This window comes from Jaculus jaculus, chromosome X (genome assembly GCF_020740685.1).
Source record: "Jaculus jaculus isolate mJacJac1 chromosome X, mJacJac1.mat.Y.cur, whole genome shotgun sequence".
In the NCBI taxonomy this organism is placed as follows: Eukaryota; Metazoa; Chordata; class Mammalia; order Rodentia; family Dipodidae; genus Jaculus; species Jaculus jaculus.
This window is the reverse complement of record NC_059125.1, coordinates 28981637-29125815: the sequence shown is the minus strand read 5'-3', so window position 1 is coordinate 29125815 and position 144179 is coordinate 28981637. Positions and strand designations below refer to the sequence as shown.

Genomic DNA, 144179 nt, shown 5'->3' with positions numbered 1-144179 from the left:
ATGTAAGACAGAATCTCAGACTTGCTAGGTAACTCAGGATGATCTTGAACTCAGTTGTTTTTTGAGGTAGGGTCTTGCTCTAGCCCAAGCTGACCTGGAATTCTTTATGTAGTCTCAGAGTGACCTAGAACATGTGAAGATCCTCCTAGCTCAGCCCCCCAAATTCTGGGATTAAAGGTGTGCACCACCATGCCCACCTGACCTTGAACTCTTGATCCCCCTGCTTCCCCCTCAAATGTGCTAGAGTTATAGACATGTGCCATGATGCCCAGCTGATTTTTGCTTTTTCCCTTCCTATTCCCCTCTCACTTCCACTGATCCCTTCCTCCTCTCAGTCAGTTCCCATTCTACTTTTGTGTCTTTATTTATTTGCAAGCAGAGAAAGAGAAAGAGAGAGAGAGAGAGGGAGGGAGAGAGAGGACACGCCAGAGCCTCTAGCTGCTGCAAACGAATTCCAGATGCATGTGTCCCTTTTGTACATGTGGCTTTACATGAGTACTATGGAACCAAACTCGGGTTGTTAGGTTTTACAGGCAAACACCTTAACCATTGATCAATCTCTCCAGCCCACTTTCATGTCTTTTCTTGAGGGAGTTTATCACAGAAAGTTTCATTAGGGTGGCTTATAGGAACATAGGCAACATACTGATCTTGTTTTTTCTTCCTTTTCTTTAAAAATATATTTATTTATTTATTTATTTATTTATTTATTTATTTATTTATTTATTTGAGAGAGAGAGAGGGAGGGAGTGGGAATGGGCTACTAGGACCTCTTGCCAAAAGAACTCCAGAGCTATGCACCAGTTTGTACACCTGACCTTACATGGGTACTGGGGAACTGGACCCAGGCCAGCAGGTTTTTCAAGCAAGTGTTTTTAACCACTGAGCCTGTTCCTTTTTTTTTTTTTTTTTTTTTTTTTGTGACGGGTTCTTCCTCTGTGACCTAAGCTGACCTCAAACTTTTTTTTTAATATTTTTTTAATTAATTATTTATTTATTTGAGAGTGACAGACACAGAGAGAAAGACAGATAGAGGAAGAGAGAGAGAATGGGCGCGCCAGGGCTTCAGCCTCTGCAAATGAACTCCAGACGCGTGCGCCCCCTTGTGCATCTGGCTAACGTGGTACCTGGGGAACCGAGCCTCGAACCGGGGTCCTTAGGCTTCACAGGCAAGTGCTTAACCGCTAAGCCATCTCTCCAGCCCGACCTCAAACTTTTGAATCTCCTGCCTCAGCCTTCCTAATTCTGGGATTATAGGTTGATTCTTATCACAGAAAGTATAATAAAACCAGGATTTGAGCCAGGTGTGGTGGTGCACGCCTTTAATCCCAGCACTTGGGAGGCAGAGGTAGGAGGATCGCTGTGAGTTTGAGGCCACCCTGAGACTCCATAGTGAATTACAGGTCAGCCTGGGCTAGAGCAAGACCTTACCTTGAAAAACCAAACCAAACAAACAAACAAAAATAAACCAGGATTTTTTTTCCAATGGGTCACAATATCTCATTTAATATGCACAGCTGACTTGTGAGGTTCACGTTTGTGGCCCTGAAATTTTGAACTGAGTTATACATTGACATGAAAACAATTAAGTCTGACTCCAAATTCCACATAAGAAATCCATCACCCATAATGCCTCCTTTTCACTCCTTCCTACCAAACAACAAAGTTGTAACATGTTATTATGTTTTGAATCTTGGGGGTAAAGGACATTCAAGGACAAGTTCTTACATGCTACATAAACTGGGGCAAATTCTCCATTTGAGTTTTGTCAAATACATTTCCCAAGCAGCAGAATATGTGATTCAGCATAGGAGAAAATAACCACTGGCACAGACAGCAAGCCAGTCTTGACAACCCTGCCTGTGAAGGAGAGGACTCTACCCAGGGGGTGGAAGGAAGGATAAGCCAGTTGTTGGACTGGGGCCTTCCAAAAACACAGCTGTGGCCCTAAAAAGGACATCTGATGTGGGGATTTTATTTACTTTGATTTCATGTGTGCATTTACTTCCAAAGTTGCAAATAACAGGAAATGAAACAGCATTAGGTAGGAGAACAGGAGGCAGACTGTAAAAAAGAATTAAAAGAGGGGCTGAAGAGATGGCTTAGCACTTAAGGTGCTTGCCTGCTAAGCCTAAGGACCTAGGTTTGACTCCCCAGAACCCACATAAACCAGACGCACATCATGGCATATGCATCTGGAGTTCATTTGCAGTGGTTGGAGGCCCTGGTGTGCCCATTCTCTCTCTCTCTCTCTCCACTCCTCCCTCTCAAATAGATAAAATTTTTTAAAAAGTTAAAAAAAAGAATTAAAAGAGTAAAACACTACAGCATGTCACAAGCATTCAGACCTCAACAGAACCACTAGAATCAAAATTGCATGGATAGATACCCATGCAATTGGTAGATAACCCAAGAGCAAACTCAGTGTAGAAAGTTCTATACAAAAGGGAGGAATAATCCATATGTCATAATGAGGCCAAATAGTCACAGATGGAGATATGGTTGTTTTTATTTTCATTTATTTGTTTGAAAGAAAGACAGAGAAAGTGGCAAACAGAAAAAAAAAAGCATGAGTATAGTCAAACAAGGGCCTCTTGCCATTGTAAACAAACTCCAGATGCATGTGCTACTTTGTGCATCTGGCATTATGTGGGTACTGGATAACTGAACCAGAACCATCAGACTTTTCACGCAGTGCCTTTAACCACTAGGCTATATATCTAGCCCATAAACATGATTTTGTTTATGGAAATTGACTTGAGACTACATTGATTTGCAGAACATATATAATATCCATTTTTCTTTCTTTTTAAAAATACTTTATTTTTATTTATTAGAGAAAGAAACAGAAAGGGAGAGAGAGAAAGGCCATACTAGGGCCTCAAGCCACTGCAAACAAACTCCAGATGCATGTGCCACCGTGTGTATCTGGCTTACATGTGATCTGGAGAATTGAACCTAGGTCCTTAGGCTATGCATGCAAGCGCCTTATGCTAGGCAATCTCTCCAGCCCCATTTTTCTTTCTTTTTTAAAAAAAATATTTTATTTCTTTCTTTATTTATTTATTTGTATTTGAGAGAGAGAGAGAGAATATGGGCAATTCACAGTCTCCAGCCATTGCAACCAAACTCCAGATGCATGCACCACCTTGTGCAACTGGCTTACATGGGTTCTAGGGAATCAAACCTGGATCCTTTGGCTTTGCAGGCAAGTGCCTTACCTGCTAAGCCATTTCTCCAGTCCCCATTTTTCTTTCTTGTAGAAAGAATGAACTTTGAGAATCTTTGCTTGCATATCAGACCATAAATATCATAGGTTATATGACACTTCAACTTGGAAATGAAAATTTGAATGCTGTTTAACAAAAATGGTAAATTTTGAAATCGTGATTTTAGTGGGCTAGAAAACAGTAGAAACTTGGTTTCTATCTGAGGGCACAGTAATTCTCAAACTTGGGGGCATTTATAATGCTACTGATATCCAGTTCCATTCCTACTCTCCAGAGATTCTCCTGTCAGTGGTCTCAGCTGCTGCCCAGATATCAGAATAAGTTTTCAATGCTTTTAAATTGCTCCAAGTGATTTAAATGTGCCATTAAGGGCAAGAACCACTACTCTAGCTTTCAACCCTAGGATGTGTCCTCACAGTCAAGAAATCTGAACTATAGACTGGAGAAATGGCTCAGCAGCCAAGGCATTTGCCTGCAAATCCTAGCAACTCAAATTCAATTCCTCAGTATGCACATAAAGCCATATTCAAAAAGTGGCACATGCATTTGAAGTTCATTTGCAGCAGCAAGAGGCCCTGGCATGCCTATTCTTTCTGTCTGTCTCTCTTATCTCTATCTCTCTCTGCTTGAAAATAAGAAATCTAAAATTCATATAGCATCATTTAATCTTCCCATCCTTTCTATGTTTGAGAGAAAAAGACACAGAGGAAATGTTCATAGCTTATAACTACCATGCCAACGTTACTGACCTCTACCATTTAGAGTGTTTTGACAAAGAAAATGTTCAGAAATAGATTTCTGGGGGTTGGGAAGATGGCTCAGTGTATAAAGTGCTCACCACTCAAGCTGAAGTACCCAAATTCTAACCCTAGACCTTATGTAAAAAGCAGAAGTCATGGCAGACTGCCGCAATCTCAGCACGGTGAGCTGATTGCAAGATAAGAGGTGGAGACAGAAGAATTTCCTAGAAGCTTGTGGCTAGCACAGCAAGAAACAGCAGAGTGAGAATCCAGAGATTCCAACTGCTCCAAATTGCTGGGATTAACATCCAACCAGACACAGTTTATGAGAGAAAGCAATTTATTTCAAGCTTGCAGATCCAGGGGAAATTTCACCAATGGCCGAAGAACCTGGATCCTTTTCATAAATCCAAGTAGAGTGAAACCCACCAACCAAACAACAAATGCCAAAAGCAGCAAGCAAGTACGGAAGAGCTCAAGCTGCTCTCTCCACACCTTTGGGCTTGAATCAGAACCACCGCCAATGACACACACCCCCTCCAGCAGGAGGAATCTGCTTGCTAGGGGCTGAAGCTGTAAACTCAATTGTAATAAAACACCTGTGTCTATGGGACCATGCATACTCTATCATATTGAAACTCCTGCACAAACCCAGCTTCAAATAAGGTACACAGGTGAAGCATTCTGAAAGTTATCCTCTGATCTCCACACGTGCCATGGTATACATGCACTTGCCCACATGAACACACGCACAAATAAATAATAAAATAAATAAGCAAATAAAATTAAAAATATATTTTTGGCACTGAAGAAAGAAATTGAATAAGACACTAGAAGATAGAAAGACTTCCCATGCTCATGGATTGGAAAAATTATATTGCCAAAAGTGATCTACAGATTCAACTCAATTTCCATCAAAATTCCAATGATGAAGCTGGGGTGAGTAAGAGTGATTTCTGTGAAAGCATGAAGACCCAAGTTGAATCCCAGGTTCGAGGCTTGGTTCCCCAGGTCCCACGTTAGCCAGATGCACAGGGGGGTGCACGTGTCTGGAATTCGTTTGCAGAGGCTGGAAGCCCTGGCACGCCCATTCTCTCTCTCTCCCTCTATCTGTCTTTCTCTCTGTGTCTGTTGTTCTCAAATAAATAAATTTAAAAAAAAATTTAAATATATGAAATAATGTCCAACACGCTGATGATGAGTGGAGCATAGGGGAGAACCCTTATACATTACTGGTAGGAATGTAAATTGTTACAGCCACTATGGAAGTCAGTGTGGAGGTTTTTCAAAGGACAACAAAATAGAGCTAACACATGACCCAGCTATATCACTCTTGAGTACACACCTAACAGAATCTAAGTCTACATACCAGAATAACACCTGCACATCTGCTTATAGCAGCACTGCTCACAATAGCCACAATACAGAATCAGCCTAGATGTTCATAACAGATGAATGGATAAAAAAACTATGGTACATCTACACAGAGGAGTTTTGTTGTTGTTTATTTATGCTTATTTTAAATTTATTTATTTGTATGTGTGTGTACACATGACTGTGTGTGTCCATGTGGCACCCCCTGCATTCACCCACAGCCTGGTGTGAAGCAGTGTGTGTCCTGCTCCATCACTCATATTTACATATTTGAGAGAAAAAAGGAAAGAGAGAGAAAAAGACAGACAGACAAAGAGAGAGAGAGAGACAGCTGGTATGCAAGAGCATCTTGCCACTGCAAATGAATTCCAGAAGCATGCACCACTTTGTGCATCTGGCTTTATGTAGGTACTGGGGAATTGAACCCAAGCTGTCAGGCTTTGCTATCAAGTACCTTTAACTACTGAGCCATCTCTCCAGCCCTTCCACCAGTTCTTATTTGAACCAGACTCTTATTGATTCTAGAGCTTGCCAGGTGTTTTTGTTTGCTTGCTTGTTGTGTTTTCCCTTTCTACAAGCTCTGATGATTCTTGAGTCTCTGCTCCCTCATGAGACTAGGGTTACAGATGCATGTAGCCACACACAGGTGATTATGTGGCTCATGGGGATAGAATTTGAGTGGTGTCTCAGGCCTTCTTGGGCCCTCATGTTTGCATAAAAAGTCCTCTTAATCATTGATCCATCTCTCCAGCCCAATGTTTTATTTTTATTTTTTGCACGCGTATTGTTTGAGTGTGTTCATGCATATGTGAATGTGTGTTTGAATATATGTAGGTGCACATTTTTGTACATGCACAAAGTGCCTTCTTCAATCATTCTCCACCTTATTTTTTTGAGACATGCTCTCTCACTGAACATGGTGCTCACAGATTTGTCTAGATTAGCTAGCCCGTAAGCCTTGGGGAGCCCAAATAATCCTTATATTTTCATATTTTATGCTCTCTCTCTGTTTTATTTTTATATTTTACTTTTATATATTTATTTGAAAGAGAGAAAGAGGCAGAGAGAGAGAGAGAGAGATAAAATGGGTATGCCAGGGCCTCCAGCCATTGCAAACGAACTCCAGACACGTGCCACCTACTGCATCTGGCATACGTGGGTCCTGAGGAACTGAACCTGAGTGGTTAGGCTTCAAAGGCAAGTGCCTTAACCACTAAGCAATCTCTCCAGCCCACTCTATTTTCTTTTTCTTTGAGACAGGGTCTTACTCTAGGCCAGGCTGATCTAGAAGTCACTGTGTGCCCCAAACTGGCCTTGAATTCACAGAGAAACTTTTTACCTCATCCTCCCTAGTGCTGGAATTACAGGTATGCACCACCATGCCCAGCTTTCTCTCTCTCTGTAATCTACAGGTTCCACATATGATAGAAAACATGATATTCATCTTTCTGAGCCTTGATTGCTTGATCAATATGATCTCTAGTTCTATGCATTTCCTGCAAATAATATAATTTTATTTTTTTCCTGTGGCTGAATAAACTCCATTGTTGGTAGATATGGTAGCCTGTCATTCTAGCACTTGGAAGGCTCAGGCAAGAGGATTGCCATGAGTTTGAGACTAGGCTGGGCTGGATAGTGAGTTTCAGGCATATCTGGACTACAGAGTACCTGTCTCAAACACGCACACACACAGAGGCTAGAGAGATGGATTAGTTGGTAAAGTGCTTGCCTTATAAGCATGAGAACCCAAGTTCAGATCCCCAGCACCCACATAAAAAATAGGCACTAAACTGGAGAGATGGCTGAGCAGTTAAGGCACTTGCCTGCAAAGCATGGAATCCATGTTCAACTTTCCAGATCCCACATTAGCCAGACACACAAAGGCAAGGCAAGCACAAAGTTGTACATGCCCACTTGGTGGCACAAGTGTCTGGAGTTTGAATACAGTGGCTGAGGCCCTGGCACACCAAGTCTCTCTCTCTCTCACTCTCTCTATAAATACACACACACACACACACACACAAAGAAAAACAGGCACCATGGGGTATACCTGTAATCCAGTTCTATGGAGGCAGACAGAAAAATTCCTGGGGCTTACTAGCTAGCTAGTTTAGCAGAATTGGTCAACTCTAGGTTCAGTAAGACACTGTCTCAAAACATAAGGTGATGAAGTGGGCAAGGTGGTATGTGCCTTTAATCCCAGAATTTGGGAGGCCGAGGTAGGAGGATCACTGAGAGCTTAAGGCCAGCCTACAAACTACAAAATGAATCCCAGGTTAATCTGGGCTAGAGTGAGACCCTGCATCAAATGCTCTCCCCCCGCCAAAAATATGTTAAAAAATAGTTGACCTCTGGCCTTCTCACACACGTGTACACACACATATGAACATGCAGACACACATGTGCATATCATGCACACATATTCATGCAAAAAAGAAAATGAAGATAAATCTTCAAGTCTCAAAAAATAAAAGCGGCTGTGCTGTGATTTAGCTGTTAGTTCATTTTTTATTTTTGATTTGATATTGATTCTACACTACCCTATTTTCTCATTGTCAAAAACAAGTGTTTTTGGACATATGCTTCTCAATATGAAAACATTAGTGTTTCCATATCTCTGTGTTAAAACTAAGAATAAAATCTTTGCCAGCTTCTCAAACAATTAAAAATGGAAGTATGGTGTTATCTAGAAGGCCCTCTTCTGGGTATGTTACCAAGAGTTGAAGGCAGCATTTCCAAGATGCATCCATTTCAAAGATGCAGCCACACTATTCACAACAGCTAACCTAAATGTCTGCTGCTAGGTCGAGGGATAAACACAATGCAGCATGTCAGTAATGTGTAATACTCATCTGCTTTATAAAAGGAAGGAAATACTGTCCTATGACATAACATGGATGAAGCTTGAAGACATTAAGCTAAGCAAAATGGGCCAGATACAAAAACAGACAAATAACAGCTGATTCCACTTTAGGAGTTATCTAAAATAGTCAAATTCATTTATATGGGAATGAGAATGAGGGTCAGTAGGAGCTGAGACAAGGGGGATATGTGAAGTTGTTCAACAGATAAAGTTTCACTTGTGCAAGCAGTGACCTGCTGCTCAGACAGTATATGTAGAGAACACTACCAAACTATAACTTTAAAATGTGGGCATGGGGCTAGAGAGATGGCTTAGTGGTTAAGTATTTGCCTGTGAAGCCTAAAGACCCCGGTTCGAGGCTTGATTCCCCAGGACCCACGTAAGCCAGATGCACGAGATGGCGCATGCATCTGGAGTTCGTTTGCAGTGGCTGGAGGCCCTGGCATGTTCATTCTTTCTCTCTCTCTTTCTCTCTTTCTTCCTCTTTCTCTGTCACTCTCAAATAAATAAATAAAAATAAACAATTTTTTTTAATGTGGCCATGGCCAGGCATGGTGACACACACCTTTAATCACAGCACTTAGGCTTTCTTGGGATCCTGAACATGGGTCCTTACACTTTGCAGGCAAGCGCCTTAACTGCTAAGCCATCTATCCAGCCCATCATTGTATTATGTTTAAATTTCTCTTTGGTGGAAGCTAAAAACAAAACCTGATTCATACTGAATTTTTTCCCAAAGTTACACAAGGGGAAGTAATAATGCCTACTGTGAGAATTGAAGGGAAAATCAGATCTCAGCCCAAGCAGGACAACCAATGGGAACAATGAACAATAACTTGACTCTAATAAAATTCACTTCTCAGCTGAAGGCACTGTTTCTCTTGCTCTATTCTTAGTACCAAATCAAACTTATTTTTCCTTTCAGGGAAATAGTTCCCTTCAGTTTGAAACAATAGATATTTGCACTGCATGCCATATGTGGGTTCTTAGTGTGACATCAAATGTCATGACCTCATTTCTTCCTCCACACATTACAACAGAGATTTTACCTCTGTGATGGGGTCACAGCTGCTTTAAGGACATCAGTGGGTAGAGTCCCAGCAAGAGTGGTACTGACAAAGCATAAGCCATGAAAGAAGGCTGAGGGCTGGAGAGATGGCCTAGTGGTTAAAGGAGCTTGCTTGCAAAGCCTGACAGCCTGGGTTCAATTTCCCAGAACCCACATAAAGCCAGATGCACCAAACAGTGCACACATCTGGAGTTGGTGTACAAGAGGCCTGACCACGCCCATGCTCTCTCTCCCTCCCTCCCTCCTCTAATAAATAAAAAACAAATTAAATTAAAAGAAGACTGTAACCTGCCACAGTAGTCTGGCAAGGTTAACCCACTTGCAGATTAAAATGGAATGAATGACAATGAACAACCACAAGGACATTGAGATTCCTGTGTGCAGTAACTTTCACCTTGTGGAAATCACCTGATTAAACAGGACCTGTGGATGAAATTGATGAAGACCACCTCCGAGGAGCCTGAGCCCAAAGGGAATACATCTGGTCCAAACAAGTGGAAAGTTCGTGATAGATCCAGCTTTGGTCATGATTAGATCTGGAGTAAAAGGTCCTCAGAGGTGAGGGGTCAAACTCAGGCAGAGTATGTGGACTGCATGTTTTAGGTAAGAAGAGTGTTTCTTTCTTTTTTTTTTTTTTTTTTTTTTTGAGGTAGGGTCTTCTCTAGCCCAGGCTGACCTGGACTTATGTCCTATGTCTACCTGTCACTGCCTTTATAGCCTTGCCAAATAATTTTACTCCCATGTTCTAGAGATGGCTTCATTCAAAGCACGTGGTCTGGCACTCCTCTTCAGAATAGGCTCGATGAGTGCAGAATGACATGGAAAGGATATGGAAAGTGAGACTTGAATGTTAGTAGCTGAGCTGAGTTGCAATGTCTTGGCGGAGCTGAAGCTGCAGGAAGCCATGGGACAGGGAACATGAAGCACTGGGGGTTCTGGGCTCAGCTTTCAACCCCACGTCTCTGAGAAGCACATGATAGGGGAGGGGAAGTGTCTCACTGGGCACATGCCTTCTTTCCCTCCCACAGAAGTGTCCTGAGGAGGAAATGAAACCATCTAGAAGGCATCACTACAGCTACTTCTAGGGCTAGGCTGCTGGTATGTGTTGCACAGCTTCTTGGTGATGTTCAGAAATAACAGATTACACAAGACGTGGAGGGCTGGGGGTGGAGCACAGTGGCCGAGCACTAGAACAGTAACGAGCATGAACAAGGCCCTGGGTTCCATTGCCAGAACTGCAAGAAAAATTTCCTGGAGAAATTTGGGATTTGTGTTGAATGATAAAATTCATAGAATACAACATTTATTGTTGTAACTACTTTTCAAGTTTTGTTTTGTTTTGTTTTTGGTTTTCTAAGGTAGGGTCTCACTCTAGCTCAGGCTGACCTGGAATTCACTATGGAGTCTCAGGGTGGCCCCGAACTCTCAGCAATCCTCCTACCTCTGCCTCCCGAGTGCTGGGATTAAAGGCGTGTGCCACCACGCCCGGCTTCAAGTTTTTTTTTTTTTTTTTTACAAGGTCTTGTTGTATGACTGGTCTCATACTCAAAATCATCCTGCCTCAGTCTCCCAAGTACTGGGATAACAAGCCTATGTCACCATATCTGACCATTCTGCCCATTTCTCTTTTCTAGCTAAGGCTGACCTGGAATTCACCATGTAGTCTCAGGGTAGCCTCAAACTCATGGCAATCCTCCTACCTCTGTCTCCAGAGTGCTGGGATTAAATATGTGTGCCACCATGCCTGACTTGCTCATTTAAAAATATTTTTATTTTTTAAATTATCGTACAAAGTACCAGGCTTGTGAATAGCATTTGCATACATACTTAATTTGAGGTGATCATTCCCATTCGAATTTTTAAATATACATTTCAGTGCCATTAAGTATGTTAACATCAATACCATCCATCTCCAGAACCTTTTCTTTCTTTAAAAAAATTTTTTTAAAGTATTTTATTTTATTTTTTTATTTGAGAGCGACAGACACAGAGAGAAAGACAGATAGAGAGAGAGAGAATGGGCGTGCCAGGGCTTCCAGCCTCTGCAAACAAACTCCAGACGCGTGCGCCCCCTTGTGCATCTGGCTAATGTGGGACCTGGGGAACCGAGCCTTGAACCGGGGTCCTTAGGCTTCGCAGGCAAGCGCTTAACCGCTAAGCCATCTCTCCAGCCCTTGTTTTTGATTTTTAGAGATGGGATCTCACTCTAGCCCAGGCTGACATGGAATTCACACTGTATTCTCAGGGTGGCCTCAAACTCACAGCAATCCTCCTACCTCTGCCTCCTGAGTGCTGGGATTAAAGGCGTACACTACCATGCCTGGCTTTCTTTTTTAAAATATTTTATTTATTTGTTTATTTATGGCAGAGAGAGATAGAGAGAATGAATAGCTGCACCAGGGCCTCTAGCCACTGCAAACAAACTCCAGATGCATGTGTCACCCTGTGCATCAGGCTTACATGAGTCCTGGGGAATAGAACCTGGGTCCTTAGGCTTCACAGGCAAACGCATTAACCACTAAGCAATCTCTACAGCCCCCTTTCTTTCTTCTTTCTTTTTTTTTCTTTCTCTCTCTCTCTTTCCTCTTCTTTCATTTTCTCTTTCTCTTTTTTTAATTTTTTAATTTTTTTTTTATTTGAGAGCAACAGACACAGAGAGAAAGACAGATAGAGGGAGAGAGAGAGAATGGGCGTGCCAGGGCTTCCAGCCTCTGCAAACGAACTCCAGATGCGTGCGCCCACTTGTGCATCTGGCTAACGTGGGACCTGGGGAACCGAGCCTCGAACTGGGGTCCTTAGGCTTCACAGGCAAGCGCTTAACCGCTAAGCCATCTCTCCAGCCCTTCTCTTTCTCTTTTTGAGATTGGGCCTGACTCTAGTCCAGGCTGACCTGGAATTCACTACAGTCTCAGGGTGGCCTTGACTTCCGGGCCATCCTCCTACCTCTGTCTCCTGAGTGCTGAGATTAAAGGCTTGCACCATTTTACATGGCTTTTTTTTCTTTCTTTTTTTCTGTATATCAGTTTATTTTCTCCCATTCCTTCCTTCCTTCCTCCTTCATTTCTGACATAGTCTTATTCTGTAGGCCAGTCTGTCCTCTAACTCACAGCAGTCCTTATGTTTCAGTTTCCCAACTGAGATTATAAATGTACACCACAATGCCAGGCTCTGCAGAACATTTTGTTTGTTTGCTGGCTTGTTTGTTTATGTGTGGGAAGGGGGATAATATGAGCCTTCCAGGGCCTCTTGCCACTGCAAATAAACTTCAGGTGCATACGTCATTTTGTGCATCTGGCTTTATGTGGGTACAGGGAAATTGAACCCAGGCTTGCAGGCTTTGCAAACAAAGCCTGACACTGGTTAACACTGAGACATCTCCCCAGCTCATCCAGGTCATTTTTTTTAGAGTTTAGAGATACTTTATTAGACTAAGAGAAGGAAAGAGGAGAGATTATTAAGAGCTTCCTTCTAGGTGGTAAAGCCCACCTAGAGACCCAAGTTTGGGTCATTTATAGGTACTGAATGGGGGCTGAGCTAACCGGCCATGATGCCTAGTTTTGGGGCCTGAAATTAGCTGAACACAATGCCAGGTTCTGGTTTAATCCTACTAGGATTTTTTTTTTAAAGTTAGGATCTCACTCTAGCCCAAATTAGTCTCAGGCTGGCCTGGAACTCACAGTGATCCTCCTATCTTGGCCTCCCAAGTGCTGGGATTAAAGGAGTATGTCACTGTTCCTGGTATTACCAGGAATTTTAATTATAGGAAAGGGGAATTCCTGCCTTGTTTCCAGAACATATTTATGTCCCCAAACTGGTAATCTGTATGCATTAAACAACAGTACCCTATTTTCCTCTGTAAATCACCATTCTACTTTCTCTCTCTATGAATTTGACTATTCTGGGTTCCTCAGATAAGTGGAACCATATTTGTACTTATCTGCTCATTTCACTTAACCATAAATGTCTTTAATTTCCATGCCCTAACACATGTTGTGATTTCACTACTATTTAAGGCTGAATAATAGGCAATCATATGTGTGTATACATTTTTTTAAGGTTTAGAGACTTTATTAGATTAAGAGAAGGAAATGCAGAGTGCTTCTGCCATGTGGAAGGGAAGAGGCCATGTGGGGGTCTCTCTCCTCCCATCCCAGCCCAGCTAGACCGGGATGGGGAAGGCCTACAAAAAAAAAAGTGACCTGGAGGTTCAGGCATCAGGAGAAATGAATTAAGAAAAAAAAATACATGCACTCATATCCATGTACATAAATGTAAGTAAAACTCCTGAAAATATACCACAGAAGGATGTTAAAGTTTAGTTATAAACTGTAGAGTTCATAACTAGGCAGCTGTTAGTCTTGTCACGTATCAGGTGGCAACGAAGAGTTAATATCCTGTAGCAGGTCATCCAAGGAAGGTCACAGCTTTTATACAGATGGCAAACATTGCATCAGAATATAGGAAAAGCAGATAAATTCTTCTCAAAAGGCGTCAGAAAGATTACACCAAGGTTGACCTTTGACCAGGCCTTTAACAACAAGGAAGCCAGGGATATGTGGACTGGTGACCTAAGTGGCAGGGTCCAAACTCTCACAAGGTGGAAAAGGGGTGGCCTAGTTACTAAAAATGCACAAAAAAATTCCCCAAAATTTGTAGGTATAAAAATAACCACTTCTAGACTGAGATATAGTTCAACTGGTAGAGTGTTTGCCTAGCATGCATGAAGTTCTGGGTTTGATCCCCAGAACCACATAAATTGGACTCCATAGCATACATTTGTAATCCCTGCACTCTGGAGGTTGAAGCAGGAGGATCAGAAGTTCCAGCAAATTTGAGGCTGGCTTGGGATACATAAAAACTCTGTCTCACAAAAAGATGGCTAAAGAGATGGCTTAGCCATTAAGGCACTTGCCTGTGAAGCCTAAGGACCCAGGTTCAGTCCCACATAAACCACATGCACATGGTAGCACATGTGTCTACAGTTTGTTTGCAGAGGCCCTGGTGCACTCATTCTCCCTCACTCTCTCTTTCTCTAATAAATAAAGAAAAATAAATCTTTAAAATTTAAAAAAAAAACAAAATGCTGACTGACAGCTAGGCAGGGTAGTACATGTTTGTAATCCTGGCATTCAGGAAGAAGGTGGGAGGAGCACAGGTTTGAGGCCAGCCTGGGTTACAGTCTGACTCCTCCGATTGCAGGTTTGCTTGCTCTACTTCTTGCAGGTCCATCTCTGGATTCCATTTCTGCCCCTGTACAGTCAAGGCAGGGAGGAACTGTGGAGGCAAGAAAGAGCCTGAGGCTTTGGGAATTGAGAGGGGAAAGGAAAGCTGAGACCCTAGAGACTGAGTTGCTACAAGATGCTATATCCATCCCATGCCCTGAGGAAACAAGTATTTATTGCATCTCATTAGGTCCTTAGTACTATGTAAAGAGCTAGAATATAACAACAAGGAGGAATGTGGTCTCGAATCTTTGTACTTTGGAAATTTGTATTGCTCAGTGTATTGCACATGGTGGCAAGGGGGAAGTAGAGAAGATGGCATAGATAAAAGTTTCACAAATAAGCAACATAAGGCTAGAGAGATGGCTTAGCAGTTAAGGCACTTGCCTGTGAAGCCTAAGGACCCAGGTTGTACTTTCCACGTCCCATGTAAGCCAGACACACAGGTGATGCAAGCCCACAAGGTCGCACATGCACACAAGATGATGCACATGTCTGGAGTTTGAATACAGGGCTGGAGACCCTGACATGCCAATTCTCTCTCTCTCTCTCTCAAAAAGAAAATTAAAAAAATAAGCAACATATATAGTGAAGGTGGATTCAGGTCAACACTGAGGATGAGTTAGCCTTGCAGAGGCCCAGGGCTCACCCCAGAATAGCTGGCATGTGCAGCTGGGTCATTCTTCATTGTGAGACTGTCCTATGCATTGCAGGATATTTGGTGGCATCCTATCCTCTCCCCACAAGAAACCCCTCCCATGTTGAGACAACCAAAAATGGCCTAGATCACCTAATTGAGAACCACCTCGCCAACACCCAGGGCATTCCCCCAGAGGAACAGCAAGTGTAAAGGAGGAAGGCCCAGGCCTGCCTGGCCGCACCAGCTCCAGCCGCCACTCCCTCCCTTTGGGTGAATATATCTACCTTGACAAAAAAGAAAGAAGTGGACCTGCCCAAAAGGGGCAGATACTTCCTGGTTAAAAGATTTAACTATTGGCTACCCTTCTTCCTTTTTCACTGTTTGATCCAAGCCAGAAAGTCTCTGAATATATCAGGGCACACCATTGTCTGAGTAAATTGGAAAAAATAAATTCAACTCCACCTCAATTTTTTTTTTCCTGAAAAAAACAAAACTCAGGGCTGGGAAGATGGCTCAACAGATAAAGCATTTGCCAGTCAAGCCAGATTTTGATCCCCAGGTCCACATGAAACGTCAGAAGTGGTGGCGGGCTTTGATAGTGAGTTGGGAGGGGAAGACCAGGAGAATTTCTCTGAAGCTTATGGTGAGTGCAGCAAAGAGCATCAGAGCAAGAATCCAGGGTGATGAGCTCGGCCTCAAATGAGGTGGAAAGGCGAGGACTGACCCCAAAGCTGTCTTCTGACCATCACAGGCATGCTGTGACACACACATGCCAGCATTCATATACACATGAACACACACACACACACATACACACACGCAAATAGTAAAACAAAATAAATTTAACTCCACCTCAATTTTTTGACGCATTTAATGTGGCTATCAACAACTTCCTGGAAAGAAGTTAATAAAGTTAACTTGAAATCCCTAAGTATATTTTAATTATACTTGGAAGCAATCCCTTACTTTTTTTTTTGTGTGTGTGTGTGTTAGGGTCTCACTCTAGCCCAGGCTGACCTGGAATTTACTACACAGTCTCAGAGTGGCATCGAACTCATGATGATCCTCCTACCTCTGCATCCCAAGTGCTGGGATTAAAGGCATACGCCACCATGCCTGGTGCCTTATTGTCATTTAAGAAACCACATATAACACTGGACAGATAGAAAAGAGTTTAGGGCAGGGTTCAAACAATGGGTACTCTTCAGGGAATGCAAGACATATAGTCTTTGGGTTTTTAAATATTTTTTTTTTTGTGGGGGAAGGTTTTCAAGGCAGGGTCTCACGCTAACCCAGGCTGACCTGGAATTCACTATGTAGTCTCAGGGTGGCCTCGAACTCACAGTGATCCTCCTGCCTCTGCCTCCCAAGTGCTAGGATTCAAGATGGGCACCACAACATCCAGTTTATTGTTTTATTGTGGCAAAATCACACAATATAAACTTTATAATAGCTACTCTTTTGGCTGGGCATCACGCAGGGCCTGTGCTTACTTAGCATGCATTTTTAACCATTTAAGGGTTCAGTTTAGTACTGTTCAGGATATTCATGTAGTTGTGTAACAGATTTATAAAACCTTTTTATTTTGTAAAACTGAAACTATGAATAACTATTCCTCTATGTTCTTAACCCCAGTCCTAGTAATTACCATTCTATTTCTGCTTTTATAAATTTGAGTAGTTCAGATACCTCAGTAACTACAATCATGCCAGGTGTGGGGGCACATGCCTTTAATCCCAGCGCTCAGTAGGCCAAGGTAGGAGGATCACTGTGAGTTTGAGGCCTCCCTGAGACTACATAGTGAATTCCAGTTCAGCCTGGGCTAGAGCAAGACTCTACCTCAAAAAAAAAAACAAAAAAAACAAACAGTACAATTATGTATAATAAATCCTTGTGTCTGGATTTCCCCTAGCGTAATATCCTCACAGCTCATTCATGGTATAGTGTCTAACTGGATCACTGTTCTTTTTTAAGACTGAATAGTATTTCACTGTGTGTACATACTACCTGGACTATATGTTGCTTATCCATTCACTTGCTGATGGATATATGGGTTGGTTCCACCTCTTTCTTTGCATGTGTGCATTTTTATATTTATATGTATGTGGGCACATATGTGCATGGGGGTGTGTGCACATGTAGGCAATCTTATTCTTTGAGACAAGGTCTCCCACTGAAGTTGGAGCTTACAAGTTTGGTTAAACAAGCTATTTAGCAAACCCTGGGATTCTCCTGTCTCCATCTCTCTGGTGCTAACATTACAGTAACATACCACCACACCCAGGTTTCACATGGGTGCTGGGGAGCCAACCTTAGGCAAGCACTTCTCTGGCTGAGCCATCTCCCCAGCCCCAATCCCAGCTCTTGACTATTTTTTTATTGGATTATCATATTTATTCAGAAGTCAGGAGGGATGAGGGACAATCCATGTACCAAAGAAGGGGGCATGACAAGGCAGGTTAGGTGGGGAAGGGAAAAGTCTAAGAACCAAAGGGTGAGGAGTGGAGACATCCATGTGGTCTAAGGAAGGCCCATGTAAAAGTCCACAGGCCTAGGAAAATACAAAATATTCTTTCTCATCCTGGTAGCAGCTATTATACTGCCAGGGTTGGAAGGACAAAATCTTACCAGTGGTGAAAACCTCAGGTACTGGGAGATGAACAACCCAGGAGCTGTAAAAGTGGGGAAAGCCCCAAACTCTCTTTTATTTGGGCCTAGGGCTGAATTCAGAAGGAGCCAGCACACCTTGATGCAGCCTCTAGAGGGACTGGCCTTGCACTCAGTGCTTACCTGAGTAATTCCAGCTCTGAGGCTCTGTTGCAGATAGCAGGGTGAATGTGTGAAACATGCAGCTCCCTTTTGTAAGAAGCCATTCGTTTATGCTCCACTCAGCAGACAGGGGCAAGAGGAATACTTCTCTTACGGGCCTTCCTGATTTACTGCCTCTCCCTCATGCTGCCTATCTTCCTCTGGCCTTCACTGTTTTACTTATTTTTCTCATATTAGACAAGCCAAGGAATCCTAGCCTTCAAACTTTAGTAAAATTATTTTTTATTATTTATTTCCAAGCAGAAAAAGAAGGGAAAATGGGCATGCTAGGGCCCTCCTGCCACTGAAACTGGACACCAGATGCATGTGCCACACTCTGCTTTATATGGCTTCTGGAGAATTAGCCTTGTGTGTCAGGCCTTCCAAGCAAGCTCCCTTAACTGCTTGGCTATCACACCATCCCTAGCCTTCAGTCTGTTTTTGTTTGTTTGTTTGTTTGTTTTTTTGGTGTGGGGGAAGAGGGTTTCAAGGTAGGGTCTCACTCTATCCCAAGATGACCTGGAACTCACTCTATAATACCAGACTGGCCTCTAACTCACAACAATCATCCTGGGATTAAAGGCATGAGCCACGATGTGTGGTGCTTTCAGTCCTAATGTTATTATTTTTGGATTTTTTTTCTTTTTCTATGAAGAATGCCATTGGAATTTTGATGGGGATTGTATTAAATGTACAGATTGCTTTTGGTAAGATTGCCATTTTCACAATATTGATTCTTCCAATCCAAAAACAAGGGATGTCTTTCCATTTCCTAGTGTCTTTTGCAATTTCTCACTCGAGAGTTTTAAAGTTTTCATTGTAGAGATCCTTCACTTTCTTAGTTAGGTTTATTCCAAGGTACTTTATTTTTTTGATGCAATTGTGAATGGGAGTGATTCTATGATTTCACCCTCTGTGTGTTTTTTGTTAGCATATAGGAAGGCTACTGATTTCTGTGTGTTTATTTTGTATCCTGCTACATGGCTATAGGTGTTTCTCAGTTCTAACAGTTTGGTGGTAGAGTCTTTAGGGTCCTTTATGTATAGAATCATGTCATCTGCAAATAATGATAACTTGATCTCTTCTTTCCCAATTTGTATCCCTTCTATGTATGTCTCTTGCCTTATGGCTAAGACTTCCAGTACTAAATTAAAGAGGGGACAGTGGTCACCCTTGTCTTGTTCCTCATTTTAGTGGAAAAGCTTCAATTTTCCTCCATCTAATATTATGTTGGCTGTAGGCTTATCATAAATATTAGTATTATTGTTGTTATTATTATTTGTTTTTTTGAAGTAGGGTCTCACTTCTGGCCCAGGCTGACCTGGAATTCACTATGGAGTCTCAGGGTGGCCTCAAACTCATGGCGATCCTCCTACCTCTGCCTCCTGAGTGCTGGGATTAAAGGCGTGTGCCACCACACCTGGCTTATAAATATTATCATTATTTTTAAATATTATTATTTTTAATATAGGATTTTTGTTTGTTTTTGTTTTACAGGGTAGGGTTTTTCTCTAGCCCAAGCTGACCTGGAATTCATTATATAGTCCCAGGCTGGTCTTGAACTCTCGGTGATCCTCCTACCTCTGCCTCCCAAGTGATGGGATTAAAGGCATGTTCCACCACACCCGGCAACAATAAAGTCATTTTTTTAATGAAATTTAAACTTTGTATGGATATATTATGAATTGGTACCATCACTCCCCTCCTCCCTGCTCCCACTCCATTGAATACTGCTGCTATGAACAGGGATCTGCAAATAATGCAGTCTTTTAAAAAATTCATTGACAAATTCACCTACCATACAATTCAGCCACTTAAAAGTATACAGTTCAGGGCTGGAGATGTGGCTGAGTGGTTAAGCACTTGCCTGTGAAGCCTAAAGACCTTGGTTCGAGTCTCGATTCCTCAGTACCCACGTAAGCCAGATGCACAGGGCTGGTGTATGTGTCTGGAGTTCATTTACAGTGGCGCCCATTCTCTCTCTCTCTCTCTGCTTCTTTTCTCTCTGTCATTCTCAAATAAATAAAACTACACACAAACAATTTAAAAAGTGTACAATTCATTAGTTTTTACTATATTCAGAGGTGTGCATAGTTATCTTCAAAAGAAGTCCCATTATAAGCCACTCACCATTCTCCCTTGTCCATGGTCATGTACCAACTTGAGTACAGGTCCTAAGAATTCAAGAAAACACTCATATAGCCAGCCATAGTGATGTACATTTTCATTTCTTTTAAAAATACTTTATTTATTTATTTGAGAGAGATAGAGAAAGAGAAAGAGAAAGCAGACACAACAGGGTCTCTAATCACTGCAAACAAACTCCAGATACATGCACCACCTTGTGCATCTGGCTTTACATGGGTACTGGGGAATTGAACCTGGGTCCTTTTGCTTTGTAGGCAAATGCCTTAACCACTAAACCATCTTTCCAGCTCCACATTTTCATTTCTGTTGATACATCCTTAAGAGTAGAATTGTTAGGTCAAAGAACTTAACACTTAACATTTTGAGGCACTGCCAGACTAGTTTCTTCACATCCTCATATTGCAAATGAATGCATCACCTTGTACATCTGGCTTATGTGGGTACTGGGGAATTGAATCTAGATACTTAGGCTTTGCAGGCAAGTGCCTTAACAGCTAAGCTGTTTCTTCATCCCTGAAGCCTTTCTTTCCTGATGCCAGGGACCATTGTGAAGACTCAAAACTCACCAAAGTACTTAGAAGGAGTGACAGTAGTGTGCAGCATGAAATGAGACATCTCTATCACACCCTTCAAGGCTTAGAGTCTTTGAAGAAGAGGCGGTGAAAAGAATGTAAGGACCAAATGCTGTCATCCAGACACAAAGTGGCCTCACAGTGGCTGACACTACCTACACAAGATCTGCATACTATTAAGGGGAAAACACTGACAGAATAGAAGTACTAGACGTAATGTAGAAGGGGTTCAGTGGAGGGGGATATGGGAGGGTGAGAGGAAGGGGTTATGATCAAGGTACATTGTGTATATGTGTGGAGGTTGTCAATACAAAGTTAACAAAAAGAGAGCTGGGGAGATTGCTTAGTGGTTAAGGCACTTGACTGTGAAGCCTAAAGACCCATGGCTGATTCCCCAGTACCTACATAAGCCAGTTGCACATGGTAGTGCATGTGTCTACAGTTCTTTTGCAGTGGCTAGAGGCCCTGGTGCACCCATTCTCTCTCTTCTCTTTATCTTTCTCTGCTTGTAAATAAATAAATAAAAATATTTAAATTTTTTTATTTTGATTTATTTATTTGAGAGTGATACAGAGAGAAAGAAGCAGAGAGAGAGAGAGAGAGAATGGGTGCACCAGGGCCTCTAGTCACTGCAAATTAACTCCAGATATATGTGCCACCTTGTGCATCTGGCTTACGTGGGTCCTGGGGAATTGAGCCTCGAACCAGGGTCCTTAGGCTTCATAGGCAAGCACTTAACTGCTAAGCCATCTCTCCAGCCCCAATAAAAATATTTTTTTAAACATTAAAAAAAGAAAGAAACTTCCAGACATGGTGGCACATGCCTTTAATCCCAGCACTTGGGAGGCAAAGGTAGGAGGATCACTGTGAGTTCAAGGCCACCCGAAGACTACATAGCGAATTCCAGATCAGCCTGGGCTAGAATGAGACCCTATTTCAAACCTGCCCATCCAAAAAAAAAAAAAAAAATGAGAGAAAAGAAACAAAGAAAAAGAAAGAAGACAGAAAGAGAGAAAGAAGGAGATAGAAAAAGAAAACAATCACACTGCTGTGTTTAAAACAAACTATGTAATGTGTGCTCTTTCACATTCTGATCTCAGTTGAGAACAATATTTGAAATAAGCCGTTGCTCTTTCTGTAGGACAAATAAATGCTTTCATGAAGACGTCACTTTGAATGGAGTGAAGCTTATGACCTATTTACGTATAAACCAGTCCAAACAGCTTGCCTCCATAGCGTGGGGGAAAGAAGAAAGGCTCTACTGTGAGAAGCAGAAAAAAAAAAAAAACTAATTTATTCTGAATAGGGGAGCTTAGAGCTTTCTGTAGCTTTCAAAAACGACTTCATCTTTGCTTAAGGAAGATGAATCAAAACTGTTTTGTTATGTCTTGTGACCTGGAAATATTTAATGTAAACATAATAGTTCTTTTATTTTTATATTTTTCCTATAAAATGAAAGGGAAGATGATATAAGATAAATTATGCAAACATCATCTTTACAAGCTGTGCATTTTTTTTTTGCAGGGGAGGGGGTGGTAGTCACCAAGATTTGCTAAAATAATTTGTGGGAGTTAGCATATAACTCTACTCATGGCTTAGTTTTAGGATAGCCAAAGGCACACAATAAGATCAACAAAGCATAAAAGAAACAAGCTTCCTATCCTTTCTCTCCTTGGCATGGGAAGCGACTAAATAGCATGTCCCTTCTCAGGCAGCAAAAACACAGCCATGTGGGGACAGTGCTTCCACCAGAGAAGCCTGCTGGCTTTAGTGCTCAGCACCAAGGATTTTACTACAATGGTCACATGACATACTCTATTTAGCAACTGCCAACAGTAGAGATGCCCAGAAGAAAACTAGGTGTTGGCCATACTTATACCATGCGCACTATCTACATGGCCTGATACAGTAGGCTTTTGTGGTGCAGCCTTATGAACCAACGGAAGGTACTCCTTCCTGCACACAGGCTTTTTATTAATAATAATAATTATTATTAGTAGTATATTTAAGTTAGCATACAAAATAACAGGTTTGATGATAGTATTCAATATGATACATATACACAAACACAAATGCACATATATATGCATGCATATGTACATATATATATATATATATATATATATATATATATATAAATATATATATTGTCCTATTTGTTCCCTGCTCCCATTACCCTTCCCCATCCCCCTGTTCATCCTTGTTGGTCCTCTTCTTCCTCCCAAATAGTCCTTCCTTCTGCTTAGAGGTCACATGCATTCCATTATCCTCCCCCCTTCCTTTACCCTCCTTCCCCCTTCTCAGTTTGCTTATTTCTTGCTCATGGTCTCCTTTCTACTTTCATGACCAACACACACACACACACACACACAATTTTAAATATAGATGTCACATATGTGAGAAAATGTGTGGTAGCCGCTTTTCTCTCATCTAAGTACTAACCAGGCCCAACCCTGCTTAGCTTCCAACATTAGACGATATTAGGCGAGTACAGAGTAGTATGGCCATAGAGGGTAACCACTTTTCTGAGGCGCACAGGCCTTTCTAAAAAATGGCACCTGTGCTCTACTTGAGACTAAATCTGTTGCCACTGCAAACCAAGTGCTGGACTGCAAATGAACATCAAACTAGCTGGCCTTTGAGCTTTCCCATTGTTATAGGCATGTTGGGATCACAGACACATGCACCACTTTGCATCCAGCTTTGCATGGGTGCTGGAATTGAGCCCAGGCTGGCACGCTTTTCAAACAAGCACCTTTAACCACTGAGCAATCCCTCCCTCCCTCAAAAAAGATTTCTGAAAGATGTGAGCTTTTACTAGATCACAAGGGATCACAAGAGGAAAATAGCAACTTCACAAAGAAGTCTTTAATTTGTTAAACATCACAGTGGGACCACAAAGAGTCCACTGACAGAAACAAAGTGAAGAGTGGCTTGACAAGTCAGAGAGGCAAGAGCTGTATATGAGTCAAGCAAGAGCTTGGAAGCATGATGGTAATTTCTGGGTCTGCAGAGCCTTGACCAGGCTAACAACACACAATAGGCCTCTGTTTTTCTTTACAAAATGACACATCTTCCAGTCCTTGCCCCCCAAAACAAACATAGACCAACAAGACACAATCTCCCTCATAAACAGTGTTGTAATTAAAGGTTACATTTCTTGACAAAATATTCAGAAAGACACACCACAATATTCTAAAACCAAAAAAAGAAAGAAAGAAAAAAACAATAGGGAGGGCTGGGAATGTAGCTCAGTGGTAGAGTATTTGTATAGCATGTATGAAACCCTAGGTTTTCATCCCCAGTAGCACAATACAACAACAAAAAAGAACAAACTGGGTCTGGAGAGATGGCTTAGCGGTTAAGCGCTTGCCTGTGAAGCCTAAGGACCCCGGTTCGAGGCTCGGTTCCCCAGGTCCCACGTTAGCCAGATGCACAAGGGGGCGCACGCGTCTGGAGTTCATTTGCAGAAGCTGGAAGCCCTGGCGCGCCCATTCTCTCTCTCTCCTTCTATCTGTCTTTCTCTCTGTGTCTGTCGCTCTCAAATAAATTAAAAAAAAAAAAGAACAAACTGGGGAGAGATGCATCCTATGTCTTCACAAAAGTAAAAAGCACCAATGACCATACAATACCAAAAATTTAAAGTTAATATGATGTTTTTAGTATTAACTTCCGTTGCAGCTACCTTCACATTGCTGGGACAAAACACTCAACCAAAAGTAGCTGATGGGAGGAAAGAGTTTATTTTTGTTTTCAGTCTCTTAGTCCAAAGTTTCAAACCCTTCCACATTCTACCTGCAATTCAGTTCCAAAAGACCAAAAGTTACACAGTCAGATTTCTAACACCAACAACCCACTCCTGGTACCAATTTTATGTGTTGCTGGGGCAAAAGACCTAATGAAAAGCAGCTGGTGTAAGAAAAGGGTTTATTTTGACTTACAGTTTTGATGGGAAGATTCACTATGATAGGAAAGTTATGATAGAGCAGAGGGTGAACATCACATTTTGTCACAGCAGCTGGCAGGAAGTAGCAAAAGTGAGCTGAGCTCTGGAAAGGAGAAAGCTGGGCTATAACATCCAAAAGTCCACACTCAGCAATATATCTCCTCCAGTAAGGCCCCATTTCCCAAATTACCAACAACAGAGTACCATTAAAAAAGCATCTATGAGGGCTGGAGGGATGGCTTAGCAGTTAAGGAAGGCATTTGACTGCAAAGCCAAAGGACCCAGGTTCAATTCCCCCAGGACCCACATTAGCCAGATGCACAAGGGGGTACACGCGTCTAGAATTCGTTTGCAGTGGCTGGAGGCCCTGGTGTGCCCATTCTCTCTCCCTCCTCCCTGTCAAATAAATAAATAAATAAATAAATTTTTAAAAAATCTATGAGGGACATCGCATTCAACCACCACAATATTCTTCCTTTTTGTAGAATTTATTATTAATACTTATTTGTATTAATGTTAAATGAACAGAGTTTTAAGACCCAAACAGTTCCAATAAGTCTGTTGCAAAAACAAAAAACAAGTCCCACTGTCTTTCTTCCCATATTTTCTTGGCAGATGGTAAATGATAGCTAATGCTATTATTTACTTTTTTTTGGTTTTTTCGAGGTAGGGTCTTACATTAGCCCAGCTGACCTGGAATTCACTATGTAGTTTTAGGGTGGCCTTGAACTCACAGTGATCCTCCTACTTCTGCCTCCCAAGTGCTGGGATTAAAGGCACGCACCACCACGCCCACCTTATTATTTATATTTTTGAGGAGTGTTGGGGATTGAACCCAGGGCCTTGCACATGTTAAGTATACACTTTACCACTGAACTACATCCCCATTCCACTTTATTTATTCATTTATTTTTATTTATTTTTTGAAACATGGTTTCCTATGAAGTGTAATCTGGCCTGGAACTTTCTATCCTCCTAACTTAGCCTCCTGAGTGTTAAGATTATCAGTATGTATCACCTGGCTTAATTTTCAGCTGATATGTAAAAACATAAGTCATATATATATATATATATATATATATATATATATATATATATGGTGTATTATTTACCATTCTCATTGCTATGTCAACGTATGTCACAGAAGTGACTTAGGGGAGTATTTTTATTTTGGCTCATAGTTTATGGGGGTATAGTCCATCACAGTTGGGAAGACATGGTGGCTGAGGTTCCATTTGTGATGGTAGAAGGTTGCAAAGATTTGTTACATCCTCACAAATTAGGATACACTCAGCTTGTGCCAGAGGTAAGGCCTCACTGCTAGACTAAAAAACCCTCCAGGATTTTCCTTAGTGACCTATTTCCATTAGCTATATTTCACATTCTAAAAGCTCTGCAACTCCCCTAAATATTACCACTAACAGGGGTCCAAGTGTTCAACTACATTACCACGAGATGATTTTTTAAAAATTTTTTATTGACAACTTCCATAAATATAGACAATACACCATAATCATAATCCCCTCCCACCAAGTCTCCCCTCCACTGAATCTCATCTTTGCAACTAGTCTTTCTTCTATTTTGATGTTGTGATGGTTAAGTTATCTTGTCAGCTTGATCTGATTGAGAATCTACAGACATTCCTCTTGGCCAGGTCATTGAGGTTGTTGCTTGTTGGTGAGGGCCTTCACTTGCATACACATCTATCCTGGTCAGTTATCCTTCATCTACATTGGAATCAAGTTTCCTTAGCCTTCCAGCATGGACTGAAGACCAGCAGCTCTCCAGAAAGCCTTCAGCCTTTAGTACTGGATTGGGACTGCTGAGGCATCCAGCCATGTGCACTGAGCATCCACTGGGTTCCTTGACTCCTAGGCCTGTAGACTGCTATTGTTGGACTGCTGTATATAATCCAATAAATTCACTTTTAATACAACTCATTCTATCAGTTCTGTTCATCTGGAGAACCTTGACTAATACTGATATTGTCATTTCTTTTCCTCCTATTATGTAGGCAGGTAGCATTAGCCACTGTGAGCATGAATACCATGGCCACTTTATGTCTTCCTTTGATTATTACATTCTTCCTGTCACCTCTTTCATAACTATCCCAGAGCCTTGGAGGGTATGATAGAGATGTCTCAGTGCTAAATACTCCACTGTTACTTCTCAACATTTAGGGGAATTCTGAGTCACCCCAGTAGTCACTGCCATCTGCAAACAGAAGTTCATCTAACCAAAAGTGAGAGTAGCATTAATATATGGATATAAATGTAAATACTTTTTTATCACCTAGGGTAACAATCAAACTTCTGGAAATGTATCTAACATGCACGTTACCTACATGAAGATATTGACAGATTGGCAATCTAATGTGAGCCCAATACCATTTTTCGGTGTGCATGTGTGTGTGTGTGGTTCATCTGTTTCATAACCAGCTACCTCATTACTGAAAGGGACATAAAACGAGACAGTGCCATTCTGACACAGAATCAGAAAAGCCTTCCATCTCACCCACTTGAATACTGCTGTCAGTACTCCACTGAGACCGAGTCTGCTATGTTATGGTGATGATCTGACAAGATCCATTCTTCTTCACTAAAGGTTTAGCTTCTGTCGTTGTCTGAGGTTTGGGTGGCCGTTCAGGATCAACTAAGAGCTCCTGGGCTAGATGCATGTACTTTGCCTTTGGAGTTTTCTTCCTACAGCTCCTGGCCGGGACAAGCAGCACACATCCCCCACTGATCCACAGACTCCTCCACCACAACAGACACAAAGGTGTTGACAAGAACAATGATGAACACAGTTACACGCCACTAGCATGGTACATACACAATCTGAAGGACCTGGAGAATAGAGGCAACTGGGTGTAGCATAATGAATAATATGAAAACATACAAAACATAAAAGATACAACAATACAAAAATAATTCTTATAGCAAGGTTGCCTGAAGGGTTTCCCTTTTGTAAAGGCAATTGCCACTATGAGGTACAAGAAACTGGAGATAAAAAACATTGTGGTGTTTTCATAATTTTGTATATTATGTGTTTTAGTTACGTGTTCAGTTTCATTGAATTCTCATATAGGCTTCTTTTTTTATTTATTTATTTGAAAGTGACAGAAACAGAGAGAAAGAGGCAGAGAGAGAGAATGGGTGCGTCAGGGCCTCCAGCCACTGCAAATGAACTCCAGACATGTGCGCCCCCTTGTGCATCTGGCTAACGTGGGTCTTGGGCAATCGAGCCTTGAACAAGGGTCCTTAGGCTTCACAGGCAAGCGCTTAACCGCTAAGCCATCTCTCCAGCCCTCATATAGGCTTCTTGTTGTATTACAAGCATTGTAAATACCGCTAACAAGATGATTGCCACATCAATGAAGAGAAACTGGAAATCTCCCAGGTTTCCTAAAATGGAATACAGGAGAGTAACACTGAGGTGCTGTATGATGCTGTACAGTGCCATAAACTTAAATACACAGAAGGATGTCATCAAAAATATAAGTACTTGGGCTGGAGAGATGGCTTAGTGGTTAAGGTGCTTGCCTGAGAAGCCCAAGGACCCAGGTTTAATTCTCCAGGTCCCACATATGCCAGATGCACAAGGTGGCTCATGCAATTGGAGTTTGCTTGCAATGGCTAGAGGTCCTGGCATGCCCATTTTCAATCTCTCTCTCTCTCCCTCCCTGTCTCAAATAAACACAAATAAATTTTAAAAAATATAAGTACGTAAAGAGCAGCTTTGTGGATATAATATATCTATTTAGCCAGACAACCATAGTAATTTCCCCCTAGGGTTTATAATTTGCTCAGCCCTCGGTTTTTAATTAGGTTTTCAGTACCATGCAGGAATTCCCTCCCATGGAGGTACTCTCAAGTCCAACTGGAGAGTAGTGCCACCATTGCACCAGTTGGTACATTTGGCTTCTCTGGCCAGCCATGTGATAATTTGATTACATGTGTACATTGTATATTGCTTAACCAAGTAAAAATATCTATTTAAACATCTCTCAATTCTTTTGGGTGTGTGCATGTGTGTGTTCTTATGCTTGTAGGCACATATGTAAGTGCAGGTACATGTGTGTGGAGGCCAGAGGACAACCTGAGGCATCACCCTCAGAATGCCATCCATTTCTATTTGGTAACAGCATGTCCCAGTGGCTTGGAGATCACCAATTAGGCTAGAATATCTGGCCAGCAAGCCCCAGGGATCCTCCTGTCTCTGCCTCCCCAGTTTTGGAATTACAGGCATGTGTCATCACACCTGAAATTTATGTGAGTTCTAGGGATTGAACTCAGGTCCTCATGCATGTGAGGCAAGCACTTTGCTCACTGAGCTATCTCTTCAGCCACTACATTTGTCATTTCTTTATGGTGTAAACATTTAAACTGCATTCTTCTAGCTTTTAAAAAATGTTCTGGGATGGAACTTAGGGTCTCATACATGCTAGGAAAGTGTTCTACCACTGAAATACATTGCTAGCCAATTTTAGATTTTTTTTTAAATAAGAGAGAGAATTGGTGTGCTAGGGCCTTCAGCCACTGCAATTGAACTCCAGACATGTGTACCATGTGCGACCTTGGGCATCTGGCTTATGGATGCATATGGGTCCTCTAGGTTTTGCAGGTGAGCACCTTAACTACTAAGCTATCTCTCTGGTCCCAATTTTAGATTTTTTAAATATACAGTATATAATTTTATCCAATATGTCTACTGTGCAATTGCATAGCACAATTTCTTGATTCTATGATACACTTCCCATTAATTAACATCTCACCGTCCCATGTGCTACTGTCATCTTTAACATCTTTTCCAAAAATAAAAATGAGATCCCTTTCCAATTATCTTCCTGATAGTCCAGAGAAAGTAATCTAAGTATTCAGAAATCACCATTATCCAGAGACCATTTTCTCATAAGTTAGAAGAAATAAAGGAAATAAATCAGATGGCTGATATTTAGAAGCTACTATTTTTTTTTCTGCAGTGAATGAAGCATTTAAGGTCATCCTGCTGACCATAATACACAAATGTGGGTTATTCCTAAAATTCGGTGTGGCATCATCTAAACATTTAAAGGACTATGACTTGTATGGTGAGCAGTCTTTGAATTCTGTATTTTTCTCTATGCTACTCTTTCACCTTTATCTTGTTTTTGAATCTAGCTACCCTCTACATGAAGGCAGTGTTGAAAGGGTAGTTTCAAAGGCCATACCTCCCAGGAAAGTCTTTGCAGAGGCTCCATGGATCTTGATTTGGGCCATGTTATAGTCTGGAGTATACAGGAAATTTGGTCACTCCCTTGGTTTTTCTTTAGCCTTATAGAATCTAGCACAAAGCCTTGTAGTTGACTGACAAGATAGAGATCTTTAAATGTAAAATATGGGTAGGCAATTCATTACTGTTCAGTGAACAAACTGTGAGTGAAAATGCTTGATTATAAAAACAAACTTTTTCTACTCAGAAATTTCTCAGCCACCATTTCCATAAACATAAATAAGCCTGAACTTTGGTCACTTCTGAAGTTTGAGCTGGTGTGTACCTTTAGTACTAAGTCCTAAAAGACTTGGAACTTGAACAGAGGGAAATAAAATAGCAGACAGAAGGTTTACAAGGTTAAAACCAAAATCTTAAGTAAGTTGTTTTTAACTAGTGATGAACAAAACAATTGTTTCAAATATTTACCTTTCATGAAGTTTAAACCTTGAAAGAGGGTTTAGTTCCATAACATATTGCTAGTAAAGTCGGGTATAGGGGCTTTTGTCCATAACCTTAGCACTCATGAGGCTGAGGTAGGAAGACCATCATGAATTCAAGGCCAGCCTGGGCTTCAGAGTGAGTTGAAGGTCAGCTTGGGCTAGAGTGAGACCCTATCACAAAAAGAGAAAATAAATAAAAACAAGGCTGAAGGAATGGCTTAGCAATTAAGGTATTTACCTGTGAAGTCAAAGAACCCAGGTTCAATTCCCCAGGACCCACGTAGGTCAGATGCAAAAGGTTGGGGATGTGTCTGAAATTCGTTTGCAGTGGCTGAAGGCCCTGGAATGCTCATTCTCTCCCAACCCCCCTCATAAATACAATAAAGTAATTAAAAAAAAAAACATGCTAGTACCCCTACACAAATGGTTTCTCTAATAGACTAGGTGAGCATATTTAACTAAAAGGGGAAAACTTTCATATGGTATAGCAGTCACTTTGTGCAACAGGCATGAATATTGCTAGTCACAAAGAAAAGTGTTCTTTAAATATTAAGTTTTCCTAAATGATGAATGCAAAGTGTTTCATTAAGTAGAACAATGAAAACATGCTCTAAATTATTTTTTTTTAGGATTCAAGGATTCTGGATTATGCTTATACTCGCAAAAATTAGTCACATGGGGCTGGAGAGATGGTTTAGTAGGTAAGGCACTTGCCAGCAAAGCCAAAGAACCTGGGTTCAATTCCCCAGTACTCAGGTAAAGCCAGATACACAAGGTGTTGCATACATCTGGAGTTCATTTGCAGTGGCTAGAGGCCCTGGCATGCCCATTCTCTCTCCCCCCTCTCAAATAAATACATAAATATTCAAAAAAATTAGTCACACTACATGACCTAATTTTAACTGTCATTGGTTTGCTAATTAGCCTTGAGCAAGTCAAATTTTCCCATCATGTGAATATAGGCATTTTGCCTATAGAGTTTCTTTAGACTGTTTGCATAAAATGTCTGATTCATTAAAGTACTTTGTATTGTATGGCCACTGCTGGGCCAGAAACCATTGCATATGGGACAAAAACTGCTGGCCCAATGACTTAGGCACCTCTACCCTACTGACCTAGGGAGCAGGTGTCTGTCATTCAGCTCAAGAGGTCTTGAGTTCTATTATTACTACTTTTTCTTTTGTCCCAAGACAAAGGTGATAAGGTGGCTGGAGAGGAACATTGGGTATCCAGTTCCATAGTTCTTTTGCCAATTCTTACATGAGCTGGAGTCTCTTACTGATCCCAGAGCTTGATGTTTTCTGTTGTTGTTGTTTTTTCACAAGTTCCAGCATTTCTCCAGTTTCTGCTGCTCATAGGACTGGGGTTACAGACATGCATGGCAACACTCAGCTGTCAATGTGAGTCCTGGGGATGGAACTCAGTCTCTCAGGTCTCCTCAGGCCCTCATGCTTGCAAAGGAAGCGCCCTTAACCTTTGAGTCATCTTTCCAGCCCTAAACCCTAATTTTTGACACAACTTTTCCTATACATCTTTTACCAAGGAACAAACCACACCACCTTAGTATTATAAAGGGAACCTAAGTCATTCTTTTTTTTTTTTTTTTTTGGTTTTTCGAGGTAGGGTCTCACTGTAGCTCAGGCTGACCTGGAATTCACTATGGAGTCTCAAGGTGGCCTCGAACTCACGGCGATCCTCCTACCTCTGCCTCCCGAGTGCTGGGATTAAAGGCGTGTACCACCACACCTGGCGTCTAAGTCATTCTTTTTTTTTTTGTTTTGTTTTTCAAGGTAGGGTCTCACTTGGGTCCAGGCTGACCTGGAATTAACTCTGTAGTCTCAGGGTGGCCTTGAACTCATGGTGATCCTCCTACCTCTGCCTCCCGAGTGCTGGGATTAAAGGCGTGCGCCACCACGCCCGGCTTAAGTCATTCTTTAATATGTAGAATGTTTCCTCTAATGTCCCTAAAATTATTCCAATAGAAGTATGGTGTTTAAGTGAAAGTGGATGAAGAGTCATTGCTTAGAAATTAGAAATGGCCACAAAAGATGGAATAAAAAGTGTAGAAGTGGGGAGGGAAGGATAGCTCAGAGGTGGAGTCCTTGCCTCACATGTGCAAGGCCCTGGATTTAGTTCTTAGCAATGCTCACACAGCATAAAAACAAATCAGTTTTGAGCAGAACCTTGGGACTGAAAAAAAAAAAAAGACACAAGAATAAGGCAAGGGAGGAAATAGAAAATGTCACTTTTGTTTGTTTTTTTGAGGTAGGTTCTTGCTGTAGCCCAGGATGACCTGGAATTCACTATGTACTCTCAGGGTGGCCTTGAACTTACAGTGATCCTCCTACCTCTGTCTTCTGAGTGCTGGTATTAAAGGCATGTGCCACTATGCCTGGCCTAAAATGGAACTTCAAAAGGTATAGTGGGCTGGATAAATGATGCAGTAGTTCCTGCACAAGTATGAGGGGCTGAGACCACCTGAGTTCCAAGCTCCAGAACCCACACTAAGCAGCTGGGCATGGCAATACATGTATATAATACCAGTCCCATAGGGGAACAGAGACCCACCAGAGCAAGCTTTAGAAGCAGTAAGAGTTTCCAGCTCAAACAAGGACAGATGGAAAAGCAAAATAGCAGGAGACTTTATTTCCTACTGTGGCCTCTGCAGATGCCCATTTTATATCCATTCAAGTTCAGGGTCCAATAAAGGCATGCAATAAGTGTTTAATATAAAATGTCCACTTTGGGCCACTAATCAACAATAGTTTTAAAGCAACCTGTGTTGGAGGGATGGCTTAGCGGTTAAGGCATTTGCCTGCAAAGGACCCAGGTTCTATTTCCCAGGACCCACGCTAGCCAGATGCACAAAGGAGTACATGTGTCTGGAGTTCATTTGCAGTGGCTGCAGGCCCTGGAGCGTCCATTCTCTCTCTCTTCCTCTTTCTCTGTCAAATAAAAATATATTTCTTAACAAACAACCTATCAGCTGGGCATGGTGGAAACGCCTTTAATTCCAGCACTTGGGAGGCAGAGATAGGATAACCATGAGTTTGTGGCTAGCCTGAGACTACATAGTGAATTCAAGGTCAGCCTGAGCTAGAGTGAAACCCTACCTCAACCTTCCCCCCCCAAAAAAAGCAACCAATCTTCTCTGATCAAGTTATTTCTCTACTGTACTAAAACATGGATCATACACTTTTAGGAGGTGGTTCTGTTATACCCAACCCACAGAGGAGTTAGTAAATTTTTCAAAAATAAATAAATTTTTCCCAATGGGGTGGCACACACCTTTAATCCCAGCACTTTGGAAGCAGAGTGTGGGGGGGGGTCACTGTGAGTTTGAGACAAACCTGGGACTACAGAGTTCTAGGTCAGCTTGGGATAGAGTAAGACCCTTCTTCCAAAAGAACTAAATAAAAAATACATTTATTTGAAAGGAGAGAAGAGGAAAGGAAAGGGAGAGAGAGGAGGGAGGGAGGGAGGGAGGGAGGGAGGGAGGGAGGGAGGGAAGGAAGGAATAGGCACACTGGTGCCATTGCAAATGAACTCCAGAGGCATGCACCATTTTGTGCATCTGGCTTTACATAGGTACTGAGGTATGAAACCCAGGCTGGCAGGCTTTGCAAGCTTTAATTGCTGAGCCATCTTCCCAGCCTGTGTTAAGTTAAAACAAAACAAAACAAAACCTTTGAATGTGCACATATGTTTGCACCAGCATGTGTGTGCATGTACTTATGTGTGAAGTGGAGGCCAGAGGTTGATGTTGAGTGTCTTCCACAATGCTCTCCACCTTATTGAGACAGGGTCTCACTGAACATGAAGCTCACCAATTGGGCTAGACTAGCAAGCCAGCAAACCCCTAGGGTCCCCATCTCCACCTCCCCAGTGCTGGGATTACAGGTGCACTGGCAACTGGCATGTATGTGGATGCCAGGATCTGAATACTCTACCAACTGAGCCATCTCCCCACATCCTTAAAGCAACTTTCAATAGTGATTAAAGGGTCAATGATGGGAGGTTAATCTAGGAGGCAGTCAAATATCTATTAATATTTGCCAAAGTATGCTGAGGTGTAAATCAAGCAATCTACTGAAGAAACTCATGGAATCTTCACTTTGAAGAGGTGACAAAGGAAGCCATGACAAATGATGAAAGGTTTAAGTAACAATATCAGATTTATAATTTTGGCACTACTTTTACACATTCAGATTGGTCCATAATACAAAAGTAGTTCAGCATAAAACAACACACACACACACACACACACACACACACACACACACACACACACACATATATATATTTCTGAATAACTAGGGGACTTCTCCTTAGGGTCAAACTTGCTTCAGCTCATTAATCTGGTAACAATGCCAGCAGAGTTCCTGCCACTTTGGCTCTATTAAAAGTAGTTAGCATTAATATGTGCATGTCTATTTGTGTATTGTTATCTTTCCAGCTGCTATCAATTCTGGAAGGTCAGCAATTTGGAATTAGACCAATGATACAAGAATACAAAGGATTATAGTTTCCAAATCTGACTGATTTGGCAAATCTAAATTCCTTTCACATGCTGTGCCTCTGCCATCCTTCTTGGCTGACTGACAAGTCAAAAGAGGCTCCTGCTGGTCCCACCAGCCCTGGGAATACAGAGTTCCATGAGCTGTGCATTGAGGATCCACAAAGGAGGAACAAGCCACACAGAAAGACAGCCAATGCACACAGCCATATCCTAATTCATTCCCTGGCTGAGGACATACACTACTTCATTATGAGTCTCTTACAGGCATTCAAGAACTGGAAGAGCTCCACAAACTGGGAGGTAACTGCCACAACAAAAGCCATTGTTAGTGTTTTTGTGTCTTCTAATTAGTGCAGGAGTTCTGTTCCTTGCGCTGTGTTTTGGAATACCATCATAGTTCCTCTCCTCTTCTAGGCTCTGAGGTTCAGACTCTGCAGACTGCCAGCTGGTGCTGCCCTGTGTGTGAATAGTTACTTACACACACACACACATACACACACACACACACACACACACACACACACACACACAGAGAGAGAGAGAGAGAGAGAGAGAGAGAGGGAGAGAGAGAGAGAGAAGCTCATACCATGTGTACATCATACACATAAGCACCAGTGATAGTTAAACTGTCACTCAACGGTCAAGACAGCAGACTTTGTTTGAATTTGGATTTTAATTATGTACATAAATAGTGATATAAGAATGAGGAGTTCTAAAGTGTGCACATTATCTCCATATGAAGGATTTCAGATTAGTTGGCTTATAGTATGATATATCACCCAAGATAGCAAAAGGCCTAGTGCAATTGTTTCTGAAGAAGACAACCAGTTTACTATATCCAATACTGACTTCTCAGTCATTTGTCCGCAGAAATACTAATTTACTGTCTGGAGTTTCCAATGTTTACCTATAATTAAAAGAAAAAGAAAAACGTAAGTAACTATACCTGGAAAAATAGAAATGACTAATATTTTACGTTTTGAGAGTTATTTAAATTGAAATCAATAAACCATCCAAAGTATTTGTCTCATTTCATGTCCATAAAGATCATAAGCCAGTGAAAACTATAATTAGTTCCATTTCACAGGTAAAGGACAATTCAGGTTTTGTCCCATTAATACTACATTCAGGATCTCAACTGGCTGAGTACCTGAGCAGTCAAACAGAGAGGTAGATGTGTGAATGAGATGCAAAGTACATGCCTAAACGGCACATTGCACCTTCCCATCTGGATACCAAACAGCTACATTTCCATGAATCTGCTAAAGGAGAGTGAGATTTAATCTTCCTCAGTTGGCTATATCCCTTTCTCTTATCACCATTATTTTTTTTTTCTAGAAAGAAGCAGACATAAATTCAAAGATACAACAAAGCCAAACTGAATCTTCTACACATTGTTTATTTCCTTCACATGCAATGACTATACTTAGCAATTAGAGGTTTATAAATATCTTTTGAGGTGCCGGTGGTTGAATTCCAGGGCCTCACATATGCTAAGCAGGCGCTCTATCACTGAGCTATGTCCCAGACCAATATTTTAGAGGATAAGGACTGACTGCTCACTTGATCTTTTGATGTTAAACTAAAAAATGTTTATTTTATTTCTTTATTTTCAAGCAGAGAGATAGAAGACAGAAATATCGAAAGAATTGGTATGCCAGGGCATCCAGCTGATGCAAACAAGCTCTAGATGCATGTGCCACTATACATCTGGCTTTATGTGGGTACTGGAGAATCAAACTCAGGTTGTTAGGCTTTGCAGGCAAATGTCTTAGCCTCTGAGCCATTTCTCCAGCCCCTCAAAATGTTTTAATTAAGCATGCAAGCAGCATTTACCTTTTCTGTCTCAGTTTTATTGTATTTTTTCTTTTTGTATCCCAGGCTGGCCTTGAACTCATAATGTAGTCAAGGATGACCCTGAGCTTTTGATCCTTCTGTTTTCATCTCCTGTGTACTGGGGTTATAAGCATACACCACCACACCTGATTTTCTGCCTCAATTTATTAATCTATTTTCATTTTGGCTCCTCTACAATTTTAACTGATTTAATACCTTGTTTAAACACTGGGAATAACCTATACTAGCAAGGATTAAATAAACCATGGTAACATCCAGACCAGGAAATCACTAATTAAGTAAATGAGTGAAGTATGAACAGGGAGGGACATATACAATATATTAAGCAAAAAAGGACAACTTCATTCATTTACCTTATACAACTAAACATAGCACTGCCTATGAAGTATTCTTACCAAAACATAGAAACTCAATCTGATCCAACTATCAATTTATGAGAAACAGAGAAGAAACTAAGAGACAAATTGAATGACACTAAATGGATATAATCAACCACAACCAGAACATGGTAAATTTTAAAGGACAAAAAAAAAAAAAAAAAAAAAAAAGTTTTCAGCAAATAAGTGACAAGGGACAAATGATAGGCAGGAAACTGTCACAGTTTAAAAGACAACAAAGAGAACTATAAGTCAAACATAAGGGACAGACCCTATATGAATCCTGATTAAAGTAAACTAGTTATAAAAATTTATTAATGCGGGGCTAGAGAGATGGCTTAGTGGTTAAGGCACTTGCCTGCAAAGCCTAACAACCCAGATTCAATTCCCTAGCACCTGCATAGAACTAGATGCACAAAGTGGCATATATATCTGGAGTTCCTTTGCAGTGTCCATTCTCTTTCCCTCTCCCTCCTGCTTTCAAATAAATAAATAAATAAAAATATTTTTAAAAATATTGGGAGATGGCTCAGTAATTAAAGGCACTTGCTTACAAAACCTGCTGGCTTGGGGTTTGATTCCCCAGTATCCATGTAAAGCCAAAGTAGCACACGCATCTGGGTTTTGTTTGCAGGAACAGCAGGCCATGGCATACCATTCATATTCTCTCTCTCATAAATAAAAATTAATAATTAAAAAATAAAAACAAAATTTATCAATGAGAAACTGAAATGGTGGCACATGCCTATAATCCTTGTACTCAACTGGCTGAGGCAAGATGACTCTAAGTTCAAGGCCAGCCCAGGCTACATAGTTAGACCTTGTCTCAAAGCAATAACAAAAAAGTTGAGACAACCAGGAAAATCTATACATTGACTAGACATCAGATGGTATTAAGAAGTTACTGTTGGGCTGGAGAGATGGCTTAGCAGTTAAGGCACTTGCCTGCAAAGCCAAAGGATCCCAGTTCAATTCTCTAGGACCCACGTAACCCAGATGCACTAGGGGGCGCATGCATCTGGAGTTCATTTTCAGTGGCTGGAGGCCCTGGCACACCCATTCTCTCTCTCTCTCTCCCTGCCTATTCCTCTCCCCCCTCAAAATAAATTAAAAAAAATAAAAATACTATTAATTTCTTTAGGTATGATATGAAACTATGCTTATGTGCCATCAGGGAGTTTTCTGTATACTTTCAGAACAGTATCAAGAGTATGATTTCATATTGTCAAAAGACAAAAAGCATGCAAATGAAAAATGTACATTACATATAATAAAAAAAATCTAAAGTGGGGCTGGAGGGATAGCTTAGCAGTTAAGGCATTTGCCTGCAAAGCCAAAGGACCCAGGTTCAATTCCCTAGGACCCACGTTAGCCAGATGCACAAAGGGGTGCACATGTCTGGAGTTCATTTGCAGTGGCTGGAGGCTCTGGCACGCCCATTCTCTCTCTGTGTCAAATAAATAAATAATTAAAAATTTAAAAAATCTACAGTGATGTACTAAACTATGACCAGAAATTACCTCTGGGAAAGAAATAGAGATAAAACAAGTTTTACAAATATTTATCTTGGGCTACAGAGATGGCTAGGGTGCTTGCCTGCAAAGCCTAACAGCTCAACCTGGGCGACCTGGGTTTAATTCCCCAGGACCCACATAAAGACAGATATACAAGGTGGCACATGCATCTGGTGTTCGTTTGTAGCAGCTCAAGGCCCTAGCATGCCCATTCTCTCTCTCTCTCTCTTAAATAAGTAAATAAATAAATATATTTTTAAAATCCTAGGCTTTATCCCAGGTAACACCAATAAAATTATTTAACATATTTTACAGCTAACATACACATACAACATACCTCCAGCCTTTAATCCTAGCACTTGGGAGACTAAGGTAGAAGGATTGCCATGAGTTCGAGGCAAGCCTGGGACTACACAGTGAATTCCAGGTCAGCCTGGGCTAGAATAAGACCCTATCTTGAACAAAGAAAAAAAAATTCCAATAAAGATCTAAACAAATCAGGAAATCAAAATTGTTTATTCAGAAAGTTAAACTCTGATCCGGAATACCTCTGAAAACTGAAATGGACATTTGCCTACTTTTTCTATATTATATCTCATTGTCACAGTAGAGAAATATAATCATATTCAGTGTAACGTCTCTAGAGGACATGCTGTTCTCTAGCTCTTCCCCCTCTAGTCTTCCTTCTACTGGTACATCTTGCTCCACTACCCAGGGATGCCTAGGGGCTGCTGCTTTTTAACAAGATCCATGGGTAATTTGGTAAATTGTTTGTATAATCCCTGAGAGCTACTGACATTGGGTTACTATAAATGTGAAAGAGGAACTGGTTTTGCTCTCTGTGACCCCTCAAGCAGGATCAGGAAAATTGTGGAGGAGTCACAAGGAGACATCTTTTGCTTACTATAAGAAATGGCTTCCTAAAACTCAGAACTGTGAAAACAGCTGCCTTATGAGGTGTTTCCTATCAGCGGCAGTGTAAAAGGGGGCTCTGTTTGAGGGTGGTCGTTGAGTTAGTTAGTCTCTCAACTTCTAAGCTAAATAACTCTGGCTCTCTAAAAATATGAAAGTTGCTTTAGAAATGAAAACCTTAAACTTAGGAGTTTCATGAATTTTAAATAGTAGCTATGACACACAGTAAATATAACATCTTTAAAAAATTTTTCATCTACATTTTTTTTCATAAATATTTTTATTTATTAATTAGAGGGGGAGAGAGAAAGAGAAGGGGAAAGAATGGGTGCACCAGCCTCCTGCCAGTGTATATGAACTCCAGAAGCATGTGCTGCTTTGTGTGTCTGGCTTTACATGGATACTGTGGAATTGAACCTGGTGCAGCAGGCTTTGCAAGAAAGTGCCTTTAACCACTGAGCCATCTCTCTAGCCTTAAGAAGTTTTCTGATCATATTAACTTGAGTTTTAGCACAGTGGCATGTGCAAGGTCTGGGTTACATCCCCAGTGCAACAACAACAAATATATATATATATATACTGTAAAAGAAAATTTGTATTTATTGCAGAAAATGTAAAGCCCTATCACTTAGCATAACAAAGCATCTATCATGTGACATGTTTTCCCTGTTTACTAATAATTGTGGCTGGGCCTGATGATGCAGGCCTAAATCCCCACTACTTGGGAGGATGAGGTTAGATTATCACAAATTCAAGGCCAGCCTGGCCAACTTAGTAAAACTCTGTCTGAAAAAGAAAAAGAAAAACCAAGGCTAGGGATGTAGTTCAGTGGTATAGATGCATATACATAGCACATGTGAGGTTATGGGTTTAATCCATAGTACCACAAAAACTGTGTACATGTTCCCATACTGTTAAATATTATTGAAACAGTATATATCTCTATGGATATACTACAATTTAATTATTTTCCTATAGCTGAATACTTGGCTATTTTTAAAAAAATTCCTTGTCACCTTTTAATTACCAGGAAATTACAAGAGCTATCATATAATTCTAATATATTCACAAAATTTTAATTAGTGTTTAATACTTAGCAGGTACTTGATAAGTGAATATCCAAATATATATGAAAACAAATAGTGAAGCAAATATAAGATCAAAAGAAAACTGGCATCTGTCTGGTTTTAGCTTGTCTTCAAAGCCCAGGTGCTTCTCAGGAGCAAACACAAGTAAGCCATGGCACATGGGAGTTCAAGGCCACCCTGAGAATACATAGTGAATTCCAAGTAAGCCTGGGCTAGAGCGAGACCCTACCTCAAAAAAAAAAAAAAAAACCCCCACCAACCAAACAAACCAAAAAAGCCACCAGCTTTCTTGTTCTTTACCTGATTAAAATGGGCAGAGCATGGAGTTTTCTATTTATTTCCAGATGGTGAATTCTTCACGTTTCCTGCCTTATAAAACAAAATTGAGAGTTGTAATGTAGTTTGAAAAGAAATAGTGAAATATCTCAAAGTATCTTCAGTATTTGGCTGAATATAAACATTAAATTTATTATTTTGGGGGGATGGAGGACCACTTTATTAACGATGTGGGGTGAAAAGTCAAAGAAAGGCCCAGGAAGACAAATCTCAAATTCTCAGCTGGGTTTGCAGGTGAAGACATTAAATATGGTCATAATACAGAGTGATCCATATCTCTGTACACTTGATCTTAGCCAAAAGGCTTAGAAGTGATCCTTTTCTCTATAAACTGAAGGTATTAATACTGATCCCTGAGGATCCTGTTGTAGAAAGTGAATTAGGCACAAAGAGCAGGAAATAAAGCTCTATGAATCTTTCTTATATTGATTCAGCCCAAACAGTTGTTTCTATCAAAAAGAAAGTGAATCAATAGTGAAAATATTTCTTAGATTTATGAAGTAATGTCACTGTCACTGTTAATAGGCTTGATACCTAGAGGAAGGCTTATTGTCATTACGCACCATAGGGACCAAGCATGCATACTCTGGAAGAAATTTAAACTGGACCACACCGGTTCTGTCTGGCCACCATCCATAAATATATAACTAAGTCATGCCATCCATGAGAATTTGTGTAGGAAAGTTTCTAGTAGGAAAAGTCCACTTGCTAATATAGTTGTGGTCTTCCTTTCCTATATATGATTTCTTTATTAATTTTTATTATTTTTTTCTGAGGTCTCCCTCTAGACTAGGCTGATCTGGAACTCATTCTGTAATCCCAGGCTGGCCTCGAACTCACAGCAATTCTCCTACCTCTGCCTCCCAAGTGCTGGGATTAAAGGTGTGTGCCACCATGCCCAGATTCCTTTACATATTTTTAAAACTGTGATTCTGAGGGCTGGGGAGATGGTTTAGTGGTTAAGGTGCTTGCCTGCAAAGCCAAAGGACACAAGGTGGCACATGCATCTGGAGTTCGTTTGCAGCAGCTGGAGACCTGGCATGCCCATTTTCCCTATATCTGTCTCACTCTCTCAAATAAATAAATAAATAAATATATTTTTTTTTAAACTGTGATTCTGACATAATATTACTAAGACCTGCTTGACATCATAAGCTGGCAGCCTGAATAACTCTAGGCTATGGCTAGGCAGACCATGGGGCTATGCTTCTGTGAGCTGGCCTTTGTGCATGTGCTCCTGGTGGTCCTCTCAGTGGTGTTCACGGGTGAAGAGGGGATAAGATGAGAAGGCAGGAACACGTGATTGACCCTGTCATCACACAGCATGGCTTCTACAGTTTTAAGGCTTACTGGCGTAACTGAGAACTGTTGCTATGAACCACTTTATGTCCACTGCACCAATATTAGTATTAGTGTGCTCTCTCATTTTAAGAGAGCCCTAGTTTGGATGATATATATATATCATATATATATATGTATATATGTATATATACATATCTACATTTCACATCCACTTAATGATGTGCTCTGGGGAACAATGCCAAAGATGTGTTCTGAGGAACAATACATTGCTTGGTGGATCAATATACAATTCAGAAGCCTACTTGCGGATCTGATCAGAGCTCTTACAGGAGCCAGCATCAGTGCACCATGTCTTCCTCCTCCAGAGTCACTCTCCACCCTGCTCCCATATGCGCACACATGTGAATACACACAGCTCACCACAGTCCCAGCAGCTTTTCTGCTGTTATTAAACTTCCCAATCTGCTTCTGAGGACATGACTTTTCCAAAAATATATCCCTTGTCCTTGAATGGTCAATCCCAGTTTTTACTTGGCTAAAGATAATCATCCTTTGCTTAACATTTTCTTTATACCTTGGGTCCTTCAATTTAGGCTAAGGCCTTTTGTTCACTTGTATTATACCCATGCTCTTTCTGATTTGTACCACTATTTCCTTCATATTTAAGTCCTTTGTTAACCTATAGTCTTCATGAGGACATACTATCCTGGGACATCCTAGCATGTAGTATTGAAATAGTTGTTGAATAAACAAATAGAACGGACTAGACAAGCTGGAGAGATGGCACAGTGGTTAAAGACATTTGCTAGAATGAAACTTAGAGATCTGATGAGGATAAAAAAAAATGTTTGGGGCTGGGCATGGTGGCACACACCTGTAATTCCAGCAAGTCAGAGGTAGAAGCAGGAAGAATGTCAGTTCAAGATCCATCTGGACTACATGTAAAGACCATGTCTCCAAAAGATAAAGTTTGAGTGTGTGATGCATGAAGAATAAGAGATAAGAAGCTTATGAAAGCAAGGGCTATAACCATGGTTAACTACTGAGTCTGCCATGAAAACAATGTTTTCCCTGCCTGGTTCCCTACCTAGTTACATCTCAATTAAGTTAACACCTTCCAAGTACATGAAATGATAGTCTTAGATATTCTACTATTATTCTACTACCTATGTCTACCTCAAAAAATTAGATGAGGGCTGGAGAGAAGGCTCAGTGATTAAGTGCATTTCCTGCATAAGCATGAGGGCCTGAGGGGGTCCAAGAGGGCTTGAGACAGCTAGAATTTGAATTGCCAGATCCCATGTAAACAGATGGATATGGCCATGTGCACCTGTAACCCCAGTCTCACAGCGGAGCAGACCTAAGAATTATTGGAGCCTCACAAGCTATAGAATCAATACAGACTAAAGTTCAAAAGACCAAGCCAAAGCTTAATGCTCAATGTTCTGATACCCCACCTGGGCAGGTGAGCATATGGGACGCACCACACCACCAGACATACACACCACACCACACAAACAAAAAAGTGTGACAAATTTATACACCTCTCAATTTATTTATAAACCTCTCAAACAATAAGAAAATAAGCAGACAAAACATTCTTCTGGTTCAGAAAAATGGCTCTGTTGCTAACAGTATTTTCCTATTTCGTTCCATATCATATAACATAATAAAACAAATACGTCACTAAAAAAATATTGGACCCCACTTACCTACCATATTACAAATTAGAGCTCTGTAGGCAAATAGCACCATGATCTCACAGAAGATAACATTCTCACTTCAATGGGCAGTTTGTGATTTAGCCTAAGCAAAAAAATGCTTGCACTTTACAGTATTTTTAAAATATTTTATTCATTTATTCACTTATTTCAGAGAGAGAAAAAAAGAAAAAGAGGTAGAGAGAAAGAGAGAGAATGGGCACACCAGGGCTTCTAGTCACTGCAAACAAACTCCAGATGCATGTGCCATCTAGGCATCTGGCTTTACAAGAGTATTAGGGAATCAAACCTGGGTCCTTAGGCTCTGTGGGCAAGTACCTTAACTGCTAGGCCATCTCTCCAGCCCACATTTTTACAATTAAAAAAAAGGTATATATGTAGTATGTGTGATAGGTTGTATATATACCCAGCTTTTTATATGAAGGCTGGGAAATGAAGTCAGGTCTTCATGCTTGCACAGTAAGTGCTCTTACCTGCAAAGACATCACCTCAGACCCCAAGTTTTATTTTTTATTTTATTTATTTATTTATTTATTTTTCTTTTTCGAGGTAGGGTCTCAGTCTAGCCCAGGCTGACCTGGAATTCACTATGGTGTCTCAGGGTGGCCTCGAACTCACAGTGATCCTCCTACCTCTGCCTCCCAAGTGCTGGGATTAAAGGCGTGTGCCACCACGCCCGGCAATAAGTTTTATTTTTTGAAAGTTTGTAACAACTCAAAAATAAAGAAATAAGTTTTTAACAATCATTTTACTTATAATCTATTTTTAATACATATCTAGTTTTGGTTTAATTTATTTTCTCACAATGTCCATGAACACGAATAACACTTTCTGTTAACAACAAAACTGAAACATTTTTTGAATGAAAGCAATGATTCCTAATTGTTACGTACTGCCATGTGAAGGGAGACTGGCAGTAATTTATCTTCATTGTCAATTGACTGGATTTGGAATCCTACAGGAGACATACTTCTGGATGTACCTATGAGGTCATTTTCAGAGAGGTTTAAATGAGGTGGGAACACCCACCTTGAATTGGGGTGGTGCCATCCCATGGGTTGTGGTTCTGGACTGAATTAAAGGAAAAAAATAAAAAGAAAGTAGACAGAGAAGTGTAGCATCAGCTCTCTGCTTCTTGTTCTGCTGAGGTGTGAGGAGGTGAAGTCATATCTGAGCCGCTTCTGTCACCATACCTTCCTCACCATTAGCAAAAAAAACACTTTTCTTCTGTAAAGTTGCTCCTTTTAAATATTTTTTAGTTATTTATGAGAGAAAGAGAGAGAAATGAATATGCGTGTATGGGCACACCCAGGACAGCTTGTCGCTGCAAACAACTCCAGATGCATGTGCTATTTTGTGCGTCTGGTTTTACATGGGTACTGCAGAATAGAACCTGGGCCAGTATGCTTTCCAAGCAAGTACCTTTAACTACTGAGACATCTCCCCAGCCCTAAAGTTGCTCCTTGCCAGACACTTAGTTATAGTGATGAGAAGTAATACAGTTAGCCAAACACTGAAGGTATAGCAGCCTACTAAAATGTCGGAGGAACTTTTTCATAATTTATTTAACTCCTTTAAAATGCAAGTTCCTATGGGCTGGAGAGATGGCTTAGCGGTTAAGTGCTTGCCTGTGAAGCCTAAGGACCCCGGTTCGAGGCTCGGTTCCCCAGGTCCCACGTTAGCCAGATGCACAAGGGGGCGCACGCGTCTGGAGTTCGTTTGCAGAGGCTGGAAGCCCTGGCGCACCCATTCTCTCTCTCTCCCTCTATCTGTCTTTCTCTCTGTGTCTGTCGCTCTCAAATAAATAAATTAAAAAAAATAAAAATAAAATGCAAGTTCCTAACGAACCTAACATGGTTCAAGGAAATTCACAGAAGGGGGGGGGGCAGAAAAATTGTAGAGCCACATGTTGGGACATTATGCACAGAGACATTGCCTCTTCCCCATAACTAATGGCTACCCTACCCCCACAATGCACGATCCACATTCTCCAATGAGGAGGGTATCTTCGGAGGGGGGAGGACAGGGTGGATGATGGTACCAACATGGCTGTATAAACACTGTACATAACTATATTTTAAAAATGCAGGCTCTTTACTTGTAACGTGGGGATGATAATAATAGAATAACAGAATCTACCTTACAGATTCTTTCTGAGCAAAGAACATATAGCCTTTAGGACTAAGCTCAATGAATGTAAATACTACATGATGTCACTTGATTTTTTAAAATGTTCTTTATTTAACTATTTATTTGAGAACAGGCATACCAGGGCCTCTTGCTGCTGCAAACAAACTGTAGATGTTTATACCACTTTGTGCATCTGGCTTTACTTGAGTATTGGGTTATCAAACCCAGGCCGGCAGCATTTGCAGGCAAGTGCCTTTAACCACTGAGCCATCTCCCCAGGCTCTTAATTATTCTTTTGATAACAAATGAGTGGATGAAGAAAATGTAGTAAATAACATATTTGGCCATAAAGAAAAATGATATCATGACATTTGCAGGAAAAGGAATGCAAATGGATATCATTGTTAAATAAAATAAGCCAGACTAAGAAAGACAAATACCACATGTGTTCTCTCATATGCAGATCCTAAATTTTACATTGTATGTATGTGTGTGTATACATGTGCGGGTGTAGGTGTAAATCATAAAACTAGAAAGTGGATCACATGAGGGGAAAACGACATCTTAACAGAGAGGGGAGAGAGTAATAGAATGCATATGACAGGAAAGCAGAAGCGGGAATACTAGAGAGAGGAAGAGAAGTGGGGGTGGGGAGCAGAGGCAGGATGAGGAGAGAGACATGAAGGATCAACAAGAACAATGTGTGAAAATGCCATAATGAAATATACTTACTCTGTATGCTAATATGAAAAACCACCAAAAAACTATTAAACAAATAAATGAAAAAGTAAAGATAAGTGACCTGATAAATACCTCAATAAAATTCTAGCTCACTAAAATGTGACAGACAAAATAGTGGCCCCCAAAGATATCTGTTTCCCAATTCCCAAACCTGTGACTGTGCTACTTTATAAGGCAATGAGGGATGAAGACTACATTAGAATTAAGACTGCTAATCAGTTAACCTTTAAACAGGGGGGATTACCTTGGATTATATGGATGGGCTCAACTGAATTTTATGAGTTAACAGAGATTAAGAAGAAGGAAGAACAAACAGGTCATAGACAGGGAACTTGAAAAAGACTTGGCCTGTGGTTGCTGGCTTAAAAATGAAGAAAGAGGAATGTTAGTCAAGGCCTTCAGAAGCTGGGTCAGCCTCAGCTGCCAGCCAGCGAACAGACCTTGGTTTACAACTGCAAGGAATTGAATTCTGTCAACAACCTCAATGAGCAGGAAGTTCTGCTGTAGGGCCTCCAGAAAGGAATGCAACCATGCTGACACCTTGATTTAGGATTGGACTTCTGACCTACTGAGCAAAGATCTGTATTGCTTTCAGCCTGGAAATTTGTAGTCATTTGTTTCAGTACCAATAGGAAACTAAAATAATGATATAAGGACCCTTGACTATGGGGTATAAGCCCATGATTCCATTTTTTTTTATCAGTAGTGGGCACAAAATTGTGCAGTTTGCCATGAGTAGCCTGATGGCTATCATGTGTCACTAAGCATCTATTTTATATGTTCTGCACATGGATAACTCATTACTCCTCCCCAACAGCACCAGGAGATATGATTCCCTATCTCTCAGAGTGCCAGAGTAACTTAAGATTTCAAGGCTGGAATGAGGCAGTATTAGACAAGAAACAGGTAATTCTGCTCAAATCTACCCTCTTACCCACCAGGGTAAAATGATTGTCAGGGTATTTTTTTCTGGGCCCCAAAGTATATACTTTTCTTAAGAGATGATCTCACAGCATACATGCAGAATTTCTAAGTAATGATGTTTTTAAAAATAGGAAAAAAAATCATTGCCTAGTACTTCTATTTCTTATACTTTTAGAAAGTAGAAAAGGGCTGGAGAGATGGCTTAGCGGTTAAGCGCTTGCCTGTGAAGCCTAAGGACCCCGGTTCAAGGCTCGGTTCCCCAGGTCCCACGTTAGCCAGATGCACAAGGGGGTGCACGCGTCTGGAGTTCGTTTGCAGAGGCTGGAAGCCCTGGCGCACCCATTCTCTCTCTCCCTCTATCTGTCTTTCTCTCTGTGTCTGTCACTCTCAAATAAATAAATAAATTTAAAAAAAAAGAAAGTAGAAAAGGTACAAATTCAGGAGAACTTTAGCTTTGTGGAAAATTTACCACACTGTCTTAATTGTCTTATTTTATTTATTTATTTGGGGGAGGGGAGAGACAGATACAGAGAAACAGAGAATGAGCATGCCAGGACCTCTAGCCACTGCAAGTGAACTCCAGATGCATGTGCCCCCTTGTGCAACTGGCTTATGTGGATCCTGGGGAATTGAACCCGGGTCCGTAGGCTTCGCAGGCAAATACCTTAACCGCTAAGCCATTTCCCCAGCCCTTAGCTTTCTTTTAAATCTTCCAGTAGTAAGAACAGTCAAGCTAAGATCTATCCTCTTAACATATTTTCCCTGTTTTGGCCTCACACATGCTAGACAAGTGTTCTACCACTGAGCAGCACTTTTAGTCCTTAACAGAATTGAAATGTGTCCTATAGCATTGTCACCTAAAAGCACAAAGTTGCACAACAGATCTCCAGAACTTACCAGCTTGTTTGACTGAAACTTTCCACTTATCAATTAGCAACTGCCCTCTTCTCCCTCCCCGGGACTCCTGGGAACCACCATTCTATTCTTTGCTGCTATGAGTCTGAGTACTTGAGATACTTCATGTAAGTGGAGACATGCAGTCTTTGTCCTGCTATGACTGGCTTATTTCAAAGGTAAATATTTTAAGATGGCATAACTGACTTTAGCTGGGTTCATGTGTTTATAGAGCTGAGGAATCTGGAATGGAGGAAGAGAAAGCAGAGCATGTTTACTCAGGGTGGCGGCTGCTTCCCTTGTGTTTTCCTGCTGAGCCAGCAAGGGCCTGAATAAAACTACTAAAAGCTCAGCTTTCATGTTGGGTACAGGTTCATGTTTCTGTGTTTTCCTGTCCTTTAAGTAATTATTGCTGGCATTTAACAATCATTCTATAATCCTTTAAAAGTAAACTGTTGCTTATTTTAAAAACCTAGTGAAAAAATATGACATTTACTGAGAACACAGGGTTGTATTTAACTACTTATAAGACAACTCCAAGAGAGCCAGCTATCTGTGGATCTGGCTATGGTGGTTCACATCTGTATCCCGGCCAGCGAGAGGCTGAGGCAGAAGGACTGCAGCAAGTTTGAGTTCAGCTTCGAGTGTAAGACAATCTCAAGGAAAAAAAAAAAAAAAAAAAGGCACCATCTGTGACCCTAAGGACTGACAGCCATGCCAATATGCAATTAGTTTACAGCTCTGATACTCAGACCTTAGGCTAGGACTATTCTTTTTTTTTTTTTTTCTTCAGAACCATGCGTTTTTATTTATCTTTACACACAGTTAAAAGGGCAGGCATGGTGTTAACATACCAAAACCCAATTATATAACTAACTCCCATGGAATGTTTTTACAAAGGACATATTTGGTCAGGGTTAAAGTGACTGTAGTTAAGAATGTCAGCTAGGGATGGGGGATGGGTCTTGCCTTGAAATGTCAACTATATTCCCAGGAAAGTTAGATATGTTGCTCAGTGGGAAGCCACACACAAAAGTTGAATTCCTTGTTTTATTATAACTTACATGTGGAAACCTGTAAGGGTTAAATGGCTATATGTATTCTTGAGACTTGCCCCTCTTTGACCCAGACCACCCTGGGCTACATAAGACACTGAACAAAGAAACCCAAAATTCCCCTTGTAGTAGGAGGCTTTCACTGGCTATTTTCCAGTATACCATCTAAGGATTTCGCATGACACCAGGATACCCACTGAGGAAGGGCAGACACTAGAATCCACCTCCCCCATCTCACTTCAGTACCTCACTTTAATTTATTTTGTTGATAAAAACACACAGGACAAATAGGGCTCCAGATGCCTTCCTCACACAGGAAAGACAGGGTTATTCTGAAAGGGTATCAGATTAACAATATGCAACCAATAAATAGACCATGCTCTTATTAAGTGCCTAGACTAAAGGAGTAAAAACTATCATGGAGAACACTGATAGTCAATCACATGAAAAACTTCTATTTTCATCAAAATAAGGAAACAGCCAAGTATGGTGATGCACACCTGTGATCTAGCACTCTAGAGACTGAAGTAGGACATCATGACTTTGTGGATGGCCAGTACTACATAGGAAGACTCAAAAACAAAAGAAAGCATAACAAACCAGGCTTATTTATGTGCCTACACAGACCTATAGCCTTGCCAAATGATCAACACGAGCAGTCCACACTGCCTCTGGGCCCAGCTACCCATTTGCAGATGATATGAACATGGCAATTATACCATCAAGTGTAAAAGCAATAAAACCTATGCTGGTAGAAGCTCTATACGTGCTAGGTTCTTTTAACAGACTTAAAGTAATAGGAAAATACAAAGACTAGAGGGGGACCTCTAGAGTAGAGACTTAAAAGAAGTCAGCATGGTGGTGCATACCTTTAATTCCAGCACTCCAGAGCCAGAGGTAAGAGGATCTCTGTGCGCTCAAGGCCAGCTGGGACTAGAGCAAGACCCTACTTCAAAAAGCCAAAAAACAAAAAAGAAGAGTTCATTAAAGGTAATAAAACACAAAAGTACTGAGCAAGGGCTGGAGAGATGGCTTAGCGGTTAACGTGTTTGCCTGTAAAGCCATAGGACCTTGGTTTGATTCCCCAAGGCCCATGTTAGCCAGATGCACAAGGGGGTACATGCGTCTGGAGTTTGTTTGCAGTGGCTGGAGGCCCTGGCACACCCATTCTCTCTCTCCCTCTCTCTCTTTCTGCCTCTTTGTCTCTCTCTCAAATAAATAAATAAATAAAAATAAAGTTAAAAAAGTACTGAGCAAGGCTGAAGTGACAATGACAGGACAAATACTTCAGTGATAAGGCTATAAAGACAATAAAGGTGGCAGCATGGAAGGTAGCAGCCAGGAAATCTCAGCAGTTGAGAGACAGAGGCAAGAGGCTGCAAATTCAGGGCCAACTTGAGCTACATAGCAAGGGCTAGGGCAGCCTGGGCTACATAGTGAGAGCTTGTCTCAAAAGAAAAAAGAAAAACAAGAAGAGTCAGAATAGCAGCTATTTTGGAGGGGTGGGTTGAGAGATGGCAAATTCCATATCTTTTTCGTTAACATGTTTTCATCTATTTGCAAGGGGAGAGAGGGAGGAGGAAGAAAGAGAGAGGGAGAATGAATGGGTGTACTAGGGCCTCTTGCTGCTGCAAATCAACTCCAGATGCATGACAAGTTTGTGCATCTGGCTTTATGTGGGTATTGGGTAACTAAACCTGGGCCAGCAGAATTTACAAGCAAGTGTCCACTCAGCCATCTCCCCAGCCCAAGTTCCATTTCTTTTTCATTTTTCTTTGTTTATTTTTATTTATTTACTTGAGAGTGACAGAGAGAATGGGCACATCAGGACCTCCAGCCACTGCAAACAAACTCCAGATGCATGTGCCACTTTATGCATCTGGCTTACATGGGTATTGGGGAATCAAGCCTCGAACTGTGGTCCTTAGGCTTTACACACAAGCACTTAACCACTAAACCATCTCACCAGCCCCTCTTTTTAAATTTTAGATGATGATTTGCAATGGTGTTTGCTTTATAACTATTCACTTAGCTCTAAAAAGTTTATGTTATTTAAGGAAAGCACATTACTAGGTATTATAGTTTGAATGTATAATGTCTCCCAAAAAGTCATGCGTTTGAACACTTGGTCCTCAGCTGATGGCACTATTTGGGAAGGTTGTAGAATCTTAGGAGGTGGATCCTTGCTGGAGGAAGGAGCCCACTGTGGGTGGGCATCAAGGTTTATAGCCCAGTCCCACTTATTTGCTCTCTGCTTCCTACCTCCCTATGTGACCAGCTTTGCTTTCTACTCCTATTACTACAATGCCTTCCCCACCATGAAGGAATGTATCCCCTCAGAACTTTAAGATGAAATAAACCCCTTGTCTTCCTTAAGGTGCTTCTGGCCAGGTATTTGATAATAGCAGCACGACATCGACATAACTAATAGAGAAAAGTTGGAACTGAGAAGTGGGGATGTTGCTGTAAGAAAACTGATCATGTTGAAGGAAGAACTGGAGCAAGATAACTTTTTTTATAGGTAATCAGCAAGGGTCAGAGGCCCAAGGAGAACATGGATGTCACCTTCCCTACCCTGCAAGGTCTGGAACCCAGGTCTGATCCAAGATGGCAAAAAGTAATTCCTCAGTGACAGCTTCCTGTTTCTTCATTAGCACGCTTGTGGGCTGACCCCCTCCTGAGTCAGCATCTTAAGCCTATAAGCCAATCAGGTCTCTCCATTATACACCTGAGTTTGACGATGAAATTCATCCTTTTGGACCTGGAATGAATCTCCTGGCTCTCATCACTCTCCTAGTTGTTGCTTCCTGACCCCCACTGGTTAGCTCTCCCCCTTCTCAGCCTGGATAGGAAGGAAGAGGATTTCTTCTTGTCCAGGCAATTTCCTGCCTTGTTTTTAGGTGCTTTTTCACTTTGTTACGTGTATGATCTGTTTTTAAGTTATGAGCCCTTTACTATCTCTTAATCCTTCTGATCTCTTATCAGAGGGACCTTGTATCTTGGCTCTCCTGCTTTGCTTTCCACATGTGTATGTGCCTTCTCCAGAGGCTTGTTCCACAGAGATGTGAAGATTTTCTCTATCTTTCCTCAACCTTCCCAGCCTGGTTGGTAAGAAGAATCACTTTTTTGGTTTGAGGATTCCTGCTAGCCTTCCCCATGGTCCCTAACTTTCTCTAAAATAAACCTCATAATTCATAATTTACCCTTTTTGGAGTCTTTGTTTTTATTTCTTTGCTAACTTAGATAAGGACTCAAATGTTGGGGTCCCTGGGACTGAAATCTGCCTCTTTATGGAATGTAATACCCCCTCCTCGACCCAAAATCCCATATAAATGTGGTCCATGAGCCTTTGGCATTGGTTTGGGGAAAATGTGGAAGAGTTTGAAACTTTGGGCCAGAAAAGTCAATGAATAATGTAAACAGTTTAACTGGCCCTTCTGGTGGCAGTTTGGAAGAAAGGAATGCTGAGGAAACACTCGCAGTACAGGCTTGAGTTCATGAGGTTTCAAATGGAAACAAGGACTCTATCAGGAACTAGGTAGAGGCAGCTCGTGTGTTCTCACAAACTAGGAGCATTCTTTCCATGTCCTGAGAACTTGAGTGAAGTTGAATTTAAAGGTGAAGGTCCAATTTATTTAGCAGAGGAAATATCAAGATATCCCAGCATTCCAGTGGTGGCATGACTTCTGTTGATTGATTATATTCAGATCCACAGTGACAGAACACCAGGCAGAGCACAAAGATATTGAATATGAAGTTTGGCAAGGAAAGAGATGTAAACAAGTACAAAGTCCAGGACAAGAAGACTATAGCTGACAAAGCAGCTATAATTGTTAAAGGAGATTATCATCACTGAAGAGAAGCCTTCTGCACTGTACTGGGACAATAGAAAAGATGCCCTGAAGACAAGAAAGTCCCCACCAATTGAAGGCTCCAGCTTATAAGCATGTACATTCTTTTGGAAGGAAAGTCCTAAAGGGTGAATGCTGAAGGTTTCCTTCTCCTGGAAAGCAATGGCCAAGATAAGCCTACAAGGCGTATATAGGCTGCAACTGTCATGCAAGAGAGCCAGGCTTCATCCTGAGCTGGCAGCAGAACTTGGCAATATTGTCTATATGGTACAGATATGGAAAATGCAAGACTGGATCTGAAGAGATGACTCAGCAATTGAAGGTACTTGCTTGCAAAGTCAAACTGCCTGGGTTCGATTTCCCAGTACCCAAGTACAACCAGATGCACAAAGTAGCACATGCATCTGGCTTTCATTTGCAGTGGCAAGAAGCCCTGGTATACCCAATTTCATTCTCTTGCTCTCTCCACTTGCAAACAAAATAATAAAAAAAGAATCTTTTAAAAGATGCAAGATTATGGGCATCATGGGATATTTTATCATGGTTCCAGAAATCTGCTAAGGCCAGACAATATACAGCAGGGACAGAAGCTCCAAGAGGCCACTACATGGAATGTGAAGATGAAACTTAAGTTTTAGTGGAGACCTCAGGATGTTGAAGATGCCAGGATAATGAGATATTTGCTATGAAAAGCTATAGGCTCAGAGTGGAGTCAGTCCATGGGAGAAGTTATGTGTACTATAGGCAACAGAGCTGGAGGGACAGGGCTACTCAAGCCATTGGAATCCAAGACAATTTCATTTTGAGTCCCAGATACTAGACATGGAACAATAGGATTTGGTGTTTGCCATACTAATTTTCAGTTTTGCTTTGGTCCATTTTGTCCTTATTATACACCCATTTCTCCTTTTTGGAAAGGGAATGTTTACTCTATGCCACTGTATGTTAGAAGTGTGTAATTTGTATTTGGTTTTATGTGGGGTCCCAGTTAAGAGATTGTCTTGGATCTCAGAAGAGACTTTGGACTTTAGACTTTTGAACAGTAGAGGAATTATTAAAGACTAACTGGATTTTTAAAGTTGGACTGAATGTATTTTGTATCAGAGATGGCTACAAGCCTATGGGGGTTAGTGGAGGAATATTATGGTTTGAATATAAAATGTTCCACATAGACTTATGAGTTTGAATACTTGGCCCTCAGCTGGTGGCACAGCCTGAGAAGGTTGTAGAACCTTTAGGAGGTGGAGCCTTGCTAGAGAAAGTAGGTCACTGATGGAAGAAAGCCTTGAGGTTTTATAGCCCAGCCCCACTTCCTGTTTGTTCTCTCTTCCTGCTGCCAATGTGACCAGGCCATCCTTTTGCTCCCACTGCCATGCCTTCCCTACCATGTTGGAATGTATCCCCATAAAACAGGAGGCCAAAATAACCCTTTTTCCGGGGCTGGGGAGAGGGTTCAATGTTTCAAAGTTCTTGTTCTTGGCTTAGTGGTTAAGGTAATTGCATGCAAAGCCTAAGAACTCATGTTCTACACTCCAGATCCCATGTTAGCCAGATGTACAAAGGTGAGGTAAGTGCAAGGTCACACATGCCCACTAGGTGGTGCAAGTGTATGGAGTTTGGTTGCAGTGGCTGAGGCCATGGCATTCTCTATCTCTCCTCTCTCTGTCTCTCTCTTGCTCTCTCTAAAAAAGTGCTTGTTCTGCAAGCATGCTAACCAGAGTTTGGATCTCTAGCACCTATAAAAGATGGATGCAAAAGTGGCACACATGTCTGTAATTCCAGCCCTTACAGTAATAGGAAGACTCAAGAAAATACTGAAGCTGTCAGGGCCAGGTAGCCTGGCCTATTTAGGAGCAAAAACAGGAAAAACTTTATTTCAAACAAGGTGAAAGGAGAGGACTGACACCCTGGGACTGATTTCCATATACATGTAATGGCACACAGGAACCCATACAAACATACATATCACCATCATATACACATTCATATACATAAAAATAAATATTTAAAAGTATAATCCTTTCCTTCCTTAAGTTGCTTTTGGTCAGGAATTTTGTTTACAATGACAAAGTACACTAGAGGAACTAGGGAAAATTGATTCTGGACTATTGTAGCAGTTATCTTCTCATTGGGGAAAGCAGCTGACAAGAAGCAGCTCACTTGGAGGATAGGGTTTATTTTGGCTTGCAGTCTTGAGGGGAAGTTTTATGACAGGTCTAAGCAGAAAGCTTAAGAAGTGACATCACATGAAGGAAGTAGTCTGAGTGAGGTAGATTTGAACACCCAACCAGGCTAGACTAAAATACCCCAAAGTTCACCACCTCTATCAGCAAATTTCCATCTCCCAAAGACTATAACAGCTGGGTAATCCAGTGTGAGGCTTCATCAGAAACATGGGGACATTTAGCATTCAAACTACCACATTCTCTCCCTGGCCCCCATAGACTCATGGCCATCACATGATGCAAAATGCATTCTGTTCTACTTAAAAATCTCCATAAACTCAGCCGGGCGTGGTGGCGCACACCTTTAATCCCAGCACTTGGGAGGCAGAGGTAGGAGGATCACCGTGAGTTCGAGGCCACCCTGAGACTCCATAGTGAATTCCAGGTCAGCCTGAGCTAGAGTGAGACCCTGCCTTGAAAAACCAAAAAAAAAAAAAAAAAAAAAAAAATCACCATAAACTCTACCAGTCCCAACACTTCAAAAGTCCGAAGTTTCATCTGAGATGCAAGATAATCTTTTAACTGTGAGCCCTGAAATATCAAAATATGATACATATTTTCAACACATGATAGCAAAGAGCAAATGTTCCCATGTCAAAAATGAGAAATGGGGGCTGGAGAGATGGCTTAGTGGTTAAGCGCTTGCCTGTGAAGCCTGAGGACCCTTGTTGGAGGCTCGATTCCCCAGGACCCACGTAAGGCAGATGCACAAGCGGGCAACAATGTCTGGAGTTCGTTTCCAGTGGCTGGAGGCCCTGGTGCACCCATTCTCTCTCTCTCTCTCTCTCTCTCTCTCTCTCTCTCTCTCTCTCTCTCTCTGCCTCTTTTTCCCTCTGTCTGTTGCTCTCAAATAAATAAATAAAAATAAACAAAATTTAAAAAAAAACATTAAAAAAATGAGAAATGGGGCTTCCAGTTAAGATGGTGGCATAGGAATGACGCCAAAGCAGCCTAGGGGAGAAAAAGCCACCCCCCAAAAAAAAAACAACCAGAAAAATACACTCTTCTACTAAAAAGTGAAGTGTATAAGAAATTATCAACTGCAGCAGAGAAGTAGAAGAGATTCAGAACATCTAGAGAACATAGAGGCAGGCAGAATTGAATCCAACAGTGGCAGCATCAGGGCCAATTGGCCACAGCCACAAGGTTCGGCCTGAGCTGCAGGAAGATCCAGGTGAGGAGATTCTCCACTCACAATAGCCTTCTTAAAAACTCAAGAAACATGAAGAGAGGACAGCAGGGACCAATGAAGCAGCTTGAGAGGAAGAGGGTCATGAGGACCAGCGGAAGAACGTCAGCCACCATCCACAGCTGCCCCTCTCCCACTGCCAGTGCTAGCCAGCAAGCAGTAGAGACCTGGGGAAGGGAGCTCACCTACGCAGCACCTGGCACAGGAAATCAGAGAAATGACCCAGCAACCCAACCAACCTACCTGAGCCCACAGCACAGCAAAGAGGGACCCAATCAGGCATACAGCATAATTGAGACCAAAATCATCCAAACAGGTAACTGGGATTACACCAGGTCAGTACCTGCTAAATAAGCCTGATATGTAGGCTTGAATCGGAAGTGAGAATTGCTCCTTCCATGTCAGGGTAAATTATATGTTAAATCTGATGGACAGCAGGATTTGCCATTCTTAAATAAGCTATATTTTGGTCTTGTCGTGTCATTTGTTGCTTCCGGACTTATAGTACCTTTGTTTCCTCTTTTGTCATCCATTGGGGAAGGGCTTCACTTGGTCACAAGCTGACTTGGAACCCTCTACAGACCAGAAATCTTAGCCTCCCAGCTGACAGGATTAAAGCTGTGAGGCACCACACATCCTTAGGGACTGTGACTTTGTTAGAGGATCTGGATGTCCTAATACCAACACTTGAATAAATACTGTGGACTGTTTTTCATTGGATGTGTACATTGTTTAGTTAAATTTTAGAATTTGCATGTATTTTGTTCTCAGCATACTTGAATACTCTCATAGCAGACAAACCCAACACCTAGGGTCACTTTTGTGGTTACTCTATTAGACAGACTTAAGAGCCACACCTAGCACCTTAAGCTCCTACCCTGAAGATATATAATATCAGATTTATTGATACATCTAATAATACTGCAGATAATTAGAAAATCCAAGCATTAAATTAATCCAAGATGCAAAAATATATACACTGTAATACAAGAAACACAAAAGATCAAGACAATATAAATCCACCAAAAACTATTAATTCATCAGAAATGGCCTCCAGTAAGGCTGATTGAGAGGAAATGCCTGAGAAAAAATTTCAAAAGAATTATCATAAATATGTTCAAAGAAATTAAAGAGGAAATCAAAGGAATCAAAGAAGACAGGAAACCAATTTAATGAAATAAGGAGATCAATATAAGACATAAATAAGGAAATAGAAATAATAAAGAAAAACCAGTCAGAAATACTAGCAATGAAGAACACAGTCAGTGAAATAAAAAAAAAAACTCTGTAGAAAATCTCACCAGTAGAATGGATGAAGGAGAGGACAGAAGATCTAAACTAGAAGACCAGGTGGCAGATCTAATACAGTCCAACAAGGAGAAAGACAAACTAATAGGAAAGTATGAATGGGAATTTCAAGATATTCAGGACACTATGAAAAGATCAAACATAAGAATTCAGGGTGTAGGGCTGGAGAGATGGCTTAGCGGTTAAGTGCTTGCCTGTGAAGCCTAAGGACCCCGGTTCGAGGCTCAATTCCCCAGGACCCACATTAGCCAAATGCAAAAGGGGCGCACACATCTGGAGTTCATTTGCAGTGGCTGAAGGCCCTGGCGTGCCCATTTTCTGTCTCCATCTGCCTCTTTCTGTCTCTGTCTGTCATTCTCAAATAAATAAATAAAAATGAACAAAAAAAAATAAGCATTCAGGGTGTAGCTGGGCATGGTGGCACACACATTTAATCCCAGCACTCAGGAGGCAGAGGTAGGGGAATCACCAAGAGTTCAAGGCCACCCTGAGACTACACAGTGAATTCCAGGTCAGCCTGAACCAGAGTGAAACCCTACTTTGAAGAAAAAAAAAAAAAAGAATTCAGGGTATAGTAGGAGAAGAATTTCACTCCAAAGCATAGTAGGCGTTTTCAACAAAATCATGGAAGAAAACTTTCCCAAAATTGGGAAAGAGATGCCAATGCAGATACAGGAAGTCTCTAGAACACCAAACAGACAAAACCTGGAAAGAACCTCTCCTTGCCATATTATAATTAAACGACCAAATATACAAACCAAAGAAAATACAGTGAAGGCAGTTTGAGAGAAAAATCAAGTTACATACAAAGGCAAGCCCATCAGGATCACAGCAGATTACTCAACACAAATTTTAAAAGCCAGAGGGCTTGGAATGATGTACTCCAAGTCCTGAAAGTAAACCAAGGTTACTTTATCCTGCAAAGTTATTCATTCAAATAGACAGAGAAATAAGGACATTCCACAACAAAAGCAGGCTAAAGGAATATTTGAAGACAAAACAAGTTCTACAGAAAATACTTGACAGGATCCTCCATGATGAAGAGAAAGAAAAGCACACATATAAGGAACCTGGAAAAAATAAACCATATTCACATACTAGTTAATACAAGACAGCAAAGGTAAAACTGTAAGAACTACAAAACAAGAAAAATGGTAAAAATAAATACATACCTCTCAATAATAACTCTTAATATCAATGGCCTCACTGCCCCAAACAAAAGACACAGGTTTACAGACTGGGTTAAAAAGCAGGATCCTTCAATTTGTTGCCTCCAAGAAATTCACGTTTCTACAAAGGATCAACACTATCTTAGGGTGAAAGGTTGGAAAAAGGTGTTTCAAGTAAATATGCCTAGTAAGCAAGCAGGGGTCACTATCCTAATATCTGACAAGGTAGACTTCAGGCCAACATTAGTTAGGAAAGATAAGGAAGGTCACTTTATATTGATTAAAGACATACTCCAACAGGAGGACATTATAATCCTAAACATATATGCACCTAACATGGGGGCTCCCAACTTCATCAAATAAACACTATTAGAACTAAGGTCATAGTTAACACCAAACACAGTGGTAGTGAGTGACTTCAACACCCCACTCTCATCAATTGAAAGACTACCCTGACAAAAAATAAACAGGTCATTGAACAAATGCACCTAACAGATACATACAGGACATTTCATCGAAATGCCGCAAAATATACATTCTTTTCAGGAGCACATGGAACATTTTCTAAATACACCATATGCGGAGGTTTGATTCAGGTGCCCCCTAAAATTTAGGTATTCTGAATGCTAGGTTCCCAGCTGATAGAGATTTGAGAATTAACACCATCTGGAGACAGTGTATTGTTGGGGGCAGACTTATGAGCATTAAAGCCAGTGTCCCCTTGCCACAGTTTGGCATACTCTCTTTATTTATTTATTTATTTATTTATTTGAGAGCGACAGACACAGACAGAAAGACAGATAGAGGGAGAGAGAGAGAGAGTGGGCGCGCCAGGGCTTCCAGCCTCTGCAAATGAACTCCAGACGCATGCGCCCCCTTTGTGCATCTGGCTAACATGGGACCTGGGGAACCGAGCCTTGAACTGGGGTCCTTAGGCTTCACAGGCAAGCGCTTAACCGCTAAGCCATCTCTCCAGCCCTGGCATACTCTCTTATTCCTGTAGTCCACTTATGTGGGCCAGGGGGTGATGTCCACCCTCTGCTCAAGCCATCGGTTTCCCCTGCCATCATGGAGCTTCCCCCTCAAACCTGTTAGCCAAAATAAACCTCTTTTTTTCCCACAAGCTGCTCTCGGTTGATTGATTTCTACCAGCAATGTGAACCTGACTGCAACACCATATTTATGACACAAAGCAAATCTTAACAAATACAGGAAAATTGAATTAATTCCTTGCATTCTATCTGAACACAATTGGATCAAACTAAAAATCAACAGGAAGAAAAGCTATAGAACATACACAAAATCATGGAAACTGAACAATATACTACCACATGATGAATGGGCCAATGAAGAAATCAAGAAGGAAATTTTAAGAAATCATACAGTCAAATGATAAAGAGAACAGAACATACCAAAAACTTTGGGACACAATGAGGGCAGTCCTAAGCAGGAAATTTATAGCTTTAAGTGCCTATATTAATAAATTAGAAAGGTTGCAAGTAAACAACTTAATGCTTCACCTTAAAGCCTTGGAAATAGAAGAACAAGGCAAACCGAAAATCAGTAGACAGGCAGAAATAATAAAGATTAGGGCAGAAATTAATGAAATAGAGGCCAAAAACAAAAACAAAAAAATTCAAAGAATCAATGAAACAAAGAGTTGGCTTTTTGAACGGATAAACAAGATTGATAAACCCTTAGCAAATCTGAACCAAAGAAAGAAAGAAGAGACACAAATTAATAAAATTAGAGATGAAATAGGCACCATCACAACAGATACCCGAGAAATTCAAAAAGTTGTAGGGACATACTATAAGAATATATACTCCACTAACTTTGAAAATCTGAAAGAAATGGATGCTTTCCTTGATTTATATGACCTACCTAAATTAAATCAAGATGAGATTAACCACTTAAAAAGACATAAAACAAGTATGGAGATCCAAGCAGTTATCAAAAATCTCCCAAATAAAAGTCCAGGGCCAGATGGATTCACTGGTGAATTTTATCAGACTTTCAGGGAAGAAATAACACCAATGCTTCTTAAACTTCTTCATAAAATAGAAAAAGAAAGAATCCTACCAAACTCTTTCTACAAAGCCAGAATCACCCTGATACCAAAACCAGACAAACATTAAAAATAAAAAATTACAAACCAATCTCCGTCATGAACATAGATGCAAATATTCTCAACAAAATATTGGGAAACAGAATGCAAGAATATATCAGAAAGATCATTCACCCTCACCAAGTAGGCTTTATCCTAGAGATGCAGGAATGGTTCAACATACACAAATCAATAAGTGTAATATATTATATAAATGGACAGAAGGATAAAAATGACATGATCATCTCATTAGATGCAGAAAAAGCACTTGACAAAATCCAACATCCCTTCATGGAAAAAGTCCTACAGAGACTGGGAATAGAAGGAACATATATCAACATAATAAAGGCTATTTATGACAAGCCTACAGCCAACATAATAATAAATGGAGAAAAACCTGAAGCTTTTCCACTAAAATCGGGAACAAGACAAGGGTGTCCACTGTCCCCACTTTTATTTAATATAGTACTGGAAATCTTAGCCCTAGCAATATGGCAAGAGATACACATAAAAGTGATATAAATTGGAAGAGTTCAAGTTATCATTATTTGCAGATGACATGATTCTATAAAAAAAGGACCCTAAAAACTCTACCAGCAAGCTGTTAGAGCTGATAAACACCTCTAGCTAAGTAACAGGATACAAAATAAATACACAGAAGTCAGTGGCTTTCCTATATGCTAATAACAAACAAACAGAGTATCAATTCAGAGAATCACTCCTGTTCATAAGTGCATCAAAAAAATAAATAAATAAAGTACCTTGGAATAAACCTAACAAAGGACATGAAGGATCTCTATAATGAAAACTTCAAAACACTGAAGGGAGAAATTGCAGAAGATACTAGGAAATGGAAAGACATCCTTGCTCTTGGATCAGAAGAATCAATATTGTGAATATGGCAATCTTACCGACAGCAAATTACACATTCAATGCAATTACCATCAAAATTCCAATGGCATTCTTCAAAGAAATAGAAAAACTAATCCAAAAATTCATCTGGAAGCACAAAAAACTTCAAATATCTAAAACAATTTTGAGCAACAAAAATAAGATCATTCTTGATTTAAACCTGTATTACAGAGTCATAGTAACAACAGCATGGTACTGGCACAAAAACAGACATGTAGATCAATAGAACAGAATAGAGGACCCAGGTGTAAGTCCAGGTAGCTACAGTCACCTGATATTCAACAAAAAATACCAAAAATACTCATTAGAGAAAAGATGGCCTCTTCACCAAGTGGTGCTGGGAAAACTGAATATGTATCTGTAGAAGGATGAAAATAGATCCTTCTCTCTCTCTCTGCACAAAATTTAAGTCTAAATGGATCAAAGACCTTAATATCAGACATGAAACTCTGAAACTGCTAGAGGAAAAAGTAGGGGAAACCCTTCAACATATTGGTCTTGGCAAAGACTTTCTGAATATTTCCTGAATTGCTCAGGAAATAAAACCATAGATCAACCACTGGGACCTCATGAAATTACAAAGCTTTTATATGGCAAAGGACACTGTGGATAGAACAAGGAGGCAACCTACAGAATGGGAGAAAATCTTTGCCAGCTATGCATCTGATAGAGGATTAATATCTAGGATATACAAAGAACTCAAAAATTAAATAATAAAAAATCAAACAACACAGTTAAAAATGGGATATGGATGCTCAAATCATGGCTCCTACCTAAGAGAAATGACTTCAGCTCCACTGTTCCCAGGATCCACAAGTGCTTCCAGCCATCCCTGGATCTACCACGTGGGCACGCTAGCCAACTCCAGGCTTCCCACCTGTGTAATTTCTTTAAACTTGGGATAATGGAACTTATGCAAATATTCTCATGAAGTTCTTTCAGAAGAGAACATCCAGGTCCTCAAACACCACCAGCTCTCTGGGCTCAACAAAAAGGAGCTGGCAGTGCTCCTTGTCCAAAGTGATCCATTTTTCATGCCTGAGATATGCAAGACTTATACAGGAGAAGGCCGGAAACAGATCTGTAGCCAGCAGCTACCGTGCGAGAGACTCCACATCTGTGATCATTTTACCCGAGGCAACTGTGGTTACCTTAACCGCCTCAGGTCCCATAACCTGATGGACAGGAAGGTGCTGGCCATCATGAGAGACCATGGTCTGAGTCCAGATGTGGTTCAGAACATTCAAGACATCTGCAACAACAAGCATGCCCGGAAGAACCATGCTGATGTGAGAGGTATATCATCCTGTCTTCACTGTATGAACATCAAACAGAAGTCACCAAGAAAGAAATCTGCCTGTACTCTCTCAACCCCCGACTTCTCATATTGATGCACAATTTGAATACAATTGAAATCACATTATATATGCAGTTGTACACATGTACATGCCCGTAGCACTGTTTCCTCCAATTAAAACCCTGTTTAAGCCGGACAAAAAAAAAAGGATATGGAGCTAAATAGAGGGTTCTCAAAAGAAGAAATACAGATGGCATATAAACACCTATGACTTAGCTATATCATTCCTAGGAATATATCCTAAGGACTCATCTCATTACCTTAGAGATACTTGCTCAACCATGTTTATTGCTGCTCTACTCTCAATAGCTAGAAAATGGAACCAGCCTAGATGTCTCTCAACAGATGAGTGGATAATGAAGAGGCGGCACATTTACACAATGGAGTTCTACTTAGCAGTAAAGAAAAATGAAGTTATGAAATTTGCAGGAAAATGGATGGATCTGGAAAGGATTATACTTTCAGAGGGGGAGGGGATAAGATGGAGATTAGAGTTTAAAAGGGGAAAGTGGAAGGAGGGAGGGAATTATCATGGGATATTGTTTACAATTATGGAAGCTGTCAGTAATTTTTTTAATGAGAAATGGGGTTATAGCAAGTACAGATTGCACCAGTTCAAGATTAAAAACACAGGGCCAGCTGAGCGTGGTGGTGCACACCTTTAATCCCAGCACTCAGAAGGCAGAGGTAGGAGGATTGCCGAGAGTTCAAGGTCATCCTGAGAACACATAGTGAATTCCAGGTCAGTCGCTGCTAGAGTGAGATCCTACCCTGGAAAACAAACAAAAGAAACAAACAAACAAACAAAACAACAACAAGAAAACAAAACAACAACAACAACAAAAAACACAGGGCAAACATCAACTCTTGCAGTTCTATATCCTGCAACTGGGACTTGTGATGAAATCATCTGGTCTCCAAAAGGCTTTGGCAACTCTGCCTCTCTAGCCTTGTCACCTGTCACATAGTTCTGGCATCTCCAACATCCTGAGGTCCACTACAACCCAAGGTTCATCTTCATAGCTCCTTAGGACTCACAGGGTCTCCCCACAGGGACTTCAACTGTACCCCACACTGTTCTGAGACTGTGGTTGACTCAATGACCCTATTTTCCTACATTTTTCAAACTTCTAAAACCAGTATCAAGTGGGCTGCCAAATATATAAATCTGAGAGAATGGGGATAAAGCCAATTTTGTGGATCAGGAAACTCAGCAATCTCTTAGGCCCTCTCCTTTTAAAAGAATCAGCACTCCTTCCACTGTCCCAATTCAGAAAAGCTGGGCTATCCTCAATGGTGGTAATCTCTTAAATAATCACAAATGAAGGATGCAGTCTCTGTGCCTGGGATCAAAATCTGCTCACATTTCTTCTACCAATACCCGAGTCTATTATTTTTATTACTTTTAAATACACTTTTGTTCGAGTTTTCAGAACACAAGAAGAACACATCCAGTCTCTCCTCCAGTATAGCATACAAACTGCCTCTAGCCCAGTCCCCAAAACAATCTTCTTTGCCCGTGAAAACTTCACAAGCCAAGCCTTCACAGTCCATAGTTCTCTAGTCTAAATTTCCAGCAAACAAGTTCCAGGAGACCAAGAAAAACTACATTGTCAGACTTATTAATTATAGCAATAACCTGACCTCACTTCTTCTCAGTATCAATTTTCTATAGCAGTTTTCTTGTTGCTGGGACAAAACACCCAATCAGAAGCAGCTTATGGAAGGAAAGGGTTTATCTCAGCTTATAGTTGCAAGAGGGTAGTTTTATCATGGTAAGGAAAGCATAGTACGTGCAAGACAGCAGGGTGTCACATCTTGTCACATAAGCTGTAACAAAGTAGTCTGAAGTCTAATATTCAATAAGCTGGACTAATAAATGTGAAAGCCCCCTCCCATGGCATACCTCCTCTAGCAAGGTTCCACCAAAGGCTCCACTAGTATGAGGCTTAATCACAAACACATAAGGCTATGGGGGACATTTTATATTCAAATTACCACAGCTATATGTTAGATAATATTAATATAAACAATGAAATTTTATCTTTCCTCAGAATGAATTGGAAGTTCAAATGAAATTTCCCTTATTGCCCACATGTGTTTTGAGTACTTGGCCCTCAGCTGATCACAAATTGGAAAAGTTGTAGAGTCTTGCTATGGGTGTGCCATTGAAGCTTATTAATCCAACCCACTGGGTATTCAAAACTAGCTCACTTGAACTTCCACTGATATGGAGATGTGACACAGGCTTCCTGCTCAGGCCTGTCATATTTTCCTGACCATGATAAAACTTGTCCATGAGACTATAAGCCAAAATATTTTTTGCCTTCCTATATGCTGCTTTTGGTTGAGTGTTTTGTCCCAGCAATGAGACGGTAACTGCAATAGTGATAATGCTATCTTTACTATATAACTCAATCTCCATGTTCTTTTAATATACACACTGAATTACATAATGATACTTAGACCTAATGTACAGATGGTTCCAAAAAATAATGTATGTGTGTAAAAACAGCACACATGTATTAAAGACAGTGTGAGACAAACATAACAGATGCTAATCAGTGAATCTAAGTGAATGGTACAATAATTGTACTAGTCCTATAAGTGATCTATAGTTTTGAAACTTTATCAAAATAAAAACTGGGAAATATAGACAGATGGACAGAAAGACACACATGCATACATGGACAAACACACACACACACACACCAAAATTGAAAACTATTGTAAAGCCACCAGACTAGCAAAATGGAAACAATACTTAGCATCACTTAGAAAACCTGTATGAATCCTACCCAGAAACCCTTCTCACAGAAGCATGTCTATAATTATTCCCAGCTTTGTATGTGATAGCATTATACTGAAAACCACAAAACTAGCCATGAACACATGTATTTTCCCACAAAGAACCAGGTGACAGAAGTGAAAATGAATAAGCTATCACCATACATAGCCTATAATGTTATAGAAACAAAACAAGCTGTTAAGTGTATATATAAGACTTCATGGAGATAAAGTTTACATATATATATATGTCTATATTTGGTATATTTATTTATATTATAAAGGAAATAAAAGCAAGATGAACAGTTTTGGTGACACAATTGTGATCCCGGCACTTGGGAGGTCTAGACAGAAGGATCAGTAGTTCAAGGTCATTCTCAGGTACATAGTGAGTTCAAGGTCAGCCAAGGTTATATAGACCCTGTCCCCAAAAAGGAGAGAAGCTGGGTGATAGTTCAGTGAATAAAATATTTGTGATACATACATGAAGACCAGAATTAGGCTCTCCAGCAACCACATAAATTCTGGGTGGGCATGACTGACAACCTATAATCCCAACACTCAGGAAGTAAAGACAGAGTACCCTGGTGTAAACTAGCTAGATAGAGTTGGTGAGCTCTGGGTTCAAGTGAGTGACTCTGCATTAGTAAATAAAGTAGAGAGTGATGGAGGAAGACACCAATGTCAATCTCTGGCTTCCATATGCATGCACACACACACACACACACAAACATATGTGCCCACACACCTATGAACATATATATACCATGCACACATTAAAAAAAAAGATTAAAAGAAACCAGATAAGCTCAACCACAGTGTTTTAGAACATATACGCGTGTGCTTAAATTTTTAAAAGTTTAAAGAATCACTGGAGAATGCAAACTTCAACATTCTAGACCCTATAGAGATACAGAAGGGCCTTGGTATTTCCTATTTTTAAATGTTGATAGATAGTTTTCATATGTGTTATGTTGTTGGATTGGAGGCAAGTATTTTTAAAAAATATACACACATGCATATATATGTATATATGTATGTATATATATACATATCATGTATGTATGTATACATACATACATACATACATAAATGAGGTAATTTCACATGTACTAATATGAAAAGGTATCAATTGTGTCTTGATCAGTGAAATGCCATCATAGAGTAGAGTATAGGGTGTGATTACACCTGCCTGTATGTTGATGTGAGTATAGAAATGCTTGGGATAATGCAACCCACACCCATATCAGTGGAAATTCTTGGTAAAGCCAACACAAAGGGAAAGACTATTTTATATAACTTTCTGTGTTGTTTATTTACAATAAGCATGAATTTAATAATGCATTTTTTGATGACATCAGGGTGGGGGAGTAGCAAGGAGTATCATCAAAACCACTGGTATTTCATTATCAAATTATTTCTGATACATAGGTATATCAATTGTAACCTAATAGGGCCTTCTATTATTTTTCATTTAAAACTTGTAGTAAATGTTTAACATAGGCAAGATCTATTTTATTGCCTTCTATTGAGAATAGACAGCCATCAGGAGAATTATGTTTACAGGGCAAATGAAGGGGAGAACATTTTAAAATTTTCAATGACTTTGAAGAAGATGAGGCTATAACAGATATGACAAAGAAATACAGACCAATGATGAGCTAATTAGAAATCTTTTCTACCTGTCAGACATGGTGGTACACATGTTTAAACCCTGCATGAGAACTGTTCTGAGTTCAAGGTTAGTCTGGGGCCACACAGTGAGTTCCAGGCCATCCTGGGCTAGGGTGTGATCCTATTTAAAAAAAAAAAAAAAAAAAGCAAGGGGCTGGAGAGCTGGCTCAATGGTTAATATGCTTACCTGCAAAGCTAAAGGACCTTGGTTTGATTCCCCAGGACCCACATAAGCCAGATGCACAAGTTGGCACATGCATCTGGAATTAGTTTACAGTAGCTGAAAGCAATGGTGTGCCCATTCTCTCTCTCCCCCCCCTTTCTCTCACTCAAATAAATAAAATATGAAAAAAAATTAAAAAAGAGAAAACAGAGTTAATCAACAAAAAAAAATCAGTTATTCTATTCCCATAAGACTTATATAAAAGTTAAGTAGCTTTTGATTTCCAGACAAGATGGTGACTGCCTAACCACATCACACCTCCCCAGGAAAGAAAAGCACGGCATTAAGGGTTCACTGGGTCTTTTAGGGGAGAGCAACCTCTACTAGATCACCAGTGGGAAGGCACAGAGGGAAAATACAAGGGAATCAGCTGATTCCCTCTCTCTCGGGCAGCCCACCAGTCCCCTTATCTCCCAAGCAGCTGCCAAAGGCATAGTACCAGCCTCAGGAAACTCCCACACTTACTGTAGGAAAGGGGACCCAGGCCAACATAGTTCCACTTGCCTCACTGTGCAGGGTCGATTGCCCTGCCCCCCCCCGCCAACACGTGACCTTGGGCAAGCTCCACCTGCTGGCCTGCCAGAGCTCAGGCTTGATTCATCCATCTGCCCAGCATGCATGCACCACCCATCCACCAGTGCAAGCTCAGCCTGCTCTGCCCATTTGCCTGCTTACTGCTCTGGCCACCAGCCCGTCCATGAGTGAACTTAGGCCCATTCCACCTGCCCACGCACAAACTCAGGCTTGCTCTGCACATCCACCCACACCAGCTCAGGCCCAATCCCCATCTGCCGTGCTGGCTGACTGCCATCTTCCCACCGCTGGCAGACTGATGCACAAGAGCTCAGGCTGATCCGCCCACCCATACATGAACTCAGGAACACTCTGTGGTCTGCTTGCTGCCATCACTAGACTAGACTTAATAGACAAGAAAATAGAAGGAATTCAAAGACAGTTAAGAGATATGAGGGAGAGTGAACAAAAGAGGACCTCAAAAATCAGCTGGTGATGCTAAATGAAGACATAAAGAAATGCAAGGATGAATACCAAGAAGCATCAAAAAAACTAGAAAATGATGTGAAAAGGGAGCTTGACAGAGGGATGGAAATTATACATACAAAAATTAGTAGAAAATGCAAACCTAATTGAACAAGTCCAAAACTCTCTAGAAGCTCTCAAGTCAGCCATGTGGAGGATAAAAACTCTGATCTAGAAGACAAGATGGAAGAAACGGTTCAAGAGTTCAAAAAATTTTAGTAAGTTCAAAAGTTTCTGTGAACAGAAGATGAGGGAATTGTGGGATACACTTAAACATCCTAAAATCAGGATCATTGGAATACAAGAAGGAGAAGAAATTCAGACCAAAGGCATGGAGAACTTATTTAACAAAATAATTGAAAAAAACTTCCCCAGTCTCTTAAAAGAAAGGCTCACCAAGATACAAGAAGCCAACAGAACCCCAAACAGACAGGACCAAAGGAGAAACTCTCCAAGACATATTGTCATTAAGACTCTAAACATTGACACCAGAGAGAAAATCCTAAAAGCAGCTAGGGAAAAACAGCACACCACTTTTAAAGGTAACCCCATCAGAATTACTCCAGACTTCTCAATGGAAACCCTGAAAGCTAGAAGGGCCTGGAATGAAACACTGCAAAGTCTAAGAACCTATGGCTTCCAACCTGAACTACTCTACCCAGCAAAAGTATCCCTCGTAATAGATGGTGAAAGAAAAACTTTCCATGACAAAACTCAGCTTTACAATTACATGAACACAAAACCAAACCTACAGAGAGTATTTCAGGAAATTCTCCACAGAGAAGGAACAAATAACCTCAAATGCTTACAAGAAGCAGATCACAATAACCAAACTCAGAGTAGGCACAAAAAAACTTCAAAGTCCATGAAAACATCAAAGCCCATATACTATCACAATATGTCAGGGATCAAATCAAATCTCACAGTCATTACCCTAAATATTAATGGCCTTAATTCACCCATTAAGAGACACAACAGAATGGATCAAAAAATTAGACCCCTCAATCTGTTGTCTTCAAGAAACCCACCTCACCACTAAAGACAGACACCTCCTCAGGGTGAAAGGGTGGAAAACAATATTCCAAGCAAACAGGAATAAGAAACAAGCAGGTGTAGCTATATTAATATTAGATAAAATAGACTTCAAACCCAAAATAATCAAAAAAGACAAAGAAGGCTACTTCCTACTTATAAAGGGAACAATCCATCAAGAGGATATTACAATCATAAATCTGTATGCACCAAACACAGGGGCACCACAGCTCATAAAACAAAACCTACTTGACAATAAAACAGAAATAACCACCAACACCATCATAGTTGGGGACTTCAATACACCATTATCAGTAATAGACAGATCATCCAAACAGAAACTCAACAGGGAAGTAAGAGAGCTCAACAAAACCATAGATCAGGGGTGGAGAGATGGCTTAGTGGTTAAGCGCTTGCCTGTGAGGCCTAAGGACCCCAGTTTGAGGACCCACATCAGCCAGATGCACAAGGGGGCACACATGTCTGGAGTTCGTTTGCAGTGGCTGGAGGCCCTGGCATGCCCATTCTCTCTCTCTATCTGTCTCTTTCTCTGGTGTGTCTGTCATTCTCAAATAAATAAATACACAAAAAAATTAAAAAATTAAAAAAAAACAAAACAGATCATGTAGACCTAATGGACGTCTACAGAACATTCCAGCCCAAATCCATAGATTACACATTCTTCTCAGACCCCATGGAACCTTCTCTAAAATAGATCATATACTGGGTCACAAAGCCTGCCTCCATATATTTAGGAAGATTGACATAATTCCCTACATGATATCAGATCACAATGCTATATTGCTAGAAATTAACAACAAGAGACCCACCAAGAATTCCACTGGCTCCTGGAAACTGAACAACACACTTTTAAACAATAAACATGTAGTGGACAAAATAAAAAATCAAATTGTGAAATTTCTAGAAATGAATGACAATGAGAACACATCGTACCAAAACTTATGGGACACAATGAAGACGGTCCTCAGGGAAAAGTTCAAAGAACTAAATGCCTTCATAACAAAGACAGAGATTCCAAATCAATAACCTTACCATCCACCTAAAGGCACTGGAAAAGCAAGAAAAAGCCAACCCAAAAAGCTCCAGATGGAAAGAAATAATTAAGATCAGAGCAGAAATTAATGAATTGGAAACTAAGAAAACAATTTAAGAAAACTGATGAAACAGGGATGGAGAGATGGCTTAGTGGTTAAGCGCTTCTCTGTGAAGCCCAAGGACCCTGGTTTGAGGCTCAATTCCCCAGGACCCACAATAGCCAGATGCACAAGGGGGCACACGTGTCTGGAGTTCATTTGCAGTGGCTGGAGGCCCTGGTGCACCCATTCTCTCTCTGTCTTCACTGCCTCTTTCTCCCTCTGTCTGTCGCTCTCAAATAAATATATAAAGAAATAATTTTTAAAAAAAGAAAATTGATGAAACAATGAGCTGGTTCTTTGAAAAAATAAATAAGGTTGAGAACCCCCTGGCCAATTTGATCAAGCAAAAAAAAAAAAAGAGGCGCTTCAAATTAACAAAATTTGAAATGAAAAGGGAGAGATCACAACAGACATAAGTGAAATTGGGATAATCATCAGGACTTATTTCAAAAACCTCTACTCCAAAAAACTGGGTAATATGGCAGAAATGGATAAATTCCTGGACCCATACCATCTACCAAAGTTAAACTCAGAGGAGATTAATCTCCTAAACAAACTTACCACACCCATCAAGATTGAAAGTGTAATCAAAAACCTACCCAAGAGGTAATATGATGGAGAATGGAATTTCAAATGGGAAAGTGTGGGGGTGGGGAGGGAGGGAATTACCATGGGATATATTTTGTAATCATGGAAAATGTTAATAAAAATTAAAAAAAATAAAAATAAAAAAATTAAAAAAAAAAAAAACCTCCCCAAAAGAAGAGTCCAGGACCAGATGGCTTCTCAGCTGAATTCTATCAAACATTCATGGAAGAATTCAAACCAATCTTTCTCAAACTGTGCCACGCAATTGGAGAACAGGGAAAGCTTCCCAACTCCTTTGATGAAGCTAGTATCACCCTAATTCCAAAACCAGGCAGAGATGTCACAAGAAAAGAAAACTACTGGCCTATTTCCCTGATGAACATAGGAAAAAAGATGGTGAACAACATCCTCACAAACCAAATCCAACAACACATCAAAAGTATTATCCACCTTGATCAAGTGGGATTCATCCCAGAACGCAGGGGTGGTTCAACATACGAAAATCTGTCAATGTAATACACCACATAAATAAGGTTAAAAACAAGAATCACATGATCATTTTGATAGATGCAGAAAAGGCCTTTGACAAAATACAGCATCACTTCATGATCAAAACATTGGAGAGAATTGGCATGGTTGGTTCATATCTTAACATAATAAAGGCAATATACAAATCTCCTAAGGCCCACATAATACTTAATGGAGAGAGACTGGAGGAATTCCCATTGAGATCAGGAACAAATTACAACAACTATGAGAATCCACCTTACCCCAGTAAGGACAACAAACATCAAAAAAATAAAATGAAAATAACTGCTGGCTAGGATGTGGAGAAACAGGAACCCTCATCCACTGTTGGTGGGAATGTAAGATGGTACAATCACTTTGGAAAGCAATATGGAGACTCCTAAAAAAAAGCTGACTACAGAGTTACCAAGAGACCCAGTTATTCCCTTACTGTGCAATCACCCTAAAACCTTCAAGCCTCAGTCCAGAGAGGTTTGCTCAACCATGTTTATAGTGGCTCAACTTGTAATAGCTAAGAGCTGGAATCAACCCAGATGTCCATCACTAGAAGAATGAATAACTAAGATGGTATATCTACACAATGAAATTCTACACAACAGTAAGAAGAAATGACACAGTGAAATTTGAAGAAAAATGGTTGAACCTGGAACAGATCATTCTCAGTGAACTTACCCAATCACAGAAAGAAAATCACTGCATAGTCTCACTCATCTACAGCACCTAACCTGAATCTACCCAAGATGCCAACATACCCAGCAAGCATCTCAAATACCAGACAATAGTGTGGGTGGGGAAGGACGGGAGGGGGTGGGGGGCACAATCTGGACCCAAACGGCAATGGAACCATAAAATTCTACAGAACAAATGGTTGAACTTTCACCACGCCCTTTGAGGGAACACCTGAGTCACAAGGCACTGGAGAGGGTACGATGAAGACTGATCTTAATCTTCTACAGCTTCTCTCTCTCTCTTGTCTCTCTAACACTTTTACATTAGTTATCTTTTTCTTCCTTCTCTTAGTGGGCACTGACCTGTAACTCCCAGTACCATCAGGTGGCTATCATCCACAAAGAGCTTTTGATCAGATTGACCTACAAGATTTCCTAAAAGAATGACAGATTTCTGTCAGAGTACTTGATGACCTACCAAAGGTTAGTGGTAAGACCCTACTGCTGAAGACACCTTATGTGGCTGACACTTAACATGGAGTGACATGGCTGGAAGCTGGAAGAGAGCCAGTCCCCAGATAGTCAATGTGTCTAGTGCCAGAAGGTGCTACATGGGTGACTGGGGGAAAATGACTAATATCTGTCCAAGCAACTCATGGTCTAACCTACTTAGCAACAAATAACCCATCGTGATGCTCACTCAAGTGCAATAGTGGTGCACAGCCATGGTGGGAAACCAACTGCTCTTGATTTGGCTACCTGGTCTGCTCAGTGGAACAGAACCCATAGCTGGAGCTGGGAAACAAGTCAGAACCATATCCAAAAATGAGCCCACTCTCCATTATCAAGCTACCACTAATCATGGGCTACAAGAGGGCCTACACCTATTAAATTCTCTCTAAAAGAATAATACTTATACCATTTGTTTGGTGCTAACTTTACTCTCCGTTGGAGAATCTGCTTCACTTTTTCAGAAAGATGCAGATCCTAAAGAGAGAACCACCCCATTGTACCTCAAAAGGGCCCCAGGTGAAACAAAGACTAATTGGCAAAACAAGCAAGGGTGCTGTTTTCTTAGTGAACCTGGTATCAGCACAAGAGTGAAGGAGATCAACACAGAGAACAATCACCTCCTACCAAATCAGATATTCAAAGACACAGAGGCTCCCAAGACCTCATCAATGAAGCAGACCTAAAATGAATCCAACATGGCTCAGGGAAATTTGTGGAAAGGGGGGCATAAAGAATGTCAGAGCCACACACTGGATCATGATACACAGACATATCCTCCTACCCATAACTGAGGGCTAACTCCACAATGCATGACCCATATACCTCAACAAGGAGGGGCCAGAAGGAGGGGGAAGGACAGGGAGGAGGCTAACAATGGTACCAACTTGACTGTATTCACTGAGCACAAAACTAATTACTAAAAAAGAATGAAGTAGCTTTAATACCTAGTGTTTTCTCTCCTTTCCTTCCTAGAGCCTTCAAATGACCAGAAAATGTTGTCCTGTTTAACACATTCTAATTATAGTCCTATACTGGGCTGAATCCCCTAAAGAGTTAGAAGAATGTGCTCCTTACTGGCTCTCACCTGGGCTTCATCTTGCATACATGCCTACAGACATCATGGCGACGGGCAAAGGCTGCTGGGTGAATTCTCCCTCTGACTTGAGTGTGCCAGTCAGTGGAGGCTGATTTAATCTCACTTTCCATGATTCTTTCTCGGGCTGTGTACAGTGTTTCTGACATTTTATTTCCTTTCCCATATAAAATCTGTTGGGGACTTGTTAAGTTTTTTAAACAGGAAAGAAAGCTTCCAAAGAAAATGTCACAGAAGTGAAAATAAAACTTTACTTTTTAGAGAGGAATTCCAGGGGGCATGTGATACTGATATAGAACTTCCCACTTAAGAGCTAGTTTAGTCAGTCATGGTAGATCTCTCTGGGGATCTCAGTATTTAGATGGTGGAGGCAAGTCAATTACAACAAGTTTGAGGCTAGCCTGGGCAGAATAGTGAGTGCTTCAAAAAAGAGCTAGTTTATACGGGCTCAAAAGGGACTAACTGCTTTAGAAAAGCAGCACTATAAGCACCAATTTTAACATTTCACTGAAAAGTTGTTTATGGACACAATGAGGAAGGTTTATTATTTATTCGGTAATGTTACTTCCAAATTAGAATTCAAAACTCTGGACTTTAATTTTGATATATACACGTGTGTGTGTGTGTGTGTGTGTGTGTGTTATGCTAGGGATCCAATCCAAGGTTTTACACAGGGTAAGCACACAGTTTTTGCAACTGAGCTATATCCCTAGGACATATATGTAAATGTTTTATTAGTATATATTGTACAAAATAATGAGTTTTGGTTTGGAGAGATGGCTTAATGGTTAACATGCTTGTCTGTGAAGCCTAAGGACTAATGTTTGACTCTCCAGGTCCCACATAAGCCAGACACACAAGGTGACATAAGTGTGCAAGGTCGCACATGTTCACAACATGGCACACAGATGTGAAGTTTGATTAAAGTGGCCTTGGCATGCCAATAGCCTCTCTCTCTCTCTCTCTCTCATAAAAAAATGAGCTTCATTATGACATTTTCATACATGTATATAATTGACTTTAATCACATTCATTCCCCTCCCCCATTACCTTCTAAGATTTTTGTTTGTTTGTTTGTTTTTTGGTTTTTTGAAGTAGGGTCTCACTCTAGCCCAAGGTGACCTATAATTCACTCTGCAGTTGCAGGCTGGCCTCAAACTCACAGTGATCTTTCTACTCTACCTCCCTAGTACTGGAATTAAAGACATGTGCCATCACACCTGGCTCACTTAAGTATTTTTAGAAGAGAATTTTCCTTGGAAATAATTGGGAGTCAAAATGAACTTCTTTCAATCTATGCTGCCAAAGACATATTACCATGAAAACTCTAATTCTCCTGACTGTGCCTAAAAATATGTCAAGGACGCATGATGCCTTATTCTGTATTCATTCTTCCTTACAGGAAGAAAGGGAAAATATTCTAGGAGACACAAGACACATTCAATCAGCAATGTAACTGCTAGGAGAGACAAAAAGTGGCACGTCCTTATGATGACCCAATCTCCTCTCTGTTGCTCATCTACAGATGACACAGAGAATGTGACCTGTAACTGGTGCCCAACACACCATGGCCCCCAACACACCATGGCCCTCAGCTGAGAGATAAACAGATAAGTAGTAGCTCATGATAAGTGTAAAAGAAAAGGGGGTCCTCAATTACATCTTTTTCCTGAGATATGATAAGAAGACTCAATTACATCCAGTTTTATAAGACTCTTAGATAACATGCTACACTTTGGGCAAATTAAATAGAGTAGAGGGCTGGAGAGATGGCTTAGCGGTTAAACCCTTGCCTGTGAAGCCTAAGGACCCTAGTTCAAGGCTTGATTTTCCAGGACCCATGTTAGCCAGATACACAAGGGGCACAAACATCTGGAGTGCGTTTGCAGTGGCTTGAGGCCCTGGTGTGCCTATTCTCTCTCTCTATCTGCCTCTTTCTCTCTGTCTATTGCTTTCAAATAAATAAGTAAAAATAAACAAAAAAAATTGAAATAAAGTAGAGCAAAAATTATGGTGCAAGGCTGCATTTTATGATCACTACTTATTTGACCTCAATGGCAATAACAGAATGCTCAGAAGTTCTATTGTTCTTCCAAAAAGGGTACTAGAAAATCTAAACTGGAGATGTAACTAAAAACTAAAAGCAATAGGGTAATCATACATTTTATAAAACCTTAAAGAAAGAATCATATATTAAACCAAAAGATAATGAAAATGCTTCTCACCTTCTGAAAGTTATGCTTCCACAAATCTTCCATGACTATGTATCCTCGTAATCCCCAGTCATATAACTTCTCCCCACTAACCTTGAAACAGAAATAGAAAATATCTATTGATATTCTATATGTGAATAATAAGGAAGGGAATTTATTTTCTCCTTTTTCAAAAAGAATTATAGTTGACCACCTCCATGCATGACCACTACAGGAAGTCTTTGCATAAACACATTAAACCTGTAACACACTGGGAGTAGAGCTCACTGATACAGCAGTTACCTAGGCTGCATAAAGCCCTGATATCCAGTCGCCACCCCCCAGTAAAGGAAAAAAGAATTCTGGGCTGGAGAGATGGCTTAGCGGTTAAGCGCTTGCCTGTGAAGCCTAAGGACCCCGGTTCAAGGTTTGGTTCCCCAGGTCCCACGTTAGCCAGATGCACAAGGGGGCACACGCGTCTGGAGTTCGTTTGCAGAGGCTGGAAGCCCTGGCGTGCCCATTCTCTCTCTCTCCCTCTGTCTTTCTCTCTGTGTCTGTCGCTCTCAAATAAATAAATAAATAAATAAATAAATAAAAGAAAAAAAAATTCTATTGGTGATGCCAGCATTCAGGAGGCTGAGGCAGGAACATCATCACAAGTTCAAGGCCAGTCTAGGTAAAAGAATAAGTTCCAGGATAACCTGGGCTACAAAGTGAGACCCAGCTTTGGGAAACTCAAACCAAACAAGCAAAAATAAAAAAACAAAAAGGCAAAACAACCAAAGATACAAAAGGAAAGATAGCAAAAATGATAGGAAGTAAAATAGCCTGGTCATGTGTACTTACTGTTTAAAATAATTTGTCATAAATTTTATGTGTCTCTTTTTCTAGTGGTGCTGGTGATCAAAGCTGGGTCCTCATGCACACTAGGCAAATCTTCTACCACTGAGCTATATCCTAAGTTCCAACAGGTATGCATCTTAAGCTAAATGGAAGAGACCACTGATATAGGAAATTCCTGAAGTCAGACACAGAAAGCATCTACAGATGCCATGTAGCACTGTGTCTAGTATATGACACCAGCCAAGTCATGTTTGATCAAGTGAAAATCATTCATTTTAGGAGCTTAGATGAGAGAAAAAGTAAATGCAATGAAGATTCTCTCAGTTTCCTCAGGTCCACTCAAGATAATGTCTTAATTAATTACTACAGGGATTTTGAAGGCAACATGATCCAGAATCATTCTTCCAACATCCCAAGAAACAAAGCGTGGCTCAGAGAAGTCATGACCTTGAAATGCACTTGCCCATTTTTGGCTAGTTGGCTTGAATTGCTGGAAACTTTTTTTGAAGTATCAAGCCTTCCCCCCCAAAAAAAGATACTTCTAATAATTTATATTCATTGGCTCTACTTATGACAAAAGAATGTTGGTTGCTCTTCTCCATAATACTTCAAATTTCTAAAAGCAGCTATCACTCTTCTCCTGAGTTTTATAAAGGTCTTTTTTATTTGAGAGAGAGAGAGAGAGAAAGAGGGAGGGAGAGAGGGAGAGAGAGAGAGAGAGAATGGGCACACCAGAGCCTTCAGCTGCACCAAATGAACTCCAGATACGCACTGCCCCCTTGTGTGCTTACATGGGATCTGGAAATTTGAACATGAGTTCTTAGGCTTCACAGGCAAGTGCCTTAACTGGTAAGCCATCTCTCCAGCCCTCCTCCTGATTTTTATAATTAATCAATATTTATATAACAGTACTTTGTTTAAAAGCATGTTCACATGAATGAACTATCTCTACACTACAGAATAGTAAGAATATACTGCAAGAATATACTCAGAGTGCCAAGCGCCTTGTCTAAAATCATAGTGCTAGTAAATGCAGTAATCTTTGAAACAGACTGAATTGTCCAAGTTGTGCATACTCTCCTTAAAATATAATAACCTCAGTGGGTCACAAAAAGACATGGAAGTTGGAAGGGGCTACTTGGGAAGAAGAAGGAGTTCAGCAGAAGGAGGAGGATAAAAGGCTGTAATGGGGGCTGAACATAATTAAAACACATTATGTACATTTATGAAATTGTCATGAAATAAGTTAAAAATATGATAGTATATGATTCTTAGACTCCTTGTTAGATTTGTTTACCACTTATCACATATACAATAACGCTGTCCCTGGAATTTTATACTTTTTAAAGGAAAATATTCTCTGTCAATCTGAGTCCTTTTGATTTTATTATCTTTTTGTGTTGCTGGAGATGGAACTCAGGGCTCTGTTCATTACGTCAGTGCTCTACCACTGGGATACTTACCCTGCCCTAATCTGAGGATTTTCTTGATAGTACTTTTAGCTACACACTATTTACCATTTCAACTATTTTAGGAGTACAGTTCAGTGGCAGTAAAGATCTACATAATGCTGTCCAACCACCACCACTTTCCACTGCCAGAACAGTTCATCACATCCTACTATCTTGGTTGCCAATAAGGAAGAGGTTTTGTAACCTATGTTGAGGACAGACACATCTCAACTTCTCAATCAGCAGCACCCCTCCCCCTCCACCCTGCCATTTACTACTTAAACCATAATGGACTGAGATGATAATTTGATTTTTTTCTTTATTTAGGCAAGGCAGACATTACTCACTCTTCCTGAGCTGGGGTCAGAACACTGACAGGAACATTATTAAGTCTGTCTCCAGGACTGTTATAAGCAATCTCAAGCTGGAAAAATCCTGCTGGCACTTATAACCAAAGCCATCAATTTCCCACAGCTGGGGCCAATGGATTTCCATCTACAACTACAGCCCCATCTAAGAATCAGGATTCACTTCTGTCATGAAGAATCCAGTGGGGGGTTCATTGTCAAGTTGGTCTGGCCCTGATTCTGGTGGCTACACTGTTGTCCCTTCCACTAAAGCTGTGTTTCCATGTGATATGAAGTTCTAGTGAGTATCTATCTCCATAAGCTGTCTAGGACCTCAAAACCTACAGTCTGTCTTGCTCTTGCCAGTTTTCCCAGGGACTGCCACTGACTCTAAACACCAGCTCCTAAGGCAACCTACTGGTCTATAGCAGTGGTTCTCAAACATCTCGGCATTTGAATCATGCAGAGGCCCTGCTAAAACAAATAGCTGATCTTTAGCCACAGAATGTATGATCCTGTTGGTCTGGGGCAGGATTTGAGAATTTGCATCTCTAACAAGTTCCCAGGGAATGCTGATGCTACTGTTCTTGACACCATTCTTGGAGTACCACTGGTCCAGGTTTACCCAAGTTACCCGCCACTGTGATCTACCTACATACTACGTTACCAGCAAGCTGGGGCTAAAGGGTAAGAAAGGAGCAGTGTATTGAGAGCTCACAAAAGGGCCTTCCTGGCAGAGGAGAGCATATGTTCCATCAAAGAAAGTGAGGGTCCTCCTGTCAGATTGGCCACCATCATGAAAACAAATGATCATAAATGTTGGCGGGGATGTGGAAAAAAAGGAACCCTTCTGCACTGCTGGTGGGAATGCAATCTGGTCCAGCCATTGTGGAAAACAGTGTGGAGGTTCCTAAAGCAGCTAGAGATTGATCTACCATATGACCCAGCTATAGCGCTCCTAGGCATATATCCAAAGGACTCATCTCATTTCCTTAGAAGTACATGCTCAACCATGTTTATTGCTGCTCAATTTATAATAGCTGGGAAATGGAACCAGCCTAGATGTCCCTCAACAGATGAGTGGATAATGAAGATGTGGTACATTTATACAATGGAGTTCTACTCAGCGGTAAAGAAAAATGAAGTTATGAAATTTGCAGAAAAATGGATGGACCTGGAAAGTATTATACTAAGTCAGGTAACCCAGGCCCAGAAAGCCAAGCGCCACATGTTCTCTCTCATATGGGGATCCTAGCTACAGATGACTGGGCTTCTGTGTGAGAATGAAAATACTTAGTAGCAGAGGCCAGTAAGTTAAAAAGGAGACATAAAGGGTGGAGAAAGGAAGGGAGGAGGATACTTAATAGGTTGATATTGTATATATGTAATTACAATGATTGTAATGGGGAGGTAATATGATTGAGAATGGAATTTCAAACGGGAAAGTGTGGGGGTGGGGAGGGAGGGAATTACCATGGGATATATTTTATAATCATGGAAAATGTTAATAAAAATTAAAAAAAAAAAAAAGAAAGTGAGGGTGGCACCAATACTAGGGAGAAGGCATAAATGTACAATCTGTTCCAACAACTCCAGTGAGGACAGAAACAGATGACCCATACTTATAAGCTTTGTAATTTGAATCTTTAAACGTCCGTGTCAGTAGACAAAAATGATACCTGAATGTTTATTGGATTAGTATTCAAATTGGCAGGCAATTTCTGAGCACTGGCATTATTGGAAGGAGGGTCAATACTGAGGCAAATAGTGAGGAGAAACTTAAATTTGCTATATTTCACTTACAAATTTTAGCCTGGTGTTACCAAAAAAAACAAAAAACAAAAAACAAAAAACAAAAAAACCCCTGCAAAATAAAACAAAGTAAAGTATCATACCTGGAAGTTGAACAAAGGCAGGAAGGAAGACCATCCTACCTTCCTTGTTCTGACTCACCTGGGCAAAGGCAATGGCTTGCTGTGGGTAATAGACAGAGGCAGCTAATCCCATAAAAACAGGGGGATATACCAGCTTCTTTATTTTTGAACCTTATGAATGAAAAGTGGTACATACCATCAGATGTTTTTCATCCTTACCATCACAATTTACCTTACTACCAAACAAGATTTCTTTGGCTCTAAGTTTAGAGAATTACTTAATAATAAGTACACCAGCTTTATTGAGATATAATTCAAACAATTCACTCACATAAAGTACAGAATTTGATAATTTTTATTATATTTACAGAGTTGAATACTCTAGTCACAATCAATTCTATCATTCTCAAAAGAAACTCATCTTCGGGCTGAGAGCACACCTTGTACGCTTAGCATGCAAGAAGCCCCGAAATTCCCAGCACCCAAACCAACCAAACAAACAAAAACAGAAAGAAACTCACTCCGCAGCTCTCCTATTTCCTTAACTTAGGCCAATAGTAATCTATTTTCTATCCCTATGGGTTTACCTACATATATCTCCTATATATGGAATTATATAATATATGGTACTTTGTGACCAAATTCTTTTAGCCAGCAAATATTTTCAAGAGAATCTTTATGTATGCAATGCATGTATTGAGACAGGGTCTTACAACAGCCCAGTTTTGCTATGAATATGTGATCTTCCTGTCTCAAACTTGTGAGTGCTGAAGATATAGGCCTGTACCACTCTGCTTTTTGTTTTTTCTGCTTGTTTGTCTTGTTTTTTGATTAAACTTGTCTTTTTTTTTTTTTGAGACATGTTCTCACTATGTAGCTCAGAGTAGATGTGAACTTGAACTTGTGGTTCATCTGCCTCTGACTCCCAAGTGTTAGGAATATAGGCATGCACTACCACACCCAGCTTGGGAAACAAAATTTCTAAGGAAGCAGAAAGATGGTTTTGAAAAAAATAAACCAGAATTTTTGCTTCTAGATTTATGTGTTTTTTAAAGCAAACTGACTGTTTCCCTACTTAAACACTCAACATAATTGTTCCTTTCTTCTCCTTCCTGAGATTTCATTACAATAACAGAATAAGAGAATAGAATACAGATTAATAAACCTACAATGAAGAGAAAATGTGTAGTAGAGTCCCCTGGCAGACAAGTATTAACCAGGGATAGCTCAGTGGTGCCGTTATTGCCTAGCATGAGCAAGGCCCTGAGTTCCATACCCTATTACCAAAGAAAGTGTCAACCACTGGGAATACAACTCAATTGGCAGAGGGCTTGCCTTGCATACATGAAATGAGTCCCAAGCAACATAAAAATATGACCAATTTTCAGAAAATAGAAGGCCAGGCAGGCAGTGTTATCTTGAAGAAGTGTTGCAGCCAAAGAGCAGATTTTTCCAAGGTCCACATGGTAGGGGCTATGTGGGATACAGAATGCAAGCAGGGATCAAGACAGGAGGACAATTGGAAGCCCTGTGCATGGACTAGGTGATTCTTTCCCCCATGCCATCCCAGTACAAAACTGCTCATGGCCAGGAAGTCAGACCAGGCCAATCTTAAAAATCAGGGCAGGTATCACTAAAGAAATACTATGAAGGGGCTGGGGAGATGGTTCAGTGGTTAAAGGAGCTTGCTTGCAAAACACCTGCCAGCCTGTGTTTGATTTCCCAATACCCACATAAAGCCTGATGCACAAAGTAGCACACGCATCTGGAGCTCATTTTTAGTGGCAAGAGGCCTTGGCATACCATACTCACTCTCACTCCCTCAAATTTTTTTACAAAAGAAATAATTTTCTGCTGAGAACAAAGATAGCTATATGTGTCTGGGCATGCATGTGTATTTGTGTTAGTGCCTAAGGGTAAAGCCCTCCTCTATATAAGGTCAGCTCCTGTCCAGCCCAGCTCACCCGAATGTAGAACTTGCCTGCCAGCAAGTCCCATCTATGCACAAAGAGTTCTTACTAGAGTTTCAATTGCCTAATTCTGAAACAAGACTGGACAACCAAGGATTACCAGACATTGGAGAAAAGCTTGCAACATAAAAGAAAAAGACTGAGACAAGCAAGAAGAAAAAAAATGACCCCACAGGAAACAGAACTTCAAAACAAAACTAGACCTGTTATTAAGTATCATCAAATACATTTGAGAAGCTACTAGATTAAAAGAAAACAGTTCTATGTATAAAGGATCATTCAGAGGAAAGAAGAGCTTATGAAAATGACCAAAGTAAAAAACTCAAAAGGCATGAAAGAAAATAATCAAATAAATAAAATACACTCATAGTCATTTAAAAACAATGCAATCATTTATTGAAAGACAGATAGCTATCATCTTCAGAATGAAGGCTGCATGCAACCAAAATGTCCAACAAAAGAATAAGATCTACATCTAGTTATCACCCACAGATATTCATAACACTATTGATAAAGAAGATCTTCAGAGCTTCCAAGAAGAAAATAAAAGACTGTACCAGAAGCAACAAGCATTCAGATTGACTATCCACTTGATTCGTGAAGAGGGAAGAGTTTTAAAATGAAAAGAACATATATCAGATTATGGTCAGATTTTATGGATTGATTATAGGGTTCTTTATTAAGATTTCTCTATTTGAAATGTTTTGTTTGAGACAGGATCTTACTCTGTAGCCCAGGCTGGCCTTGAACTTGAAGCAATACTCTGGCCTCCTGAATGCTAAGACTCAAGGAGTGAGGTATCACACCCAGTTTCTATTGATAATTTTGTCATATCTGAATTTTACATCATAAGCCTTTATTTTACAACTAAACACATATCCCATCTCTCCCATATGGACTGGCTGCTAAAAAGAAATCCACAAAATTGCACCTACCTCTAGTAAAAAGAAGTCCAACGAAACCAGCAAGACCAATAACACCAAGTCTTGGAAAAAATCCAGGAGGTGCATTTTGGAGATATTCATAGCTGTCTACAATAGAATCAGATTGAGAAATAGTTCCATAAATTGCTCATTACAAAAGCAAAACCAAACATCTTACACATAGCTAGTACATAGGATATCAAATGTGATTCAAACCATGCATTCTTTGCTTTCTGCTAACACATATTTTTTTCTTTTTTTAATTTTCTAAGATGGGTCTCATTTAGCCCAAGGTGAACTCAATCTTGCTATGTAGCTGAGGCTGGATTTGAACTTTTGATCCTCCTGCTCCCATCTCCCAAGTGCTGATATCACAGGCATTTGCCATCATGCCCAACTCACACTTTTTTATATACATACTCTTGCTATGTGGCCCAGACTGAATTGAAACTTTCTAGGTACTCTAAACAAATGGGGAACTCCCAATTCTCCTGCCTCAGCCTTCTAAACAATGGGATTGCATGTGTGGATCAGCACACCCAAACTCTGCTCATACACTTCCTTTCAATGCATTCTTTCAGGAATCAAATACATTCAACTCAGAAATGTATCTGTTTTGCCATCTGCTTTTTTTTTTTTTTTTTAACTTTTGAAGTAGGGTCTTACTACTGTAGCTCAGGCTGACCTGGAACTCACTCTGTAGTCTCAGGCTGGCCTGAAATTCACAGCAATCCTCCTACCTCTGCCTCCAGAGTGATCAGATTAAAGGCATGTGCCACCATGCATGCCTGGCCTCTGAATTCATTTTCTGAACTCAAGAACAATAACTATGGATAATGAAGGAAAGCTGCAGTATAAGTTCATGTGGGAAATTACAATGTTGGTGATAATAAATGAGTAATACATAAAAATAAACACAACACGTGGGCTTACTCACAAAATAAATAATAGCCAGGCATGGTGGCATATGTCTTTAGATCTAGCACTCAGGATGATGAGGTAAAGGAAGATCTCTGTGAGTTCAAGGCCAGCCTGGACTACAGAGTGAATTCCAGGTTAGCTTGGGCGAGAGTGAAACCCTGCCTCAAAAAAACAAAAAAATAGGGTAGAGAGATGGCTCAGCAATTAAGGCGCTTGCCCGTAAAGCCCAACAATCCAAGTTTGATTCCCCAGGACCCACATAAAGCCAGATGAACAAAGTGGCCATGCATCTGAGTTTGTGTGTAGTGCCTAGAGGCCCTGGTGTGCCTAGTCTCTCTCCCTGCTGGGCATGGTGGCCCACACCTTTAATCCCAGCACTTGGGATGCCGAGGTAGGTTGATTGCTATGATTTCGAGGCCAGCCTGAGACTACATAGTGAATTCCAGGACAGCCTGGGCTACAAGGAGACCATACCTGGAAAAAAAAGCAAAAAAATAAATAAATAATAAATACACACTGTGATACTACTCACCATGCCTATGCATGCCTTAGGACTTGATTTTACCTGATCACTCCTATTTTCTCCTCTGTGGGGCCGATTTCACAACAAATTAGGGCCAGTTTAGGCTCTATCTCCCCAGGAAAGGGCTTCCTAAAGCTTATCAGCACAGATACTGCCTCCTCTTCTGAAGTCCTATCAGATTTTATTCTCTACACTATCCCTTGGTACCAAGCCCTACAGCATCTTGTGTTTAATCTGAGAATGTGTTTTATGTCTCCCCACAGAGAACATAAGCTACTTAATGGTGGGCTGTGTAGACTTACATGTTATTAGTGGTAACAGCAGATATTTATTCAACAGATACTTGTTAAGAACACTGTCATGTATATGTATGAAGATACTATGATTAAACCCATTACTTTATATGATAACCTAAAAAATGAATTAAAAAAAAGCTGCCAAGAGTTAAACAGAGATGACTTAACATATGACTTTCAGCTAGGTCATAATGTAAAAAAAAAAAAAAAATGACGTCTGTCTGTCTCTCTCTCAGCTTCATCTTCAACACTCCCTATCTGTTTATAATATTCCCTTTTGAAAACTCAATACTTAGTCCCATCTCTAGGCCCTGATCACACCAGCTATAAAGATTGATGATCAGGGTCTACCCTACATTTGGGTGCTGTTAACACTGCCCCTTGAAGATTTGTCTTAATAATTCCTACCCTAACTGCTCCCATCTCCTTAATCTCTACTTATCTATCATCTCCTTCCTCTGTACCTAGTAACTCTGTATTTGGAATACTAATAAATAATCCATATATGTGTGTGTGTGTGTGTGTGTGTGTGTATACTAAAGTACTCATATGTGCCAATTTTCCTTTTCCTGAGTTCTCTGGGAATATGGTAATCATTTTAAACATCATCATAGGGTTTTTGTTATTTTTCTAGTACTAGCCCTCTGGTCTTTTGTTTATTTTAATGTGAACCTAGTTTTTACTTTCCATTCTCTTGTCTAAGTCATTTCAGGCAATTTTCTACTTCCTTAATTTTTTTCTACCACTACAGTGTTGCACAATTCTGCTCAAGCACACAGAACAGTTGACAGGAGGACACCCAAACATCTTTGCTGGGCAAATCAAAAAGAAATGGGAAAGAAGACATATTGTAAGATTGTGCTTGACATCTAAAAAAATGTTCTACGTCACTAGTCTTCAGGGAAATGCAGATTAAAACTACATTGAGATTCCATCTCACTCCTGTCAGATTGGCCTCCATCATGAAAACAAATGATCATAAATGTTGGCGGGGATGTGGAAAAAAAGGAACCCTTCTGCACTGCTGGTGGGAATGTAATCTGGTCCAGCCATCGTGGAAAACAGTGTGGAGGTTCCTAAAACAGCTAAAGATTGATCTACCATATGACCCAGCTATAGCACTCCTAGGCATATATCCTAAGGACTCACCTCATTTCCTTAGAAGTACATGCTCAACCATGTTTATTGCTGCTCAATTTATAATAGCTGGGAAATGGAACCAGCCTAGATGCCCCTCAACTGATGAGTGGATAATGAAGATGTGGCACATTTATACAATGGAGTTCTACTCAGCGGTAAAGAAAAATGAAGTTATGAAATTTGCAGAAAAATGGATGAATCTGGAAAGGATTATACTAAGTGAGGTAACCGAGGCCCAGAAAGCCAAGCGCCCCATATTGTCCCTCATATGTGGATCCTAGCTACAGATGATTGGGCTTCTGTGTGAGAAAGAAAATACTTAGTAGCAGAGGCCAGTAAGTTAAAAAGGAGACATAAAGGGAAGAGAAAGGAAGGGAGGCGGGTACTTAATAGGTTGATATTGTATATATGTAATTACAATGATTGTAATGGGGAGGTAATATGATGGAGAATGGAATTTCAAAGGGGAAAGTACGGGGTGGGGGAAGGGAGTGTATTATCATGGGATTTTTTTTATAATCATGGAAAATGTTAATAAAAATTGTGAAAAGAAAAAAAAAAAGATTGTGCTTGAAGCCAAGCCTAACTTCTGGTATCTTGCCTTAGCTAGGACTGCTGGAAAATGGACTGACAGCTTGGCACATTCATCACATACTGCTTCTTCTTAAGAGCATTTGCCATAACTATGAGCCCAGAAGAAGAAGGCAAATACTGCAAATAATGCCTGCTGCTAGGAATCAATGCAACATGATAGGTAACAATGAGAAGGACTCCTCAGTAGCATGATTATTTTATTAGATCATGAAAATAAGCCCTTGGAAAAACAAGACTTCAATTTGTTGAGAGGGCCAATAAAAAGAATAATGTATTATCAATATTTCTATTAATTTATACTAATTTACAAGTTTCTGCCTGAGATCAGTCAGAACATAGACTGTGAGCTCAAGTTGTAAATGCATCAAATAAATGGCCTGTATGGGAGACACAAAGACAATAAAATTCAAATAAGAAAAAGTAAGAACATTACTATTTATGCAATGATACCTTTCCCAGGCATACCAGCTCAGTTCTTTCCAGCCTGTAAATTTATATAGCATTTAATAATAGCAGCACTAGTAATTTTTTTTCTGATTCTGAAAACTTATTGAGAAATTAATACAATAGATGGGTGCTTTTTTCATTGTTGAAGTGCTAGGGGTAGATCTCAAATGTTCTACTATGGAGCTACATCTTCAGCCCTGAATTAAAAAAAAAAAAAAAAAAAAAACCTGACAGAAACAATAGATCTTCTTCCAGAAAAAAAAAAAAAATTCTACATAGCTCGAAAAGTTTGCATACAATTTTAAGTACTTTATAGATCTCCAGAGCCCATTCATGCAAACCCAGTTAGAATAGTTCAATGTTAATTAAATAATGGATTATGCCTAATTAAAACAAACTTACCTAACCCCCACTGAACCACACGATCCACCTTTGGCTTAGTTTGGGAGTATGTTTCCTAGGTGAAAATAAAATAAAATGAGTAGGGTTTGCTGATTAGAAAGTAACAATAAATCATCAAGTTATTAATACTTTTAGTGCTGGGAATAAACCTAGGGCCTCAGATAGGCTAAGCACACACACTATCACTGAGCTATAACTCCAGCTATTAAGACAGTTTTTTTTTTTTTTGAGGTAGGGTCTCACTCTAGCCCAGGCTTACCTGGAATTCACTATGGAGTCTCAGGGTGGCCTCGAACTCACGGCAATCCTCCTACCTCTGCCTCCCGAGTGCTGGGATTAAAGGCGTGCACCACCACGCCCAGCTAAAACAGTTTTTGAATAAGAGATATACTTTCATGATTTTGTTTTTATTTTATATTATAAATTGTCTTTCATGGGAACTGCTCAGCAGAATTGCTGACTATTGCCACAAAAAGCAAAGTAAGCTCCTAAGCAGAACGGTTTTGAAAGCACAGCATTCTCATTCTTTTCTTAAAATTGAAGGAAGGGCTAGAGAGATGGCTTAGCAATTAAGGCACTTGGCTGCAAAGTCTAAGGACACAGATTTGACTCCCCAGAACCCACATGAGCTAGATGCACATGGTGACTCACACACACAAGGTTAAGCATGTGCACATGATGGCACATGTGTCTGGCCTTCAATTATAGTGGCTACAGGCTCAGGTGCACCAATTCTTTCTCTCTCTCTCTCTCTCTCTCTCTCTCATAAAAATGAAATGAAAAAAAAAAAAAAAACAGGCATGCTGGTGCATGTCTTTAATCCCAGCACTCAGGAGGCAGAGTTAGGAGGATCACTGTGAGTTTCAGGCCAGACTGAGGCTACATATTGAATTCCAGGTCAACCTGAGCTAGAGCAAAACCCTAAAATTCAAAGGAAACAGACAGAATATCAATAATTACAAAGGCAATTCTTTCCAAATGAGATTGAATATTTCAAATTAAGTCTACTTTCTGGCTGCCATTATTTAAAAACCTACATCTATAAAGTGTTCATTTAAAGCACATATGATTAGTTTGTTTTGTTTTGCTTTTTAAAATTCATTTCTTGTGACTCTCGGTTAAGATGGAGGTGGAGGAAACATGCCAAAGCAGCCTAGGGGAGAAAAAGCAAAAATAAATAAATAAATAAATACAACAAAATATACTCTTCTACTAAAAGTGAAGGTATACGAGAAATTTTCAACCACAGCAGAGAAGTAGGAGAGATCCAGAGTGTCTAGAGACCACAGAAGCAGGCAGAAGCGGCTCAGGCAGCAGCGGCATCAGGTCCACATGGTCGTGGCCCCCAGGCTCAGCCTGAGCTGAGGGAAAAGCCATCAGAAGTGCCACCAAGCACCAGAGACCTGGGGAAGGGAACACACCCAGCACCCAGCACAGGCAATCAGATCAGCGACGAACCAACCCAGGCAGCCTACCAAGCCCACAGCACAGCAAAGAGAGACCCAAGCAGGCATTCAGCATAGCTGAGACCAAAGCCATCCCAAAAGGTAACTGGAAGTCTTAGCCATAACAATAAGGCAAGAGACACACACAAAGGGATACTAATTGAAAAGGAAGAGATCAAGTTATTATTATTTGCAGATGACATGATTCTATACATAAAGGACCCTAAAGACTCTACCAGCAAACTGTTAGAGCTGATAAATACTTATAACCATGTAGCAGGATACAAAATAAACACACAGAAATCAGCAAGTAGCCTTCCTATATGCTAACAACAAACACACAGTTGATCAAATCAGAGAAACACTCCCATTCACAAGTGTATAAAAAAAAAAAAACCTTGAAATAAACCTACCCAAGGAAGTAAAGGATCTCTACAATGAAAACTTTAAAACACTCAAGTAGAAATTGCAGAAGACAATAGGAAATGGAAAGACGTCCCTTATTCTTGTATTGGAAGAATCAACATTGTAAAAATGTCAATCTTAACCAAAAGCACTCTACACATTTAATGCAATCCCCATTAAAATTCAAATGGCATTCTTCATGGAAATAGAAAAAAACAATCCAAAAATTCATTTGGAAGTACAAAAAAAAATCTCGAATGTCTAAAACAGTTTTGAGTAACAAAAATAAGGCTGGTGGTATCACCATACCTGATTTTTAACCTATGTTACAGAGCCATAGTAACAAAAACAGCATAGTACTACCACAAAAGCAGACATCAATGGAACAGAATAGAGGACCCGAATGTAAGTCTGGGTAGCTACAGCCACCTGATCTTCAACAAAATTGCCAAGAATACTCATTGGAGAAAAGACCAATTCTTCAGTAAATGGTGCTGGGAAAACTGGATATGTATCTGTAGAAGGGTAAAATAGATCCTTATCACTCTCTATGCACAAGAATTAAGTCCAAATGGATCAAAGACTTTAATATCAGACCAGAAACTCCAAAACTGCTAGAGGAAAAAGTGGGGGGAACCATTCAACATATTCGTCTTGGCAAAGACTTTCTGAATATAACCCCAATTGCTCAGGAAATAAAATCACTGAGACCTCATGAAATTAAAAAGCTTTGTACAGCAAAGGACACTGTGAATAGAGCAAAGAGACAACCTATAGAATGGAAGAAAATCTTTTCCAGCTATACATCTGACAGAGGATTAATATTCAAAATGTACAAAGAACTCAAAAATCTAAATAATAAGAAATCAAACAACCCAATTTAAAAAATGTTCTCAAAAGTGTTCTCAAAAGAAGAAAAACAGATGAATATAAAAATCTAAAAAAAAAAAATGTTCTACATCCCTAGATATCAGGGAAACGCAGATTTTAAAACTACATTGAGCCGGGAGTGGTGGCGCACGCCTTTAATCCCAGCACTCGGGAGGCAGAGGTAGGAGGATCGCCATGAGTTCGAGGCCACCCTGAGACTCCATAGTGAGTTCCAGATCAGCCTGGGCTAGAGCAAGACCCTACCTCGCAAAACCAAAAAGAAAAAAAAAAAAGAAAGTAAGAAAAAAACTACATTGAGATTCTATCTCACTCCTGTCAGAATGGCTACCATCATGAGAACAAATGACCATAAATGTTGGCGAGGATACAGCAAACAAACCCTTCTACACTGTTGGTGGGAATGCATTCTGGTCCAACCCTTATGGAAATCAGTGCGGAGATTCCTGAGACAGCTAAAAATAGATTTACCATATGACCCAACTCTACCACTCCTAGGAATATATCCTAAGGACTCGTCTCACTACCTTAGAGATACTTGCCCAACCATACTGTTGTTCTATTCACAATAGCTAGCAAAAGGAACCAGCTTAGATGTCCCTCAACTGATGAATGAATAATGAAGATGTGGCACATTTATACAATGGAGTTCTACTTAGCAGCAAAGAACAATGAAATTATAAATTTGCAAGAAAATAGATGGATCTGGAAAGGATTATACTTAGTGAGGTAACCCAGGCCCAGAAAACCAAACATCACATGATCTCTCTCATATGTGGATCCTACCTACAAATGACTGGATTTCTATGTGAGTAGGAATAAAACTCAGTAGCAGAGACCAGTAAACTAGAAAGGAAATACAACGGGAATAGAAAGGGAGGGAGGGAGATTTAATAGGATGGTATTGTATATATGTAAATAGAAGAATGGATTAATGGGGTGAAAAGGCCTAATGAGGTCAGGGGAAGAGATTGAGTAAAGGAAAGGTACGTGGAGGGCTAATCAAAATCTAAGAGGATATAAATAAGTCCAAATCATTACAGGCCATTGCTGAGGCACTTAGTTTCCCACCAGGAATAGATGGTAAGATCCTATTGCTGAAGACTCAATACACTTGGGCTACAAGGTCACTGAGAAATCATGCTAGAGCTGAGCTGAAAACCTCTTCCATGTAGACCAGCTGACAGAAAGCTAGACAAAGGTATGCTGAATGCAGTTCAATGGGAGAGAGAGAAATCACCAGTGAAGATACTCAAAAGTGGACACTGCAAGCCTTATATTTAGCAAGCCAGGTCAAATGAGCCAACGGGTGCAATAGTGGCATGTATGTTAAGGGGAAACCACCTGATCTCTAATTGGACTGAAGGCTTGTTCCATGGGTGGTAATATATCCCTGATACTGAAAATCTACAACAGGGGTAGTCATGAGCCTTAGGGCTATAATCTGGGCTGGTATCTGGCTAAATGTATATACTATGCTTACCAAATTGCCCAGTAAGCACTTCTCTTAATGTTCACACAAATATATTAATGTTACTCTTACTTTTGGTTAGAGAAGCTTCTCTTTTCCATGGCAGTGATCTTGGGATGACTCAGAAGGCACCATGGTGCTGAGAAGAAGTGACAGAGGAGTGCTCAGCACTGAAATATCTCTATCATACCTTCCAAGGCTCAGGGTCTATTGCAGAAGAAATGGCAGAAAGAATGTAAGAGCTAAAGGAAGGGTAGGACTCCTTACAATGTGCTCCTCCAGACACAGAATGGCCTGGATATCCATGACCTCACAGTGACTGACACTACCTACTCAAGACCATCATAAGAGGAGGAAAAGACCATGACATCAAAATAAAAGAGAGACTGATTGAGAGGGGGCCAGGATATGATGGAGAGTTGAGTTTCAAAGGGGAAGGTGGGGGGAGGGAGGGCATTACCATGGGTTATTTTCTATAATTACAGAAGTTGTCAATAAAAATATAGAAAAAAATGTATTTCTTTAGTCTCTGTATATGTGTGTGTGTGTGTGTGTGTGTGTGTGTGTGTGCGCGCGCTTGAGCATAGGCACAATTTCCAGCCTTTTACATGGGTTTTGGAGATCTGAGTTCAGGTACTCTGAAGTGCATAGCAAACGGTTTTACTTACGGAGTCATCTCTCCAGACCATGCAATGATGACCAGCTTTCATGAAATAAAAGTCAATTGTTTAGCTTACAGGCCACGGATAAACCCCCTGAGATACAAACATGAGCACCTGAGTTTGGATCCTGAGAACCTACCTAAAGCCAGATGCTATAGTGCTACTGTGTCTGCAGTGAGAAGGGAGTAGAGACCCTACCTCAAAAAAGGTGGAAGGTGAGGACTGACACCCAAAGTGTCCTCTGACCTCCATATGTGTGTCATATGCCATGTTTGTGCCTGAACTCACACACATGTACATATACACACATCACACACACATAACAAACACACCAAAAATTCATTTGAGAAACACTTTAATCCTGTAGCAAATGAAGTATCAACATTCTCTTAGTAACAATGGCTTTGAAGAGCTATAAATACAGCTCAGTCACAGAGTACTTGCCTAACAGGTACAAGGACCTGGGTTCGATACATAGCTCTGGGGAAAAAATGCACACAAAAAAAACAAAAAAGTATATATAATAAAATGACTGCACATGAATCTCACATGATCCTAAAGGAAACAAAGAACTAACTAAAAAGTACCTACCCTTTATGAACTCCACAGCGAAGTTGAAAACACATTGGGTATAAAAAGGTTTCAGAGGACTAGAGAGATGGCTTAGTGGTTAAGGCACTTGCCTACAAAGCCAAAGGATCCTGGTTCAATTCTCCAGGACCCATGAAAGCCAGATGCACAATGTGGCACATACTTCTGGAGTTTGTTTGCAATGGCTAGAGGCACTGGTATGCCCATTCTCAATCTCTCTCTCTCTCTCTCATGTCTTTCTCTCTCTCAAATAAATAAATAAATATTTTAAAAAATGGTTTCAGAACTAGCTGCTATTTGGGAAAGGATTTGCTTTGGTCCAAGCAAAAACAAGTTATCCTCATTCTTTTAGATGAGCTTCAGTGATAAATGATGAACTGAGGGTGGGGGGAGATACTTAATTACCCCTTCATTAAGACCCACTATTGTTTTTTCCACCCATTAGAAAAAAAAAAAAAAAACAGAATCTATACATCAATGTCTACAGTTACAGCCTATATCTTTTGTTATTTAAAAATTAAATTATGAGGGGCTGGAGGGATGGCTTAGTGGTTAAGGTGTTTGCCTGCAAAGCCAAAGGACCCAGGTTCTATTCCCCAGGACTCACGCTAGCCAGATGTAGAAGGTGGCACATGCATCTGGAGTTTGTTTGCAGTGACTGGAGGCCCTGGTGTGCTCTTGCGTACTTTGTCTCTCTCTCTCATTTTATTTATACACACACACACACACACACACACACACACAGGAGCCACACATGTAGACTGCCTGCCCACTTACACTCTCAGCAAGGACTAGGTGGCCCAGGCCCAGTTCCCTGGTGAGTAGCGCTATAGGCTCAACCCTGTACCCAACCCAGCCCCACACATAGACCACCTACCCACTCTGGACTGGAGCAAGACAGTCCATGCTTCTCAATACAGACCAGTGGAGCCTCTGAGGCTGTACACACCTTTAATCCCAGCACTAAGGAAGTGGAGGTAGTAGGATCGCTGTGAGCTGAGGCCAACCTGAGACTACATAGTGAATTCCAGGTCAGCCTGGGCTAGAATGAGAACCTACTTTGAAAATCCAAAAAGAAATAGTTCAATGAAAAGGCTCCATGCAAATAGAATAAATCATAGAGAGGACAGAAGATCAGAAAGGACAAGGCAGAAGAAGTAGATTGGGAGGTCAAAAATCAATGACAAGGTCAGAAAAATATATGGACAGAACATGAGAAACATGTGGTACACCTTAAAAGGACCAAAGGTTCTAAACATGGGCATACAAGAAGGGGAAGAACTACAGGTCAAAGGCATAGAACACATCTTCAGAGCTGGAGAGATGCTCAGTGGCTAAAGGTGCTTATTTGCAACGCCTGGCAGCCCAAGTTTAACTCCCTAGTACCCATATATAAAAAAAAAAAGCTAGATGCCGGGCGTGGTGGTGCACACCTTTAATCCCAGCACTTGGGAGGCAGAGGTAGGAGGACCGCCATGAGTTCAAGGCCACCCTGAGACTCAAAAGTGGATTATAGGTCAGCCTGGGTCAGAGTGAGACCCTACCTCAAAAAAGAAAAAAAAAAAAAAAGCTAGATGCACAAAGTGGTGCATTCATCTGGAATTTGTTTGCAATGACAAGAGGCCTTGGTACATTCATATTCATTCTCTTGTTTTATCTCTCCTCACAAATAAATAACAAACAACATTTATTTTTTAAAAGGAAAACATTTTCAATAAGATTATAGAAAAAAAACCAAAGCTTATGAAAAAGAGGCCCATCTAGGTACAATGGCCACAAAGTATAGAGGACCAGAGAAGTAAATCCCAATTATCACATTATAGTTATAACACTAAACAGAGAAAACAAAAATAATGAGTACTAAAAGCTACAAGAGAGAAACAGCTTCATCACTTACAATGGTAAGCCCATATCTTTCCATGGAAACTCTAAAAATTAGAAGGGCTTGGAATAAAGTATTTCAAATTTTGGAAGACCACAGTTGCTAGCCAAAACTAGTATACCCAGAAAAATTATCATCATAACAGAAAGAAAACCTTTCCATGATAAAAGCTGGCTATATGAATATATGAGTACTAAGCCAATACGACAGAGAATACTGAATGGAGTAGTGAACACTGGAGAGGTGAACATACATACTCAGGAGAGTATAGGAGGGAAAATTTAGAATAATTTTTAAAGCAAATGAAGATCAAGAAAACACCAAACTCCATAAAATCTTTAATACGCTACTTACCTTTCAAGTTTAACTCTGAATATGCATGGACTAAATTTCCCAATCAAAAGACAGGTGAACAGTCTGTATCAGAAAAGTGGATTCATCCATTTGCTGGCTACAAGAAACCCACCTTATTACAGATAGACATCACCTTAGAGTGAAAGGATAGAAAAATAAAATATAGCTACACTAATATCATACAAAATGAACCTTAAGCCAAAAGTAGTCAAAATGGATAAAGAAGACTACTTTATACTCATCAAGGGCACAATTCAATAGGAGGATATTACAATCCTAACCATATATGTATCAAATACAGGTTCACTGAATTTTATAAAGCAAAATCTACTAGACATTAAGTCAGACATAAATCCCAACACAATAGTTGACTGTCATCAATAAACAGAAAACACATGAAAAACAATGGAGCTAAACACTACCCTAGATCAAATGAACTTAGCAGACACCTACAGAAAATTCCACCCAAACTCTACAGAATATACACTTTTCTCAGCAGCTCATGGAACCTTCTCTAAAATAAATCATATATTAGGACACAAAGCAAGTATCCACAAACTTAGGAAAATTAACATAACTCCTTCTACTATATATGACAACAATGCAACATGATTAATTATGAAAAAGAAAATATTACAACAAATAACAATAAAATTGGGGAAATCATCAGTATGCATTTCAAAACCCTATATTACACAAAATTGGAAAATTTGAAAGAATTGGATGAATTTCTTGATTCACAGGGTGTACCAAAGATAAACCCAGAGCAAATAACATAAATAGAGCTATAATATCTAACAAGATCAAAGGAACAATTAAAAACCTCCCAAGTAAAAAAAAAAAAAAAATCAGGCCCAGACAAATTCACTGCTGAAAATCTATCAAAGCACTATAGGAAAATTGAAACCACTGCTTTTCAAGTTATTTCATAAAATTGAAAAGGAGAGAATGTTTCATAACTCCTTCAAGGAAGCCAGCATTACAAAGCAGACAGACACAAGAAAAGAAAATTATAGACCAGTATCTCTGATGAACTTAGATGCAAAAATTAATAAAGTCTTGCAAATTAAATGCACGAACACATCAGAAATATCATCTATGTTGATCAAGTAGGTTTCATCCTAGAAATGCAGGGATAGGTCAACATACAGAAATTGGGTAAACATAACACATCATAGAAATAGATATAAAGACAGAAGTCATATGATCATGTCAATAGATGTAAAATAGGCCATCTCAAAATACAATAACCCTCCATGATAAAAAAACACAAGAGAAACTAGGGATGGAAGGATCATATCTCAATATAATAAAGGTAAAATATAACCAACCTAAAGCCAATATCAGACTAAATGGGGGAAAATTGAGGAATTCCCATTAAGTTCTACAAGAGAGGAGTGTTCATTCTTACCACTACTATTTAACATAGTACTTGAAGTCTTAGCTTGAGTGATAAGACAAGAGAAAAAAATAAAAGATATAAATCAGTAATGAAGAAGTCAACATAGCTTCATTTGCAAGTAATAGGACTCTATAATTAAATGACCCAAAAGACCACATGAAAAAAACAAAAAACTAGATGTGATAAACTCTTTCAGCAAAGTGGCAGGATATGAAATTAACACACAAGATTTTCAGCCACCAGGCTTTACAGGTGAAGAGCATAAAGTCCAGAGCCAGAAGGCAGAGTGGAGGGGATGTCTCACTCTCCATCTCACCCTGCCCAGGATTCCCAGATGAAATATGGAAATATGCTTTCTTTTAAACAAAATGTATTTATCTTCCTTACAACTGAAAAAATAAATCTATGTACAAAACAGGAAGAGACCAGCCCCCACCTACCCCCTGCAGATTTCCTCCGGTCCCCCAAGATAGGCTTAAACTCAGGGAGGTTCTCATAGGGTCAGAAGAGTTCCTGCTCTAATCTGGGGCCAATCTGTTCAGGAAGGGGACGGGATTTAGAGGATGGGGCTCTACCTCCAGGGAGATTCTAGACATTTCCAAATTCTAGTAGCAGGGATTAAATTCTATAGGGTAGGGAGTTCAGATGCCCTAGGGATGTATAATTTTCTAGTACAGAAATGTACCCCCAGAGGCTGACTAGGGGTCACTTGTTCCCATGTTGCAGGTGGGACTTTTCCTCCCTCCAGGGTTAAGGGCAACCTCAATCTCCACCTGGAAGGAGCCCTGAGTCTGGCTAGGATTCTAACATGTGTACTGTTGCATTGCAGGGATTGGATTTTTTCAAGATTGGGCACATGGGCCAAGGATAGGATTCCAGTTGGCCAGCTGAGATTCTGGGAGATAGGACCAGAAAAAAATTAAATTAAATTAAATTAAATTAAATTAAATTAAATTAAATTAAATTAACACAAAAATCACCAGCATTCATATATACTGACAAATATACTGAGAAGTAAATCAGTGAAAACAGTACCAATTAAAATAGCCATAAAAAATAAGGGCTGGAGTGGTTAAAGTATTTGCCTGCAAAGCCAAAGGATCCAGGTTTGATTCCCTAAGACCCATATAAGCCAGATGCACAAGGTGGTGCATGTGTCTGGAGTTTGTTTGCCATGGCTAGAGGCCCTGGCACACCGATTCTCTCTCTCTTTCTCATAAATAAATAAGCATTTCTTAAAAACAAAATAGGTCTGGAGGGATGGCTTAGCAATTAAGGCATTTGCCTGTAAAGCCAAAGGATCCAGGTTCAATTCCCCAGGACACACGTTAGCCAGATACACAAGGTGGTACATGCACCTGGAGTTTGTTTGCAGTGGCTGGAAGCCCTAGTGTGCCCATTCTCTCTTTCTCTCTCACTCTCTCTGCCTCTTTCTCACTATCAAATAAATAAATAAATAAAATACATTTTAAAAAATTCTAAGTATTTCAGGGGCTGGAAAGATGGTTAAGGTGTTTGCCTGCAAAACCTAAGGACCCAGGCTTGATTCTCCAGGAGCCACGTAAGCCAGATCCACAAGGTGGCACATGCATCTAGAGTTCATTTGCAGTGGCTGCATACCCTGGAGTTTCCATTCCCTTTCTCTCTCCCCGCCCCATCTCTAATAAATAAATTAATTAAAAAGAAAAAAACACTTTCATGGGCTGGGGAAATGGCTTAAAAATAAAATAAATAAAAATAAAAATTGGGCTGGAGAGATGGCTTAGCAGTTAAGGTGCTTGCCTGTAAAGCCTAAGGGCCCATGTTCAACTCTCCAGATCCTACGTTAGCCAGATGCACAAAGGTGAGGAATGTACAATGTCTCACATGACCACTGAGTGGCACAAGCAGCTGTAGTTCGATTACAGTAGCTAATTCTCTCTCCCTCCCTCCCTCTCTCTCTCTCTCTCTCTCAAAAAGTTTTATAAATAAAATTATGTGGGGAGGCTAAGAAGACAGCTCAGCATTTAAGAATGTTTGCCATAAAAGCCTGAGAGGACATCTGAATTTGATTCCAAGCACCTACATAAATAGCTGGATGCATGCCTGTAACTCCAGTCATGTGGGGAGCAGAGACTGTAGAATCACTGGGACTCATTAAAACTGCAGCTTCAAGTTCAACAAAAGATTCCATTTCAAGGATATACATGGATGACCAATAGAGTAAGACATCAGATGTTCTCCTCTGGCCTCCACATATATGTGCATGGGATATGAGCATCTGCACAAACACATACATACACAACACATACTACAGAAGCACATGCAAAATAAATCAATTAGTTCTTTGAGAAAGAACCAGAAATTGCTGGAAAAAGAGCTAGAAATCAGAAATGTTTCTATTCATAAAGATTTTATTCTCTCCAAAAAACAAAGTACAGTTTTGTTTTGTTGTTATTTGTTTTTTGTTTTGTTTTGGTTTGGTTTGGTTTTCCAAGGCAATGTCTTGCTAGCCCAGGCTGACCTGGAGTTCACTATGTAGTCTCAGGGTAGCCTTGAACTCATGGCAATCCTCCTACCTCTGCCTCCTAAGTGCTGGGATTAAAGGCATGTGCCACCACGCCCAGCTTTTTTTTTTTTTTCTTAATTTCTAGGTACTACAAATAAACATGTTGGTAATCAGCTTATCATGCAGAGAGGTATTTTGTTGCACTCATTATCATCAATGAAAAAGCATTATAAAAAGGTAAACAGACAATGTTTTATACCTCAAGCAGAACTAGACCTCATAGCAATCTTCCTGCCTCAGCCTCCTGAATGCTAGGATGTGGGTACATACTACTATATAGGACTGACAAAATACTTTCAATACAGGGGAAAAAAACATGTTTAGTGTGCTTATACTGTTAATAGAGCCCATAATGTTCATTTTTCTAAATTGGTGAACAAAGTTCAGCTGAGGCATAGTCAGTGGATGTTTGAAATATAACTAAAAGGCTGGGAAGAAAACTAAATCTGCAAATCTTAAGTAAAATCTGTACCACTTTGCACACATCTACATCTTAGTTTTTCCTCATTTCTCAACATCAAAATCAAGTATATTAACATGTACCAAAGCCTATAAAAGTATTCCATAGATTGCACACAAATCACAGAACACCTTCACTCCCATCACAACAAATGTCTGACCTAAAACACCAAAAAAGACAGAAGCCAAATTGTACCTATAGTTCAATAGTCACTGGGGCAAACAATTCTGTACTCAGGCATGTACCTCTACTTCATTTTTGTATCTATCTTCCTGCTATAATATTCAAAATGCTCCTTAACCATTTTTATTTAAAGTGATCTGAGTTGAGTAATCCTGATCTGAAATGCTTGGGACCATAAATATTTTAGATTTCAAAGATTTTAGGATACTTGTATAGATGATGGGTTGGACATTACTAATATGAAAACCCAAAATCAAAATGGTTCTAGACCCGTACTGGTTTGTAGAATGTCTGGGGGGGAAATAAACAATCCAATTTAAAATACTTAATTATTTGTTTGGGGCTGGAGAGATGGCTTAGTGTTTAAGGCTCTTGCCTTGGAAGCCTAAGAATACAGGTTTGATTCCCCAGTACCCATGTAAGCCAAATGCACAAGGTAATGCATGTATCTGGTGTTCGTTTGCAGTGGCTAGAGTTCCTGGTGCACTTATTCTCTCTCTGCCTCTCTCTCTCTCTCCCTTCCTCTCTCTCATATAAATAAATAAATTATTAAAATTATTTATTCGTGTGTATATGTTATGGCATATGCTTGTGGCAGTCAGAAGGTAGCTTCTGGTCGGCCCTTGCTTGTACAACTCATTTGAGGCAGGGTTTCTCGTTCTGTGGTTCTTTCTGCACTCACCATGAGTTTCCAGGAACTTCTACTCTCTCTATTTATATCTTCATCAGCATCAGTGTTCTGGGTTTACAAAAGTCTTCCCAGGCTTCCAGCTTCTTATATAGGCTCTGGGGATTAAGCTTACGTGTTTCAGCTTGAGCAGTGAAGATTTTATCTAATGAGCCATCTCCCCAGCCCAACATCCCAATTTTTATATACATGTTTATGGTGTATTTATTTCCTTCCATTAGAGTCCTATGTTCTCCCTGCTAGCCACAACACTTTTGTGAAAAGTATTTATTTGTTTATTTATTTATTTATTTATTTGAGGGAAGAGAGTGACTATGAATAGGCCTGGGCTTCTTGCCACTGCAAAAAAAAAAAAAAAAAAAACCCTCTAAAACAAGTGAGCTACTTGTGCATCTGTCTATATGTGGGTACTGGGGAATCAAGTGTGGGCCAGCATGCTTTGCAAGCAAGTACCTTTATCATGGAGCAATCTCCCCAGCCCAGACATAACACTTTTATAATCACAATCAACAAGGTAGTTATCAGCCCTCTACTCTCCCTCCAGGAAGGTGTTACAACTTTCCTGGTGAGAGATAAATCCTTCCTGTAACTATAGAAACAGCTGCCACCAGGTGGGCTTCACTGTACCTGCTCTTTAGGTAGCACTGATAAGCAATTGTAAGTTGGGTATTCCTTTTTTATAAAATACTTTTATCTATTTATTTTATGAGAGAGAGAAAGAGTGAGTATGGGTGTACCAGGGCCTTTTACCACTGCAAATGAACTCCAGATACATGTGTCACTTTGTGCATCTGGCTTTATGTGGGTACTGGGAATAAGACCTGGTTCAGCAGGCTTTGCAAACAAGAACCTTTAGCCACTGAGCCAACTCCCCAGACCAAGCTGGGTATTCTTTTGTTTTTTTTTTTTTTTTTTTTTTTTTTTTGGTGTTTTGAAGTAGGGTTTTTTAAAAATTTTTTATTAACATTTTCCATGATTATAAAATATATCCCATGGAAATTCCCTCCCTCCCCACCCCCACACTTTCCCATTTGAAATTCCATTCTCCATCATATTACCTCCCCATTACAATCATTGTAATTACATATATACAATATCAACCTATTAAGTATCCTCCTCCCTTCCTTTCTCTACCCTTTATGTCTCCTTTTTAACTTACTGGCCTCTGCTACTAAGTATTTTCATTCTCACGCAGAAGCCCAGTCATCTGTAGCTAGGATCCACATATGAGAGAGAACATGTGGTGCTTGGCTTTTTGGGCCTGGGTTACCTCACGTAGTATAATACTTTCCAGGTCCATCCATTTTTCTGCAAATTTCATCACTTCATTTTTCTTTACCGTTGAGTAGAACTCCATTGTATACATGTGCCACATCTTCATTATCCACTCATCTGTTGAGGGACATCTAGGCTGGTTCCATTTCCCAGCTATTATAAATTGAGCAGCAATAAACATGGTTGAGCATGTACTTCTAAGGAAATGAGATGAGTCCTTTGGTTATATGCCTAGGAGTGCTATAGCTGGGTCATATGGTAGATCAATCTCTAGCTGCTTTAGGAACCTCCACACTGTTTTCCACAATGGCTGGACCAGATTGCATTCCCACCAGCAGTGCAGAAGGGTTCCTTTTTTTCCACATCCCCGCCAACATTTATGATCATTTGTTTTCATGATGGTGGCCAATCTGACAGGAGTGAGATAGAATCTCAATGTTGTTTTAATCTGCATTTCCCTGATGACTAGTGTCGTAGAACATTTTTTTAGATGCTTATATGCCATTCGTATTTCTTCCTTTGAGAACTCTCTATTTAGCTCCATAGCCCATTTTTTGATTGGCTTGTTTGATTCCTTATTATTTAACTTTTTGAGTTCTTTGTATATCCTAGATATTAATCCTCTATCAGATATATAGCTGGCGAAGATTTTTTCCCATTCTGTAGGTTGCCTCTTTGCTTTTTTCACTGTGTCCTTTGCGGTGCAAAATCTTTGTCATTTCATTAGGTCCCAGTGGTTAATCTGTGGTTTTATTGCCTGAGCAATTGGGGTTGTATTCAGAAAGTCTTTGCCAAGACCAATATGTTGAAGGGTTTCCCCTACTTTTTCCTCTAGCAGTTTCAAAGTTTCCGGTCTGATGTTAAGGTCTTTAATCCATTTGGACTTAATTCTTGTGCATGGCAAGAGAGAAGAATCTATTTTCATCCTTCTGCAGATATATATCCAGTTTTCAAAACACCATTTGCTGAAGAGGCTGTCTCTTCTCCAATGAGTATTTTTGGCATTTTTATCGAATATCAGGTGGCTATAGCTACTTGGGCTTACATCTGGGTCCTCTATTCTGTTCCACTGATCTACATGTCTGTTTTTGTGCCAGTACCATGCTGTTTTTGTTACTATGGCTCTGTAGTATAGGTTAAAATCAGGTATGGTGATACCACCAGCCTCTTTTTTGTTGCTCAGTATTATTTTAGATATTCGAGGTTTTTTGTGATTCCAAATGAATTTTTGGATTGTTTTTTCTATTTCCATGAAGAAAGCCTTTGGAATTTTGATAGGGATTGCATTAAATGTGTAGATTGCTTTAGGTAAGATTGCCATTTTCACAATATTGATTCTTCCATTCCAGGAACAAGGGATGTTTCTCCACTTTCTAGTGTCTTCTGCAATTTCTCGCTTGAGTGGTTTAAAGTTCTCATTGTAGAGATTCTTTACTTCCTTGGTTAGGTTTATTCCAAGGTATTTTATTTTTTTTGATGCAATTGTGAATGGGAGTGATTCTCTGATTTCATCCTCTGTGTGTTTGTTGTTAGCATATATGAAGGCTACTGATTTCTGTGTATTTATTTTGTATCCTGCTACATTGCTGTAGGTTTTGATCAGCTCTAACAGCTTGCTAGTAGAGTCTTTAGGGTCCTTTATGTATAGAATCATGTCATCTGCAAATAATGATAACTTGATTTCTTCCTTTCCCATTTGTATCCCTTTTATGTGTGTCTCTTGCCTTATTGGTATGGCTAAGACTTCCAAAACTATATTAAATAAAAGTGGGGACAGTGGACACCCTTGTCTTGTTCCTGATTTTAGTGGAAAAGCTTCCAGTGTTTCCCCATTTAGTAATATGTTGGCTGTAGGCTTGTCATAAATAGCCTTTATTATATTGAGATATGTTCCTTCTATTCCCAGTCTCTGTAGGACTTTTATCATGAAGGGATGTTGGATTTTGTCAAATGCTTTCTCTGCGTCTAATGAGATGATCATGTGATTTTTGTCCTTCAACCCGTTTATGTAATGTATTACATTTATAGATTTGCGTATGTTGAACCATCCCTGCATCTCTGGGATAAAGCCTACTTGGTCAGGGTGAATGATCTTTTTCATATACTCTTGTATTCTGTTTGCCAATATTTTGTTGAGAATTTTTGCATCTATGTTCATGAGGGAGATTGGGCTGTAATTTTCTTTTTTTGTTCTATCTTTGCCTGGTTTTGGTATCAGGGTGATGCTGGCCTCATAGAAGGAGTTTGGTAGAATTCCTTCTTTTTCTATTTCCTGGAAAAGCTTAAGAAGCAATGGTGTTAGCTCTTCCTTAAAAGTCTGGTAAAATTCAGCAGTGAATCCATCCGGGCCTGGGCTTTTTTTAGTTGGGAGATTATTGATAACTGTTCAGATCTCCATGTTTGTTATAGGTCTATTTAAGTGATTAATCTCATTTTGATTTAATTTAGGTAGGTCATATAGATCAAGGAAATCATCCATTTCTTTCAGATTTTTATACTTTGTGGAGTATATGCTTTTATAGTATGTCCCTATGATTTTTTGAATTTCTCTGGAATCTGTTGTGATGTTACCTTGTTCATCTCTGATTTTATTAATTTGTGTCTCTTCTCTCTTTCTTTTGGTCAGATTTGCTAAGGGTTTATCAATCTTGTTTATCCTTTCAAAGAACCAACTCTTTGTTTCATTAATTCTTTGGATTGTTCTTTTTGTTTCTATTTCATTAATTTCTGCCCTAATCTTTATTATTTCTTCCCATCTACTGATTTTTGGTTTGTCTTGTTCTTCTTTTTCCAAGGCTTTAAGGCGAAGCATTAGGTCGTTTACTTTTCTAATTTCTTAATATAGGCACTTAAGGCTATAAATTTACCTCTTAGAACTGCCTTCATTGTGTCCCAGAGATTTTGGTATGTTGTGTTCTCATTATCATTTGACTCTATAAATTTTTTGATTTCCTTTTTGATTTCTTCATTGACCCACTCATCATTTAGTAGTGTATTGTTTAGTTTCCATGATTTTGTGTATGCTCTATAGCCTTTCTTCAAAGCTGGGTATTCTTAACTTGAAGTACTTTATTACGTATTATGTTTATTTTTCTAAAAACATGCAACTGGAGACAGGCCTAGTGGTACACATACATATTCCTAGCATTCAAAAGGCTGAGGTTAGAGGAGTACCATTGAGTCTAAGGCCAGTATGAACAATGTAGTGAGTTCCAGACCAACCTAGGCTACAAAGTAAGACCCTGCCTCGAAAGAATTTTTTTTTAATTAATGAAAATAAAAACATAGAACCAGCAATGTGACAAATATCCAAGACTCCACTTATGGAGCACCACTCATGGACTGGACTAGCACCTGCAATCCAATTTTCCAAAGGAAGATGTGAAGGGAGAATGAGACTGCCCCTAGCAAAGGAACTCCCAGGGGCAAGACAGGCTTCTGGGAGTCAGAGGAAGGAACACTCAGAGGCCTGAGACTGAATCAAACAATCAGATTGGCCAGTACTGATGTCCTATATCCCCATCACATATATTTCTTTTTTATTTAATACTCAATGTCAATTTAAAAGGTCAAGTTGACCCTGCTCTCTTCTTGCTCTATAATTAATTTTTTTTTCCTTCTTTAATCTTTCCTTTTCCATTTTCTTTTCTCAAAGCACATAGAATACCCTGGCTTGTGGGCTCTTTGTGTCTCAGATTACTGAGAGCTAGGACTGTTCTACAACAAGTGATCACATATTATTGCCCCTCTTTATTCAATCTACCTTTAGTCCAAACTGTCTCATCTCTACTTTGTCCTTAGTATTCTTCCTCATAGTTACATTCTTCTTCTCTGTCGACTCTTTACTAACCAAATTCTATCACACTGCTCTTCTGTCATGGTTAACATTGGTATGATCTAGAGCCACTGAAGAAACAAATCTCTGGGCATGTCTGTGACGGATTTTATACATAAGTTAATTGGGGCAGAAAGATTTGTTCTAACTATGGGTGAATTCTATGTACTGGGTTCTTAGGATGCATAAAAATAAGAAATTTGATTGATCAATCATTGCACTGTACTTCCTGACTATGGATGCAATGTGAGCAGCTGCTTTTCGCTCCTGTTGCTGTGTCCTCCCTGTGATGATGGACAGTGTATCTGGAACCATAAGTCAAAATAAACAACTCCTCCCTTCAAAAAAAAAAAAAACATAGAACCAATACTTCTCTTTCTGTTTTTGTTTTTTTTCCTGGTATGTGTAGTTGTGTACATGCCCTCTATGCACACATGGAGAAAGTAGACAAGGATGTCAGATATTCTTCTTCTACCTTATTTCCTTGAGACAGAACACTCACTGAACCTGGAGCTCACTATTTTTCCATTAGACCGGCTGACAAGAGAGCCCCAGAGATCCTTCTCTCTGTGTTGCTCCTCGGTAGGGTTGCACACGTGCATGGTTATGTCAAGTTTTCTTACATGGGTGCTGGAGATCAAACTGAGATCCTAACCCTTATGCAACAAATGCTCTTACCCACTGACCCATGGCTACCAGCTCCAACATACAGACTTTTGACTATGAATTCTTAAGTACCTGACACCAACTTGTATATGGCTCACAATGATGTCGGAGCTGTGAGATGTTTTCTTCAAGCTGAGTCCTTGGCTCCTCCACATATTTAGATTGGTACTCAGGAGCTGAGTAGAGTGAAAGCTACATATATTGAAACAAAAATAAGAAGCATATGCAATAATTAGATCATGTAATAAATTATCAATTCTGTTGGTTAATATTTCTAATAATTTGTAAATTATACTGACTCAAAGGGTTGCATGCAACCTGTAACTTCAGATGATCTTTTCACCTTGCTTCTTTAATCAATGAGGACAAGGCCAAGAGGACAGGATAAGTCCCTATCCTTTCCCTAGCTACTTTTTTTGCTTTGTTTTGACAGTGTGCAGAACTAAACCCAGGACATGCAAGGCAAGGACTCTACCACTTAGCTATACTTCCAGCCCCCTTTAATCATTTTCTGTTGGTATCTGGTATTTCATCTCAGACTTACAATGGAAAAAATATTCTGTCTTCTAAATATTCTGTCTTCTAAAGGGTGAGTGGGGGGTATTGAATGGAAAAACAAGTGGTGACATTGTTTACATGATCAGCCTGATACTGATTAAAGTAGGTGAACAAGTTTGTTCCCCACCCAAAGAACCTTCTCATAGCCACTATAGCGGCTTCTTCTGAATCATCACTGCCCCAAGGCCTGAGAAGACAGAAAAGGGCAAAATACAAGCTAATTAGCTTTACTTAAACACCATCCAGGTAACTTTCCTGGGAACTAAGGCAGATCTGTATATCACTTTATTCAAAGGCAACAGAAATTGAATGAAAGAAAAAAATCCAAATAGCCAGTAAAGAGTACTGATAAAAAAGAATATAAACAATGGAGGGAAGATGCCTTGCTTTATTTATTTGTCATATATTAAGTATTTACATATAAGTCTCTAATCTAGCCAAGAAGCAGAAACAATCCAGGCCTTATGATTTCTTTGAGAGATAAAACTGTGGGTATTTTATTGGTTTAATAAGCAGTCCAGAGTCAGACAGGCTGCTCAGAAAAGTGAGTTGTGGGCTGGAGAGATGGCTCAGAGGTTTAAAGGCACTTGTGTACAAAGCCTGATGTCCTGAGTTCAATTCCCTAGTACCCATGTAATGTCAGATGCACAAGGTGGCACACGCATCTAGAATTCATTTGCAGCAGCTAGAGGCCCAGACATGCCAAAACTCTCTGTCTTTCCCTCTCAACTTCTCTCTTTATCTATTAAATAAATATTTTACAAAAAAAAGAAAAGTATAATCTGGGCGTGGTGGTGCACGCCTTTAATCCCAGCACTCAGCAGGCAGAGGTAGGTGGATCCCCGTGAGTTTGAGGCCACCCTGAGACTACGTAGTGAGTTCCAAGTCAGCCTGGACTAGAGTGAGACCCTATCAAAAAAAAAAAAAAAGAAAAGTGAGTTGTGTTTACAAGCTACTAGGATTTAGCAGGCTTGTCACCAAGAAACATCTATTAAATATTTATTACTTAAGTTCATCTGTTGAAAAACACCATAGTTTAAGAATTTCCCCCAAAGAAAACAAACTATAAGGAAATAATTTCTAACTGGGCTAGAGATATAACTCAGTGGTAAAACACTTGCCTAGCATGTGTAAAGCACTGGGTTCAATACTCACTACCTCACAAAAGTAAAATAATTACCTTCTGTCATCCTGACATATATCACTTACAAAAATTCTCCTGCTATAACTCAATCAGATGTTCAAAATGTACCAGCACATGAATAGCATGTTACCTCATCAATCTTCATGCAGCTTTTGTGAGATGAGTCCTTTTTTGGTGCTGCATAGACTCTGAAAGTAAGTAGGCTCAGGCTTACTGGCCCCACAGACCTCTGGATAACCTGAAACACAGAAGCAATCTTAAGCCTTCTCTCCATGTAACAAATTGAGTATGTGAAAGATAAGCATGTTTATAACCTCAGAAACTCCGACCCAGACAAGTTATTGCTTAAAAGAAAACAGGGGGAAAAAATGTATTGTTCTTTCTGAGAAATGAATGCATTCCTTCAAATCCCGAGGATGAGCAAGGCATGGTGGTGCACATTTGTTTTTAAATTTTTTACAAACTTATTTGTGTGTGGGGAGGGGCCAGATAGAGAGATAATGGGTAGGTATGCTAGGGCCTCCAGCCACTGCAAATGAACTCCAGATGCATGAGCGACCTTGTGCATCTGGCTTTATGTGTGTCCTGGGGAATCAAACGTAGGTCCTCTGGCTTTTCAGGCAAATACCTTAACCATTAAGCCATCTCACCAGCCTGATGGTGCACATATTTAATCCTAGCACTTGGGAGGTGGAAGTAGGAGAATCGCTGTGAATTTGAGGTCATCTTGAGACTACATAGTAAATTCCAGGTCAGTCTGGGCTAGAGCGAGACCCTAACTTGGAATACCCCAACCAAAAAAAAAAAAAAAATTCTGAGGATGTCAGAACTTAAGTATATGTTCTCATACACTTCAAATTTCAGGTCAGCCTTATCTTAATTTCTCAAAGACAAAAATTCCAAAATTTTTCTACCCAGCCTTTCAAGTAAAACAAAGATATATCTTTATATCTCTGTCTATCTAAACAAACAAACAAACAAATCTTTGGAAGATACTCAAAACCAGCTCAGTATATTTCCCTCACACTTGCTTCTCTTTCTCTAATTTCTCTCTTAGGAAGAGTGACAACCTTCTCAGAAATTCCAAGGTCACTTGAAATCCTCTCTTTGAACATAATAATTATTAACTACAATTATTGTATTGAATAGATCTCTCCATCTTCCTAAACAAAAAAAAATTGTATTCTTTTTGTAAAATTGTATTTATTTGAGAGAGAGAGCAAGATCAGTTAGAGAGAGAGGGAGAGAGAGAGAGAAAAAAAAAAAAAAAACAAGCACACCAAGGCCCCCAGCCACTGCAAACGAACTCCAGAGGCCTGCGCCCCCTTGTGCACCTGGCTTACATGGAGCCTGGACAGTGGAACTGGGATACTTTGGCTTTGCAGACAAATGCCTTAACCACTAAGCAATCTCTCCAGCCCTGTATTCTTTTAAAAAAATATCTTATTTATTTATTTGTAAGCAGAGAGAGACAGAAATGGAGTGTTGCAGTCAGGTTCACATTGCTGGCAGAAATCACCCAACCAAAAGCAGCTTTTAAGGGGAAAAAAAGGTTTATTTTTGGCTTACAGACTCTAGGGACGCTCCATGATAGCAGGGAAACCAATGGCATGAGCAAAGAGGAGACATCCATCACTCCCGGCCAAAATAAGGTGGACAATAGCAACAGGAGAGTGTGCCAAACACTGGCAAATGGAAAGTGGCTATAATACCCATGAGCCCACCCCCAACAATACACTGCCTTCAGGAGCCATTAATTCCCACATCTCCATCAGCTGGGAACCTACCTTTCAGAACATCAAAGTTTATGGGGACACCGGAATCAAAACACCACAGTCCACCACTGGCCCCCATAAACTGATAACCGTACATGATGTAAAATGCATTCATCCAACTTTAAAAGTCCCCATAGTTTTTTATCAATTCCAATGATGTTCATACACCCCCATAGTCCAAGATCTTTTAACTGAGCCATTAATACCAAAAAATATACTGTTACACTCGCACATATACCCCCTTCCCATTGGCCCCTCCTTGTTGAGGTATATGGGTCATGCATTGTGGAGTTAACCCACAGTTATGGGTAAGATAAATGTCTCTGCATATCATGACCCAACGTGTGGCTAGCTCAGAGTTTAAGGCACTTGCCTGCAAAGCCTAATGACCAGTATTCAATTCCCCAGTACCCATGTAAAGCCATCTTGTACAAAATGGTATATGCATCTGAGTTTGTTTGTAGCAGCTGGAGTTCCTGGCACATCCATTCATATTCTCTCTCTCTCTCTCTCCTTGCAAATAAATAAATAAAACTATTTTTAAAATGTTAAAAAAAACCATAATAGCAAAAAATGCCCCCCCAACCCATAATGGCACAGAACAAACACTCACATTGCAAAAGATGGCATTGGGCATAGTAAAGAAACACTCAAGCAATACATGATTTTTTAGAAAAAACAGGGCAAACATCAAGTCCAACAACTCTAGTCAATGACAAATCTCCAAGTCCAATAATTGTAATCAGCAACAAGTCTCTGGTACTCTAATTCCACCCCTCCAGCTAGGCTACTCACTGTCCTGGAAAACTTTACTGGGACTGGCAGCTCTCCTTGGCAGCCATCTCATGGTCCCAGTATCTTCACTGGATCTCCGTTGCAACCAATAGTTCATCCTCACAGCTCCACTGGGTTTCCATGTAGCCATCCAGCAAACCGGCTTCACACTGCCCATGGCCGTTTCCAAAACACAAGACCATGTTGCAAACTCAATGACCCTCTCTTCCCTGCATTTCTTGTACTCCATAATATTAGGTAGAGTGCCAATTTGTTAATGGGGGGGAATAAAGCAAACCGAAGAACAGGACACTCCTTCAGCATTCTGGCCCCTTCAAAAGAGTCTACATTTTTCCATTGCCCAGTGCTGGTCCGCTGGTCCAATCTCAAAGGTTGTAATTTCTCAAATGATTGCAGGTGAACAGGAAGCAGTTTAGGCCCAAAGATTTCATTTTTTTTTCTGTGCCACATCCCTGTGCTCACACCAGCTCATTTCTACACAAAGCAACCCTGAACAACTTCTCAAGACACAGGCTCTCACACAAACTGTTTCTAGCCCAGTCCAGACAAAACTCCTTTTCAGCCTTGTAAGCCAAACCTCACAGTCCTTAGTTCTTACTGCATTTAGGTCTTGCAACTCTGACCAAAATAGTCCATCAAGTTGTACTTACAGCACTGCAAGGCGTCTCTTAGGCCAGTTTCAAATCCTTCCACATTCCTCTTAAAAATCAGCTCCAAAAGGTCAAAGGCACATAGTTAGTCAGGTGTTTAGCAGCAACCCCACTCTCAGTACCAACATTACTGTTACAGTCAGATTTGTGTTGCTGGCAGAAATCACCCAACCAAGAGTAGATTTTGGGGAAAATGGTTTTATTTTGGCTTACAGACTTGAGGGGATGCTCCCCAATGGCAGGGAAAATGATAGCATAAGCAATGGGTGGACATCACCCCCTATCCAACATAAGGCGGACAACAGCAACAGAAGGGTGTGCCAAACACTGGCAAGGGAAAGTTGGCTATACCACCCATAAGCCTGCCCCCAACAATACACTCCTTTCAGGAGACATTAATTCCCAAATCTCTATCAGCTGGGAACCTAGCATTCAGGACACCTAAGTTTATGGGGGGGCACCTGACTCAAACCACCACAGTATGGGCACACCAGGGCCTCCAACCACTGCAAATGAACTCCAGATTCATGCACTGCTCTATGCATCTGGGTTACATGGGTACTGGGGAATTGAACTCAGATCGTTAGGCTTGGCAGGCAAGCACCTTACCCACTGAGCATTCTCTCCAGCCCCCTGTATTCTTTTTTTTTTTTTTGCTTTTTTTTTTTTTTTTTTTGGTTTTTCGAAGTAGGGTCTCACTCTGGTCCAGGCTGACCTGGAATTAACTCTGTCATCTCAGGGTGGCCTTGAACTCATGGCAATCCTCCTACCTCTGCCTCCCGAGTGCTGGGATTAAAGGCGTGAGCCACCACGCCCGGCTTTTTTTGCGGTAGGGTCTCGCTCTAGCCCAGCTGACCTGGAATTCACTATGTAGTCTCGGGCTGGCCTTGAACTCACAGTGATACTCCTATGCCACCATGTCTAGTAGAGAGAGAGAGAATGGATACACCAGAGCCTCCAACTGAATTCTAGGCACATGTGCCACTTTGTGAATGTCTCTTCATGGGTACTGGGGGAATCAAACTCAGATTGTAAGTCAAAGAAGGTTTGTTACGACCAAGCACAATCACTTTTCTTAATCTCATCTCTGTCACTCTGCCCTTGTCCACAACACTCGAATTCCCTGTATTTCTCTCATGCTGTTTTCCAGCTGCCAAATTTCATCTGTCAATTTCTCTGTGTAAATAAATGACCCACACTTGTATGATCTTTGTGTAGAACTGTCTGGGAGCAGGGAGAACTCACACCTTTGCTTTAGTTTTGTCTGTTTTTTATCTATCAAGTTATCCCTATCAGATTGGAATCCTCAGGCTGAGCCAGGTCTTGCACCCATTTCTACTGCTATGGATGTGCTCAACAACTGATCATTCACTGCTTGTTCTGCTGAGGCATAGGAAATGGATGGGAGAGAGTTGAAAATAGTGATAAATCTTGTTTTATCTGATTAGACATGACAGCATATAATGCTAGATAAAATACAACAAAAATGTCTCTTGAACAAAAATAGAAATTCCCATATTCCATAAGCAACCTAAAACCCCAAAGCAATTTTAAAGTGGTTTTTCCAACTTTAGTTGGTAACAAAAAATTAACAGTGGGATGGAGAGATGGCTTAGCGGTTAAGCACTTGTCTGTGAAGCCTAAAGACCACGGTTCAAGGCTCAATTCCCCAGGACCCATGTAAGTCAGATGCACAATGGGGCGCATGCATCTGGAGTCCGTTTGCAGTGGCTGGAGGCCCTGGCGTGCCCATTCTCTCTCTCTCTCTATCTGCCTCTTTCTCTGTCTGTCTTACTCTCAAATAAATAAATAAAAATAAACAAAAATAAATAATAAAAAACTAAGTGTAAGTCAAATAAGATTTAAAAAAAAATTAACAGGCCAGGTGTAGCGAGTGACACATGCCTTTAATCCCAGCACTTAGGAAGCCAAGGTAGGAGGATTTCTGTGAGTTTGAGGCCTAAAACTACATAGTGGATTCCAGGTCAGCCTGGGCTAGGGCGATATTATACCTCAAAGGAAAAAAAAAAACCCTAAGATGTTGAGTGTTCATATCGAAAGGTCTTAGTTCCAATGCAATACAGCTAGATTCCTTTTACCTACAAGGTAAAGTTTAGCCAGACCCTGCTGACATTGGTCACTATGGCTTGTGCCCACCTCAATTATTCAGCAGAAATAGCAGCAACCTGATCCAGTGGAAAGAGATGAACATGACTACCTCTTAGAAAAAGTTTACAACTCTCAGAGGGATCTGGTTTCTTAAATTCAGTTTAGATTAGTCACCCCATAACCCCCCACAACCCTGCTTAAGTCCTTTTCAGGAATTAGGCCTCTTGAGGCCTGAGTAACCCAAGAGTGCTCAGCAGCTCCCACAAAGGAGCCCCTTCCCTGAGCCCCAATGAAGGCACAGAAGGCTGCTATTATCTGGAGACATGAATTTGCTCTCTACCTTAGGTCTTGCTGCTTCAAATATGGACTGGCCACTGAGCAGAGCTGACCCTATGGACTAGGACTTTGTTTCTGACACTCCCTTGTCTGCTCTGGCTGGTGTTCCTCTCTTTGCTAACCCATCTAGTACTTGAACATCTAACATCTAAGTGGCTTGGGTTCATAGTATCCCAACTTTATCCTTCTTTCAAATATTGCTGGAGATTGACCTTAATTGGATCTACCTTTCACACATTTCATTTCTTTTCTCATGGTTTACCTTTGTACTCCTCTTGTGGGTGTGGGTGTGTGCATGCACACATGTGCCTGTGTGTATATGTACACCACATGTATTTTACTGGAGACTGAACCCAGGGCTTCATGCATGCTAGGCCAGCACTCTACCACTGATAAATTTTATATATATATATATATATACACACACACACACACACACACACACACACACACACACACACACACACATCCCAAGTCTTCACTTTTATGTCTTTAATGAATGGTCTCATTTACTTTCATCTTTGATTTTAAAGCTCAACTTACTCTTTTAACATTTTACAAGATTGTTAATTTCTGCTTTATTTTCTCACTTATCTTACGCGTTCTCCTAGTTTTAATATCATTCTAAGCCTTAGTCTTTACTGTCTAAGTTATTTTTCTTCTTTCTTTTCCCCACTTAATTTTTCCTCTCCAACTCCCATCCTACAGCAAGAACCACAGCACCCATACTGGTAGCAACAAGGAGATCTGACTCCCAGTGTGGCCTTTTCAGCTTCAACAGGCTCTTAACCTACAAATAAAACAAAGGAAAAACAAACAAGAGACTTGGGAGAGCCACAGATGAACCCTCAGAGTCACAGTCCTCTCTAAAGACAGCCTTGGCATTAAGAACATTTCTACTGGATCATTCTTTGTTATGCGCCTATCCTGTGCATCTTAGGAGGTTTGGCAGCATTCTTGGCCTCTGCCCATAGAATGTCAGCCCCTCCTGGTCAGGGTAGGCAAAAATGCCTCCAGGCACAACAAGGAGCCTTCGAGGAAGAGCCTACCCACCCACTGAGAACAAATATTAATTTCTGACATTGTTCAACATCCAGACTTAAGGAAATCTGCATGTCTTAAATGTAATATATAGCAATAAAAACTAAGGGGAGGGTTACCTACTAAAAAGGCACGTAGGGAATTTCCTGGAGTGGAAGGAATGATCTATATCTTGATTGAGGTATATATATTTGTCAAAATTCAAATAGTGCATCCAAGAATATACAACTTAAAATCTATGCACGTAAATTTCACTTTAAAAATACATGGCCTCCAGCATACCTAGTCTGTGTGAATTTCACACCAAGATATAGTTGGGAACTTTAGGCCCAAGGCCATTCTTAGGAAAGAGCCAGCCACATACCTGGCCACAGTAAGGAAGTAAGTGGTGCTGACCTGTGCAGTGGATGGAAAGCCATTAGGAGCCTTGGAAAAAGGTTCACAACAGACAAGGGTAATTGATGCCAAGGTACTCAATTCCTTGCATGGCTCATTTTCATAGGCATTCCTTAGTGCAAGACCACCCTACTGTGCCATACCTCAATATGATCCCTGCCTTCCCCTGTAATCATACGAAGGAATTTAGCAGGCCAGATAAATAGGGTTCTCGAATGCTGTAGCCTACCAGGTTAGGGATCGTGAAGATTTAGGCCAACCCATTCACTATCACAATTTCAGAAGGAAAGGCTATTAAAGTAGGCAGAGATTGCCCTAGGAAACTACGAGGGCACAAAGAAGAAGCAAAGAAAAATTTCCTTCCATCTTTTGTCTCACCAAGGAAGAACAGTAATCTGGAGGGTGAATGTCTTGAAGAAAGATTAACACTAGGCCTGAAGCATAATCACAGAAAGCTCTGGCTTTTATCAACTTTCCTCCCATTGACATTGCTGCTGGGCTGCCTTGTGAGACATGGACACAAAGGTCCTTTCTCTCCACGGAGGGTCCTAAGCCATTATGATACACAGATTGAATATATATGTCTTGAGAAGTGAGTGCTCCCCTGAAACTTGATGGGGCTCTGTAATCTCTAAACTGTGTTTGTCCATGGCTTAAATATTTGCCCCCTATCCTAAGACACAGACCTTGAGAATCCATATTTGCCAGACTCATTCTCCACCCAGGGCAGGTGACTTGGCACAGAAAGTCCATCTGCACCTTCCAAGTTTAGATATGCTTTACTTAAATGAGCCTACACTTCTAGATCAAAATCAAGCCCACTCTGTTCAGAGCTGCATCCTCAATGAGTGCTAAGTTACACAACAGATCTAGGGGCTGCTTTTGTTAGCTGCAGCCCCTCTGAACTGTGTCCTTGTTATAGACATACCTGGAATGCAGCTGCTTGAGTGTCTCAAAGTAAGAACTCATATATGTTGGCTTGTCAGAGGTTATGAATATAGTTGTAAGATCCACAATCAGAGGCAACTTTGGCTCAAAGTTGAGCTGTCAGTTTTAGCTTTGTAAACCTCAGGAGTGTCACTGAATTCCCTGGCCTATCTGGGGGGGCATGTGTGTGTGTGGTTAGGTGGTATGTACATGTACGTGTGTATGTGCATGTGGAAGTCAGGGGTTGATGTCAAGTGTCTTCCTTGATTACTCTCTACTTATCTACTGAGAGAGGGCCTCTTAAATCTAAAGCTTACTGATTTGGCTATCCTAACTAGCCAGCTTGCCCTGGAGAGCTGAAGTGGGCCATCACTTCCACCCAGTATTCATGTGGAAGCTGAGGATTCAAACTCTGGTCCTCATGCCTGTGGTAAGCATTTTATTCACTGGGCCATCTCCCAGCCCTAAATCTTTTTTTTTTGTTTGTTTGTTTAATTGTTTGTCTGTGTTGGGTTTCACCCTAGCCCAGGCTGACCTGGAATTCACTATGTAGTCTCAGGGTGACCTAGAACTCACAGCGATCCTCCTATCTCTACTTCCCAAGTACTGTGATAAAAGGCGTGCACCACCACACCCGGCTTCTAAATCTTCATTTTATTTTTTCTTCAAGTAGAGTCTTGCTGTAGCCCAGGCTGACCTGGAACTCACTCCTAAGTCTTTCTTTATTTTATTTTTTTTTATTTTTTATTTGAGAGCAACAGACGCAGAGAGAGAGAGAGAGAGAGAGAGAGAGAGAGAGAGAGAGAGAGAGGGAGAGAATGGGCACGCCAGGGCTTCCAGCCTCTGCAAACAAACTCCAGACGCATGCGCCCCCTTGTGCATCTGGCTAACGTGGGACCTGGGGAACCGAGCCTCGAACCGGGGTCCTTAGGCTTCACAGGCAAGCGCTTAACCACTAAGCCATCTCTCCAGCCCACTAAGTCTTTCTTTTTTGATGAGTCTATTCCCCAGAATGATATCACCCTAGCAAGGTACATTCTAGTGTGAGCATCCTTCCTATTTTGGTTTCACACAGCCTACCAGGGGCTTAGCTGTCAATGGGAACTGAGCAACTGGACCAGTATTGGGTTAGTTGAGGCCCTTATTTTCTTTGTAAGATAGGGTCTCACTACACAGTCTTACATGACCTTGAACTCAGAATTCTCCTACCTCAACTGCCCAATAGCTGGGATTATAGATATATTCCACTATGCCTGGCTACTATCAGTATCTTTAAAGACACTAATTGCTTCTTTTACCCTCCACAACTGAAGCTTGCTGAAGACTGGTGATGGTAAAATAAATCCAGACTGGTAAACAGGATTATACATGGTACAACAATTAGAAGAGGCCAACCAGAATTTCATTTCAAAATCTTGCACACCTGTTCCATGCCAAGCACACTAAGCAGATGTGGTCCCTGTCTTAGAGAGTATTCAGGATGCTTAGGAGTTTACTCAAAAACAAAACACCCCCCCCCAAAAAAAAAAACCTCAGGAAGCTGGGTGTGCAAGCTAAGTCAGGACTGTGAGTTCCAAGTCAGTATGGACTACTCTGTATGAGTGAGTTTAAGGTCAGTCTAGGCTCCATGGCAAGACTCTGCTTGAAAAAGAAAAATGACTCAGGCATCCTTTAGCTATAGCAGCAAGAGTAGATTCTTGAAAATGAACCAAGGTATAAATCAGCAGAGGCTATAAACATTCAGGTCAGATGGATGCAAAGAAGGCTAAACTGTACTTTGCAAGTTAAAGAGCATTGTCCAGAATTCTGTCGCTCGGGGACCACATTTTGACTGTTCCAATAAAAGTACTTTAAGGACAAATGAAAACCTCAAGTAGCTTAGATGTTCTCAAATCATGGACAACTTACTTTCATTTTCAATGCTGAGAGTGGCCAGTGTATACTCTCACCCATTTGTAATGAGTGGCCCTTTATTTATTTCTCCCACAATTATATGCCTTTGATCTTATTAGACTTTGCACTTAAAATAGCAGTTTCCTTTTCAATAAAAGGCTTTTGTGGGCCTATGTACATAAGAGGTTTCAGAATCACCTGAGGACAGTTTTCAAAGCGGAGATCTGAGCACCTTCTCCCAGTGTGTCTGACTCTGTAAAGCCAAGAAGAGCCCAAGAATCCTATTCCCACCGTAACCCACCTTTCCAAAGCTATCATTCCACAAGCAGATGCTTAGGGACTAGATATTCAACATAAACTGTATGAACACTCCAATGTACTTTTCAGGAACATATTAAAGAAGCTAAATTAAGATGAAAATTGTCCAAAACAGAAAAAACAATGAATAGCATGCCTAGATACCCCACTAGAGAAATCATGGGATTTATTAACATTTAAGAAAAATCTCTCCCAACTTAAATAAAGCACAACTATTATTTACCATATTTCACTTCTTTTGGTACTGGGGAGCACTTGAGCCACATCCCTCAACCCTGACATTCTACTCTAACCTCCTACAATAATCAGAAAACCCATGCATCTTTTCTATTGTTTTAGGAATGTCACCCAACAGACTTATGTTTTACTAGGAACAGCCTTGGGGACCCTATACACATACACATGCACACATACACCCCGTAATTTTTTTTTCCTTAAAGTTCTCAATAAAGTTCTTTTTGGGTATCTGGCTTTATGTGCGGGGACTGGGAAATTGAACCTATCAAGCTTTGCAAGTGAACAGCTTGAACCAGTAAACCATCTCTCCAGCCCAAGTTCTTTTTAATAAGTTCATATAGTTTCAAGGATGTGTTAAAAATAATTTGCTTTCAAAACTGTACAAACACATCTAATGTTTATTTTATTTTTTCAAGTTTGAGATGGTATCCCTATGTAGCTCAGGATGCCCTTGACTATTCCATCCTCCTGCCTCCACATCCTAGGTGCTAGGATTATGGGTGAATGTCATCATGCCTTGCATCGTAGGTATTATGTAACTTAGCTGACAGTCATATAACATATACATTAAAATGTGCAGCTCCTTCCAAAGTTATATAAGATCACTTCTACATCTCTAACTATCATTTATTCATTTGAAACAGAATACTCTTTAGGGCTAGGATATAATGTACCTCAGTAGTAGGGTACTTGTCTAGCACACTTCAAGGCCCTAGGGTCTAGACCCAGTACCACACTTACACACACACAATCTTTTTGCGCCTTTTTAGTTGTTTAAGGGGTAAAAATCTGAGATAGACTTTTTAAAAACAGTCTATAAAAACTAATGATGGGACTAGAGAGATGGCTCAACAGCTAAGTGCACTTCCTGCACAAGCATTAGGGTCTGAAGGGTTCTGAGACTATCCAAGTTCAAATCTCTAGAATCCACTTAAACAGCTGGGGTATGGCCACACACATCTGTATGGAGATTTGAGAATCTCTGGGGTCCTGATGCAAGGAATAAAAAACAGGCAGGTGAGTGAGGAAGGAGGACCTTGATATTTTCCAGCCACTGTAAGTAAGCCACAAGGCACTATAAGCAAATGCACAGGGTACTGCATCAGCACATGCACATGTATATGACACGCACAAGCTACATACATACCACACATACTACTGTACACATGCAAAAGAAAAATGTCAATATGAGGTTATTCTTGTTCTAAGCAATGAACATAAAATAAGCTATGTAAAAGAAGTTAGAGTAAAACAAAATGGTGAAAATAATTAACAATTTTGTCCAAATCAGGTTAAAGACACATTACTAATAATGTGCTTTAAATTGTATTAAAAATGAACAGAGGGCTGGAGAGATAGCTCAGCAGTTAAGACACTTGCATTTAAAGCCTAACAACCTGGGATAGATTCCCCAGTACTCACATAAAGCCAGATGTACAAAGTGGTACATGTGTCCAGAGCTTGTTTACAGTGGCTAGTAGCCCTGGCGGACCCATTCCCTCTCTCTCTCAATATCTCTGTCTCTATTCTGTCTCTCTCTACCTCCAAATAAATAAATAAATGTTTAATGTTTTTAATGAAGAGAACCATTTCAAATGAGTACATACCTCTTGAAACATCAAAACAGAGGCCACTGTCCTCTACCCATAATAAGCATTCAGCAGATACTTATATTTTACACAGTCTCCCTGCTGGGTATGGAGCTAAAGGCCTTGTGCAAACACCCAAGAACTTAACCACTGGGCCTCCCCAACTTTTCTTTCAATGGAGGGCCGCACATCCAACAGAACAGAGGCTTGCTCTGGGAAGGGGGTCAGAGTGAGGTAAGCAATGGGAGTGAGCATTACCTGTACCATTTTTACTTTCTTTTCTTTCTTTCTTTTTTCTTCTCTCTTTTTTTTGTTTTGTTTTTAGAGGTAGGGTCTCACTCTAGCTCAGGCTGACCTGGAATTCGCTATATAGTCGCAGGGTGGCCTCGAACTCACAGCAATCCTCCTACCTATGCTTCCTAAGTGCTAGAATTAAAGGTGTGCGCCACCACACCCAGCCATTTTTACTTTCTTAAACGAAGGTGCTAGGATCTCTGCTTTAAAACAGTCCTTGGATAATTCTGAAAGCACAGTATTGCTTATAAAAATGTTTTAAAGGGCTGGAAGGATGCCTTAATGGTTAAGGCATTTGCCCGCAAAGCCAAAGGATCCCAGTTCCATTCTCTAGGATCCACATAAGCCAGCAAGGGGGCACATGCATCTGAAGTTCATTTCCAGTGGCTGCAGGCCCTGGTACACCCATTCTCTCCCCACCCCTCTCCCTCTCCCTCCCTCCCTCCCTCCCTCCCTCTCTCTCTCTTTCTCTCTCTCCCCCTCCCTCCCTCCCTCCCTCTCCCTCTCTTTCTCCCAAATAAATAAATAAAATATATTTTAAAAAACTTGTAAAGGCTGAGAAATGGCTCAGCAAGTAAAAGCACCTGCCACACAAACCCAGAGACTAAGAGGTCCTGAGTGTGATTCCTAACACCCACATCAAAAAGCCAGGCATGGGCCTGGAGAAATGACTCAGCAGTTAAAGCACTTGCTTGAGAAGCCTAAGGACCTAGGTTTGACTCCCCAGAACCAAGCCAGATGCACATGGTGGCACATGCATCTGGAGTTCATTTGCAGTGGCTAGAGGCTCTTGTGTGCCCATTCTCTCCCCCCATAAATAAATAATAAAAATAAAAATTCCCTTTAAAAAAAGCCAGGCATGACCATGCATAACCCAATTTTCACTGGACAAATGGCGATGGGAGAATCACTGGTGCTCACTGGTCAGTTAGACCAAAAAAAAAAAAAAAGGTAAGTCCAGATTCAGAGAGAATCAGTCTCAAGGAAACAACATAGTGACAGAGGAAGACACTTAACATTTCCTCTGCCCTCTACATAGATGTGCAAGGTATGCATGCATCTTCACACACATATATACATAGACTATACGTAAACATACCACACATACATATACATCCCAAATTTTTGAAGTATTTTTCTCTTTAAGAAGTAGCCTCAATAAATCAGATACAGTCAGAATTTACTACAACCATTGGCATAACAAATTAATGAAATTTACTTGCATGTGCATGAGTAGCACGTGTAGGGTATGTGTATGTGTGCGTGTGCACATGCATGCAGATGCACACATGCAAAGGGCAGGAGAGAACATCAGCTCACATTTCCCTGAGACAAAGTCTCTCACTGAACTGGAGGTGCCACTTTTCAGTCAGGCTGGCTGGCTGATAAGCCCCAGCAATTCTCTAGTCTCCACTTCCCATAGGAAAGGACTACAGTTATCGGCATGTGTGGCCACACCTAGTTGTTTAAGTGAAGGCTGGGGAGTCGAACTCAGGGCAGATCAGGCCCTTCTCAGGCCCTCATTCTTGAACAGCAAGTGGTGCTTTTACCTGATGAGCCACCTTTCCAGCCCCAAAATTTACTTTTTATATGCAATCATGTCTTCTATTTCAAAATGCCTTCAGATCAAACTTTAGGCTTATAGGAAAACTTGTCTCAGTGTATTTAAAATAAGAACAAAAGCATATACTAGAATATGGCATTTGTTTTAAAAAGATGGAAGGTAAAACTTGTGGTATAATTCTATTGTATTTTTTCAAGGCATATGCAAGTATGCTCAGAAATCAGTCTGGAAAAATGTCAGTTACTAGTTGTCTATGAATGGTACTATTAAAGGTAATAGTATTCTTAGTATTGTATGTATTTCCTGAAGTTCTTGCAATGAATATTTTTAAATTATATATGTGTACATATGTATAAATATACATACATTTTACATAGATATAGTCTTATACCACCTTGCCCCCAGCCCCATTTCTGTGAGGGTCCTCCTCAGTAGGATCCTTGGTGTTCACTGAGAGGTAGTTGATTTTTATAATATGCAAAGAACAAAAGTAGCAGACTCCTCAACTTCTAAAGAAGTTGCCACAAAATACGAAGGTAATTCCAAATAGAGAGAACTAACACTATTTTTAGATTTTGGATACATATATTGACCAGTAATAGAGTTTGGGGAATTATATATTGAGAATAATTAAACCTATGCACTCAAAAATGTCTGTCTAGACAGATGTTCATTTGGATGTATAAACTGGGGAGTACTCATATTTATTCACAACAATAGGAACCACAATCATTTCAATCTAATTTATAGTAAAGGGGGACCATAAAGCCAACATTTTTGAGCTAGGATCTTACTATGTAGCTGCTTTTGAACTTGGGATCTAATCCTCTTACCTCAGCCTCCCAAATGCTAGGAGTTTATTCTTGAACCACAAAGCAATAATTTTAAAACCATGGTGGCTCACTGCTTTAATCTCAGCACTTGAGAGTTGGAAACAGGAGGATGACCATCAATACAAGGCTCAGCTGGGCTACAAAGTAAGTTTCAGGCAAGCTTGGGCTACAGATTTAAGACAGTGTCACAAAACAAAAAACAGTTCTACAAACAATAAGAAAAAAAATCATTCTAACTAGGTGTGGTGGCAGCTGCCTGTAGTACCAGCACTTGGGGGGTAGAGACAGAAGGATAGGGAGTTCAAAGCCAGCTTTGTCTATGTAGTGAGTTCAAATCCAGCCTGGGCTACACAAGATTCTGGTTCAAAAACAAATAAAGAAAAATTATATTCTCATTATGACAAACTATTTTTATGACAAACTATTTTGTGAGAAAATATGACTCTGTACCAGAGTAATTGATATTTCCTAGTTCTTCCTTGCCAACTATAAACAGACTATAATCTAAAAAGAGAAGCAAAGAAAAGAATGAAGCTTTTAAAAAAGATTAACGTTATCTTTTTCTCACAGAAAACCAAGTTCCATTTTATCTTTGGAGGGAAAAATTTACCACAAAGGCCAACAAAGTAAATGAAATATATTTTATCTGCAATTGTTTCAACTTCTACTCTTTAAAAATAGCTATTAAATTTTGTCAGATTTATGTAGAAAAATCACAAACGTATGATAAACAGGAAATAAACCTCAGAGCCAAAGAGTGAGATAATTGTTCCTTTAAGCCGGTTTTGAGTCATCTAGTTGTGCTGCACTTGAAACACAGATGATATGTAACTTACCAGGTTCCAAAGTCATTCGGAACTTTCTCATCTAGACAGAAATTGATTGCTGCATGCCCCAAACCCCAAAAACTATCTTTTTTAATTTTGTGGATTTACTTGATCTTTTCAGTGTTAAGGAAATATAAGAAGGGGGAAAACTGAAGATTATTCATTATTTCAAGCCTTGCTTTTCATTTTTGTTTGTTTTGCTTTGTTTTGAGATAGGGTCTCATTCTAGCCCAGGGTGACCTAGAACTCACTCTGTAGTCCCAGACTGGCCTTGAGCTCACAGAGATCCTCCTACCTCTGCTTCCCAAGTGCTTGGAATAAAAGCACCACCATGCCCAACAACCCTTGTTTTCAAACAACTAAAAATTACATTATTAAATAGGAAGAGGTATCCTGTCAATGTAAAAGATACCTAAACTTATGTTTTGTTTCCTAGAGTACCATCTACACAGAACTCTGACCTCTAATGAGAATTACCTTTCAGCCTCATCTCAGCTATACATATGCTATTAAAAACATATTCAGGGGGAAGAGCTGGAGATATGGCTTAGTGATTAAGGCTCTCACCTACACAGCCAAAGGACCCAGGTTCGATTCCCCAGGATTGACATAAGCCAGATGCACAAGGTGATGCATGTGTCTGGAGTTCGTTTGCAGTGGCTGGATGCCCTGGCGTGACCATTCTCTCTTTCTCCCTGCCTTTCCCCATCAAATAAACAAATAAAAATAAAAATATTTTAAAAAATATTTGGTAGCAGAAAGAGAGAAAAAGAATGAACAGTGCTTCCTGCCATTGTAAATGAACTCCAGATGCATGTATTACTTTGTGCATCTGTACTGGGGAACTGAATCTGGGATTCAGGTAGGTACTGGGGAGCTGAATCTGTGATGCCAGGTTTTGCAAGCAAGCACCTTTAACTGCTAAGCCATCTCTCCAGCCCCTGCTTTTTGTTCTTTAAGAAAAAAGAAAATTGGCCTGGTAAGATGGCTTAATGGTTGAGGCACTTGGCTGCGAGGCCTAAGGACCCAGGTTCAATTCTCCAGGTCCCACATAAGTGAGATGCACATGGTAGCTCATGCATCTGGAGTTCATTTACAGTGGCTAGAGGCCCTGGTGTGCCCATTCTCTCTGTGTCTGTAATAAATAAATATAAGTAAATTTTTTTATTTTTTTATTTTTATTTATTTATTTGAGAGCAACAGACACAGAGAGAAAGACAGGTAGAAGGAGAGAGAGAGAATGGGCGCGCCAGGGCTTCCAGCCTCTGCAAACGAACTCCAGACGTGTGCGCCCCCTTGTGCATCGGGCTAACGTGGGACCTGGGGAACCAAGCCTCGAACCGGGGTCCTTAGGCTTCACAGGCAAGCGCTTAACCACTAAGCCATCTCTCCAGCCCTATAAGTAAATTTTTAAAAAAAGAAAATTGCAAATTTTTTGGAAAAATCATGCACAGGACTCAATTTAGTTAATGAACAGGACTTGTAGTAGAAAATCTCTAAGAAATAAGGACTAAAAACAAGAAAAATAAATGAATGGACTACACACAGCAACTTCACCATAGCTCCTAAACTGTGTGACTCCACAAACAGGCTCCAAGACAATATTTGTCAAGTGATGTAAGCCACTGGCAGATAATTTAGGAGGCTTGCTAGAGTCCTTATAGCATTTTTTTGAGGTAAGGTCTTGCTCTAGCCCAGGCTGACCTCAACTCCCTCTGTAGTCCCAGGCTAGCCTCGAACTCACAGTGATTCTCCTACCTCTGTCTCCCAAGTACTGGAATTAAAGGTGTGTATTGTCTCATAGTACTTTTTGTTTACTTATCAATCTAACCCTATGTCATACATAATGCACAAAGCAACCCCTCCAATACAAAGGGGGACTCATTTCAGCCAGCACAGAGGAAAACAAGATGCTATTTCACAAGAACTGACATTTGTGGAGTGGGGCAAAAAAAAAAAAAGAACCTCTGTTATTTTCATTAAAAGACTGTTCAAAGGAATGAACAGACATATCTGAAAGACAATCTGCTGCACTACCTCTCAGCTAAGGCAATGGGCATGCACTCTTGTGCATCTGTTTTTAGTTTTCACAGAAGGCTGTCTCTCCATCCTCACAGAACCACCCCCCCCAACAAGAAAGGAAGGAAGGAAAGAAGAAAGAAAGAGAGAGAGAAAAACCCTTATGTAAGAGCCAGTATGGGCTCTAAATAAAACATACTACATAGCTTCCAAGCCTTTGGCTAAGACCAAGTATAAAACACAGCACATTGCTTCAAGGACTCTGAAAATCTGAAGACAAGGGCTTTCTGTACTGAAACTGCCTCTGAAACTAAATTCTCTCAAAAAATAATTATATAATCTACAATGCATAAAGCCACACCATGAAAACACAGCTTAATGTTCAAAGTTAAAGAGGTTTCCACTGCATTAAAAACTCCACGACCATTGTGATAAGCTCTTGCTTCTCCAAGCCTTCTTATACAGTGAACACAATACAAGGTTAAAAAGTGACCACATTAAGAAACTGGCACTACTTAAGTTTTCTAACAAAACCACCATGAAGCTAAGCAAAACTTGGGAAAAAGATTTTAGCAAAAGTAAAAAATAACCTCCAAGTTCTAAAACTGATCATTAAGTGTTTTTTTTTTCCTTCCTAAAAATAACTATGCAAAGCTTCATGTTGTATGAGCCAACTGAAAAATTAAATTCCACTTAAGCATTATTGGGGAAAATAAACTGCGACAAACTCAACTGTTCTATTTTTAAAATCTCTCAGCATTTTCTTGTCATATTATTAATATCCAATTTTGAATTTTTTAAATAAGTATTTAGCTATAGACTTTTTATGCAGTTAGTTACTTGCAATAATTTTAAATAGAGCACGCAAATATCAAAGTTCATTTCTTATCCTCTAAGAAGTTCCAGTCTGACCTAGAAAGAACATGGGTGTGGGTTATATATACATATGGATTATAAATTAAACCTTTATGTCATACTAGTCTACAAACATGAATAGGTCTCACAGGGTAATAAGTTCACTGACCATAAATGCCTAGTAAATTATCTACTTTTCTCCTCCATTTTGTTTCTGATCTCCCCATTCTTTCAAGACACCATTCATCTTCTCTTTCATTCTGTTACAATGAGGAGGCTATTTGCATTTTAGAGGCAAATAGAAGAGTACCACAATATCTCAAGCAGAATTCATTTCCAAGTAAGATATGTATTTATCCAAGTTTGACCCACTAAGCCCTAAGTTCACAGTGCTAACCTGTAATCATAAATCACTTCAATGGATGGTGTGATGCAAGACAAGAGGGAAAGCACCTTACACTTCCAGAATGCTTTGTTGTTCATCATTCTTTCCACATTATCTAATTTGAACTTCTCAACATCCTCATGCGATATGGAGAGGGAAATAACCATCCCCTAGCAAAGGCCACCAAGGTTACATAGGCAGATACCAGAAACACAGGAAGAACCTTTGCCTGTGCTAGAAGACTGCATCCAGAAGAGCAGGGCAATTGTTAAATTCTTTGTCATCTACTATTCCACTTCTTTGAAGGGTAAGAAAGGGGAAATAAACAATAAGTTAATTCTACACATAAAAATGGATCTATGGGCTAGAAATATGGTTTAACAGATAAGGTGCTTGCCTGCAAAGCCAAAGGACCCAGGTTCAATTCCCCAGGACTCACATAAGCCAGATGCACAAGGTGGCTCATGCGTCTGGAGTTCATTTGCAGTGCCTGGATGCTCCAGTGTGTCCATTCTCTCTCCCCCTCCCTCCCTCCCTCTCTTTCTCTCTCTCTCTCTCTCTCTTAAATAAAAATAAAAATACTGGGGCTGGAGAGATGGCTTAGCAGTTAAGCGCTTGCCTATGAAGCCTAAGGACACCGGTTCAAGGCTGGATTCCCCAGGTCCCATGTTAGCCAGATGCACAAGGGAGCACACGCATCTGGAGTTCGTTTGCAGTGGCTGGAGGTCCTGGCGCACCCATTCTTTCTCTCTATATATATCTGCCTCTTTCTCTTTGTCTGTCTGCTGCTCTCAAATAAATAAATAAAAATAAACAAAAATTTTTTTTAAAAAATCTGGGTATGACCATACACACCTGTAACCCCAATCCATGGACAAAAGAATCACTGGAGCTTGCTGACAGACAGCAGCTCCAGGTTTAGAAAAATATTTTCCAAGGAAATATATGAGTGAGCAATGAAAAAGATACCTGACATTCTACTCTGTTCTCCTCACATAAAAACACAGGGCTCATACACCTACACATACGCATGCATACATCACACAATATGCTATCCACATACGCAAGCTTATGGCATCCATTTGCAGCGGCAAGAGGCCTTTACCCCTCCTCCCACACATATAAATAATTTTATAAATTAGTTTTAGGAAGATAAGCAATCTACACATTAAACTAAACCACAAAGAATGCATAAGGTAATCATGACTTATAGCTAGGGACAAATTCACAAAGGCTCCTCTGTGCAGTGAGCTCTGAGCACAAGTCATATCTTTGCCCTTCAGGAAAGAAATGACTCAGACCAGCTTTCATTAGGCCACCTTCATATGCCGGTTCTATTAGCAGGAAACCAGTTTATGGCTTCCCCAATCAACAACCCACATTTCTCTCTGGAAAACTCCATACCTTGGGTTCTCTGCCAACTGATTACCATCTGTCAATGTCCACAACCACTATTTATTTTTGCATGCATGTGTATATTGTGAGCCTGTGTGTTCATACGTGTGTGGAGGTCAGAGGTGGAAGTGGGTGTCTCCCTCTACCTCTCCATCTTTTTTTTGCTTTTCAAGGTTTCTCACCAAGCCCAGAGCTCAAAAGCTAGCCAGAAAGTCCCAGGGATCCTCCAAGCTCCACTTTCCCAGTGCTGGGATTACAGACACATGCCACCATGCACAGCATTTACATGGGTGCTAGAGGGCTAAACTCAGGACCTCATGTTTGTGGAGCAAGCACTTTACCCACTGAGCCATTTTCCCACCCCCTATTTCAATAAGCTCAACCTGTTCAAAAATCAAACCAGGCCAGGTGATGTGGCCTTTAATCCCAGCACTTGGGAGGCAGAGGTAGGAAGATCACCAAGAGTTCAGGGCCACCCTGAGACTATATAGTGAATTCCAGGTCAGCCTGAGCCACAGTGAGACCCTACCTTGAAAAATAAAAAAAAAAATAAAAAAAACGAGGGATGAGGAGATGGCTTAGTGGTTAAGCCACTTGCCTGCAAAGCCTAAGGACCCATGTTCAACTCTCCAGATCCCATGTAGGCCAGACGTACAAAGGCAAGGCAAGCACAAGGTTACACATGCCCACTAGGTGGTGCAAGTGTCTAGAGTTCGATTGCAGTGGCTGAAGTCCTGGCATGCCAATTCCCTCTCTCTTTCTCTCTCTCTCTCTCTCTCTCTCTCTCTCTCTCTCTCTCTCTCTCTCTCTCTCTCTCTCTCTCCCTCTCTCTAAAATTAATTTTTTAAATCAAACCATCACTCACCCAATCTCAGCCTTCTTCCACTTTCTTAAGGTAGTGAATAAATCTAACAACCTCTCAATTTTCCAAACCAAAACCTGGGCTATATCCTTGTACCCTCTTCCCTCCTCCAATTAGCTATCAAGTATTAAAGAAAAAAAAATGCTTTTAGAAAGACCTCCAACTGAGCACTATCATTATGCAACCTTAGCAGTCTCCCACAAAATGCCAACTAAAACTTAACAATAGTTTACATGTCTCAAACATGCACTCTGTGCCAAGCCCTGTTCTAAGATTTGGATATGAGTGAATTTAATAGACACAATTTGAAGTTAGTGTATAACTTTTTTAAACAAGGTCTTATTATGTAGCCCTAGCAGGCTCAGAACTTGCTATGTAGACCAGGCTGACCTGATTTGGCTTCTCTATGCCCAGCAAGGTTAGTATGAACCTTCTCCTTATTTCACAGATGAGTCCGCAGATAGAGAACTTTTGTAACTCTCTTAAGGCAACACAGAGGTTCAAGATCTTAACATTGCACTGAATTCTCCTCCGTTGCCTTTGCTTGAGTTTTCCCTGCTTGGAAAGCCCTTTCAACTTCATCTGGCTAGCTTCAAAGGTCAGACGAAGCACCTTTTTCATAAAGCCTTTTGCTGCCTCCTGCTGGAGGTCTGCCCTCTGTTAGTAGTTCTCAAGTTTGGATGAATGTTCCAAAAATTAGATGCCTAGATTTCACTATTAGAGAGTCTGATGTCACTGGTCTGGTGACCAGACTAGGGCATGAAGACTATGAAAAGCTACCAGGTGATTTTAACATGCAGTCAGGGTTGAGACCTGCTGCACTGTAACATACTTATTACATCTGTACTGATAACCACATGTGAACTTCTGAAATGAACGTTTCACAATTACCTGGGAGGTTTTTAAACCTAGAGATTTCTGGGGCCCACCTAGAAAAAGTAAATCTGGGGCGGGAGATATGGCTTAGTGGTTAAGGCACTTGCCTTATTTTTGTTGTTGTTGTTGTTCATTTTCATTTATTTATTTGAGAGCGACAGACACAGAGAAAGAGGCAGATAGAGAGAGAGAGAAAATGGGTGTGCCAGGGCCTCCAGCCGCTGCAAAATAACTCCAGATACGTGCGCCCCTTTGTGCATCTGGCTAACGTGGGTCCTGGGGAATAGAGCCTCGAACCGGGGTCCTTAGGCTTCACAGACAAGCACTTAACCGCTAAGCCATCTCTCCAGCCCGGCACTTGCCTTTAAAGCCTAAGGTCCCACATAAGCCAGATGCACAAAGGTGAGTCAAGCACAAGGTTGCACATGGCCACTAGGTGATACAAGCCTCTGGAGTTCAATTGCAGTGGCTAAGGCCCTGGAGTACCAATTCATTCATTCATTCATATTCTCTCTCTCATTCTCTCTCTCTCTCTCTCTCTCTCTCTCTCTCTCTCTAAGAAAAAAAAAAAGTAAATCTGAACCATATGCAGGGCCCTAGAAACTATTTGTGACCTTAAATAATTGTGATGTACGGCCAGAGATGGGGACCTCTCTCCTAGATAAAAACTTGGCCATGGTGAGTCACACCTTTAATCCCAGCATTTAGGAGCCAGAGGTAGGAGGATCACTGTGAGTGCAAGACCAGCCTTGGACTTCAGAGTAAGTTGCAGTTCAGCCTGGACTAGAGTGAGATCCTACCACGAAAAAAAAAAAAAAATAGAACTGGGTTAATTCACTTGTATTCACCATGTCATTCAGTATACCTTAGCCTATACATGGACAGTGATAAAATGTATAAAACAAGCTGGGCATGGTGGTGTACGACTTTAACCCTATCACTCTGGGAGGCAGAGGTAGGAGGACTGCTGTGAGTTCAAGGTCAGTCTGAGACTACAGAGTGAATTCCAGGTCAGCCTAGGCTAGAGCAAGACCCTACTTCTGAAAAAAATAATGTGTAAAACAAATGAAATCTAGTAATGTGCACCTGGAGGCTGGATATATGGATTCAATATTTAATTGTCCTACAGCTGCACAAGGAAAGCTGCTTCCTACAATGGAATGAAAATAATAGGAAGCTTTTCAAATGGGATTTTTAATCCACTAATGCCCCCTGCTGCCTAGAGCATGAACAGCTGAATCCTAACAACCAGTATAGCCTAGTTAAGCATATTAAACAAATATGCCCATAAGTACTGACACATACTGTACTTTTCTAACAAGACCAATACAACCAAATCTTTCATCCTCCCAGCCCTGGTTGTCCCATGCTATCAACTCCCAAAACCAGATCAGTCATACCATTTGCTCTGGCCCGGTTCAACAAAGACCTGTGGTAGCAATGCTCTCAGCAGTGCCATTGCAGAGCCAATCCTGTTACCTTGCCGGTGTCTCTTCCAAATCCCACCACTCTTATGAAGCCATCGTGAGGATTATACACGACTCAGTTCTTGGCTATTTAAAGTGTGAGGGGGGATCATCAGCATCTTTCGCACAGGGACACCCACTTAAAAGTTGGAGAAGAATCGTACATGCATTAAAGTTTGACAGGCAATGACTCTCGGTTGCTAGATATAACAGTTATTTTATGTCAAATATTTGGTGTCATTCTTGTTATTATGAAATAAACATTATCACTTGTCAACACACTGAATTCCAAACAAAATCAGCACTCTGATTTGATAATAACATAAAAGTGACAAAAGGAATTATAAGAATTATATATTATGCCGGGTGTGGTGGTGCACGCCTTTAATCCCAGCACTCAGGAGGCAGAGGTAGGAAGATTGCTATGAGTTCAAGGCCACCCTAGACTACATAGTGAATTCCAGGTCAACCTGGGCCAGAGTGAGACCCTACCTTGAAAAACCAAAAAAAAAAAAGAAAGAATTATATATTATATTATGTATTATATTTCAGCATAAAATGTTCAACAAGGGGAGATGGCTCAGCAGTTAAAGGTACTTGCTGGAACCTTCAAGTCCCCAACACACACATAAAGCTGTGTGTGGGGGCTGAAGAGATGGCTTAGCAGTTAAGGTGCTTGCCTGCAAAGCCAAAGAACCCAGGTTCAATTCCCCAGTACCCACGTAAGCCAGATGTACAGGGTGGCACATGCATCTGAAGTTCTGAAGTTCATTTGCAATGACCAGATGTCCTGGCATCCCATTTTCTCTTCTCTTCTCTTCTCTTCTCTCTCTCTCTCTCTCTCTAATAAATAAAATTTTAAAAGATAAATCAAGCTGTACACAAAAGTGGTATGTTGCATATATCTGTGATCTCAATACCTATGACAACAGAGGGTGGATCCTGAAGTCTGGCAGTTCCTTTGCAACAGCAAAAGATTTGGTCTGGAAGAAGAGCACAGAGACCTCAAAATTGTCCTCTGACCTCCATGTGCACTGTGGCACAAATAAGTAAATAAATAAATAAATTTTTAAAAGTTCAACACAGGCTGGAGAGATGGTTCAGCAGTTGAGGCACTTGCTTACAAAGCCTAACAGCCTGGGTTTGATTCCCCAGTCCCCACATAAAGACAGATGCACCAATAAGTGCATGTGTCTGGAGTTTGCAGTGGCAGGAAGCCCTGAAGCACTCATTTTCTTCCTTTCTCTCTCTCTCTCTCTCTCTCTCTCTCTCTCTCTCTCTCTCTCTCTCTCTCCTTGCAAATAAATAAATAAAAATAATTTTTAAATGTTCAACACAACTAAAATCATAAAGAACCCTTGAGATTTTCAAAACATACTGTTCAGATGAAAACCACTGCTCTATAATCATTCCCACCTTTTCCCTCTCCCCCTTGTGAAGCTTGGCTCCAAGTCATCAACTTGTGTTAATCTCTCTTTTCCATCACCAAATGTATGTACACAAGAATCGTGAAAGATTTCCAAAGTGCCCAAATCCAGACCACATGTCTCATCTTAATTTATCTCTCTGACAGAGAGAGACATTACATTGTTGGCTAACAGATTTAGTCTCTATTGCCTTGGTATTTGTCTCTATTGCCATTGTCTTCCTTCCTAAAGCATGAATTCATTCCTCTACCACGTGATTAGGGTAAAGTGATCTGGTTTAGCCTAAACTGATCAAAACTTGGCATTCCCCTGGCAACTGCTCTTGGGTAAGGGGCAGACACCTGACCCAAATTGATCCAATGAGACCTGAAGGAAAAACATAATTCAAGTGTGGGAGTTTTGTCCTCTACTCCTGCATGGGTGAATGGACAAGTATAACTGGCAATTTATATTATGGCCATAAGGGAAATTAACAAAACCATGCTAAGCCAAGAAGGGTTGGTTCCTTGATGGCACTTAATCACTGAACCAGTGAGCCCAGTGGTCATCCTTTCTCTGGCTTTATGAAATCATTTTACTATATAAAAAGTTTTCCCAGCTGAAAGCATCCTAGCATGACCTCACTACCTTGAAACATTCTTTCCTTGTTTTTTCCTTCCTTTTGCTTCTCTCCTTACCAATGGTAAAGAGGATCAAACCCAGAGCCTCTTATCTGGGCTCTACACTGACCTACGTCCCTGGGCCCCTACTCTTGTTTTGTCTAAACATTATTTTCTGTCTCGTTCTCAAAGTTCACTTCTTCATTCCTGCTCTCCTCTCTTTCTTCACTTATTCCCTACATTTTAGTGTCCTCTAAGGTTTATTATGATCTTTTCTCAAAGTACATGTTACACCTGGAATGATTTCAGCTTACTGTGGCTTTCCCCAGACACATCAAACTGAGCTACGAGCATGTCCCACAATGGAGTTCCTCTGTAGATGTACTCCAGGCTCATCCACCTGACAAACTGTCTTTCCAAACTAAATTTCCATCTCTCCTGTGAAGCCTTCCCTGAGGTCCTCATGGATTTCTTGCCTATTTTTGTGACATGGGTCATTTCTCAAACTGCTTCTCGGGAGATGGCTCATGCAAATGTTTGTACTTGAGTCTGGACCCTGAAACTCCAAGCCAGAGCTGTGAGCCAGGCACAGTGCTGCATGCCTTTCATCCTAGCACTGAGAAGGCAGAAGTAGGAGGATTGCCTTGAGTTCGAGGCCACCCTGAGACTACATAGTGAATTCCAGGTCAGCCTGAGCTAGAGGAAGATCCTACCTCAAAAAAAAAAAAAAGCCAGAGTTGTGGTGGACATCTATAATCCCAGTACACAGATAGGAACATGGGAAATAGGAAACTTTCCCAGGAGCTCACAAACCAGCCAGCCTGAGGGGCACAACAATGAGCAACAACATGAATGAGACCCTGCCTCTAACGAGATGAAAGTCGAAGACTGACACCCCAAAGTTGTTCTCTGACCTCCACATGCATGCTATGGTGCATACGTGCCTCCTGTCATGCAAACACATCATACATGTGCCAAATATCCTAATTGTAAAATTATATTAAAATAATTATTATAAGAGCTGGAGAGATGGCTTAGCGGTTAAGGTGCTTGTCTATAAAGCCAAAGGAGCCAGGTTCGACTCCCCAGGACCCACGTAAGCCAGATGCACAAGGGGTGCATGCATTTGGAGTTCATTTGCAGTGGCTGGAGGCCCTGGCGTGTCCATTCTCTCTCTCCCTCCCTCTCTCTCTCTCTCTCTCTCTTTACCTGCCGATTTCTGTATTTCTCTCTCAAATAATTTTTTTTTTTCTTTTTTCGAGGTAGGGTCTCACTCTAGCCCAGACTGACCTGGAATTCACTATGTAGTCTCAGGGTGGACTCAAACTCACAGCAATCCCCCTACCTCTGCCTCCCAAGTGCTGGGATTAAAGGCATGCACCACCACACCCAGCTAAAAATAAAATATTTTTTTAAATAGATTATTATTATAAAAAAATTTTCAAATTAATTTATTTCCAAAAGAGAGGGGAGAAAGAAAGACAGACAGACAGACACTGACTATGGGAGTACCAGGGTCTCTTTCCACTGCAAACAAACTCTGGGTGCACATGACACTTTCTACATCTGGTTTTACACTGGTACTGAGGAACTAAACCTGGGGCAACTCAGGTCAGCAGGCTTTGCAAGCAACTGTCTTTAAAGTGCTGAACCATCTTCCCAGCACACGTTTGGGTTTTAAAAGTATTCTTATAGGGAGATGGTTCAGTGATTAAAGGCATTTGCTTGCAAAGCCTACTAGTCATGGTTCAATTCCCTAGTACCCATGTAAAGCCAGATGTGCCATGTAGTGAATGGATCTGGAGTTTGTTTGCAGGGGCAAGAGGCTCAGGTGGGCCCATTCTCTCTCTCCTCACAAATAAATATTTTTTAAAAATCCAAACTTTATAGTGTTTATTAGTCTATCAAATAAAAAGATCTTCATGAACTTACATGCACCACCATACATATACACACAGTTAAAAAAAAAAAAAAAGGATCTAGGGGGCTGGAGAAATGGCTCAGCAGTTAAGGCATTTGCCTGCGAAGCCAAAAGTCCCAGGGTCGATTCCTCAGTACCCACATAAAGTCAGATGCACAAGGTGGCACATGTGTCTGGAGTTTGTTTGCAGTGGCTGGAGGCCCTGGTATGCCCACTCTCTCTCTCTCTCTTTCTCTCTCCCTCAAATACATAAATAAAATATTTTTAAAAGATCTAGGGCTAGAGAGATGGCTTAGCAGTTAAGGCGCATGCCTGTGAAGCCTAAGGACCCTGGTTTGATTCCCCAGATCCCATGTAAGCCAGATGCAAAAGGTGACACGTGTGTGCACATCTGGAGTTCAATGGTTGGAGGCCCTGGTGAGCCAATTAATGCTCTCTCTCTCCCTCACTCATAAAAGAAGATGTAGCATCAGGCCTTCAAACTACCTCAATTTTGAAGCATCAATAAAGATAAATGGTATTATGAGAGCTGCAACTTCTTTAATGTCTATGTGGATGCATGTGTGTGGGAAGGGGCGTGCATGGAACCCAACAGTCAACTTTTAGAGTGTTCCTCAATCATTCTTCACATTATTTATGGTGAGAGACAGGGTCACTCACTGAACCCAAACCTCAGCAATTCAGCTAGTCTAGTTAGTCAGTTTACATCAAGGATTGGCCTCCCCAGCCATAGGATTACAGGTGTGTGCCACCAGGCCTGTCGTTTGTGAGGATAATCCAGATCAGCTCAAGTCTTCATGTTCCCACAGCAAGCACTTTAACCACTATCTCCCCAGCTGCTGGTATTGTGACATCTATTGGTAACAAGTACCATCTTGGTTGCTGAAGGAGTTGGTTAACAGCCTCGAAACAACCACATTTCCTCAATCATATCCACACCTTTATGTAGTCTATTACCATATCAAGTCTATACTTGGATTGCCACCAACAAACATGATGCAGATAAATATAGATTGAAAACTGCCCTCCTAGAACCCAGTGATCATCTGAAGCCCAAAGTATAAACATGAAGGAGCACCAAAAGCCCCCTACAAGGGAATGAGGGCACTTTTCAGTCAGACTATTAGTAGAATTCAGCCACTGGAGGACACCAGACTAATTGCTCAGCCAATTCACAGATTATGAGAAATAATAAATCATCATCATTCTAAGGCAGTAGTTTGAAGTTTCCCCACAATACATAACTACAACTGTTGACCACATTTTTAGCTGAAGTAAATGCTCAATTTCAGTTGGAGGGTAGTGAGATTTTTTTCCCCCTATACCGTTTAGTGATCTCCTGAGCTCTATTTATAGTCTCTTTACGGGGCTTGAGGACCCAAAGTGAAAAATCCCATGGTTAGATTAAGTAGGTCCAGCTCTCTTTACTAGTACGTTATATTGATATTCACAGATAAGTTGATCATAGCCATCCATCATCATAATATGAAGAAAATTGAGCTCCTCATAGTACATTAACTGCTGTTTAGCACAAATTTATCAAATGAATGCAAGTTGGTTATAGGGTCTGCATTCTTGAATAAACTGTAAGCAGTCTGAAAACAAGTAAAGGCAAATGTTTCGATGGCACTTCTGTATACAACACCTCTTTGAAAGGGTTTCGTTCACAATCAATTTATTCATTATAACAACCAACTTATTTCACAGAAGATAATCTCCTGACTCCGCCAAAAGGGAAACAGGTTAAGTTACTTGTTCATTGTCACACAGCTAGAAGGTAAAAAATACCTGTAATGGATGGCAGAACCTATCACCTTATTTTGTAGCCCTTACGAGTGTGCCCAAGACAGACTACAGCTCCCAAAATCTTTTAAATTTTGAGATTTCATTAGCACTATTTTATAGACATTTCTTGGAGACTCGATTTTAGATTCATTTCTGGGATCTGCTTTTTATAGCAAAGTGTAATTGACTTTGAAAAGTAAGATACCATTAAGCTAAAGTGCAAGATTTCTAAAGTCTTTACTGATTTCCTTCAAGCCAGCATCCCAATACCCTCCGAAGGTGACCCTCCCCCACACTCATTCCAGGTTCTGAAACCTGACTCTGCCAAGCAACCAAAGCTACGAACCTTGCACAGCCTAGAGCTAGCCTCAATCCATCCATGACAGCAAAAGCACACAAGCCGGGGGAGTGGCTACGTGAGAGGCATTTGAACATTTCAATGTGTTTTACTGACGAAAAAACTACTGACCCCATCGAACCCAATAAGCCCTATGGTCTCCCACCTCCGCCCCGCAGGTGTTGGCCGCTAGCGGACCAGTGAATGAACCTTGGGGCACGGCCGTAGGTGTGAAAAACCACGGGGCGAGCCAAGTCTGGTTCCAAGAGAGTCCCCACGAGAACGTGGGGAAGGTTCCGAGTGACCGAGAGGGGGCGATGATAGCTGTGACCCGGCTCCACGCTCTCACCTTGAACATGTCGCTGGCACCGGTGGCTCCCGCAGGGTCACCCCTCCCTTAGCCCTGCCCGCTAAAGAAAGGCTTCTACGGAAGCCTGGTAAGGCCCTGATTCCTTTGACTGTGAGCTCGCCAAGGTCCACGTGACGGCGCTCCTGCCTTCACCACGAGGCTGAGGCTGAGGCTGACGTCAAACGCAAAGAACTGTCCGTGGGTTGCCACGCAACTGCATTTGGCGTCTAGCGCTCCAGGCAAACGCAAACGTTCCCGCGCTCTAGGAGGTCCCGCCCCCAAGCGGACAGTTGCTAGGCGGCCAGAGAGCGCCAGCTTTTTGTGGGTGGCGACTTGAGAAGAGAACGCCTTTCCCCGCACCTCTGGTAATCGCTTTCGCCTCAGCCATTGGGCGCCAGCAGCGTGGGCAGGGAAGCACATGAGCCAACCGAGACAGGCTATAGATTTGGCGAACTTCAGAGGTTTGATTCAAAAGCATCAAAGCAAGAAGCAGCAGATCCAGGGGTGGTATTTATCTTCCAAAAGTTGTTTTTTTGTTTTTTTTTTTTGCACTTTACCTTGTAGGGAACGTTGTTACAATTTTAAACTTAAACTGAATATGACATGTCATTTAGTCACGAAAACTTTTGACATATTTTCTTTTAAGTTAAAATTAAATCCACTGAGAATCAAAAAAAAATTTTTTTTTTTTTTTTTTTTTTGGTTTTTCGAGGTAGGGTCTCACTTCAGCTCAAGCTGACCTGGAATTCACTCTGTAGTCTCAGGGTGGCCTCGAACTCAATGTGATCCTCCTATCTCTGCTTCACAAGTGCTGGGATTAAAGGCGTGCCCCACGATGCCCAGCTTGTAGATACTCTTTTTAAGACTACATATGACGAGTAGAGAGCATACGTGATTAGTTCTATCTGTGTAATGCAAGCCTTGGGCATAATTCTCATACCCGGATGTAGGCTGCCACGTAAATGGGCAAGTCAGGGTCCTAACCTGGGTAGTCTGTCTTTGAACTCCGTGTGCTAGCTGCAAAAATTGTTAGCTTGTCCCATGAAGAGGATGTATTTCATATTTCTTCCAGTGTTTCTATCCTTGTCTGATAGAAAATGGAAGTGTGTTCTGAGCCATCCCCACCTCCAACCCCAAGGAGAAAACCTGACTAGACTGAAGGCTCTGCATGAGCAAGGTAAGGACGTAAAAGTGTCCAGTAGAGTGATCAGTCAGAGGAGTTCTTTCTGCAGGGTACACTGTGTAAACAGAGAGGAGGAAAATGACAACTTCAGGTGCAATACCCTCTACCTGAACATTAGCATTTCCTGCTAGTTCCATGTAGGCCACAATGTACAGCCGTATTAGCATTATCTGTGGTATTGTCGTCACTGGAAAGCACTGATATGTTCTTACCACTTACAGTTGCAGTCATGACAGACATATGATTTGTGCTCACTGCTATGAGCAGAGAGAAAGACAGCAAAACAAAAAAAGAACCACCTACATTTATGACAGATTGCTTTAAATTGTCATTTGTGCTCATTACTAGGAGCAAGAGTGAAAAAGACACATGGAGAAAGAAAGAAAGAAAGAAAGAAAGAAAGAAAGAAAGAAAGAAAGAAAGAAAGAAGGGAGGGAGGGAGGGAGGGAGGGAGGGAGGGAGGGAGGGAGGGAGGGAGGGAGGGAGGGAGGGAGGGAGGGAGGGAGGGAGGGAGGGAGGAAGGAAGGAAGGAAGGAAGGAAGGAAGGAAGGAAGGAAGGAAGGAAGGAAGGAAGGAAGGAAGGAAGGAAGGAAGGGGGAGGAAGGGAATGACAGGAAAGAAGGAAAAGAAACAAAGACAGACAAACAAAAGGAGGAGGAGGGAAGGAAAGATGGAAGGGGGAGAGGAAGGGAGGAAGTGAAGGAAGGAAGGGAAGGAAGGAAGGGAAGAAGGGAGGGAGGGAAGGAAGGGAGAAAGGAAGGAAGGAGCTAACTAACTAGCTGGTCTGACAGAGACAGCTCAGCAGTTAAGGAAGGCCAGGGTTCAGTCTACAGCACCCCTGTCAAAAAGGCAGGTATTGCATGCAGGCCATTAACCACTGCACTGCACTAAGAGAGACTTGAAGACAGGGGAATCTTTGGGGTTCTCAGGTCAGCCAGCCTAGCCAAAAAATTTTTTTTAAAAAAGGTGTTCCAGACCTGATAATTGATTCTGTGTCTGGAAAATAGGATGGAAAGGCAAACAAAGAGAACACTGAACATCTTCCTCTGGCCTCCACGTATGTGCCAACAATGCATGCATCTCCACCAATATGCAAACACACACACACACACACACATACACACACACACACACACACACACACACACACAAATTGAAAACAAATAACCGAACCGGGTGTGGTGGTGCACACCATTGATCCCAGCACTCCAGAGGAAGAGGTAGGAGGATTGCCATGAGTTCGAGGTCACCCTGAGACTACATAGTGAATTACAGATCAGCCTGGGCTACAATAAAACCTTACTTCGAATAAATAAATAAATAAACAAACATGTAAATGTGGGGGGGGGGAGGCGGACATGGTGGCACATGTCTTTAATCCCAGCACTCAGGAGGCAGAGGTAGAAAGATTGTTGTGAGTTCGAGGCCACCCTGAGAATATTGAGTGAATTCCAGGTCAACCTGGGCTAGAGTGAGACCTGGACTTGTAAAACAAAACTAAACTAAAAAGAAAAGAAGGAAGAGAGAGAGAGAGAGAGAGACAGAAATGGTACCAAACACTACAGTGAAGGGTGAATAGAAAAAGGTAGAGAGGGCTGAAGAGATGGCTTAGAGGTTAAGGCATTTGCCTTCGAAGCCTAAGGATCCCAGATCAATTTTCCATGTCCCACGTAAGCCAGATGCATAAAGAGGCACATGCATCTGGAGTTCATTTGCACTGGCTAGAGACCCTGGCGCACCCATTCTCCTCTCTGTCTTTTTGTGTGTCTAATAAATAAATTAAAATGTTTTTTTTTAAGTAGTAGAGATAGGAGTCAAGTGGACCAGTTAGGAGTTATGAATGAATCCACTTACCTTTGCAACCCACAACAATTATCAGTTTAAACACATACCAGTTTTATTATACTAGAACTTAAGCTGTAAAGAAAATAAAGAGATTCACAATTAGCTTTTATTTAGGTTAATTTTCTTTTCCAAGGAAAGGTCTCATTCTAGCCCAGGCTGCCATGCTCCAGGCTGGCCTTCAACTCACAGGGATCCTCCTACCTCTGCCTCCATAGTGCTTAGATGAAATGTGTGTGCCATCATACCAGGCTACTTTGCTTTTAAAAGGGATCAGAAAGCTGGGCATGGTAGTGCACGCCTTTAATCCCAGCTTTCAGGAGGCAGAGGTAGGAGGATCGCCATGTTTGAGGCCACCTTGAGACTCCATAGTGAATTCCAGGTCAGCCTGGGCTAGAGTGAGACCCTACCTCGAAAGACAAAATAAAAGGAGGGGGCGCTCAGAAATCAGCACAACTTTCATACAACATTTGAGTTTGGTACAAGTAGTTTACAATATAAATTATGATTTTAAAGGCTTAATTTATATACTTTTTTTGAGGGAGAATGAAAATAATCCCCAAATGCAGAATGGACTGGTGCTCCAAAATCGGATAGTCCGCTCCAGGAAAAAAACACATTCATCTTGTGCTGCAAAGACAAAGGCAAGAAGACGAAGAGCCCATCTTTTTGACTTTCAGTCATGTTATTCAACTAGAGGATTCAAATGTATTCAATTTTACCCAGATAATGTGATTATTTTTTGGCTTAGTTTTTTTTTTAATTTTTATTAGCATTTTCCATGATTATAAAAAAATAGCTCATGGAAATTCCCTCCCTCCCCCCCACTTTCCCCTTTGAAATTCCATTCTCCATCATATTACCTCCCCATCTCAATCATTGTACTGACATATATACAATATCAACCTATTAAGTACCCTCCTCCCTTCCTTTCTCTTCCCTTTATGTCTCCTTTTTAACTTACTGGCCTCTGCTACTAAGTATTTTCATTCCCATGGCTTAGTTTTTTGAGGTAAGGTCTCGCTCAAGCCCAGGCTGACTTGGAATTCACTTATAGTCTCAGCCTGGCCTCGAACTTACAGCGGTCCTCCAACCTCTACCTCCTGGGTGGTGGGATTAAAGGCATGTGCCACCATGTCCAATGTGAATATTAACTTTTGTGTGAAATTTTAAACAATACTTTTAAGTTGGGCATTATAATTTTAGGGTTTTTTTTTTTAATTTAGGCAGCATGTTAGCTCTGTGATTTGATTCCAGTACAACCGTGTGACACAGTCTCATTATTGCACATAATGGGGGAGAAAGCAGTTAAGTAACTTGCAGAAATATAAAACAGCGAACAGCCAGGATCCAAGGGTTTACTGCCAAACTTCTGACGTTTCCTCCTATACATCATGTAGCCTGCAATTTGCCAGCCACTGGTGACACTGTGCAGGTGTCCCTCTGGTTGCGCACAGCCCAAGAAGAGATGATGTCAGGATGGGAGACTATTTAGCACTTAAAGGGCTTGCATGCAGAGCAATAACCCTGAGTTTGATTTTTCAGTATCAACGTAAAGCCAGATGCACAAAGTGGTGCATGCATCTGAGGCCCTGGTGTAACCATTTTCTCTTTTTCCTCTGTCAATCTCTCTCTCTCTCCTTGTAAATATATATATTTTTATTTTCTTTCTTTCTTTCTTTCTTTCTTTCTTTCTTTCTTTTTTTTTTTTTTTTGGTTTTCTGAGCTAGGGTCTCACACTAGTCCAAGATGACCTCAAATTCACTGTGTAGTCTCAGGATGGTCTCAAACTCACCACGATTCTCCTACCTCTGCTGCAC

General features: G+C 40.6%; 1 protein-coding gene across 3 annotated transcripts; it reads right to left on the bottom strand.

Annotated features, from left to right (window-relative positions):
* Positions 1-35478: 35478 nt before the first annotated feature.
* Apoo (apolipoprotein O) lies at positions 35479-139581 on the bottom strand. 3 transcript variants are annotated; one of them, XM_045140459.1, is made up of 9 exons: positions 139335-139581; positions 109605-109712; positions 107845-107964; positions 89018-89072; positions 84707-84802; positions 81881-81972; positions 77320-77400; positions 40873-40941; positions 35479-35731 (listed from the first exon to the last, which is right to left on the bottom strand). In XM_045140459.1, the coding sequence occupies exons 1-8, from the start codon at positions 139341-139343 to the stop codon at positions 40903-40905; spliced, it is 600 nt and encodes a 199-aa protein (XP_044996394.1). In that variant the 5' UTR covers positions 139344-139581; the 3' UTR covers positions 35479-35731; positions 40873-40902. The 3 variants fall into 3 exon arrangements, with proteins under 3 accessions (XP_044996394.1, XP_044996395.1, XP_044996396.1); XM_045140460.1 differs by lacking the exon at positions 139335-139581 and adding an exon at positions 139152-139252; XM_045140461.1 differs by lacking the exon at positions 139335-139581 and adding an exon at positions 139196-139214.
* Between the last annotated feature and the right edge of the window lie 4598 nt (positions 139582-144179).

Excerpts from the sequence above, each read along its gene's own strand:
- Apoo (XM_045140459.1), bottom strand. Across the intron at positions 77,401-81,880 it reads AAGCCATTGCCTTTGCCCAG|GTTAGTGGGGAGAAGTTATA; the intron begins GTGAGTCAGAAC and ends TTCTGTTTCAAG. Across the intron at positions 40,942-77,319 it reads GGAAGCATAACTTTCAGAAG|GCAGGAAACGTGAAGAATTC; the intron begins GTGAGAAGCATT and ends TTGTTTTATAAG.